The sequence below is a fragment of the Ictalurus furcatus genome, chromosome 9, assembly GCF_023375685.1.
Source record: "Ictalurus furcatus strain D&B chromosome 9, Billie_1.0, whole genome shotgun sequence".
Lineage (NCBI taxonomy): Eukaryota > Metazoa > Chordata > Actinopteri > Siluriformes > Ictaluridae > Ictalurus > Ictalurus furcatus.
In genome coordinates this window covers 4,933,034-5,077,212 of record NC_071263.1, presented here as the reverse complement: position 1 = coordinate 5,077,212, position 144,179 = coordinate 4,933,034, and the positions used below count along the sequence as shown (strand labels likewise).

The following is a 144,179-nucleotide window of genomic DNA, read 5'->3' as shown; positions in this document are numbered from 1 at the left end:
CACATCTCTGAGACCTAACCTTAAATCACAGGTCTATATTAATGTGCTCATTTTAATACATGATCATTTCTATAGTAATCATTTAAGCAGGGACTTGTACATTAGAGACTCCACAGACACAAAGCAATTCCTTTATGCTTTTATACATGGGAAAATTGAGGAGCTTGTGATTTTTTTTATTTTTATTTATTTTTTATCTAATTACCATCACGAGAGAGAAAAAGACAGACTGGAAATGACTGACTATAGCTGTTATAACAAGTGATAACAGGAACTAACTTCATGGACATTTCATAACATTTAAACATAACCATAAACAGAAAGAGATAGGCACAGTGGGTAGCATCGACACCTCACAGCACCAGGGCCCTGGATTTGATCCTGAGCTTGGGTTAATACCTGTGCAGAGTTTTGCATGTTCTCCCTGTATTTCACATGGGATTCCTCTGGGTTCTCTGGTTTCCTCCCACTGTCCAAAAGCATACATGTTGGTGAGTTGGATAGATGAGGATGAACTCTAGTCCCTTGTGTTACTGGAGTAGGTTCTGGATCCAGTGCAACACTTACCAGGATAATTTCTGAAAATTAGTGAGTGCTTTGGGAGATCGTTCCTTGTGAGTCTGGAAAGGGTTTAAAGTAGTGCTGTGTGTGTGTGTGTGTGTGTGTTTTCTTTTTTAAATCTGTAAAACCTGGAATCCATGGTTGTGCTTCGTGCTGTTGCCATGTCAACAGCCTTCTGCATATACATAAGATGTGGGATGTTTTTATCAGAAAACCAGAAGGAAAAAGAATCACATTAAATGAGGATGCATAGACTAGATTAGATGTAATGTTATCTTATTAATTTGTTTAAGTGCTTTATTAGTATAGGAAATTTATATACAGGAACAACAGCAACAACAACAACAACAGGCAATGACTATTTTACAAATATAATTTTGATTTTGCAACAATAATGTTCATGCCATTGTTTTTTTTTTTTTTTTTTTTTTGTGTTTTGTTTTGTTTTGTTTTAAGTGTACCTGTGCATTTAAATGTTAACTTTTAATTTTATTTAACTATATCAGATTTTTTTTTAGGTTATAGTTCACGTATTACATGACTTAACATTAATATAAATACTGGTTTAAGCAACTGATATTTGCTAAAGTCCATAATTTGTATAGACATAAGTTTATACAGTATCCTGTATACTTCAGCAAGAATAAATAAAAACAAAACCAATTGTTCACAGTCAAGCATGTATAGCTCTGCTTTCCAATAAGAATATCTCTGATGTAAGATATCTTTACTAGGCCATTACATTTGTATTTTTTAAATGATTAACAAAAAAATTAACCTCATTTAGTATAGCACTAAAATGTATGTCACAAACAGCAACAGCAGTCTCAAATCTCAGTAGTCTTCTCTTCTGAGTTCATGGAATATCAATAATTTGGAATCTACTGAATATCAGGGATTCTTCTCTTTATTTAGCTTTATTAACATGGATCATTAACATTAATATTTTCATAGGTTTCAAGGTTGACCAATTAAAAGCAATTTGAATAGACTTATAAAGGCATTAGATCATATACCAGACCACTACAATCCGTAATGCCACTCTACAGCCCAGGATAGAACCAACAGTAGTTAAATTTGCTTGCCATATAAAGTGTGAATATCTGTTTAGATTTTTTTTTTATTTAGATCTGGGTAGAATCAGAATAAGTGAGACAGATAGCATATATACAACACCTTATCTAACCTGTAGCTCAGACACGCTCCCAAGGTTAATTCGTTTTGCAGATTACTTCCACTGCTTCATCAAGAATTTCAGCACTGTAGCTTCACCTCTGTCCTCAAGGGGCGTTCATGCTAACTAACCTGGCCACCTGCTGCAGAAGAGGCATTCATCTCACTCAAGCACAGATTCACCTCAACACTTCTTCCTCAGAAGCCTGATCCATTGTGGAGGTGGATGTCTCTGAGGTAGAAGTAAGGTCTGTAATCTCCTAAGAGACTAGGAGGCAAGCTTTTTTGAAGAAGCTGTCAGCAGCCAAAAATAAACTTCAGTGTGGGCAACTGCCAGCTTCTTGAAATTAAGCTGGCCCTCAAGGAGTGGTTTCATTGGTTAGAGGAGACCCTCTATGCCCTCATTGTTTACAGTGAGCACTGCAATCTGGAGTAGATCAGGAGGACCCTACATCTAGTGGACTGTCTCTGACACCCATTATTATAACTTCCTGACAGGACGTGAAAGTATAGATAATATATCGAAATCTGTGTCGAAGATAAAACATGTTTTATTTCAGAAAAACCCATAGCTCTACTTCCTTTCATTCTGGACTGCCATGACTGCCAGGATGGTTTCCTTCTAAACTAACAGAGGACATGAGGACAGTTTGCTCATGTCCTCATGTCATCGCCTCATAATCATGAGTACACACATGCAGCCTACAGAACACCCCTCATCCTTTTTCCTCTTCTCATCTTGTCAATGGATTGATGAAGGGGATTCAAGGCACTGAGTATAGTGTTGCAATCCTTTGCTCTTTGCTAATATGGTTATTGTTAACATCTATAACATTAGAAACAGTGCACTGGGGTGCACCATACTACACAACTATCCTCCTTGCCACACATCGCTAACCTGACATGATCACACAGGATTTTCCTTTAGAACAACTTTCCTGTCCACAAAGACCACTCAGGTGCTTGTTCAGCACCTTGCCATCTCAGACTACTAAAACTTGCTTCTGGCACATGTGTCAATTTCCACTGTCTCACCCTGGCATTTAATTCAGACCCAGGTGGTAGAATGAACTTACCAAACACTTGAGTCATAGGCGGTCTTTAAATGAAGACTAAAGACCTACGTTTACAAGATACCAAGCACGTGAATTAACATTTCTATTATTTAAAAACATGTTTGTCTTATGTGTTTTCTTTCATACTTGTTCTAACCTCCTCCAATCAAGTTTTAGCTTGATGGTATGACAGACAACTGCATCTTTTCAAACTGCTGCTCATGCTGCATCATGGGGCAGTGTAACACTCTCACAAAGTGTTATCCACCCCCTTCTGCATGCACAAGCACATAGACACCGTTGATTGGCTAGTCTTGCTGTGATTAATAGGGGACAGAGAGGACTTCTGTAAGTTTCTCTGCATAAAGGCATCTGCTAAATGTTGCAAATGTAATATTGCCTTATTCCTAATGTTGTCATGATTGACTTTTGTGTTGCTGAACAAGACACACTGGCATGTAGCAGTCCATAATGTTAAAATGTTCAACTTGAAACTTTTGTGTAGTACATGGCAGATTGGCAAGTTGTTTTATCTGCTAAGCTCTGATATAGTTAGATGATAGACATTAATAAAGCCCAGATTGTACGGGATCTGCACATCTGCAACAGGCACATACAGAGCCTGTGAACCAGCTGCTGCCTATTCATCACCTTCTTTTGGCACTACATGGCCACATCGAGGAGTGTATAATACATGTATAATACACTGTTGAGTCTATGTAAGTTATACCACACTTGCTACTGGCCCTGAAGGAAGTACTGCCTGCAGCAAGAGATACAATGGGCAGTGATCTTACAGACAGTACTTCCAGCAATCGGGCTCAGGGCAAGTGGGGCCAAGCAAACCTTTCTGACAGAAAGCAGAACTGTCTCAAACATTATGGCAGTTAGAAAATTATGTAGGCATTCTACATCCAGCAGGGATATACACAGCAACAACCACAGAAACTGGGAAGGCTGCACCTCAAACCCTTCCGGTGTTGGATGAATGTTTAATGACTGTCAGCCATGTTGCAAAAGCATGCTTGAGTGTTGGTGACAACATTAATGTATACTCACCCTGAGGCATTTGTCTAGTATGGATTTTTTCTTTTGATGTATGGCCTTAGATGTTTTCCCTGAAAAGAAAGAAAGCGTAACAACAGATGCCTCCCAGCAAGGCTGGGGGATGCGTGAAAAAAACCTGAAATGAATATGGAGAGAAGATGGGAAAAAAAGAGTTTCAACACTAGCATAACAACATCCATGAAATTTAAATTTTGTGAAGTCACTGCTTACTGTAGTTCACAGACATTCTGACCAACCAGGCCACTACTGTGACTTCCACCCATCAGACCAGACTATTGTCCCAGATGAATGGGCAGAGCAGACCACACACCTTGAAATTATAGGTATGGTCTCTGGGAGGTATTGCTGGGGGTCAGGTTCACTGTTGTAATTGTTTTTTCACTTTTTCTTGCAATGTAAACCATGTTTTAAAGTTTCTGCAGAGTTGATTAGAAGCATCTCTTTCTAGTTCTACCCTTAAATTGTTTGTGGCAGCATTGCCTGTGCTCATGGTAAAGATTGACAAGTTTTCATGGGGAGCTCATAAACTACTTTAACACTTTTATTAATAAAACCACAAATTCCACAGCGGGATCTGGAACTGGTACGAAGCAGCTTGTGCAATCTGCAGTATGAGATAATGGAAGATGTTGAAATAAAGTTGCTTGTGCTTAAGGCAGTTTGTTATTTTTACTGGTCCTTACATTTATTTATATTCTGGTATTTCACATTTATTCTTTTTCATCCTCAATTTTTTTTATTCACAGACAAATGATAAAACCGTGTAAAAAAAATTTGAATTGTGTCACGTACCAAGGTTGAGGCGGTAGCAATCGCAGATATTCAAATAGTAAACTAAACATAAACTAACAAGCTCAATACACATGCTAACATGGAACACGGTGGTCTAAGACAAACGTAAGACAAGCAGTGCAAACAATGGCTATATATAAGTGTACTCATTAACAGAAACGTGATTCAGGTGCAGGTGGTCAAGTGACACGTAGTACAGTGCAGTGGCTGATGGGAACTGAAGTCCAGAGTTACCTCCTTGATATATGACAAATTGCATCATCTATAATTGATTGTTACACAGCTAGGGTCTGCCGTTTGAAGAAATTGTGGTTCTAAAGAAATTGTGGTTTGAATAACATCATTCCATTGTTGAGAGCTCATCAATGCTTCAGAAAGGGGTCTGGTGTAAATTGGGATACAGCTTTGCTGCACAATTTTCCAGTGAAGTCTACTAGTACTATAAATACAATGTGACAACATACAGTGCCCTCCACTAATATTGGTGCCCTTGGTAAATATGACCAAAGGAGGCTGTGAAAAATTAGGCTTTATTGTTTAACCTTTTGATCTTTTGTTCAAATAATTCACAAAAATACTCTGCTGTAATGGATATCAAACAATTGCAAACAAAATACAGGTTTATAAAATCAAACAAACAACAAAGACAGTCTTTCACAGCCTTATTATTCATTATTAAAGCCTTATTACTATCATATCATTATTATTATTATTATTATTATTATTATTATTATTATTATTATTATTATTATTATTAATTCAATTAACTTCTCTAGCAAGCCTTTTCAAACAGGAAAAGATTAAAGACATAGAAAGAGAGTTTGACAATGGAACACCACAATGACAAACCCCAGACTGCTCTTAAAATAATGCCTGTATTGTATAATTAGCCTAGTACACCATAGCTCACATTAATGCCTTATACTAATATAAAAACATGTATATTGCTAGAGAAACAGTAGACTGGTTTCACATTATTCATTGTATCTGGATTCCCCACGCTCTGTGTTAACAAGCAGCATGAATGAATGAATGAATGAATGAATGAATATTAATTCCATGAGTGGAGCTTGAGTGCCATGTTATGACAGAGTTGCAGATAATGTACAGTTTATGTGTAACTACACAGGTATTACAGATAATATAAAGTACAACTAATTTGTTACACGGTAGTGAGCTTTTAGTCTGAATTTTGCTTTTACGATTTAAAGTCTGCATTCAGTCAATTCATATACAGTCCTGTGTAGTAAATTCAAGTCATTATTAAGTTAATGCCTATATAATCAAAGCAAATTCAATCATTTAAATTCAGAATTCACAGTTATATTTTATTGTGTTGTCATAAATCTGCTGTAAACGTAGAACTGTACCAAACAGTACATAGGAGAATGTTAATGTAAACCCATATAATTTGTCAAAAAATTACAGTAGCAAATCTTAGCATAAGCTATTATTGAGATCAATTATTATTATTATTATTATTATTATTATTATTATTATTATTATTACTATTATTATTATTATTATTATAGTATAACCTATTGTTGAGCACTTCTATTATATAAATACAGTATGTAAGGGAAATCATGTATTCTATAGAAACATAAATCTCTGTCAAGCAGAACTCATGCAGCAGAAGTCAACAACCATGTCATCAGCCTGTCACTAACAGAAAGCAAAGTCTTGTACATTCATTTTTCAAATCTGCAGAAAAGGCAGGGACTAGCATAACTCTAGTCTGGATATACAGTATATGGACATTTATGATATTTATATATGGACAGTTTTACTGTCTATATTTATATATAAATACTGAGGAAGCTCTCTAATGAGAAATGTGTCTTGTCACACCTTAACACATTTTATTCTGTCACACATTAAGCCCATGTGGATATTTTTAGGTTCCCCATTTGTCATGTCTTATTATATCTGGAACAAGTGGTCACAGTTGGATGCATCACAATCCACAAGTAGGATCAGCTTCATGCACTGTTCCTATGACAACTGTGGATGCATTTATCTAAGCTCATGCAGTCTAGTTTATCATAATCATGAATAAATGGAGAGCTAAGTGCATGATCAGATAAGAGCATATGCATATAATAGGATTATTAAAACAAATGCCACATAGTCATAATATTTATGTATTCAAAGATAATCCACACTTAAATGTTTAGGGAATGTTTAAAGTGTTGATGTGTCATTGCTTTGGGACAAGATGGTACCAGGATGCACTATGGGAAGAAGGCAAGCTGGCAGAGGAAGTGTGATGCTCTGGACAATGTTCTGCTGGGAAACCTTGGGTTCTAGTATTCATGTGGATGTTACTTTGACATGTACCACCTGCCTAAACATTGTTGCACCCCTTCATGGCAACTGTACTCCCTATTGGCAGTGGCCTCTTTCAGCAAGATAATGCACCATGCCACACTGCAAAAATTGTCCAGGAATGGTTTGAGGAACATGACAAAGAGTTCAAATTCCCAAGATCTCAATCCGATTGAACATCTGTGGGATGTGCTGGATAAACAAGTCTGATCCATGGAGGCCCCACCTCAAAAGTTACAAGATTACGTTAAGATAACGTCTTGATTCCAGATACCACAGCACACCTTCAGAGAGCTGTTCTGGCGGCACAAGGGGGACCGTCACAATAATGTGGTTTTAATGTTATGGCTGATCAATATATATTTATCATTTATGTATATCATAAAAAAATGTATGACATTACTGTGGCTCAGGTGGTAGAGCGGGTTGTCCATTAATCGTAGGGTTGGCGGTTCGATTCCTGGCCCACATGACTCCACATGCCGAAGTGTCCTTGGGCAAGACACTGAATCCCAAGTTGCTCCCGATGGCAAGTTAGCGCCTTGCATGGCAGCTCTGCTACCATTGGTGTGTGAGTGTGTATATGAATGGTTGAATGAGACACAGTGTAAAGTGCTTTGGATAAAAGCGTTATATAAGTATGCCATTTACTTTTCATACTTTTTGAAGTAGTATATCAATGAAAATGGAAGTGAATTGAATTGAAACTCATAATTTCAAGGTATGTAGACTACTCTGTCACAGTGACTTTTGCATCTGGGAGAGCAGGGCTGGTCTGATGCAAATTTATTTGATTGATTATTATTATAGATAGATTATTGATGGCAAGTCCCTAGTCCAACAACAATTCTTAAGCATGTAATTATAATGATCTCATGTATATGATTATGTAATACATTGAATAATCCGATCATTCTTTTCACAATTAACACAAAAATTACTGTGCCAAAGCTATCAGGATATGAAGAATATAATCAGTCCACCCTGTTTTGGTGATTAATGGCATTTGTGCTCCTCTACATACCCGTCGCTCTGTGTAGATGCACTAAAAATTGATCCTATGAGGTTTTGCAATTTAGATAAACAGCTTCAAGAAGTAAAATGAGTCTTTTTATTGTACATCCTCAGAGGACAATTTTGTTGTTCATCCACGCTTTACTATAGTGTCGTTGTTAGACTTAGAAATAATGCATTTTTGATTGCACTGCATTTAATCATCTTAGATACTCTATTAACTAACTATTTTGTGTTATTATTCACCATAACGACATGGAACACCTCCCAAATAACCAAACAGTACATTTTAAAGCTAAACTAATCTACATTTGAAAGACTTTTAGGCACAGTGAACGTTTTTTTATCCTGAATTATCACCAAACGGAAATACAGAAAATACATTTTTATAGAAGAAATATTACATAAGAACAACTTAATGTTAAGAAGATTAAGAAAATCCTGAATTTTAGCTTTAATGTAAAGATATGCTGATAAAAAAACAAATCCTGGAAAGAAGATAACAGAATCAATAGCTGCCTAAAGATGATTTGAGGAGTCTGGGTGTTAAATCCCAGTTTAACCCTTCTCCCCAAGTCTACTAACCACTGGCCATGTCTCCCCAGTAGAGTCACCTGTTTCTTATTAAGCTTGATACCACTGAATTACCAAATCTGAAAGTGTAGATTAATCGTCTATAACAGCACATCTCTGTCAGTAATTCATAAGATCCGTTTATATTAAGACACTCGTTATCATTTCTATAGTATTATGGACTTGTATGGCAGAAGCTACATATAATCTAAGTCTAATAATACATGGATTAAGAAAATGTGCTGTCATTGAACAAAGAAAAGCATATAGTCATTGTTATGGTGATGCTTTGTATAAGTAGATGTTTATTTAACATATAGGGAAGGAGGCTTAGTTGTCTGCACTTTGTATTGGTCAGAAGTAAAGTGTGGACTTCTTATTTTTTTAAATAAATGCCTTGCACTTGTTTCTCACTGTAAGATGATGCATTATCATGGATGCTTCAGGCATTTTTAAAAACCATTGAAAACATTTGTGCAGCATTGTCAAGCGCCGTAATTTCATCCTTCCACCCCTCATATATCTGTTTATACACTCTTCAGAATCAAAGCCAGGAGCACATCCAAGAGCTCCATAAGCAGGGGTTAGTTGTAGAAAAATTATCAAGGAGAGCGAAGTCTCAGTTGAGAATTCAAAACATCTCTCTTTTAGGATGCCAGAGGATTCAAATAATAGAATTAGAGGCGCCACTCAATTAATTGAAAGAGGAGCTCAACATGAGTCTGAAAGTCCTTACTGCTTAATTTCACAACATCCAGAAGACACAGAATCTTTTTGAATTGCTAGCATGCGTTCCTTGCCTGAGCTAGAAGAGGGAGTATACTGAAAGCTACAAGGGCAAAATAAGGAGCAAAAATGCACAGCAGGGTTACATTGGCAGCAATAGACCCTAGGTAGTATTCCAGTCAATTGTAGGGTACCATGCCCACATACACACTAGGGGCAATTTGGTGTAGCTTGGGGGTGAACATGCAAAATTCCACATAGACAGTAACCTGAGCTCAGGTCAGGATCAAACTGGGGACAACGGAGCTGTGAGACATCAATGTTTCCCCCTTTCACTGTGCCATATTGGAAGCAATTTTATTGATTCTACCACAAAGGTAGTTTCAATATTTAGTAGTCATGAAAACGGTTTCATTGATGCACTCTTCAGCCATAACATTAAAACCACTGACAGGTGAAGTGAATAACATTGATTATCTCGTTACAATGGCACCTGTCAAGAGGTGGGATATATTAGGCAGCAAATGAACAGTCAGCTCTCAAAGTTGATGTGTTGAAAGCAGGAAAAATGGGCAAGTGTAAGGATCTGAGTGACTTTGACAAGGGCCAGATTGTGATGGCTGGACGACTGGGTCAGACCTTCTCTAAAACAACAGGTATTGTGGGGTGTTCCCGGTATGCAGTGGTTAGTACCTACCAAAAGTGGTCCAAGGAAGGACAACTGGTGAACCGGCGACAGGGACATGGGCGCCCAAGGCTCATTGGTGCATGTGGGGAGTGAAGGCTAGCCCGTCTGGTCTGATTCCACAGAAAAGCTATTGTAGCACCAATTGTGGAAAATGTTAATGCTGGCTATGATAGAAAGGTGTCAGAACACACAGTGCATCACAGCTTGCTCTGTATGGGGCTGCATAGCTACAGACCGGTCAGAATGCCCATGCTGATCCCTGTCCACCGCCAAAACGCCTACAATGGGCACGTGAGCATCAGAACTGAACCATGGAGCAATGGAAGAAGGTGGCCTGGTCTGATGAATCACATTTTCTTTTACATAATGTGGATAGCTGGGTGCGTGTGCGTCACTTACCTGGGACAAGAGATGGCATTAGGATGTAGTATGGGAAGAAGGCATGCCGGTGGAGGCAGTGTGATGCTTTGGGTAATGTTCTGCTGGGAATATTCACTGTTCTGTTGGATCCTGGCCTTTATATGGATGTTACTTTGACATGTACAGTTCATCCGGAAAGTATTCACAGCGCTTCACTTATTCCACATTTTGTTATGTTACAGCCTTATTCCAAAATGGATTAAATTCATTATTTTCCTCAAAATTCTACAAACAATACCCCATAATGACAACATTAAAGTAGTTGTCTTTCTTTCACGTTGTCATTATGGGGTATTGTTTGTAGAATTTTGAGGAAAATAATGAATTTAATCCATTTTGGAATAAGTCTGTAACATAACAAAATGTGGAATAAGTGAAGCGCTGTGAATACTTTCCGGATGCACTGTACCACCTACCTAAACATTGTTGCAGACCAAGTACTGTACACCCCTTCATGGCAATGGTATTCCCTAACGGCAGAGGTCTCTTTCAGCAGGATAATGCACCATGCCACACTGCAAAAATTGTTCAGGGATGGTATGAGGAACATGACAAAGAGTTCAAGGTGTTGACTTAGCCGCCAAATTCCCCAGATCTCAATCTGATTTAGCATCTGTGGTATGTGTTGGATAAAAAAAACCGATGGAGGCCCCACTCCATGGAGGCCCCACCTCACAACTAATAGGACTTAAAGGAACGTCTTGGTACACACTATTAGGTAGGTGGTTTGAATGTTATGGCTGATCGTTCTGTATATGAAAGGTAGTTTAAAAGCTATTAAAATCCTTCCATAAAGACTCTATTCACAGATTTTAGACTGTTTAAATTTGAGTGACATAACAGAGTCCAGTGAAAAAAAGCAGGCCTGATTGAACCAGCTGCTCTATTGTTTTTACATTTTAATGCAGGTAAGCCTGAGAAGTTAGATTTTACTCTGTTAGCAAATGTGTGACATATTTTCTAGAAAAACATTGTTTAATTGAGGTATTTTGTCATAAATTAACCATTTGTTGTTTTAGAAAATTCATAGAATTACATCTCCATTGTTTTCTGTCAAAGACTTTAATAGGCCCGGTGAAACTGTACATCTTTAGTAGAATATTAAAAAAACAAAACAAATTTAATTATACCAATGTGTTCCCCACTGGCATAATATAATAAATAATGATTCCTTAAGCACAACTTCGGCCTTAGGTGTTGTGCTCACAGTAATACAATTCCCTAAACCAAAGTTAAATGTGACTGGAAAACATCTTTTCAAATGAGAGTTTAAATTTCCAATTAATATAGATAAATTAATATAGCTATCTTTACCTACTGAGTCACTGCAAGAATTGCCAGTTTAGAAATTTTTGACAGCAGCTCTGGCAAGAGCTCATGCAACTTGAATTAAACACTGCTGATTCATAAACAAGATTACCCTGTAATAGACCTTAACAATATTACTGGTGCCTCGGAGTTGGAGCTGTAATTACATATGATGAAGATTTAACCTTGAGCTGACAAGCTACCATCGCTCCCCACTAGCTTGTTTATTTCCCCCTTGTTTTTTTGGCCATCACTCAAAGACATAAAGCAGCTTCTCATAGCTCCCTATCAAGTCTGGAGCATCCTTAGGAGTGGGGGAAGGCTGCACGAAAGGACAGATCGCAAATGAGATCAAAGGACAGCAAATCAATGGCTGATGCCTCTCCTTTAATATGACAAATGAAAAGCTGACATTTTCAAACAGCTACAGGGACTAGATAAATGATGCACACTGCCATCTTCTGCCAAGCTACATCTGTCTGCCTTTTTGGCAAGATTACAAATTATGGCTCATCTACTTGCAACTATTAAAATGCCTTTATTTAAAAAAAAAATTTTTACACAAGTAATAATGCATTTATTTTGCAAAAATGATATTGAAGTGTAATAATTATGGCACTCAGATATTCATAGTGTATAGGCCTTTGAAATATATATATATATATATATATATATATATATATATATATATATATATATATATATATTTTTTTTTTTGCTGTGTGTGTTATCTTTTACTGTGTTTTGGGTTGTGCACCTTTTATAGTGTGCCTTTTATTGTACATTATGCTTTATTAGACCTCACTGTACTATACATTGGCCAGCTTCCATTGGTTTTATAAATACATTACAAATAGACTTATGTACTTGAAGCATGGCTCTGGTTTCACATATGGTACGACCAACTGATCGCCAACACTCTGCATATAGGTCCGATCATTACAAGGAAATTGAGACTTTGAAAGAAACTGCTAGACTCTCCAAGTGACTTGCCTTAAAATAATTTCCCTTGCTATCATAGAAATTCTTTTCAAGTTCAGTGTGGAACTTGTATATGCCATATGTGTAACAATGTTTAATTGTACCTTACAGTACTTTTTAATTGTAGCTTACAGTACATAATCAGTCACATAAAATACCTATAGGAGACTTGTTTTAGTTACGAATGAAGAATATAGAAATAACCTTAAATGAATAATCATGAATCTATGAATAATTAATTGTGAAATGATGAGTTAGTTCGTCAGCTTCTCAGTCTAAAAGTTTCACTGCATGACAGTGTTGGCTGATATAGCCGATTATATGTAGATTATGATGTTAATGTACTACATGTGGACCATGTTGTTTTGTGTAACAGATGTGTATTTATACTGTCTTGTGTGTACACTCTATTCGGCTGCATGTCTACTGGAACAGCACACTGATGTTGTCTTAGACTTGTAAATTTTGCAGTAGTTTACTGGCAGAAGGGTAGCCAATAATGTATTGTAAAATTTACAGTAAACACTTGTAAAACATATTCATGGTAAAGTGCTGTAAAACCTTACATAGTATAAAATAACACATAATCCAGTAGCCTTCGTACTGTAAGCTACATCCTACTCGACCACTCTGCTGCTTTCAACACTGTGAACCATCAGATCCCCCTGTCAACTCTCTCCAAACTGGGCATCACCGGAACGGTTCTGTGCTGGGTGGAATCCTTTCTCTCAGACAAATCCTTCAAGATATCATGGAGGGGAGGTATTTCTGAAACTCAGCAACTCACAACTGGCGTTCCACAGGGGTCAGTTCTGGCTCCACTCCTCTTTTCTATCTACACTACATCTCTAGGGCAGGTGATTGAGTCTCATGGCTTCTCATATCATTGCTATGCTGATGACACCCAGCTCTATTTGTCCTTCCAGCCTGACGAGCCATCCGTTTCTGCACGTATCTCTGCTTGCCTGTCGGACACCTCGGTCTGGATGAGGGAACACCACCTTAAGCTCAACCTGGCAAAATCTGAGCTTCTCATCATCCCAGCCTGTCCGTCAATCAACCACAACCTCACTGTACAGCTCGGCTCAACGACAATCAAGCCAACCAGGACGGCCAGGAACCTTGGGGTGATTCTCGATGACAGCTTGACCTTTACAGACCACATCTCAACAACTGCACGGTCCTGTAGGTTCATCCTGTACAACATCAAGAAAATCAGACCCTACCTCACCAAACAGGCTACACAGATACTAGTCCAGGCTCTTGTTATCTCAAAACTGGACTACTGCAACTCACTACTCTCGGGCCTCCCAGCCAGCTCCATCAAACCCCTTCAAATGATTCAGAACGCAGCAGCACACCTCGTCTTCAACCAGCCCAAGAGAACCGACGTCACACACCTCTTCATCTCCCTCTACTGGCTTCCTGTAGCCGCCCATATCAAATTCAAAGCCTTGATGCTCGCGTACAAGACCTTGTCTGGAACAGCACCCTCCTACCTCAACTCTCTCCTGAAGGCTTACGTTCCCTCATGCAATCTGCGATCAATCAACGACCGACACTTAGTAGTTCCTACTCAGCGTGGCTCAAGGTCCCTTTCAAGAACATTCAAACTAACTGTTCCTCAGTGGTGGAATGAACCTCCAAACTCAATACGGACCGCAGAATCTCTCACCATCTTCAAAAAACAGCTAAAGACCCACCTCTTCCGTGAACACCTAACCAACCCATAAAATTAAAAAAATAAATAAATAATTACTCTGGAACTTGCATGTCTACTCTGCGCACTTTGCTTCTTCTGGAACTCAATTAAAGGATCTTGTATGGTAGCACTACTTGTATTGTTCTCCGCTTGATATATCGCTTTGCTTGTATTTTTTCATTTGTAAGTTGCTTTGGATAAAAGCGTCTGCTAAATGAATAAATGTAAATGTAGCCTACAAATAAGGCAGGATAGAACTGAACAGAAGGTTAAGGTTTTATGTATATATATATATATATATATATATATATATATATATATATATATATATATATATATATATATATATATATATATAAAGCATAAAACGGGTTCAAATAGTCGCTAAAATAATGGGCACAAAAATGATCCAGTAATTTGCAGATGTCAACACAAGGAGTATTTTTTTTCCCAGCCCCTCCCCTGCCGAAGCATTACATATCCCACTATGCACTGCATTTATTATAAACCACTGCACTGCTATAATTGCCTAATTGTTTACAGTACAATCCTGAAAACATAATAAAACAGTATTTTGCTGTAAAACAAATACTGTAAATTTTCAGTCCTCTCAGAAACTATTGGAACGGTGAGGCCTATTCATTTGTTTGTGCTATACCCCAAAGACATTTGGGTTTCAGATCAAAAGATGGATATGAGACAAGAGTTTTGGATTTTTCAGATTTTGTTTCCTGGTATTTACATCGAGATGTGTAAAACAACATAAAATGTAGAACCTTTTGTATCAGACCACCCACTTTTTACTCAAGCAAATGTATAGGAACAGATAAGTCTTGAAGTAAATTAAAGTAATTAACACATAATATTTGCTTGCAATAACTGCATCAAACCTACGACTCACTGACATCCCCAAATTGTTGGATTCTTCTTTTGTGGATTCTTCTTTTCCAGGCTTTTACCGCAGCCTTTTTCATTTGTTGTTTGTTTCAGGAGGTTTCTCCCTTGTTGTGGAGTTGTTGAGTTGGCAGTGTGTTTTGGATCATTGTCTTGCTGCATGATAAAAGATAAAATTCCTCCCAATTCATTTGAATGAAGTTCTCTATAAATTGGAACAATGTTTCGTATCATTGTCTTGCTGCATGATAAAATTCCTCCCAATTAATTCAGATGCATTTCTCTGTAAATTGGCAGACACAATGTTCCTGTAAACTTCTGAATTCATTCTGCTGCTACCATCATGACTTACATCAACAATAAAGATTAGTGAGAATGTTTCAGAAGCAGCCATGCAAGCCCAAGCCATGACACTACCTCCACCATGTTTCACAGATGAGACTGTATGTTTTGGATCATGAGCAGATCCTTTCTTTCTCCACACATTGGCCTTTCCATCACTTTGCATAAGGTTAATCGTGGTTCCAGAACCCTTGTGGCTCATCTCTGTATTTCTTTGTGAATTCCAATCTGGCTTTCTGATTCTGGTTTGAATCTTGTGGTATGGCCTCTATATTTCTGTTCTCAAAGTCTTCTTGAAATGGTGGATTGTGATACCTTCACTCCTGCCCTTTGGAGGTTGTTGGTGATGTCACTGAATGTTGTTTTTTTTTTTTTTTTGGGGGGGGGGGGGGGGGGGAATGGTCCTTCACAGCTCCCACAGTGTTTCTGCCATCAACTGTTGTTGTTTTCCTTGACCAACCCATTCGTTGTCTGTCGCTCAGTACACCAGTGACATCGTTCTTTATCAGGATATTCCAAATTGTTCTACTAGCTACGCCCAATGTTTGTGCAATGCCTCCGATTGATATTCCCTTTTTTCTCAGTTTCAAAATGGCTTGCTTTTCTCCCATAGACAGCTCTCTGATCTTCGTGTTGGCTTATTCTTTTTAACAACAACTGCAGTCTTCACTTGTGAAACTGAAAGCTAAAACCAAGAGTAGATTTTTAGAGCTATTTATTATTTAAACAATCAATCTATTAGGACAGTGGTTTTCAAAGTTGGGGTCGCCAGGGAGCGCCCGGGGGGCCTCAACAATTTGGTGTGAAAAATAAATTCTCACTCTCAGACAACCACACACCCACACAATCAGTTCCTAATGTAATGTAATGTAAAGATGTAAGATGTAATTATTAATAAAAAAAAAAGGGGGGGTATATTCAGAAGTCTGTATTTTTAATGTGTTTTAAAGACATCTTGCAAAAGGGGGGCCTCGGTCAAATGTTAATGCGATTTGGGGGGCCTTGCCCTGGAAAAGTTTGGGAACCCCTGTATTAAGAAACACCTGGGTAACAAGAAACACCTGTCAGTCACATGTTCCAAATTGGGTAATCTGATACAAAATGTGCTATGTTCTATGTCATTTAACACATAAATACCAGGATATAAAAGCTGAAATTCTAAACCCTCTCCTCATATTCATCTTTTGATCTCAAACACAAATGTCTTCAGTCTAGAGCAAAAAGAAATGAATTTGCCTTGCCGTTACAATAGTTTCGGAGGAGACTGTATAAACCCAAACCCTTGGATTGTTCCCTTTTGCTGAACAGCAATACAGATTATTTAATTTTTAGATTTGGACTTTTTCTCAAAGAAGGTAAAGCTTTGCAAGGGCTTGGAACCAACCTGGCACTGGTCACTGAGGAGGTACCTGAATGTACCTTTATCTGCTTTTCTGTACTGGTCCATTCGAGTCTCAGCAGGGAGGAGCCCATTTTGAATGGGCTAGTGTGTGTGTGTGTGTGTGTGTGTGTGTGTGTGTGTGTGTGTGTGTGTGTGTGTGTGTGGATTCAAACAGCACTGTGCGTGTGTGCTTGATGGATTTCTTGCTGCTTCGAAAAGAAAACTATATTATAATCTCAGTCTCACAAGTCGCAGGAGCGACGAGATTAAACACATCTCTTTTATTGTGCATATTAGTGCTGTGGATGATTTCTGATCTACTTTTGTGGCTGACGCTATAGGTGTTACTTTGTTGATTCGGAGCGTGTGCAGTTTTGGACGGAACGAGAAGAAGAAAGCACTGGGAAGTGCATTATTACAGTCGTGCTGTGAACTTTGCGTAATTTGAGATGTGCGTCAGGAGCACGAGCACTTAAAACCCAAACCCGAAGATGCATATGTGTGCGATTTTATGCTCAATTCTACTCGGCTTTGCTGCAATTGGCAAAGGTAAACGTCCACCCCGCCTAATTTTTTGTTTTGTGCATTCATTAGACATCTTCAAATACAAATATTATCCATGCAAACAGTTGTATGGATTTACCTGAAAAGACTATTGATAGCGCGCGTGCAAAACGTGCAGTGATCACAGAGAATAAACACATTTAGACGACATTGAATCGTTCACAATTAATGTTAGTTAACCTTCTTTTTTTAAATTTGATTTTATTGTAATGCATTTCTGTATAGCTGCAGAATGTGAATCTGGGTGCAATCTTGCCAATGGGGTTTGTGACAGTGGAGTGTGCAGGTATGTTGAGGCATATATGTATTTTTCACGTGCTATTTTTAGCTTCCTAACATTTTATGATGCATGGCAACAGTAACTGTAGAACAAACGGAAAATGCATATGTTAACTATATGTTTAACTTCACAAACTTGGCCAAAATAAAACTTTAGCCCATATGTATTATATATATATATATATATATATATATATATATATATATATATATATATATATATATATATGTATGTATATATGTATGTATGTATATATAGATGTGTAATTTCTTAAGAGTGTCTCTGAGAAAATGAGGAAAACAATTGCAGAGGTTTATGCAACTGAGTTATATAATATAGAATGACACTAGATATTGTCAGTCAAATAATAATAAAAAAATATATATTTCTTTTCCAAGGTGCAACCCTGGCTGGAAGGGTGCAACATGTGAGCAGTGCATTCCTCTCCCCGGTTGTGTTCATGGAACATGTGAAAACGCTTGGCAGTGTACATGCGAGCAGGGATGGGTAGGCAGTCAATGTGACCAAGGTGAGACAGCTGTTGATCATCAGTCTCTGGACCTCTAGACTTGCTTCAGCAATTATGCATAGTATGACCTTGGCTAAGCATGATAATTAGTGGAAAGCAGTGACTAAGGAATATATGCGATAAATCCTATGACGAAGGATTTATTTTGTCTCTAGACGGCCATCTGTGTTCATCAAAGCCTTGTTCTGGCAATTCAACCTGCATTGAAAAAGAAGAGGGTGGATATCTCTGTATCTGTCCTCCTGGATACACAGGCAAACATTGCCAACTGAAGAAAGGACAGTGTCTAATGAATGGGTAACACTGTTCTTATTCAACACTGAAAAAGTGAAAGACCAATTTGTGGTGATCGTATAAATATTTCTATCACTAGTCACTATAGTTATTGTGTTAGTAGTAATTGGTCCATTGCTTCCCAAAAGGAAGTACTGATTCGACAACAAGCAAATTCACAACAATAATGCACAAAAGAAAACCCTGATATAATTGAACAATGTACAGTATGGAACTGATGATATTGATCAAGCATTTAACGGCTTTTCTGAGTATGTATTAATTAAAAATAATCAAATAAGAATCGACCTGTGATATCAAAATGATTTGAGGTTTTTTTTTTTTTTTTGAGGAATCATCTGTTTTTTTTTTTTTTTTCATACATGGTATCAACTAGCCATTCACACAAATCAAGTGTTTTGAGCTGTGCCATAATATGGAGGAGATCAATACAAAATCATATATATTTTTTTATTTTAATTTTCCCTTTTTTTTTTTTTAATTCCCTGTTTTTATTTTCAGTTCTCCATGTCAGAATGGTGGAACCTGTGTGGATAGTAACGGATTTGACAGTCACTCATCTTGCCTGTGTACTCCTGGATTCACTGGAGATTTCTGCGAGATTGATGTTGACGCTTGTGAGTCCAGCCCATGTCTAAACGGCGGCACATGCACTGATCGTGGACTAGTCTACACCTGCACTTGTCCTCCTGCTTTCTCTGGTCCTATCTGCAACATCAGCTTGGCTTTATGCTCTGACAGTGCCTGTAACAATGGGGGTACCTGTTTAATTGAGACCAGCAGTGGAACTCGATGTATCTGTCCACCCGGCGTAACAGGACCTTTGTGTGACTATCACATCCATGAGTTCAAACCGAAAGCCAAGTTTAAACCACCAAACCTAGGCCATCCTCCCCAGCAATTTAGCCTCCCTGCTCATCCTTTCAACAAGCTGTTGAGACACCCTGAGCACGAGTTCCTAAAGATCACCATGAAAAAGTCAGCGGATGCCTCCAGTCCACTGGTCACACGCAGCCAGGTGATCTGCTTCGCAGTTTTGGGTCTGCTCACCTGCTTGGTGGTCTTGGGTACCACAAGCATCATCTATATCAATCGCTGTGAGACGTGGCTGGCAAATGCGAAGTATAGCAAACTTATGCGCAAACAGAGAAACTTCCTCCTAAAGGCCAGTGACAAGGAGCACTCTGTACATATCATCCTACCTGAGAAAATTAAGCTGACCAATTATGGGAAACACTACACAACCATATAACAGCTGGACCACCAGACACTTGTTCTTTTGGTTTTGTGAGCATCAAACTATTGTTACTTGTTTGGTTGTTGAATATGAATATTTGGGTATTGGGTCTTATTTGGAAATATTTAAGAAAATATTTATTTCAGGGGCTAGGAGTAGATTTTTGTAGATTATACATTATGGTTACACACAATAATTACAATAGCTCATGTGTAGCTCTGTGTAAAAAAAAACAGCTCTTCATATTAGTCTTAACATTTCAAGATGTCATATTTTTGCAAATTTGGTTAGCGATACAATACCACATCTGAATAGTAAACAAAAAAAACAAAAACAAAAAAACGCAAACTCGGATCTCTGTATTAAAACACAGGATTTGTACTGGTATGAGTACAAAGACAGTTTGAAACAAGCATCTTAGTACAGCATAATGTAGTTATACACCTCATTACAGAAATTGAAAACCACAGTAAAATGTTGAATGGGAGTTGTTCTGAGATAAAACCAAGCATCCACTGAAATAAACTGTGCTGATATGTACACTACCTGTCAAAATTTCTGGAAACACAAAATTTGACATATTTTTCATTGAATTAAAAACATTTTAAGACAAGTTTACATAGTAAAGACATATTATATACACATTTATTTCTGAATGAAAATAAGATCTGTAGTATTTACTTAAAATAAGTAGTTTTTACTTTAAATTCAGGAGAAGCATCCAACAAGTGTTTGGTTTATCTGGAACCGTTAGGTAGTGGTGGCTTGACAGTTAAGGCTCTGTGTGACTGATCGGAAGGTCAGCAGTTCAAACCCCAACACTGCCAAGCTGCCACTGTTGGGTCCTTGAGCAAGGCCCTTAACCCTCTCTGCTCTAGGGGCACTGTATCATGGCTGACCCTGCGCTCTGACCCCAACCTCCTAACATGCTTTGATATGTGAAGGAAAAAGAATTTCACTGTGCTGTAATGTATATGTGCCCAATAAAGACTCATTATCATTATTAAGAAAAGCTTCCTGGGTGAAGCTTATGAAGCGGGTTGAGAAGATGCCGAGCAACGTTTAATCATGACTGCAGATCTTCTTTTAAACACTTCTTTTTAATCAAGAATATTGTAAACTAAATTATAATGGTCTTAGTAAGCTGATTATATATATAAATAATAATTTATATATATATATATATATATATATATATATATATATATATATATATATATATATATATATATAAAAATCAAAAAACAAAAAGAGAAAGACTTCCAACATGGACAAAGAGATAAATCTATGTATTTGTATAGAAAAAGAAAGTTTGAAACATTTGTTATGGGGAATAAATAACCGCACACACTACGCTAAGAAATGACATTGTTTATTCATGCACCATGGAGAAAAGCATTGAAAACAGCTATTTGTTCGCTAAAAATACACAGCTTCACACAGAATAATCAGGGCAGGATGCTCAGACATGGAGTTACACTCAGCACTCGCTCAGACACAGAACGCTTACAAAAAAAACCCTTCTCCTCTTTTCCCCCTAGTAAAGACAGAAGGAAATGAATGGAAATAAACCGATGAGATGAAATAAAAGTTTTAACTAGATAGTAGACTAAACCTATGTCAAAGAAATAGCTTTTAAATGATGTATTTTGCAATGCAATGTGTAATGTGGTGCAATACTCTATCTTAGATGTGAGGAATAGATATTTAGTTAAGACTTTATACTGAAGATAAATGATGCTTTTAAAAATAATCTAGTTAGTCTACTGTACTATGAAGGAAAAGAAAAAAATAAATTTACTATGCTGATATTTTATTGTAATTTGTATTTGGTAAAATTGCATTTTAAATATTTGTAAACTCCAATAAAATAGTTTAGTTTCTTAATCATTTAACATCAGCTTTGTGTTTTAAAAACAAGTTTCAAACATAAGCCTATATAATATGAAGTCAAACAATGAAATATATATATTCAGTTTATGTTGTCGAAACTTTTGATGTATAGTGTACACACTAGCCTAACATCTCTATCATTTGTTTTTTGTTAATGACAAAATGTTCATTCAACCCATGCTTGAGTATTTTCCAACCACACACTGCCACTAAACAAATCCACTTTACAGCACACAAAAAAAACATTCCCTCCTCAAATAATATTAATGTTCTTTCATTGTTTTGCAATCAAAATGACTCAACCCCGATTGAAAATCAGGTTTATTGTCAAAATTTACAGACTTTCAGCTGTTTGCGATGAACAAATCAAACAAAAGCAATTGAAATAGTTCAACACAACGAACGCTTCAAGTGGTTTCCCCAAATTCAACTTATAATGACGTATAATGATTTCTCCAGTCTCAAAATTATTCAAGCCCCTGAATAGAATCTCTCACAACAGCACAAATATGCAAAACAGGTGTTGTCTCAAGCACACATGATGCAAATTATCAGGGGCTTCAATAGTTGCACCAGGTGTGCTTGAGCTGGAACACATGAAATACCTGAACTGGCTAGGGGTTTGTTGAGTGTACACTTCCTGGACGGGGCAGATAAAGGAAGCTATCCACGGCTGCAACCAGATTTCTGAGAAGGCAGGTTGTGAAAAACCCTCGAGTGACTGCAAAAGACCTGCAGCAAGACTTGGTGGCAACAGGCACTGAGGTTTCAGTGAACACAGTAAGGCGTGTACTAAACGCAGAAGGTTTCCATGCCAGAACTCCAAGACGTACACCGCTACTGACCCAAAAGCACAAGAAACGTCGGCTCAAAATCATATAAATAAGCCACAGAAGTTTTGGGATTCTGTTCTGAGGAGCGATGAAACAAAACTGGAACTTTTCAGCACGATGGATCTGCAGTATGTCTGGAGGAAGAAGAATGAAGGAAGAACACTCTGTCCATAGTCAAGCATGGTGGTGGCTCGGTGATGCTCTGGGGCTGCTTTGCATCCTCTGGCACTGGAAACCTACAGCATGTGAAGGCAAGATGGATTCATTGACGTATCAGGAAATCCTAGGAGAAAACGTCATGAGGAATAGATTAAAATTCCACAAAGCAACACAAAGATATTTGTGCTGATGCAAACTAGTATCTTTTGCATTGTGGCTATAACGTCTTCATCTTGTATAAACACATACCCATTTTTATGTGTAAATATGATTTTGAAGAATTTTTAAAGAATTCAACTGCAGGCCTATCTGAACTTCTTTCAAAGCCTTGTTTATGAGATCTTATAAATTTCTTTGATCTTTAATAAATGCATATGATTATCAAAGGTGATCATGTAAAACCGATGCACAAACCAGCACTGGTTTTATATTATCACCAATGCTGCAGCCAAAATGTCTGTGATGATTTGCTACCATCTTGTGGCTACACTGCTGTAAATCAAAAGATTCACATTGTGATATATGTTTGAAATGTTATTTTGTATTGTGCAATGTAATGTTTGATCTGAATTATGTTAAAATCCTGGGAATTATGGGAATCTGAAGTGAAGGGTTATTGTCAGAATGAAAGACTGAGTAATTACATTTATCCAAGTGAAAAAAAAACCCCATTAAACTGCCAATGTTCGATACATACTGTATATTATTTTTTTAAAAGAAGATGGAATTAAGAAGACACTAACTATTTAATAAGTTAAATTAAAATATCCATAGTGCAGCTGAGTGATCTTGTGTGGTTTGTAATTCTTTGTGTTTTGTCAGTATATGTTATATTTTATGTTATATGTCATATTCATATTGTGAAGCCACAACTCGAAAAGGTCACACAGAAGCTAGGATTCCTCCAATAGGACTGAGATAAAGTCCTAATAAAAACAAAAACAACAAACTGGTGATAGAGTACCGCTGCAAATTGTGAAACTGAAAAGAAATAAGTAAGTAAGTAAACAAACAAACAAACAAATAAATAAATGTTTTCTATGATGTCCTCATATAGAGTAAGTGTGATAAAATATATGAAAGTGATAAGAACAGACACTACAACTGATCTTAGACAAAAGACAGGGGAACTACAAACAGACAGCTGCTCCTGGCAGAAAGCTATTCTACTGCAAAGCCAAAATGAACAGACAGTTGATTTTAACACATGTAGGAGGACCATACATTGGGTAGGATGAAGGGATTATCTAAGGAATATTGTATAGCCAAACTCCACACCAACAGATCTCTCCAAGACCTTTTAACCAGTGAAAGAGTCCTAATCAAATAGCTGCTCCTGCCAGCAGGTCCAAGGAAAGCCGACTCACCTCCCCCTTAATAGCCTTGATAGCTTTAACTAAAGGACAACACAATTTAAGGCAAATTACTGTAAGAGTGAAGGACAGAAGACATGCCCCCCTCCCAAAGAACTAATTGACACTAATAGACATTGAAGACATACCTCAACAAATAGAACTGATAGACCCATAAACCATGGCATCTCCAATAGGACTGATAGACACAGAAGCCACGCCTGCTCCAGTAGAGACTGATAGACATAGAAGCTCTGGCTGCACCAATCGAACTGAGAGACGCAGGTGCCACACCTCCTCCAATAGCTCTGACAGACACAGACATGACTGATAGACACAGAAGCCATGCCTCCTCCATTAACTCTGAAGCCACACCTTCTCCAATAGGACTGATAGACAGAAACCATGCCTCCTCCATTAAGTCTGAAGCCACACCTTCTCCAATAGGACTGGTAGACACAGAAGCCTGGATTCCTCCAATAGGACTGATAGACACAGTCCAAATAAAAGAAAAAAGAAGGGAAAACAGCAAACTGGATAAACAACACAGCTGCAGATTGAGTGCTCCGCCTAAACAAATGGTGGAGTGAGCATGAGCAGTACATGACTGGAGCTTTTGCTTGTGCTGTGAGCGATTGAGAAGAGCGCACACATATAGAGTGGAATATTGAGCAGAGTGTCACACCATTTCACTTCGCTCACATGCTCTGGAGGACCATACAGAGTGGGGAAAAAAGATTGTCTGGGGAGGACTGTCAGCCAGATTCCACCCCAGTAGAGCTCTCCAAGACCTTTTACCCAGTGAAGGAGTCCTAATCAAATTGCTGCTCCTGCCAGCAGGTCCATGGAAAGGTGGCTTGAGCTGGTTTACTCCTCTCCCCATTGATAGCCTTGATAACTTTTCTAAAAGGACAGAACATTTTTAAGCCAATTACTGTGGCACTGAGGTACAGACGCCATGCTTCCTGTAATAGGACTGATAGCCACACAACCCACATCTCCTCCAATATGTGTGATGAAAACAGAGGCCATGCCTTCTCTATTAAAACTGATAGGCACATAAGCCATGCCTACTACAATTTGCCTGATAAACTCAGAAGCCATGCCTCCTCTAATAGAGATTGATGCATATACCTTCTCTAATAAGATGGACAAACACAGGAACCACACCTTCTAAAACAGGAATGATAGATAAAGAAACCATGATTCCTCCAATAGGATTGGTAGACAGTACTAATTACAGACCAAAAAGAAGGGAAAACAACAAATTAGCAAAAAGCTGGGCTCTGCTTAGTAAAAGAGGGACAAATAATCATTTCAGACATTAACCTTAGCCCAAACATAACACAAAGCAAACCCTAAACATAGCCAAACCTTATTCTATCAAAACTCTAACCCTGGGCAATTGCTATTGAAAGTAGATAAAAAAAAAGAGTGAGACCCATGGACAAATCAAATATCGAGAATAAAAAATAACTTTAATGTGAAGTTCTCATCTAGAGCATGTAGGACATTGAAGACACATTGAAGGCAAAGAACTTATAACCAGACAGCTGGGCAAAAAAGTACCAAAAGTGTTTCTTGATATGCATTGAAATGATTCATGTAGAGTAACTTTTACACATGAATGATTTTTTTTCTTCCTGTTCACATCGCAGTCGTTTGGCAGGTCCACATTGGTTGTCATAGAAACGACACTATACTATCTTCAATATACACTAAATATAAATTTCTGATCACTGTCTTACTGATAACATTAATATAAATCTGTCTTTATTATGCTATATTCAGCTGCTTAAATGTGTATGAGTGCTATCAGCTGGCAAAACAGGCCTATTGATTAGACTATTAGTTGCATACCTCTATATTTCTCTTTCTTTTTCTCATCCACTTTTTCCTTTTTGCAATACTGAGCCCCTGATGGCTTTGACCTTTTCATGATGAAACACTTACTCCAGGTAAGCACGAATGTTCTCGGCCCTCTACAGCTCCATCTCAAATAATTGCATGTAATTATAAAGCGTTACCTGATTAAAGATTTAAAATAAAACTCAATAACTAACATATTTAATAATAATAATAATAATAATAATAATAATAATAATAATAATATATTGTATTCTCTTTCTTTTGTGTGGGTGAGTTGGGCAGGGGCAGGGGTGTTGGAGTCCCCAAGCTGGTGGTGCGCTAGGCGACCGCCTAGTTTGCCTATGCCTAGAACCGGCCCTGCTGAGATCCATGCAGAAACAGGAGTGACTAATGGAGGAAATAGAGATTGAGTTTAGTGTAATCAGCATAGCAGTGGTATGAAAAATCATAAGGATATTACATTTTTTCAATTTAATTTATTTATGTAGCTCTTTCAACAATGGGCATTGTCACAAAGCAACTTTACAGAAATCTGGATATAGATTTAAATTTGTCCCCAATGAGCAAGCCAGAGGCAATTGTGGCAAGGAGAAACACCCTGAGACATCAAGACAAAGAAAGTTTGAGAGAAACCAGACTCAAAAGGGAACCCAGCCTCCTCTTGGTGTCACTGGATAGTGTAATTATGAATCATTACTCATCCACAGCTGTGTACTATAGTAGAGACACACAGTGAATTCTAGGTACTAATAAAGAGCCTGCACCATTTGATCAAATTAGTAATAATAGACCAAACAGTCACTCATTGGACAAGACCTTTCAGTGCTTTACAGGCCATTAGTAATATTTTATAATCAATGCAAAATTTTACTGGGAGCCAAGACAGTGTGGATAATGGAGGAGTGATATGTTGCACGGCTGCACGGTGGCTTAGTGGTTAGCACATTTGCCTTGCAACGCTGGGGCTTGACAGGTAAAGTGAATAACATTGATTATTTCATTACAATGGAACCTGTCAAGGGGTGCGATATATTAGGCTGCAAGTGAACAGTCAGTTCTCAAAGTTCATGTGTTGAAAGCAGGAAAAATGGGCAAGCGTAAGGGTCTGAGTGACTTGTTAAGGGCCAGATTGTGATGGCTAGACGATTGGATCAGAACATCCCCAGAAAGGCAGATCTTGTGGGGTGTTCCTGGTATGCAGTGGTTAGTAGCTACCAAAAGTGGTCCAAAGAAGGACAGCTGATGAACCGCTGACAGAGTCATGGCCGCCCAAGGCTCATTGATATGCATAGGGTGTGAAAGCTAGCCCGTCTGGTCTGATCCTACAAAAGAGCTACTGTATCACAAATTGCTGAAAAAGGTTCATGCTGGCTATGATAGAAAGTTGACAAAACACACAGTGCATCACATGGTATCATCACAATGGTAGAAGGTGGCCTGGACTGATGAATTACTTTTATATTTTTCATCATGTGGTTGAGTGAGTGTGTGTCACTTACTTGGGGAAGAGATGGTGCCAGGATGCACTATGGAAAGAAAGCAAGCTGGTGTAGACAGTGTGATGCTCTGGACAATGTTCTGCTGGGAAACCTTGGGTCCTGCTATTCATGTGGATGTTACTTTGACATGTACCACCTACCTAAAGATTGTTGCAGACCAATTACACCCCTTCATGGCTACGGTATTCCTAATACCGGGGGGGTTACCTGTAGCTGTATTTAAGGGCCTACCTTTAGGGCCAATGGATTTTTGCTCTTAATTCTGTGGGAAAATACAAGCAACTCGGCCACAACCCCAGAAAAACAACTGAAGGTACCACAAGCATCTGTACAAACAATTGTATGAAACTGTAAAAATCTTGTCACCACACAGACAATGCATTGTTCAAGAATTAGGCACAAATAGCCATAAGATGACACCATGCTAGTGGCAGACTGTTACAGCAGCTTCCCTCATATTATTGCACTGAAGAACTGTACAATTGTGGATGCTCTGTTGATCACAGTTACTCTGCTGCACCCCCATAGTTTCATACCTGCTGTTTTACACTGTTTGCACTAAACATTACACTAATCATTCATCTTCCTCAGGGTTAATACTCCAGTACTGCACTGACATGTTCACATCACTCAGATGGCTTGTATATATAAGGCTTTATTCACTTTATAATTTTGTTCTGAATATGTTTGTTTATTTTTTATTATTATTCCGAATACTTTAGCATTCAGCATTACTTTTGGATTGCTGCTGTAATATTTGAATTTCCCTCTGGGATTAATAAAGTTATTTATCTACATTTACATTTATAGTATTTGGCAGAAGTAACTTGATAGACCACTTTTTAGGTGCTAACTTTAGGTTGTGCAGACACAGGCGACTAACATACATCTGTAAACATTTAATTCAATTCAGTTTGATTTGTATAGCACTTTTAACAGTGGACATTGTCACCAAACAACGTTACAGAAATAGATCAATTCCGGATATAAATTTTACATTTATAAAATGATCCCTGATGAGCAAGACAAAGGTGATGAGGAAGAATATGAGGAAGAAACCTTGAGAGGAACCAGACTCAAAAGGAACCCTTTTTCCTGTTTATACAATTGCACTTTTTGTATTATATAGTATACAGTTATGGAAAGGAAATTATTTATAATCATACTATTCAGTATCACCCAATTTCCTTTCCATAACTGTATACTATATAATACAAAAAGTGCAATTGTATAAACAGGAACTTATGAACCTATGAGCAACTTATGAATATAAGCATCAGAGTCATTTCTGAATTCATTCTAATTTTAATTTGAAGTAATTTTTTTGAATTATCAACTCTTAAATGATGGAGACTTGAGTACAAAACTCAAGCAACTGCAATTGCAGTCCTAAGGCAAACAAGGAAGAACATCTGCAGCTATCTTTATGGAGTTCTCATCACCTGAAATCACTCACTACTGCTGAGGATGGCCCCGCATGGACAGCCTGAAGATTAATGAGATTACTGTGGATGGTTCCACATAGAAACCAACCAGAAGTAGTGCATCACAATGGATCAGGCAGGTCCAGAGAGCAGAAGAACTTTCTAAAGCCTGTTCTTTTGTTGGTGCAAAAATTAAAAGGTCATCCCAAGTAGGAGACTAAGGAAGTTGTGGTCACTGAGAATACTTCATGACCCCATGAAGCTACCAGGACTATTGCAAAACCCTTGAGAGAAATGATCATATTCATATAGACCGAAATGTGTTGTCAATGCAGAGTATTTTCTTGTAATCTTCATAAAGAGGAATGCTGTTAAAGGCAGATGTGAGGTCCATAGTACTAAAAAAACATGCCCTCCAATGGCATCTAAGCAGTCAGCATGATGATGCAGAGGATGAGAATCTTGCAGTGCTTGTTCAGCGAACAGATGTCAGTGCATACCCTAAATTTACCACTTTTCCCCCCTAAGCAACCACAAGTGATGAGGCATACTCACTGGTGGAATTACTGATTATAACTATTTCATTTTTTTATTTAACAGTGGGTCTCTGAGAAATGGTACCCGGAATGGCTTCATATCCATCAGGTGGAGTCTGTGGACAAACCCCTTAGATTCTCCACAATCAAGATGATGACATGAGAATATATCCTTATACTTTATTACCAGTTCTGCCATTTAGCCTCAATTGTTCCTTCACCTCTATAGCCATATTAGTGTGAGATGTTGACGCATCAAGGACAGTTGCAGTCATGTGCTTATAGCTTGAGACTTGGATTCTGGTACATATTGATTCAGGATTTCCATGTCCTCCACTGCCAAGCAAGTGAAAACATCTGTGAATTTAGCATTTCTCCATACTGTGATGGGACTGGCAGGCATGTTTAGCACTTAGCATGGAATCTATCTATCACCCCAGGGGTGACTATTCAAATAACCATTAAATCCCTGGGATCTGAAAATGAGGAGGTAGTATCTGTAACGACAGTGCTGCCTGGAGAAATTATTGCAGTATTGCCTGGCAGTTTAGCCCACAAGAAGTGTTCAGTGCCAGGAACCAGCATGACAGCTTTGTTGCATCTAATGGTGCCAACGTTTTTCAGGGAAGTCACCATGGAGCCAGCAATTTAGACCAGCGAGGAGAGATAGAAATTTCTCAGACTCTGAAGATGGATATGAACAGATTTATTCGTAAATCGTTCATACAAGAAATTTGGTATTCGTGAAAATTCTGTTAATTTGGAAAAACATTCTACTCCTGCACCTGACTGTGTGGACATTGCTCATTTTTATTGCGTTTACAGCATGTAGCAGATGCCTTTATCCAGAGTGACTTATAAAAAAGCTTTATAGTCTCTATCAAAAACATATCCTCATGCTAGTTCACTAAGAATGAGAGCCTATCAGTTGACATAAAATTTAGTACTCGCTTATCGTGATTTATGATATATTTTTGCATATTTTTATTGCCATAGACTTGAGTAAAAAAATAAACGTCCACTTCTGCCTTTCAGCCTTTATCCTCATCATTCATTTCGAGTGAAAATATCTTTCAGTTCTGTTTTTTAGACTTTACCTCAGTCATTTGTTTCATACTCCCAGCTGTCTGTACATTCGAACCTTTACGGAGTTTTGTGGGCGTCACTACATGCAAATGAATCATGTGTTGAGAACATGGGTTGCTCTTTACGGGTGATCAATACAGGGATGCAAGTATGAAGGAAATCAGTGTTTCCGAAAGTTTTATAAATCTGGCAGAAAATTTCCGTTCAAACTGTTCGGTTTGAATTACGCAAACAGTTACACTCAACTTTACTACATGATTAATAAATGTGCCCCTTGTCATCATACGATTCACCTTTAAATAGTTTTGACTGTGGTGATGTTGTGACACAACAATGGTTTCACGATATGTTTCTGCTTGTCACTTGCTAAGCTTGTCTTTCCAGCTTTCTTTACAAGCCACAGTGGTGTTACAGTATGGTGCTGTACTTTAAATGTACTTGACCTGGCATGTTAGTGAAGGATCTCTTCCCTGAATCTTTTGTTTTGCACTCCACTCATGACTGGGCTTGCATTTGAAAACATAAGCAAGTTCTGGGTGTAACCATGGCTGTTCATCCACAGACTCAGTTGGATATGGGACTCACTTTCTGATCCATTTATTCTGGAAGACATTTGAAAATGCATAAATCTTTTTCCTTGTGAAATGACGACTTGTGAAATTTCACACTCTTAGACACTCTTTTCACACTCATGCTCATCCAACAGAGGTGTAGCGTTACAAAGTACATGATCGTAAAGTTTTACACAAGCTATAAATGTTCCAAAATTGTTTCATTGTAATAATAATAATAATAATAAAAAAGATTATAGCAAAACAGAACACTGAATATAAAACAGCTTAAAGGTTTTAAATAAACAGAATAGGGAGCTACATACCTGGATGACATTTTAAAATGCAAAAGTATTCTCTTAGTGAAATGAGAATGACTGCAGACCTCACACTCTGGAAATGAATAAATAAGGAATAAATAAAAGAATAGACCTTTGGGTTTAGCAGCTAAAGCACAACATGGCATGATAAATTACTGTTCTAAGCTGAAACTAGTCAGTAAATCTCACACTATACATTTGTGTGTGCTACAAGTGTAGTATACTTGCGTTTGGGCTCAAAATAGTCTAATTCATACAAAATTTACATACTACATACATACTCATCTAATGGATGTAAGGAAAGAATGGAGGGACATTCTGGTCTGCTAAATAAGAAAAAAAAACACTCCCTATAATATTTTACAAAAATAACTTTTTACAGCACTGTGCTTAAATTAAATAATATTGGTGAAAATCACATTTTGTCAGTAGACATAGATACATAACCTGTGCTCACCTGAACACCCCTGAAGTACCCCTGCTCATTTATGCAATTCTCCAACCAGCAGCACAATACATAAAATCATGCAGATACAGGTCAAGAACTTCAGTTAATGTTCACACGAAACATCAAAATGAGGAAAAAATAAATGCGACCTCAGCGACTTTTCTTGGTTCTGGAAGAGCTGGTTTGAGGATTTCAGAAACTTCTGTTATTTTCAAGTACCGTCCATACATTTTATGCAGAATTTGTAAAATACTGGTTCAGGCTGACAGGAAGGCTACAGTAACTAATATAACAGCTTTTTACAACCATGGTGAAAAAGTCTCATAATGCACAACACGTCAAATCTTTAAGTGTACGGGCTACAACAGCCAGAAACCACACTGGGGTCCACTGCTCTCAAACTAGAATGGGACTCTGAGGCTACAGTGGGCACAGGCTCACAAAAACTGGGAAACTGAAGATTGGACCATTTGGAAACTGAAGATTGGCCCCTCAATCTTCACCTGTCCAGCTTAGATGAGCCTGTATCCACTGCAGCCTCAGATTTCATTCTGTGTAGCTTCAGGTTTCGTGTAACAGGTTAGGATAGATTTACAGCACAAATAAAGAGCATATAATATTATCCCTTTATCTAACATATTCAGGTAAAGTGGGACAGTGTAATAGACTGTTTCATTGTTACAACCTAAAGATAGTTTCAAATATAGGGTTGCAATAATAATTCAAGCACAGTATTGGTGACTGGTGAATATTTTTTATTTCTTAAAGTTTCAAACGAATACAGCGTGTGCCTAATTTCATAATATCTGTGCTGAAAAAAAACAACAACCAAAAAACAAAAAACAATAGAAACCCTCATAGAATTTGTAATGGTTTTAATGGTTATAGTAGGAATTATATTGGTTTTAATGGAAACTGTAATAGTCCCTGATTTTTGTACCATGAAAGTGGCTTCGGGGCATAACAGGTTATGTTCTGGGTAAGAGAACTCAAACCCAACTTGGACCAATCAGCTGTGAGCAAAGTGACATATAAGTGACACGACTAAATCATCTCCCCAGAGCAAACTGTAAGAAGAGCACTTCACAGAGAAACATTTGATTAAAACAATTTGCATTTATATTAAATGAAATTATATGAAAGATATTGGGGTTATACGTTTTCAATAAATTGGCCAACTTGCTGCAATCACTTGTGATAATTAACTGTGATAATTAACTTTGAAATCTTAACAGCAAAATTTCACCTTGAGATTCATCTATTATCAGATTATTTGGCATTAAAACAACACGAGATTATTAATTATACAGATTTAACAGGTTCAGACTGTTGGCCAGAGTGTATTTGCTTCCTTCAGGTACTTCTGTTTCAGTCCAAAGACATGCATTGTAGGCTGATTGGTATATCCTAAAGTGTTGTAGTGTGTGAATGTGTGTGATTGTGGCCTGCGATGGACTGGCACCCTGTCCAGGGTGTCCCCCGCCTTGTGCCCCATGACTCTTGGGATATGGGATATGCTCCAGGTTCCTCACGACCCAGTAAGGATCAGCGGTACAGAAAACAGGTGGATGTCTTTTAGTTTGCATGGTCACGCCTTATATATGCTGACTTTGCAGGCTTTTATTTTGACGCAAGACATTTTTTCCCCCATCCACAGTTTCATTTCCCGTTCTGCCTTTGTCATAAACGCACATGACTAATCACATGGTTTCGCTAAAACACGGGGGTCGTGTTGATAAAGGCAGCAGGGTCAAGTCACACGCAGCATAAGGCAGAAGTAATCCAATCCAGGTAAGAGCACAACACTGTCAATATTGTACGAGTTAAATGTATTACATCGCTGCATTTGGTATATTTTGTCTTTTAACAGGTTTAGGTTAACTTAGCTAGTTAATAAGTCTAAATAAGAATTCAGAGCTATTTTTAAGGACTTTACACGGTTTATGTTACGCGTTTGTAGTGTTATCTGTCTTTATCGGTTTAAATTAAACCGGATATGACGTCAGATTGTTGTTTATTGTCTTTGAAACCACATTTGGGAAGATTTTCCAGCCCGAGCCATTTACACAAGTGTTTTGTAGTCCTCTATCGAAAACACATCCTCATGATAAGTCCCTAAGTCAAAAACTAAGACTCTAAATAGTCTAAAGTCTAAAAACCCGTGTTAATGAGTACACAATGTTGTTTGATTTGTTTAACGCGCTTCATCTGCAGCGGAAGCTCGTGACTGTATATTAGGGTGCGGCAGAGTAACGTTAATAACAACCAAACAAAAGTAAGTCTATCACACGTGACTTATGCTATAGGCTAATATCGAGTAAATATTTAGAGTATATATTCGAGAGTCGACCAAACACGGTGGCTGTTTTTGAGCGGTTTTAGGCGTCCATTTGCTCGACTGTTTTGATACAGCAGGTTTGTTGAACACAACAGTGCATTAACCAGGGTTGCCAGGTTTCAGAAAAGCCCCACATCTGTGCTCGTCAAAAGTAACACAATTGTTTAAGCTCGTCTTGTCATTTTGTCAATATCTTGAATTTTATTGGTTGTTCAGACTTCAAATTTGGCCTTTTTGTGATTTAGTTTCTGCGTCTATTAAATTGAGGTGTGTAAGCCAATAATGTCAGTCACGTCTGGAAATTATGCACTCTTCCCTATTTTTGAGGAACCCATAATGGGGGAAAAAAACTAAACAAAACCTGTCTTGTGACTTCTGATAGACTTAAGGTTTGTCTTTATGTCTGCCAAATTCCATGTGGCTGGGAATAATATTTATGGAAATATTAAATCCTAAAGACCGGGTTCCTTGATGAGACCCCCTTTAAAATTTTATTTTTTTAAAATTAGAAAATATTACATGTTCATGGGAGTGGAAACAATGCAGATCTGTTAGAATTCAGCTGAAATACTTGAATAGAATGGTCATTTGCATTGAACTAAAACAACCAATTTTTATGAAAATATAATGTAAAAAACCCCCCAAATAACTACGTCAGTATTAGATTATTTTATGAAACTTCCTTACGCATGTCCCCCACCCCGATCAATTGACGATGTGTGAATTGTGTAATGTGTCACATGAACATTTAAAGGCAGGATGACTCAGCACTAGCCTGCACTTAGTGATTTCTTCTGGCCTATGTTCCAATGTGAAATGTATGCAATGAACCGACTGACACGAAAATAGCCTGAAATCAGTATATTACTATATCTCAGCAACAATATGGGTCAGAAATGATGGGGAAGCATTAGATTCAATCAGGCATCAAGCCGTATTTGGTAGTAAATGATGTTGCTTAGTCATTGTGGCCCACTGTACACTTGCCAGACTGACTTATGTTCCAAAAGCTTCTCATCTTTGGCTTGGATTGGTCTGCGGTCCGGGTTATCGCTTCTTAGCAATGCTGTATGAAGTGAGGCACAGAGTATTTATCTGCAACCTAAATGGAACTCTTTTTAATGTGCAGCCTCAAGTCCTATTTATTTTGACTTCTTTAGTGCAATTAGTACTACACATTCAGGACTTGCTTTCCAGAGGTGGTTAGCTACACGTATTAAATGTGAGCTTCAAATTGTTTTGTGTTTTAGAATGAGGTGCCTGACTTTGCTGTACCTAGCATCAGCACTGGCTGCGTGCTGGGCTCGTCCACATCTACGCGCGCTCTCTCATGAGATGGTCAACTATATCAACAAAGCGAACACTACATGGAAAGTAAGTGCTGCTAATCAAATGGTTTGCCTATGTAAAAGGGTGGTGGTAATTCAGTAACACAAGTAGACATTATGTTAAGACAAGATTAGCGACGTTAAGGCAATCAGTGCTTTAGATCAATTTTCAACTTTGGACTGTGCCTGGTTTTCTCTGTAGGCTGGACATAATTTTGGCAATGTAGATTACAGCTATGTGAAGCAATTGTGTGGAACGATGCTAAAAGGACCAAAACTCCCAGTCATGTGAGTATATTTTTATTAAAGAGCAACAGAACGAAAATGTATTTCCTCTTGTGGTAATTTTTTTTTTTGTCACACACATTACCTTTGTGATAAATCACATGTCTGGTTTCCTCTTTTCAGTTAGATGAATATTTAAGCTTAAAACTATTTAATGTCAGAAGGCTACAACATGTATAGTACTTTGTAGCACAGTGAAGTATCTCTGTTCCAGTGGGTTGGAAGACTTTTTAGTTTCTTATTTATGCTAGGTATCCCTCGAAAAACATGAAATTATTCCACACGGCTGAGATATTCACTGTTGATCTGCTGCTGCTCAAATGTATGAACGTGTTTGAGCTTGCCAGCACAGGAGACCAAAGTAAACACAAGCATTTTAAACCACGTTCTAATTTTCTGTTACAATTCACTCTGATGCGTCAGATTTAAATGAATTAAAACTAAACTAAAAATGACCTTTTTTTTGTCGGAACGCTACAACATATAAATTATTTTTTTCTGCCTGAAATTGGTCAAATTGGCACTTTCCCCAGCATAAATGAATGCAGAAAAGTTTGACCAGAGGAAAAAATTAAATATGCTTACAAAAAAAGTGTAAAATCTAACACATTATGAGAATTATAATGTAATGAAAATTAGAAAGTACTGTTTCCTTTTCTTTCTGCACAAAGGGTTAAGTGTCTCCTTTTTGGTGTGTTTGTAGGGTTCAGTATGCTGGAGACATCAAACTTCCAAAGAATTTTGATCCCAGAGAGCAGTGGCCTAACTGCCCAACTCTAAAAGAAATCCGAGACCAGGGTTCTTGCGGATCATGTTGGGTATGTGCTTGATGCATTAAAAAGGACTGCACTGATTCAATACATTAGAGATTTAGATGTTCCATGCCTGTCTGCATCCTGAAGGTTGAGTAGTAATGTTCCACCTAACTTGCAGGCTTTTGGAGCAGCTGAAGCAATTTCGGACAGAATCTGTATCCATAGTAATGCCAAAGTGAGCGTGGAGATCTCCTCTGAGGACCTGCTGACCTGTTGCATTGACTGTGGGATGGGGTGAGTGAGCACACCTGTAAATCTGCAGAACTTTATTAGGGGTCAAGAATGAATTGTGTTCAAAAACATTTATCTTGGAAACAAAATTGGGTTCATGTTGTGCATGTCATGCAAATGTGGGCAAACTGTACATTACTTCAGGGGTTGGGGTGATGATATAGTTTGGACAATGCATTGTGATGCATTCTTGAAAGACTCTTTGAAAAATTTGATCCAGTTCTGGATCCAGTTCATGTTTACTTTCAAAAATGCAAGAGAGGGAAATATGTCATCAGAGACAGCAAGTAGTAACGTGAAGCGCACGGCAAGAAGTCAAACCAGCACCTTCTTTTTTTTTTTTTTTTTTTTTAGAAGCTTACATTTTGGCACACTTTGTGGTTTATAAGGCAGATGGACAAACTGTTGTGGCTAATCAGAGAACCTTTTGAACATGCACCCAACTCTGAGAAGTAAAAAAAAAATTATAACTAAACCTTTTGCAACATTTATTGCAAAGGATCTGCGCCCTACTTGTACAACCCTAGTTGTAGAAAAAGAAGGCTTTTGCTTGTGTTTCCTCATTTGTAAGTCACGTTTGGATAAAAGCATCTGCTAAATAATTAAATATAAAATGAATAAATGTTTCCTCTTGCACACCATGCAGCTGAGGTACAGTATTTATACCAACGCTGTACAGTGACACAAAAGCTTGAGTCATGAAGTTCATGAGAAATGCAGGACGAGTGGCAGTAACCTGCAATTCATGGAGATCCATTGCTTCAGACTCCTATGTAACTATGACTCATCATTAACATAGTAATGAGATGCATCCAGAATCTTTTTTTTTTTAATCAAATTGTATCTTCCTGAATCATGAGGCAAGCAAACGTTCCCAGCCGTATTCTCTCATTCATCTTTAATAACCACTTTATCCTGGTCAAGGTGGTCGTGAATCCTGAGCCTATCTTGGGATAGCTGGGTGTGAGGTGTGATTAGACCCTGGATGGGACCAATGGTTCCATCGAACATTTGCACACTCATTTACACCTAGGGGCAATTTAATATAGTCAACCCATTTACTGGCATTTTGTGGGAGGGAGGATGAAACTGGAGAAACAGGAAAACAAGCAGGGTTAAGTTCTCTGTACAGACTAATAAATATAATACATTTTTCATGGGCTAAAATAAATCTGGCCAGTCATCAGTATAACTGGGCCCAGAGCAAAAGAATCAGCTATGTGTCTGGAAACAGTACTCCACATTTGCAACGTTTTTTGAAATTAGAATACCATATCAGCTTTTCTGGTGTTGGGACCAATCCAAGTGCTCCAACCCCCCCCCCCCAAAAAAAAAACACAAGTTAGTTGAACACTGAAGGAGTCCTTTCTATAATTGTAATTACAAGAAATAACTTTTTGGATCTTTTACTAAATTACATAATACGCTTTCACTACTTCTTTTGGGTACCATCACAAATATTTAAAACATTTTAAAACCACCTCAATAAAAACAGCCATGGCCAGTACATGTAATCCATATGGAAAAACATGGACCTAGATCAGGGTTTAAAAATATCATCAAGTTGAAACCCTGTTAGAGGAGGTCAGCACAACATGAAAGAAAACACACAAGAAAAGTTTAAATGTGCTACTTGAGAAATTATAGATCCATTTTTGCTTCCTATGTTTCTGTTGATTACTACATTTATTGGGGTGTCAACTATTGAGACCCAAAAATCGGTTGTTTTTGCTCTACTCACATTTCAGATGTAATGGTGGGTACCCTTCTGCTGCTTGGGATTTCTGGACTACTCAAGGTCTGGTGACCGGTGGACTCTATAACTCTCATATAGGTAAGTATAGGTAAGGTAATATTCTTCCACATGGTTAAAATTGTAGTGGCATTTTGTGAAATGGATCTTTGTGTTCCTTAGGCTGTCGACCATACACCATCGAGCCCTGTGAGCACCACGTAAATGGCTCGCGCCCTCCTTGCACAGGGGAAGGTGGAGACACTCCAAGCTGTGAGACAAAATGTGAACCTGGCTACAGTGTCTCTTACACACAGGACAAGCACTTTGGTAAGCACCTGCGTTTATAGACCTATTTGCCAGTTTGAACTGCATAAAAGCTAAGGTACATTAACATAATCAGACTGGAGTTAATTTTGCCCTTGACAATTCCACATTGCTTTGTGACTATTGCTGTAGGTAAACAAGCTTATAGAGTTCCTGCCGAGGAGAAGCAGATAATGCAAGAGCTCTATAAGAATGGCCCAGTGGAGGGAGCTTTCACCGTATTTGAGGACTTTCTTCAGTATAAGTCGGGTGAGGCATGAATCCCATCTTAAATAAAGTGTGTAAGTGACTTGATTTGTCTGAGGCTAGAAACTTGGTCAAGTAGTTTGGAATTGTATATCTGTTAGAACTGCAATCTGTGTGTGCAGGGTCTTGGTAATGTGTCATTGACAAAAAAATTGCAACTCAGCCACTTAATGTTAAATCCTGGGCAGATGTGCAACCTTTCCTTCAACTTCACCTGTTGATTTTAGAAGCTGATATCAGCACTGATTTAATGTTTAAGTAAGAAGTCACACTCGTCCTTCCAATTATGGTGTTCTTTCTGTTCTATGTTCCACATTCCAGGTGTTTATAAGCACATTACTGGCGAAGCAGTAGGAGGTCATGCGATCAAGATCCTGGGCTGGGGTGAGGAAAATGGAACCCCCTACTGGCTGGCTGCCAACTCATGGAACACCGACTGGGGTGATAATGGTAAAACCAATTACTGCAGTTCTTAATGCGAACAAAATCATTCATGAGGCTTGGGAGAGATTTAACAAAATGTTCAAAAGAGTCAACTCAAGCTATAGTGAAAATTGAGCCCCAAGAAAGATGACCTGAAATGACCAGTGTCCTGGCTCCTGGTATACACGGGGCGGCTGTGGTTCAGGTGGTAGAGCGGGTTGACGAAGTGTCCTTGGGCAAGAAACTGAACTCCAAGTTGCTCCCGATGGCAGGCTAGCGCCTTGCCTTGCCAGCTCTGCTGCCATTGGTGTATGTGAATGGCTGAATGAGAAACGGTGTAAAGTGGTTTGTAGAACCGTTAAGGTTAAAAGGTGCTATATAAGTGCAGACCATTTACCATTTCTACAGCTAACTATAGTTGCTGGTGCATCTAAAGGCCTTGATTAATATTCGAGTGCTTTCAGTATTGTTTGACATAGGGGCTCACTATCTTTGCCTGACACCTAGAACTTCCCTCTCTGGTGTCTGGATGTGCACCTCAAATGCGTCAACCTTTTCTTGCTAATTTCTGTCTTGAGCACCAGCTTTTGGGGTTTATTCAACTTGTGGAAAGTGGAACACAAACAATTAAGAAAAATGCAATAGCTAAAAGAAAAGAATATAAAGCAGCTACACTCTTCCAGAAAACTAAGTTGAAAGACAAGAATGAGGTCACCGTTACATAGGATCGCTGTAGTGCTCCACCGATCAGGCCTTTGTGGTAGCGTGATCAGAGGCTAAAGTACATGAAGTTAAGTTACATGACTGCTCACTTGTAATTTGCCAAAAGGCACTTCACTGACTCTTCGCCTGTAATGAAAAGATTTATGGCCTAATGAAACCAAGATTGAACTTTCGCGTGAATGGCAATCTGATTCTCGAGGAAACCAGGAACGACTCCTCATATGGTCAATTCTGCGATATGGATCATTTGCACAATCCTAAGAATTCTCCCTGTCCCTGCTGGTGAAAAAGACAAATGGCTCAAACTATTGAGACATATTTGTGGAAAATATGCACTTGGGGCCCCAGATTAGGTTTACAGGTACCCATCAGTACAAAATTTACCCAAAATACAGTCGAGAGAACGTGGAAGTGGGAATGAGTTTCCCAGCCAGAGCCCAGACTTGAACCCAAATGAATATATCTAGAGAGACCTGGAAATACAGGTACAGGGACTCTCCCCATCTAATGACATCTTGAGGGGTTCTGCAGAGAGGAATTGGAGAAAATCCCCAAATACAGACGTGTTAAATCTGTAGCATCAGACCCAAAAAGAATTTAAGGCTGTAATCATTGCACGTGTATAGCTGGTACTCTACACGGTGGTCAGTTACTGTGAAGGAATGTTGTTTATTGTTTGTTTAATTGTTGAATGAAGAAAACGCTCAAAATAATGGGAGTGAAATAATTGAACACATTCCCTGGGCAGTCATTCAGTGATTTTATTGACATTTTTGTTTTGCCTGTTCAAAACACCTGACATGACTCGTAAATAGTTTGATGATTAACTTGCGAGCTAAGTAGGTGAACCATAATAAAGGAAGGACGCCCAGGACATATTGTGAATCGCAAAGTATAACGTAAATCAATGTGATCAATTGTATTGCTTTTTGTGTTTCTGTTTCAGGTTATTTCAAGATCCTGAGAGGTGAGGACCACTGTGGCATAGAGTCTGAGATTGTGGCTGGTATCCCTAAGTAGCGCCTATGCAGGAGGAAATTATGAATTCAAATATGGTTATATAGAAATAAAAATAATTTTACATAATTTTACTTTTTTTAAAAAGGAAAAATTGGACAATTTTAGCATTCAAAAGTACTTAATTTTCAGATTATTCGGATCTTTTTTTTTTCTGTTTTAGATTAATAAATGGGCATTGTGTTTTTTTTTTTTTTGTTGTTTTTTTTTTTAAAAACTATTTGTTTTTAACAAGTGATTCTACAGATGTTTCAAATAAAATATCAAAACGAGATCCTGTATTTCTTAAACAAATTGTGACGATATTTTTATGTATCCAGTTTGTTTTATCTGTGAAATAATTAATGTAACATGACCTCCTGCAAACATCTACCAATCTGTTAATGGTCATGCAGATTAAAGTGATTAAAACTTAACAGGCTCTTGTGCTACCATTTTGTAAGTCACATGTGGACCATGTCCTCACGAATGTTAAACTTCTAAAAAGGACACTTTTGTGCATTACTAGCTAATTTATTGGGTGCACAGGTGATTATGAACCTGTCTGGCTTCTTAAGTACTGTTAAATAGGGGTAAAATGGAATTTAAAAAGGAGGGGGAAACTATTTGGTGGGGGGGATGAAGAACTAAAAACAGTGCAGTACGAGCATGTGGAAGTGCAGAAAGCTTATATAGCTTTAGGTACAATAACTATACTAGCAGTTATAGTTGATGTATTATACATTGTTCCTAAAAAACATAACACTGATATGTAAAGCAATGTAATGGGCAGTGAAACACGTTTACCTGCTTGACTCGACCTCTAGGCCTTAGATGCAACCCTTTGCATAGACTGCAGATGTAAAATCGCAAGGAGTGAATTGTGAGAATCTAGCTAATGTTAGAGTGGGTGAATTTATCAACCTTTTCGACAGGGGTGGACAACGTGGATGTAGAGAAAATTTGCGAAAATCTTGGCAAACTTAATTAAAAGTGCAAGGTATCCAGCCAAAAAAATACTCAAGTAAAGAAGTTGTTTCTTTTTAAAAAAAAAAAAAAAAAAAAACCCAAACTGTACTCATATTAAAAAGAAAATGTTTTTAACTAAGATTTTGATTGAAGTTAATGTTGGGTTTTAATGGGAAAAGTAACTTTTTGATAAATTCTTAAAAAGAAAAATTTTATTTACTTTTTTTTTTCTTTTTTTTTTTTCTTCAAAAAAGCAGCTACATTGTTTTGCTTGGACACATCATTCAGTCTCAATATATATACTATGACTTGCTGCCTAGCAAAGTACACAGTGTGGCCAAAAGTATGTGGACACCTGACTCTCACTCACATGTGCCAATTCCAGAACTATGGGGTTAGTACCCCCTTTGCTGTTACAACAGCCTTCACTCTTCTGTAATTTAATGAGATGGAATGTTAAAATTAAAAAAAAAAAAAAAAAAAAACCCTGCCAGGCAGGTTATTTCCACACTGTTCTTTGTAAACCAAGACACGGACACTCAACGAGTTGAGATGTTTCTTGAACCTTGATGACTCTTTTAGCAGCTATAGACCTGTCTGTAATCTTTCATTTCTAGTAGGTCAATGTCAATCTTTTTGCAGGTCAATGTTTTCTTCAGTGGAAAATATTCAGTCTGGCTTCAGATCAACAAAGTAGTCAATGATCTGAAGTTAAATGCTGGTGTAGTTCAATACTTTTTACATTTTATTTAAGTGCTGGCATTTGACATGTTAAATGAAAGAAGCTTCTTAAATGGCTTGAAAACTTGGTTGGAAATTCTGGGACTGTGTTTATCTGGTCTAATTTCAATTCAGTTGTATTTCTATAGTAACTTTAACATTGAATGTTGTCACAAAACAGCTTACAGCTTACTTGCTCCCTAAAAAGCGACCCCAAGGCTTGTTTTATCCCCACCTGTATTCCATGGTTTCTAATATGAGCAAACAGTGTGCTACTGTTTATATTTCGTCAAGTTGATTACTATTGTTTTAAATAATTAGAAGGCAACATTTCAATGAGTCAGCCCTGCTTTTTACCAATATAACAGCTCCAGGTTGTATGAATCACATAATGTTTGAGTGTATTTTAATTATAAGGATACGAGTGTAAACAAACTCATTACTATTGAAGTGTTATTGTGTCCTTCTTCAGTAATTAATGATGAGCTGGAGCAGTATTTTAAAGTAAAATACATGGAAACTCATTAGTAATGACAGGGGTGTTAATGTGTTATTCTTCAATAGGTAGTGCTGTTTAATTATTAAATTGGGTTTTTTTTTCGGGGGGGGGGGGGGGGGGGGGGCAACCCTGGAAGGTTTATTGTGTGCCCGAGCTATGCTGTAGCTTGTTGAACAGGAGACAACGTGTATAAAAATTATATCCGTTAGCTAGCAAGTGGACAATCTGAGTTTAATTTATGTGATCTGACATCAGCAAGCACAAACAATTTACTGTACATCCAAACCTGGTACACTTGTTTATAGTAGACATTAGAATATAGAATGGCACTGCACACTCCCGCATCAGTTGCTACCTTTAAAATATGCAGAGAAATTGTTTGAGCAAAATGCTGTTATTATATACTATAGTTCTGCACATCACTGTCACAATAAGCCCCCAATGGTCCTGACCACACAAATATCAGACACCACTCCAACCACACTGTTTCTATTAAAAAACAAAAACAAGGACATTCATTTTTCTTTAAGGTTTCTTTATTTACTGCATATAGAAATGACAAATACATGCTTTCATTTTCTTGGTCATCACTTAATAAGTCATTTGCTTTTGGGCAAGTTAAATACACAAGTTATTCAGTTACTAGTCCCAGCTTTAGAGCTTACTGTTGTCCATCTGCAGGTAAAACACCCAAACATGTACCAATCATGTCACAGATTGCCTACTGAAACGAATGTCAGAATGATAAAATGTTGATTATAATGGTGACTATTTTTTTTTCAAATCTGCCAAAGATTCTCACTGCTTTGGAGTTCCTACATTTTTCTGCTACTGAGAAGTTTCAAGTCTTTCTTTATATTCACTATTGCATTTTTTTTGGCCTTCTTTTTTTTATCTGCTGCTACATTTTTTTTTTTTTTGTTTAAAGACTATTCTATTCAAGGTATTCAGTGCAGTTAGGTCTTTAGCTATTCTTCTTCCATAATTGGTATTAGTTTTTCTTAGGAAAAGTGTAGAATAGTAACAATTCTGACGGAGCATAAAAGTATGCATCCTGATGTTAAAAAGGACTAGCAATAGAAAGGAGTATAGATTTTTGTTGAGGACTCCAGTCCTTAAAAAAAAAAAAAAAAAAGATTTACTATTAAAATATCAGAACAGGTAAGTTATACACCGGGGTTCAATCGTGTGAGACCAGATTTAAAACTAGAAATACAGTTTCAGAATTCTGAAAAATTTCAAACAAAAAAAGAAAATATCCAACATCTTTAATATTCAATATTTATACAAATGTAATATTTATTGTGTGCGTGTTTTCACCACATAAAATTCCACTTCCTAGTTCGAGACTGTTACTAAAAGTAGTGTTGGTGACATCATCAGTGGATATGGCAAACGATACATTTTTCATGAATATAACTTTTGACTTAAAATATGAAATCTCATCAGATGAACATGAAAACAAAGAAGAAAGCCAATTTCACTGGAAGCACCTTTAATGGGAATGTACAAAATCAATGTGAACTAGCCAGCCAAGTAGCCAATGGGCTATAAAGTGAGTGAGTATCTTCTTTGCGATCTACTTCTGCCAGTGGAGCAAAAATAAACAGAACATTTGGCCATATTGTGTAAAAATCCAAATAGGGCTCAAGATTTTACTTTTCACTTAAGTTGTTGCTATAGTTTTTAATGATTTTTTTTTAATTAAAAAAAGAATGCAAAATAGAAGCATTTTTACTAGTGGTCTCATGCATTTGGACCTCCACTATATACCTGATCTGTTATTTTAGTAGACATATCTGTCAGTGTGTTACTGAACAATAACACATTGACAAACATACTATTACTGGTTTTTGAGTCTACTTCATAACAGTTATGTTAAAAAAATTATATTGACAAACCTATGCATTAACATTACCCCACGAAATTTTAAAAAACCAATGGCTTTTATTAAAATATATATTTTTTTGTGGTGCCAAGAGTAGTTAAAGGACGTAGTGTAGGCTTTACAGATATTATAGCGCTTTGGCATGAATCAAAGGCAATCTTTCATGCCACACTATCCAGACAATTAATATAGTCATGCTAAATACTCATCCAAATATGGTATTAGTAAATTCTGTGGCCAAGCTAACAGTCGTTTTTACAGTGTGGTTGATGCATGGTATGGCAAAGAAGTTAAAGAAGTACCTTTAAGACAATCGTTAAGGACAATTATATTTAATACTTAATTATTAGCCCTTGCTCACATAAACAGTGCATATTTATTCAGAGTATACAGACAGCTAACAGAACCAGCACCTCAATATCAAGGACCCAAGTCAGCACTCATTTGTAAAACAAACAAAATGACAAAGAGAACAAAAACTCAAAATGACAAAGAGAAACAGACATTATTTTGTATGCAAGCAGAGGTATTAGTTGCATGCCATATAGCCATTCTTGAATTTACAGAGGTCCTCTCAGTTACTTTTGCTCTTCCATTTCCTTTTTTACCTCGGCAATGTAATGATGGTCTTTTCCAAATGCAACATTCATGATGGCAATAGCCTGAAATAAAATGGAGCACAATGCATTTGAAGTTAGAAAGAGATTTCCTGTCCAATTTGTAAACATACTGAACATGACTTAATTTACCAACAGGAACGTTTCATTTAAACAGCAAAATAAATGTTTCTAACGACAAAGTAAAATGCCAGTTAAAGGCTATAGATCTGATGTAAAAGAGTCACTAATCTTAAACCTCACACGATCTTTCCATCGGTCAATAATCTTTAAACAGGTTGACAATAAAAATAATAAAAGGCCAAAAGTTTACATACACCTGGGCTACAGATATTCAAACTCCACACATTTCATGTTACAGTACATGCCTTTTGCCAAATCATCCTTAAAAGCAATTTTCAAACAACTGAAGCATCTGTACATACAATTGTATGCAAATATAAAAATCTTGGAAACACACAAACACTGCATCCTTCAGGAAGTAGGCGAAAATGAACTCCTGGGGTTAACAAACTTTGGACCAAAATGTTCAACTGAACCCCAGGACAAGAAAAATGGAATTGGTAAAGGAGTTGGATACACCATGGAACCAAAGGAGATGTCCACCATTAAGATAGTAGTACTACATTGCCATTGTCTGAAAGGCTGGCACACAAGGAAGAAACCCCTACTCCAAGACCCGCATAAAAAAGCCAGACTGAATCACCAGCTTTTTGTAGCAGTTTTCTCTGATCAGATGAAACAAAAATGTAACTGTTCGGCCATAATGATTAGCATGTACGGAGGAAAAAGGGTGAGGCTATTAATCCAAAGAACACCATCCCAACTCTGAAGCATGGAGGTGGCAGCATCATCTTATATGGGTGTTTTAACAGGGACTGGTGCACTTCAAAAAATAGATGGCATCATCAGACATCAGCCAGAAAATTAAAACTTGGTCACAGCTGGGTCTTCCAGCAGGACAACGTTCCTAAACATAACTCCAAAGTTGTAACAAAGAGTCTCAAAATAAGAGTGCCATCAAAAAGCTCTGACCTGAATCCCATAGATAATTTGTGCACTGAACTAGAAAAAGCGCGTCTGAGCAAAAAAACCCACAATCTTGACCGAGTTACACCAGTTCTGTCAAGAAGAATGGGCAAAAATTCTGGCAAAGGATTGAGAAGCTTGTGGAATGCTACCCCAAGCCTCTGATTCAAGCTCAAAACAATTAAATTCCACCAAAACCGGATATAGTAAATAAAATCTGAAATAATTCTGTCTGTTCGTGAATATTTTGGAAGTAGCTCTTATGGAAATAAAGTAGATAAAGTAGACCCTAACTGATGTGACTTACATGACATGTGTGGAGTTGTGAAATGAGTTTGAATGGCTAATATAATATAATATGGCCAAGTGCAAAAAAAGACTCACCATTCCTCTAAACAAAAAAAAAAAGTATTTTCCCTCAAAAATATCCGAGTCAAAATTATCTGTGACATCCCCAATAATATGGAATCCCCAATAATGCTTTTAGATCAAAAGGCAATCAAACTTTAAAAATCATCTGTAAAAAAATATACAGTATAAATGCTGTTGTCATGTAGCCATTGCTGGCGTTGGTTCTGAATGACTGGGATTCCTGGATGTAATCTGGTCCTCATAGAACCACAGTAGGGCCTGGGTGTCCAGGCTACCTGCAGGTGAAGGTGATGCCATCCACGACCCAGTGCGCCAGACCCATTTCAGTTCAATATCCTGCACAGGCTTATAAGGGTAGGTCTTAATGGAATCCAGTACAATGGTGAGATACCAGAGCGGCTTCAGCAAATTTATGAGCATATTTATGTGGCAAATTTATAAGAAAGATATTATGGTGCTCTGACACATACATCTGACGCATCTCAAAAAATTTGAATACTGTGGAAAAGTCCATTTTCTTTCCGTAATTGAATTCAAAAGGTGGAACTTTCATATATTCTAGATTCATTACACATAAAGTGAAATATTTCAAGCCTTTTTTTTTGTTTTAATCTTCATGATTACGGCTTACAGCTCATGGAAATCAAAAATCCAGTTTCTCAAAGTATTTGAAGTATTTTTTAAATAAATTATGGGGAAAACAAACTTTTCCACGATATTCTAATTTTTTGAGATACGCCCGTACACCTTCAACATAGACTTTCCAATATCTAGCAGACTCAGTAGGAAGACTAGTACTCTAGATCTAAATAATGGCATGCACACCACTCAGGGAAATGTTTCCATCCGAGAGCATACAAGGCATGTGTAGTAGGCGCTCTTGCGTTCAAGAGTGTCTTCTCGACTGCTGAGTCATAGTCCTTAACCTGCTCATCACTCTCAAGGACCAAACCTACAGGCATAGGAAACCAGGTGAAGGGTGTCAAATCATTCTGTCCATTTGGGACAACATCTGTTTAGGGAAGAAGGTGCCAAAACCTTCTGTCAACTAGTAAAAGCAGAAGTGGAAACCAAGGCCTCATGGCTCACTTTGAGGCCACAAAGGCAAGACTCTGTGGTCAGATTGCTGAATTCTGTATAATGTGTGCAAAATCAGTGAAAAGCTGTGGAAATGCAGACAGTGGACAAGTAGAACCATAGGGAGAACCACAGGCGACACGGAGTAAACAGCAGCGGAGAAGTCTTGCCAAACTTTTTCCAGATTTGGGAAAACACTTATGGGTAGAGATGCCACTCTCCCGGCATATGGACTGTCCCAACAGTGCGTCTTATACACCATTGTGCCATCCGAACAGACGAGTTGGTCAATGAGGTCACCTGAAGGGCTCTTTAGTGGTGGAGGGAATGACCCAAATGCTATGGCGATTTGAGGGTGCCACACCGCTGGTCAATTTGGCTGTGCTGGTTTCTAGTTTCTCAAACCTGTGCATTTATTTACAGGGTTTTGATCAGCTCCATCCCACCAGCCTCATTCCAATGCAAGCAGCAAAATGACTAACAAATTGCCTTTACATGCCATACTCAAGACCTCATCAGAAGGTTATGAGTGTGTCAGAACCTAGTTCTCCATCTTGTGAAATCACCAATGACACGATGTCAAGAGCAGGCATGTGGCCTAGACAAATCAAACCAAACAGAACTTTTCCCAAACATGTTGCACTGTACAGCCCTATCTGTGATTGTATAATTCCTAAACATTTCCTAAGTTCTGTATTCATGGTTCTGTAGCCTTATGCATCTTTGTTGATTTTCAAAATACAGAGAGTTAGAAAATAACACACAATACCTTTTTTAAAGCTTTCACTCCTTGTGGCTTTTTCTCAAGTCCCAAGTACAGTCTTCCAAGCTTCAGGTACATAGACGCCACATTGAGTGAGTACTGAGGGTAATGCACACTGGGAAAGGGGGGAAATGTGTGTCAGTGTTCAAGACTTACAGTATAAAGAGTCTTATTATAAGTAATGTCAAACATTATTAATACAAACAATCCATTGTACCTATAGGGGTGCACTATTTTCTCGCCATACTTCATGGCTCCATCCCAATCCTGCATGTAGAGACAGACACCCATGGCCTGGTACATCATGTGCAGCATGTACACATTGGTGTCTTCGAATATGGATCCCATTTTCTCCAGACTTAACTCACAGATCTCTAGAAGCTCACTGGGAGGTGCTGTGGAGTCAAGGACTTTTAAAATCAATTACTACTTTATTTTTGTGTCTTTATTTTTAGATTGTGTTATCCTGCGGTTTAGTGTCTCGCAAAATTTGCACACTTTGTTAGATTTTGGCTTCAAATTTTATTTAAATTCACGCAACTGGTTATGAGCACCAGTTCTGCAATGTACAGAACATTAGGTCACCCTAGCTATCTTTTTTTTCTTAAGAGGCCTTAAGTGAAAGCAGTGCACTTTTATTAAGCATTCACTGTCTGTATAGTAATATCAATTACATAATTGGTTTACTTACATACTATTAAGCAGAGTGGCCAGTTAGTTGTCTACATTGGCTCTGTACTGTGTTCTAATTTCTTAGAATGAAGAGTTAGTCCACCACGGATCAGGTGAAAAACACAGTGCTCCAGGCTCATCATGGTTCAAGAGTTCTCAGAGCAATACTTTCTTTTTGAACACACAACCACACCCACACATATATATACACATATACACATATGTATGTATGTGTGTGTATATATATATATATATATATATATATATATATATATATATACACATATATATACACACACACACACACACACACACACACGCACATATATATATACACATTTTTATATATATATAACATTTTGATTTTGTACAGTACCTCTGCAATTACGCTATGCTTCTTATTTTAGTACTCCGTTTGCCTAACGGCAGAATGGCAGACGTGCATGTACAATCCATGCACACCCCAAAGATTATTTCAAGAGAGAAAATGGCTGGTAAGGATATTCTTATAGTGCTTGGCTCTCCTGAATTCCTCAATGATATTCTTGGCATACCTCACCATTTCCTGAATTTCTTCTGGCTCTGGAGTAGTACTCAGCTTCTGACGAATCTCAATTTTGGCCTTGTCCTGTAAAGCCACATCCCAGAGTACAGAACATTTACTGGAAACGAGGGATTACAGAAAGGGAGAATATTAAAATGACATAAAAATGTGCATTACTATAGAGGCTGAAAGCCAAGAACCATTGCGTTTTAGAGAGTGTTTCAAACCAAGGTCAAGCCAGGTTTGTTCTAGTATAAATGTGGATTCTACCAAATGCAATGCCAACTTAGATGTGAGGACATGACTGCTTCAGATACATCTTCAATGCTTAAATAATTTTAGTGTAAACGCTGTAAAAGAACCTATAACTGATCATGGATTAAATTTACTTTGTTTCGCTGAGACTTAGACCAAATGAATATGTAGCTTTAAATGAGGTCATATATACAGATATACATGTATGTGTGTATTTGAATATATCTGTATATATGGCTTCATCTATTGTGCAGAGGAGAAGGCAACTATTAACAACAATATTCTAGTCCTTAAATCTGTAAATGAAATGAACTAATTTGAAGTGATTTTTATTTATATGATAGATGCAGCCACAAATAGGAAACCTACGTTATAATTTCCCTTATACTCAATTTCTACAGTAATTTCCAAGCTTTCTCAAAAGATCTATTTTTTCAGTAGAAGAAGCAGTACTCACTGGAGATTTGACAAAATTGATTTTGATAATCCACAAGACCCTCTGAAAGCAGCAGATTGTATTGTCTGTATTAAGGCTGTCAATCGATTAATAATAAAAAAAAAAATCTAATTAGTCACACAATTTGTTGTGATTAATCGCAATTAATCGTTGTTTTTCTTCTTAAGACTTTGTCTTAAGCTTTTAATAATGGATATTTAAACAGAAATAATAACAAAACCCAGGCCTATATGTTAAAGTGCCAGTTGAATTTCAAAACTATCAAGGCTATTAAAATGAGCTTAGAAGGCAGTAATTTATGACTAAATGCAAATTTAGAACAAAAAATGTGTTCCAAAGTGTTCTTAACTATACATTTAGCCAAAGCATTAGTTACCTTCTCACATACAGGTTTCGTTATTCACCCACAAGCACTGCACTCCTGTAATATAGATTGGAGAAGCCGCTTAGAGATAGTTTCGGTAGGGTGTTTTGCTTTGAGGTGATATGTCAAAGACAAAGACAAATTACTTCTGTGGCTTTGCAACCTGCGCATATTACTTTTGTTTTCTTCAAAGATCTGTCGGGCAACTTTTTAAAGTGAAACTTTCCACCTAAACTAATTCCTTGCCCTTATCCATCTTTAGCCAGGATGGTTAGGTTTGGCGGTGCACATGTCGTCCCATGTCATAGGTCTTGGGCCAGCCGCCACAATAAGTAAACAAAACACAACTGTGTTAATTATGTAAAACCTTTTTAACGAGTTAAATATTTCAAATTAATCGCAAAAATTAACACGCTAATTTTGACAACATTAGTCTATATTAAACTCGGTAGGGGACAATCAAAGATAACACTGCCATAGACACAGCCTTGATTTGATACTGGAATTTGGCAGTCAAAATGAGGTCCTATAAGTTACATCTCATCATAATGCCTGTAAGACTTAACAGGCATGTGACTATGGTCAGTGATACAGGGACAGGTTGAGTGGTTTCCCTCAATATAACACAGCTGCCCACTGTTGAGCTTGATTTATTAGCTGTGCTCCATCTATGCCTAACCGGACTTGTGACCAAGAACCGCAAGTGTGTTGAGATGCTGCTCATAGCTAGATTCTACATCAGCCGAACCATTTTTTCCCTTCGTAGAGATTCAGTCCTCTGCTTCAGCTTCACTATCTGAAGACAAGCAGCCATGTGACTTTTGCTAGTGAATCTGAGCGGGGCATTCCACACACTCCTCACTTAGCCACTAGCATGCCCAGGTGGATTCCACAATACACAGCTTCAGATCCGAGTGGCTATAAAGCCATACTAGGGTCGTGCTGCCAATATCTATGCTCCCACAAAGCAGATGAAAAACACCAGCTATGTGTCTGCCGATACTCCCTAACCACTCCTTAGACAAAGAGAGTACTGATGCTACGCCAGTAGTTGCATTTGGAGACATTTTCAGTCTGACGGTAAGCGGTGAGTTGAACTGCAATGCTCAACTTAGGCAGCAAGTGAAGAGTCAGTTCTCGAAGTTGATGTGTTAGAAGCAGGAAAAATGGGCAAGTGTAAGGATCTGGTCACTTTGATAATGGCCAAATTGTGATGGATAGACGACTGGGTCAGCGCATCTCCAAAACAGCAGGTCTTGTGGGGTGGTCCCAGTATGCAGTGGTTAATACCTACTAAAATTGGTCCAAGGAAGGGAAATTGGTGAATCGGCGACGGGATCATGGGTACGCAAAAGGCTCATTGATGCGCGTAGGGAGCGAAGGCTAAGCCCATTTGGTTTGATCAAACAGAACAGCTACTGTAGGACAATTTGCTGAAATAGTTAATGCTGGCTATGAGAGAAAGGTGTCAGAACACACAGTGCAGGAGCAATGGAAGAATGTGGCCTGGTGTGATGAATTACGTTTTCTTTTACATCACGTGGATGGCCGAGTGTGTGTGCGCGGCACCAGGATGCTTGGAGAAGATGTTAGGAGATTATCACCACACTCACACCACTAGTATGACACACATCTGATGATTTGGGCACTGGCTACACGAGTGCAAGTCCATGGTGGCTTGGGCGGAACACAGCAGTTCTCTGGAATCTTTGAACATGGATTCATGTGCCAGTAGGTGTGAGATTTCTGAGTGAGAGTGGCAACGTTTTGGTGGGTTGAGAGCAGATGGAGGGTAACATGCTCTGGTTCTGTGAATACTGACAGCATCGACTAATTACAGGCTCACTAGTCAGCGGGGACTGTGAAAAACATTTGGCGCCAAGTAAGAGACTCGGCTGGGGTGCGAACGTCAGCACAACAGTAATGGAAGGGCGCACACACACACACACACACACACACACACACACACTATCCTGAATACTGTGGTAAGAATGGGTGAAACCCACTGGACCACATCACACCACAGCATGCCAGCAAGTGTTTTATTCCTAACATAATATGAAGCAAACTGAAACAGATGAGCGTTAACCCTTTTATCATTAAATGGTACCATTCTTTGGTACCATTCAGTACATCAGGGTGCATTCAGCACGTAAAGTTAACAACACTCTTTCTGAACCTAAAATTATCCGCACAGGAGCTGCCAAGGGTTGTGTGATCGCACGCATTCTCTTTACTCTGTATACAAATGAATGAATGAGTAGACATCCACACAACATCATTATTAAATTCACAGATGATACCGCTATTTTAAGCTTACTGTATAAAGAGTCTGGCAAATCAAATGATCAGCCTGAAGTAATCAAATGTACCCAGTGATGCGATGAAACTGTCTCAGATTAAATGTGAGTAAAACAAATGAGATGGTGTTTGATCCAAAGGCGAGCAGGACACCATAGTCAGGTAATCATCCACAACAGTCCCATTAACCAGGTATGTTCCTACAAACATCGGTGTCCATATTGATAATGCATTCACATGGAAAACAAAGCAAAGGCCATATTTTTAAGAAAGCTTGGAGTGTATAGAATCAGACACTTGTGTTTTTATTTTATCAGGCAGTTTTTAGAGAGATTAATTATCTATTGGTTGCCAGTAGGGAGGTCACGAGAACCGATACTTCGATACCAAGTCGGTACCAACATTCTTAAAACGTGACGGTACTTGTTTTTCTGCAGTAGCGTTAGTACCGTTTGTAACAAAAGTACCATGGTTGTGATTCTTCTGGACCTGATGGGGGCAGCAAATACGCGCAAGTGTTTTAGTCGGTCCACAAGTGGTGAAGAAGAAGCGGAACGCCTACAAGCACACGGGAAAAACTACAGAAGTTTAGCTTAGCTTAACAAGTTTAGCTCCGCCCTGACTCGTTGAGAGGAAAGCTAGTATCGGTTTCCGGTGTGCAGCCGATGCTATCGTTCATTTCAAACAAAGCGAGGAAACACCTGGGATTTGGCGAAGCACCTGAAAGGCAGTCCTATATTATATTTGTTTGAGGCAGCTGGCATTGTGGCCGTGAAACCAGCTAACGTTATGCTCCTTGTAATGTTTGCGATAGCCAACGTTATTTGTTAACGATGCTAACACATTGCACTGTTATAAACCACCTCCTAATGGGCCACCATGCATCGCCATTCAGCCCGTGTCCTGTCAGCAAAATGTAGCCTAATGTCACTAATAATTATTCACATGTTCATGCTTTTAATAAATCGTTTTGGCCTGCAACCATATCAGTGAATTTAAACTCATGCTTGCATTCAGAGTATAAGGCATTTAGGAGTGCACCTCAATACAGCAGGCACTAGTATATGTGATGTATGCAAGTGAATGTGTGATTGAATATGCGGTGTGTACAAACGTGTATGTTGGCAATCAAAGCACTGAGTCCAATAACAATTTCACCGAGGGAACAATAAAGTATATCTTATCTCATCTCATCTCATCTCTCCTTATTCCCTTTTGGCATCCTGCAGTACAGTAAGTTAGTAAACTTATCCTCAGTGCTTATCCTCGACACAAGCATCTGAACAATGAATTCACTACATTTATTTAGTCAACAAACTACCCAGGTGTTTAATAGCCTAAGCTAATTAAAGGATCGCATATAATTTGCATTATTTTTGTGCCTATTGGGTATCATTTAAAAAACAACAACAACAATAATAATAATAATAATAATAAGTAAATAAATAAATAATTCACCTTTGATTTGGTGGTGCATTCTGTGCAATCACAGGTAAAGAAGTATGAATCCTTCAGCCTCTCATTCCTGTCCTCAGTGGAATATAGGAGGTCAATGTAACTGTTGAAAATCTGTTAGGAAAGAGTGTTACTGTAGTATAATAAGACATCCAGCACAATACAGTAGCTGAAATATTATAATAATAATAATAATAATAATAATGATGAGTCTTTATTGGTCACATATACATTAGAGCACAGTGAAATTATTTTCTTCGCAAACCCCAGCATGCCAGGAAGCCGGGGTCAGAGCGTAGGGTCAGCCATGATACAGCGTCCCTGGAGCAGAGAGGGTTAAGGGCCTTGCTCAAGGGCCCAACAGTGGCAGCTTGGCAGTGCTGGGGCTTGAACCCCCGACCTTCCGGTCAGTAACCCAGAGCCTTAACTGTCAAGCCACCACTGCCCCACAAATATATCCATTGCTTTTGACACCAACACAATTTTAGGAACCGTGCTTAAACATTACCAATACTATAACGTATAATTGATTTTCTGTGACCATGCTCTGCATGTTTCAGTATTCATGGTAGAGTTGAGGCCTATCTATTCTCTTCTAAATCAGACCTTTTTATTTGTGCCTGGACAATCAACCCTTGAACTCTGGTCAAATTGAGAAAGAATTTGAAAAGCAGTTCTCATTCTCACCTCCTCTCCAGGGCTGATTTTCTGAACAGCACGGACCTCTGCTACTGTACCTTTGTAAGTCACGATCACGTTTGGATTACAGCTGTGGTTCATCAAAGCAACACTGTGATACAAAAAGAGATCAGTGAAAAAAAAAATCAATGTGAACAACAACAATACAAAAAAACCCCAAGAAAACTACAACATTTAAATACTAATATTAGTAATAAGTTGTGAGGGAGAGCATAACATCAGCCTGCTCACTCTGGAAAGACTGCAGAGCCCAAATGAGACAACTCCTCATCTTCAATGGTAAAACCATTACAGTTCACCTGTAACGAAGAGTCAAATTGATTTCCTGAACGGTGCGTACTCACGTACATGTAAGGCCTCTACTAAGCCCAATATTGTGGAATGCATTTCTTAATCAATTAGCTTTTTCTGTATCTAAAGCGGTCTTACATAATTCAAATAAAACACAGTTTAGGCTACAGATATTGTGCAAAATGTAACCCGGCATGATACTCAAATTACAGCGCTTAGTTCTGAGCACAGAGTCTCCTGCAAGAGAGCTTAGTGATATTGTTAACTGGTTTTTAGTCAGTAACAGTATATGCAGGGCCTGACATTAAGCATTGTCATTCACTTGTCCAAAAGGACAATTTTTTCAATTGTGGTGTAAAAAATAAAATTCCTTAGAAGAAATATACTCTCATCAGTGTTCGATCACCTCATAACACCTTACTTGAGTCATTCAACTTTAAACAACACCACACCGAACAGTGATGTGGTAGCTGGAAACAGCAGTGTTGCGGTCCTGGAAAGACGCAATCGCATAAACGTAATTTTTCACATCGTGTTTGCCTTCATGTTGTGCTGACGCAGAAGTGTATCGTGCCTGAAAGCGCTTGTCTCCTTGACTAATAAACATGAACTGTAATAGAGGAATATGTTCCACTTTCTTAAAAATCACAATATAAAAACATTAGCCACTTTTATAGTTGTAGAACAAGTTGCTTTAAATTCAGTAAGAGTTACACTCAAGCAACATGCCAAAGATTCTGTCTATATGTTGTCAAAAATGATCCAATAAATCACCCAATAACGTCGATTCTCTTCGGCAGAAAAGTAAACTTCCACTGGGTGGCACTGGCTACAGTGTTTACGGTAACATTATAGCATGTGTACTGAGCTGTGAACATGACCTGCCAAAATCATCTCTCCAGGTAGGGATCAATTTCCTCTCTGTGTTAGATTCCGTGGAACGTTTATTTATAAAATAATTATATATATATATATATATATATATATATATATATATATATATATATATATATATATATATATATATATGTTTTTTTGACTTTGATGCTTTACCAGGCACTTGGCCAGGTTGCGAGGCTTGAGAAACATTGCATTGCATTTTAGAAAATGAAAATGACGCGCTTCGGTGCTGTTGCCTGAGGTAAAGTCGAATCGGATTCTGATGGGTCAAGATTATTTCTAAGCAACTGCTTGTTTAAACCTGCACTTTCCTAGTTTCCGCTGAACGCGGCAGCCTACACGCTCTAGATTATTTTCGGCAGCAGAAGAATGTGAACATGGTTATACCTGACTGCATCACAAAGGCTGTATCACAAATAAAGCCAGTGATTATTATTATTATTATTATTAACATTTTCAGGCTACTTATCCGGTCAGGCAAGTAACATTCTCTTTCACTTGCCTGTCCAAAAAAATAATAAATTCAATTGTCCCGGACAAGCGGACAAGCATTAATGTTGAACCCGGATATGCATGTCCATCATTAATAATCATACATACATACATAATCATAATGCAGTTCTACACTCTGACGTTATTTACATTTACAGCATATGGAAGATGTCCTTTTCCAGAATGACTTACACAAGTGCATCGTAGTCTCCACACTCTCAGGTGCTAGTACAATTAGAACGAAGTTTATGAATATTATCAAACCCTGTTAGACAGAAGTTAATACTATGAGTTGGAACAGCAACAAAAACAATCAATGTCAATGTCAAGTCAATGTTTTTTTTTTTTAATCAGATGAACTAAACAGCACTCGGATGGCCTCTGTGCAGAGATATTGCCTGAGAAATGCATGCAACCTTGGGGTAGGTCTGGACAACTAACCATCTTTCTCCTCATACTGCTATCCTGACTCAGGTATGTAGGCTTTTCCTTTAGGACATCAGAAGGATCTGGCCATTTCTTTCCAGAAGTCACTCAGGTGCTACTGTAGTCCCTGTTGATCTTGAGATTGGACTCCTGCAACTCGCACCTCGCACCTGGCAGGTCTTGATCATCTGTGTGCCTTCCGACCCCTGCACCTGATCCAGAATTGCAGCTGCAAGACTTGTTTGCAATCTTCCCACATTCTCCCTCATCAACCCTTTGCTGTATTGTTTCCACTGGTTTCAGATGTAAAACACTGATGCTTGCCTTCGAAACTAAAAACAGACCAGCCCCCTCCTACCTGAAGGCACTTATCAAACCCCGCTCTGCTCTGACCCACCATTTCTGAAGATACAACCAAGACACGCGTCAATACGCTTCTCTGTACCAGCAACCAGGCGACCATGAACTTCCCCTGACTGTCTGAACAGCTTTGTCTTCAAACAAACCTCTTCAGACCTACCTCTTCACTGAACACTTCAATGATAAAGAATTAAAAATACCTCAACTCCTCACGAACACGGTTTTTGGCTTGATGTAAATGCATTTACATCGCCTTGCTGGTAATAAGAGGCTCGGATCAGAAGGGATGAGCCTTTCTCCTAGTGAGTGCGAGTGAAATGTGTGGTCTCTATGGATACGATTCTGTGCCAGAGTGAAAATTCAAGCACCTGTGATAAAACGTGGAATACAATAAGTGATATTGCTTTTCCTTAGTCACATGTTGAAAAGTGAAACCTTTATCGCATTACTCTTGAGGTCACACTTTAGCAAGTGTAAGTGCTGCATTTGTCAAAAGTTCACTTTCATCATTGAGTGCAAGTCATGCCACATTAAAAAAGATTACTGTCCAATCTCAGTCCTACTCAGGCCTGAAAGTGTTTGTGGTTGGTGGATGAACTCTTGTTAGATTTAAATTTTGGTGCTCACAAAAGGGAAAAAACAACAACAACAAACCAAACAAAATCCATGTCTTTTGTGTTTACTTCTAAGTTGCAAGAACCGCCCAAAAGCTGTTAGTTCGATGGTATTTGTGCTCCCTGACTTTACTTGGACACCTAATAAAGAAAACTTATTTTTTAATTGCGGTTTTTAAGTTCATTTTGACACCAATATATCTGCGGGTCCCACCCACGTACAACTGATATAGAAATGCACATACAGTACTGTACAAAAGTCTTAAAAAGGCACATACAAAAAAATGTTCGAGTGAAGACGCCTTCAAAAATAATGTCATTAAATGTTTCTATATTCTAAAAAAAAAAAAAAAAAAAAAAAAAAAATACTATAAAGAGCAATAAACAGTAATAAATGAAACAAAGTCAATATTTTGTATAATGACCCTTTGCTTAAATTTTTTGTAGTCTCAGGAACTATTAATTAGTGCAGTTTTATAAGGAAATGATCTGTAAGTTTTACTGAGTATCTTACAGAACCAGCCACGGTTCTTCCGGAGACCTTGACTGTCGCGCTTGCTTCTTGTTTTTGGAGCAAAAACCCAGCAGCCTTCATTGTGTTCGTGTTTATTATTATTTTTTTGTCTGAAAAGTGGTCTCTTATGTAATATGCTGCTTTCTTTACTGACATACAAAAATGTTTCTGTAACGTTTCATTTTGTGCTGGAAAACTAATGTTTGGAAATCTAAAATGTTTTTGTTTCTGACTCGAAAATGTAAAAGTCATCAAATAAAAATCTATAAACACAGCATGTACAAAATCGGGTGCGTAAGACTTTTGCACAGTACTGTAGGTATTATATGCCTTAACCTGCGTGAAACTCTTATCCATTTGATAGTACTTGGAAATATGCAGTTTATATATTAACACACAGTGAATATCTGCTGATAGCCATTAACCAGAAAACGATATAAAAGCAGATTAATTAAACATGATGATGGTTGTTGTGGGGGAGACAGGAAGAGGCACAGTCACAGGGTTGCATTAACGTAACAGCCCACACTCTAAAGGTCAGTTTTTAACAAGCGGGTCTAATTGTTTTGCTCCACAGTCACCTTGTTAAAGCACAGCGAGTTTTTAATCAGTGGATACCATACCAGCCTTTCTACTCTTGTAACTTGATAGAACAATGTTCAGTATATCAATATACTCATATCTAAGAAAAAAACAAAAACATTCCATCACTGACCTAACATCACTCAGAATAAAACAAAAATATAAAAGCTAGTATGGTGTCCACTGATATTGTTTACATGCGATTAAAACTGACTGTGCTTGCCAATTAACATTGGGAGTATTCGAATTTACAAATGGTTTTGTAAACATTTATGTTAGTTAGCATGTTAACGACACTTTTTTTTTTTGTGAACTCATCAACATACTTGAAAAGTTGAAAGGTTTGAAGTAATGTGAAAGCGTTTTGAAGTTTAAGTAAGTTCTGCTGTTAAACAAATTCCTCTTACACTACCGAGAAACACTGAAAGTCACTTACCTGGGCAAAGAGTTCTGCCAGAGCTGCATTACTTGGAATATCCAGATGCTTAGAATAAAAGTGATGGAGTGCAGCAATGTCCGTTTGGTTCATCTCGTTTTTCTCATTGTCTATCTTGTCCAAATCTTGACAAAATCATAGGGAACCACATTAATATGCGTTCGAAAATACCAGACAGATTAAGCATTGTTAATTAAGAAAAGATCATCATGCTCACAAGTTTTTGAGAATTTACATGATTATCAAGAGTCACAATGACTCCATAATTACTGCAGCCCTATGATTAACAGCTAAGAGATCTGACATTTCCAAACAAGTATTCATTGCTCCCCAGTACTTACAATATGATGCATCATTTAGTGAAACATTTCATTTTTATCTCAGTTACCTAAAACCCCAGGAGCACATACATACTAGCATGGTGGTTTCTCCAGATCTATTATTACAGATCTCTGCAAAACTGCTTTGTGAAAATATAACCAGGGAATAGTTGAATAAGACCCCACTTCTCCACGTAAAGACAGACAATAGTAAAAATGAGATTAAAATGCCTAGGAGAAGAGATTCGCTTTCAGCCGCTTTTTAAAAATGATAATTGAGGTTGCGAGGCGGATGTCCAGTGGCAGTTGATTCCATAAACGAGGGGCGGAGACGGAAAAAGCTCTGACCCCTTTAGTTTTTAAACGGGATCGAGGGACATACAAAAGAAACCTATCAGAAGATCTTAAAAACTATGCTGGATGATTGTGGTGTAAGAAGATCTTTGAGATAAGAAGGAGTTTGATCATGAAGAGTTTTAAAGACAAACAACAGAATCTTAAACTGGATCCTAAACTGGACCGGGAGCCAGTGGAGCGATGCTAAAATTGGGGTGATATGATCGTATTTCTTTGCCTTGGTCAACAACCTTGCAGATGCGTTCTGAACCGTCTGGAAACGAGCAAGAGATGACCGAGGAAGACCCAAGTACAATGAATTACAATAATCTATCCGCGATGAGAGAAAAGCATGAATATCCATGCTTATTACTGTATCTACCCTTAGCACTACTAGCTGACTAGTTCCTAATGACCTAATGAGTCCTACTAGGTTTATATTGCTTGAGGACATATGACAGGTTATGTTGGTCCTAATCCAAGACGATTCCTCCCAATAATCATCAACTTGTGTACTAGATCCGAGACCTACACGTTTTCTTCAAGATTTTACAGTTACGGCATTTGGCAGACTATCCAGAGTGACTTACATTTATCTTGTTTATACCTCTGAGCATTTGAGGGTTAAGGGCTTTGCTCGAGGGCCCAGCAGTGGCAGCTTGACAATGCTGGGATCTGAACTCTCAGCCTTCTGGTCAGTAGTCCACTGCCCTAAATACCACCAGAAGCTCTGTTAAAATGAAGCAACCCCCCCTTAAATGTTGGCTATGTAGCGAAATCTGTTAAACTAAGAGGTATCGAACCACTGATTAAAAAAATCTGACCATGACCCTGGTCAGATTTCAGTAGTGAAGCTACCCTCTCCACGATCCTAGAAGAGCTTTGCATGTTCTGGCTTTTCCTTTTATTGTGCCATTATAGTTAGGCCTGCCCGGGCTCCTGTAGTCACTTTTAAAACACTTGAACAGACCATACCTAATAACCCGTTCGCTCTGTGAAGCTGTAGGTGCACTCCTGCTGCCTAATGTCGGTGTGAGATCCTGACCCTTCTACTACTATGGCTCCTCTCACCCTCCACATTAGACATTAACTGAATAGTACTGTTACCACAGTTCTGGTAGATTAAGGATCCCCATTCCCTAACGAATACAGCTGCAAACTTGTCAATGAGCTTCCAGCATGAGTGCTGCCTACAAAGCCAAAACAGACCAGCTCACAGCTAGCACGAGACAATTATCAAACCTCACTTTATACAATATTCCCTTAAAGCCACAAGCATGGCTCGAATTAACCCATCATCTCTCGCGAAACAAGAAGGACATGCATAAGTATTCTTCTCTGTCCTGGTACCAAAAGCGTGGAATAAACTTACCCTGGCTGTCCAAAAACAGCCGAGTTACTGAGTGTCTCCAAACAAAGACTGAAGTGTCACCTCTTCACTAGGCACTTAAACAAGCACTGAATCTACAAAAGAAAAAAAAACTAACTCACTGTACCAACTCCCCTCTAGCTGGTAACTCCTCTCACTTCATTATGCTCCTAGACCTTGCCCTATTCATACTAGCATTAGTTTATTATGAACTTCATAGAGGAAGTTCACATCAGTTAGCTTTTCCACCCACTGCTTTATAATAGTCTTTAGTTTTGATAATTCAGCAATGTAATGCCTACTCCACCATAACTTCCCAGACACAGCATTTATATTTTAAACATTAGCTTTATTTAGTTTCCAAACTAAACAGGGGATTGTTATAAAAATAAATAGCAAACCAGCATTACACTGGTCTATGGTTATGAAGTTTGGCAATAACTATGACACAAGAGACCATACTTACGTGCTTCAAACTCTTTCAGGGATAACAATCTTTCAGACTGAGTCAGCTCTGTCTGGAATTTCTGACAAAGAGAGGCAAACATGTTTACTTAAGCGTTATTAAACAATTGTGTATGGTAGATGATTGTGTATTCAGCAATCATTACAAAATAAAAAAATTATATATATATATATATATATATATATATATATATATATATATATATATATATATATATATATATATATATATACACACACACACACATATACATACATACACACACACACAATGTATACAGGCGTTGGTTTTTGGCCAAGTTAGCTGGATTTTGCCATTTGGGCAGTCAGAAGCTTCTAAAAAAAATTCCTGTACTGTACAGTACTGTACTGTACCGCTACGGTAAACAGGACACAACGTTAAAGCATGAAAAAGACCTTCAAGCCATTGTTCGCTCTCTATCAGGTCAACCCTCAAGATGGGACAACAAAGAGAGGGAAATCTTTCTCAATTGAAAATCAATAGTCTCCGTCTTTGTCTTGTGTACATCTGGGAGGAAAAGGTTTTTAAGTTGTGCATAACTTTACCCGTTTTGAGTAAACTGAAGAAAACTGTTCCAAGAGTATTCGGTAAAATCCCGGGATTCCCATGCACCCTTGCAAATCTCCCCTCCCTCCTTAAGCTCCATCTCTCACATCCTGTCTTTCACACTCTACTTACCAACACATCACTCAGAGATCTCCATTTGTTTTTAACCAAGGAAAAGTAATCCCTGAAGTCCCAGAACATTGTTCCTGTTAACTTTAGTTCACTTTGGAACTCATTTTTTATCATCGGAAACATTGCTAGAGTTTCTACGGCTGGACGTTCACCACAGGCCAGTCTTTGAACTCCCGGCCACATTGTTCTACTGTTTCACAGATGATGAAGTGCAGTCACATATCTCAAGGTAATACGTTTAGTACAAACAGGCAAACTGGCACACAATACACTCTCCCTCTTCCTCCATTACCCCTCTCACTGCTTGCTCACTTATACACTTACTCACTTCTCCCTTCCTTACTCACTTCTCCTTTCACAATTTTCTTCTTTTTTGCTATTTAGAAATAGGATTTCTTAGTTAAGTAGTTGGTGCTTCCTAGTTCTCTAAATTCCACTTTATTGAGCATGTTATTGCCTTGTAATTCGTTATTAATGTGATACTGCAAAAAGCCAAACTACGTAGAGCTACCAAGCCTTCAAAAAAAACAAAAACAACAACAAAAAAAACAGTGTAATTGCCCTACATAGTGCACACAATCTGATATGTGGCCACAGAGATGATGCAGTGGAGATACAGAGCCAAATGCGAATGCCAAATGTCTTTGCTTTTACATATTTACTCAAATAAGGTTAAAAAGTCATCCCTAATACATCTAGGTGTACATTTTATTTAAAAAGCCAATCTCTTTAAAACCTAAAGATAGAGCTGTGCCTCAACAATTCTTCCTTGCTTACATTTTCACTCCTTGCTGTTTGACTGTTAACATGTGGATGCTTCTGCTCCGAGTTGCAACTATTGCCTATATGTAGTTATATACTCAGCAGGTCTTGATGGTACCATGAGATCTTTTAAATGTTGTACATATTAAATGAAAGGTGACTGTAAAATGTACTGGAGGACGGGTAAAGGTCAGGGAAAACTTGCCCTGGAGCCAAGTATTCAGATGATTCCAAGTTTTAAAAAATCTCATTCTGTACCACTCGACAATGGCAGGAAATGTTAGCTTGGCTTGCAATAGCTGCAAAATGTACATCTATACACCGTGATGCAGTTTCATTGACAAAATAATCCACCACAGCCGTACATACCTGCTTCATGATGATTCTAGCGACCAGTCGCACAGTTTCAGAGGGACACCAGTTTTCTCCATATGAACACATGGCAGAGCACTCCAGCTTGTGCATGGACCAATCTCCTTTCTAAGGAAATGGCAAAGAAGCTTTCACACATACATTACATTCAACACAGAACCCTGATGATGCTTTGCACTGCTTTTTCTCTTCAACAAAGCAGCAAACACTTCAAATGTGTTTAAATAACAAAACATTCGATCATTTATGTAGTGCTACAGCTTTCGCTCAGTTTGCACCTTGTGTTTGGGTGACTTCCTGCAGCAGGGTCAATTCACGGTTTGCTTTCTCAAAGTGAGAGCAGCTCGCTCAGACGGTCTCAGACCAAACAAACCATTCCAAGTAACCATACATAAGAGTCTGGTTGCTGTATATTTTACCTAAGCCTGCTGTAATGAGACATCACTGCACTCTTTTGAATATGAAAAAGTACTCCCTAGCAAAAATGGAGTAGGTATCAATAAAATGATTACAGAAATGATTTTGGATTGATAAATGACACTTTTTTTTATTTTTTATTTTTTACAGGGGTTAAAACATCAGATGTTCACACAATTCCTAAAAGTAGACAAAGAGAACCCAATTAAACAAATGAGAAAATTATTATACATGGTCATTTATTTAGTGAGGAAAATTATTCAATATTACATATCTGTGAATGGCAAAAGTATGTGAACCTCCAGGATTAGCAGTTAATTTGAAGGTGAAATTAGAGTCAGGTGTTTTCTCAATTAATGGGATGATGATCAGGTGTGAGTGAGCGCCCTGTTTTATTTAAAGAACAGGGATCTATCAAAGTCTGATCTTCACAACACGTGTTTATGGGAGTGTATCATGGCACGAATAGAGGAGATTTCTGAGGACCTCAGAAAAAGAGTTGTTGATGCTCATCAGGCTGGAAAAGGTTACAAAACCATCTCTAAAGAGTTTGGACTCCACCGACTCACAGTCAGACAGACTGTTTACAAATGGGGGAAATTCAAGATCATTGTTACCCTCATCAGGAGTGATCGACCCACAAAGATCACTCCAAGAGCAAGGGAAATGTGGGGTCAGGATACATTGCCAGTCTGGCAGTAGGCTAAAGTTTGTTTCCCAATTCACAGATTCTTATTCACCATTCCACCTTAAATGATTGTAGGTAAGAAACTGTGCAGGTAGAGGAAACTGGTGTATTGTAACACATCGCTGAAATGGCCAATTACAGCACTTGCACATATGTAGTTTTACCTGCTTTCCTTTTTGTTGTTAGTACATTGTTGTTGTTTTTTTTAACCCTTTGACACCCTTAAAATGATCATATGTTGTATAAAATGCCTAATTTCTCTATGAGTCAATGTTCAAAGTACCGTTTGAAGGGTTAAAACATCCTGGACCACCAAAAACTCACAGCATTCGAAAAGAAACACAGTCCGTACAGGATTTGGCTTCGTTTTTGTAATTGTTACAGCTAAAAATGCTTGATTTTGCTGCGGGTTTTTTTCAGAATTTGCGATGCAACTTGCAAAGTATTTTGTGCTCTTTTTGCGGAAAACTATTCGAACTGGCGAAACTGCAATCCCACGAAATTCTTTTTCACGCTCTTTCGCAGTGATGTTTGTTAGTAAATGAGACCTTTCAGCTGTACTCATGTTCAACGCACATGAATCGAAGAGGGCTTTGGCTGAACGCATGTTGTGATGACATCACGTGGCGTGTCTTGGTCCGAATCCGTGAGAATTGTGAAAAACCGCAAGCTCCTCGGAATACTGCGGCGTTCGCTTGACACTGCGCTAATTTCTGCGATCGCAAAATCCTGGAAGCACTGGAAAGGGACTTAAAAATATAAAATTAAAATCAAATCATTTATTTCCAGTCTGGCCCAAAGCCTTCACACTTTTTTTTTTTTTGGATAAAATGTCTAGTTTCTCTGTATAGGAAACAATGTTCAAAACACTGTTTAAGGGGTTAAAATGTCTTGGATCACCGAAACACACAACACATTCTGAAAGACAAGACTAGTATACAATGGCATAATTTGGTTTCTGCCTTGCCCAAAGCAGTTCTCACATGGATACGAGTTGATTCAGTGCTTGCACCCACGTTGGTGTAGGCATGTTTTGCCCCCTGGATCAATGCTTTAGAGCTTTTAGGTCTTTTCAGTGTGATTTCAGGGAGCTGGTGAGGCCTCAGACTATCCACCCCAACTCCCAAGTATTGCAATATATAATCAGTCCTGTTCCAAGTTATTTATGACTGAAGTATGTTGTAATAGTGTTTGTTTTCATGCTTGTACTTAATAGCTTATTGTTTTGGCCAAGCAAGCCCTATTAAGGGTGACAGTGCTGAAAAAACTGTTGTCGTGTTAATTTCAGGAAGGCACCAGCGACGAGACTGCAGTAACATTAATGAAATAATCTTAAAAAGTGATCGTGATAGAGCCAGGCGCATGGGGGGTGCAGAACAGGCACCAGAAGCTGACCATCCTCGGTTGCCCTAATTGATGAAGACGAGAGGAACATTTTGAAAAATCTGTCCTTTTTAATGATCGTCAAGACATGCGGACATTCTTAGAGACTGTCTGAGATGACATGTAATTAAGAGGGTTTTGGGAAATAATTTAGTTAGTTAGCACTTTATTTTAATAAGCTTTATTTTGACAGTAATATTAATATTTTAATAATTTCCCTCGATGTTTCATTCATAGTTTTCATCATGACATTTAACTCTAAATTGCTGTAGTGGCAAAAGCAGCTCTCATTCGCTGCCTTATCGTAACTCGACCGCGAGAGCTGCCATGTACAGCTGAGGTCATAAGTTTACATACGCCTTGCAGAATCTGCAAAATGTTAATAATTAAAAATATATATATGTAAACAGTAAAGTCCACAAGACACGATAATGATTCAAAAGTTTACACACGCTTGATTCTTAATACTGTGTGCTGTTAGCTGGATGATCAGCGACTGTGTTTAATTTTTGTGATAGTTGTTCATAAGTCTCTTGTTTGTCCTGAGCAGTTAAACCACCCACTGTTCTTCAGAAAAATCCTCCAGGTCCTGCACATTCTTTGCTTTTCCCGCATCTTCTGCATATTTGACCCCTTTCCAAATGTCTCCAGTACTGTCCTGCATGCGCGAGGTCTTGCTTTTCCGCTGCACTCACACCTCTCTCTGCGTCTGCTCTGGTCAGAGCCGGAGATTTAACAACGTCATGGATAACGAGACGCATGCTTCGTCCACATTTACATCGTTCTTATGCGAATGTTTTTAGAACGCAAGACGAACATAGTGCAACATGTTTTACATGCAAAATAGTCTGCGTTATTACAGCCTAGTTCTCTTGTTCAAAGTAGTTATAGTGTTCAGAAACATTTTTGATCATTCATGTTCCATACCTGTCCGTTATTTAGTTTAAGTCATAAAAGTAATTTTTTTTAAAAATCATAAAAGTTATGAAAAATAATATAAAAAAAATACAAAAACACAAAAGCAAAAAAATCTATCAAAAACAGATATTATATATGTTATATTATATATATGCTTTAGTTGCAAAAGGTTGAGAACCTCTGGTGTAAATTATTATCTTGTTTAAAGATCTTTTTTTTTGCCCTTCAGAAGCCATACAAGATATTTACGTTTCCCAGAAGACAATAATTTGTAGCAGAAGAAAAAAAAAAAAAACCCCAGCAAAAAACAAAAACATCCCTTGCAAACATATGTCTAATATTTCCCAACAACAAAACATACAACAATTACAATTATTCTGTACAACATCAGTGTTGGTCCCCTAAAAACAACAACAACAACAACAACAAGGCGCCTTTGCATCTTCAGGTCTTGCTCCTAAATACAGTGGTGTAAGTGCTACTATAATTGGCCATTTCAATGCTGTGGTACACAGTTGAACTCAAGGCCCTCTAGCGGCGCTATGTGGTGTCTGCAATCATTTAAGGTGGAACGGAGAACTCGAATAAGAAGCTGCGAAAGAGAAACCAACTTCAGTATGGTCTCCAAAAAAAAAAAAAACCTGAACAAAACAAAAACCTGGATGCAAACTGAACTGGCCACATATTTTCAGTCTTTCTATCCGCGGTGTCTGAGGCCTACCTGACACTCCACGTTGCAGTAGTAGGCCTGCTTACACTTTCCACACTTGGACAGCCCTTCCTTTCTGAGGAGACACAATCATACAGACGGGGCTTTAAAACTCCAGGAGCAAAAACTACGCCCATTGAGACGGACACAAGCAACACTTCAGCACCGACCCAAGGCTACCTTGTGAAGCAGAACTCGCAGTGGCTCCCCCTCTCGTTCACTGTCAACACGTAGGAATATGCGGGACAGGCGAAGACCAGGTCACCCACTTGGAAATGCTTGGTTGCTCTGACCCCTCGGCCTTTTCCAGGGCTTAAGAATCTCTCACAACCTTCGATTCCCTCGGATTTCATTTTGTGATTGTGGCCCTCGCCGTCAACGTCAAGTCGTCAGCTCGACTTAAAGTACCCTTCGCGAACAAGAGTACTAGTTTGTTCTGCGGATTTCAGGAGAATAACTGCACAAGGTCCAGTAACACTACCCAAGCACACCACATGGTAAGAAGACAAACAGCTCAGCCGGGGGGTTTACGGTATAGCCAGGGTTGCCAGGTCTGCCTAAAACACCCTTACAAATGTCAGTAAACTCTGCAACGGGTTCTCCTAAACACGACCATCATAGCCAATTTTTCTTCATTGTAATATATACAAACATATGAAACGTTTCAAGACGTAAAAACCACACATAAATCCCGAACATTACAGATTATTATATGTAAAATACTAAAAGTACCCATTCACACAACGAAGCCGTTTACTATTTTTTTTTATTGTACAGCTTTTAAAAGATGATTTTAAAAGTCATTTCATTTATTTTCTAAACACGTCACCCCAGTTTCAGCTGTTAATTCACTCGACTGAAATCACTACAGTAGTCCACATATGCATAAGTCTACTGCTTATTATTTAATGGGTAAAAAAAACACGCTGAGATCAATTCTATAAGAGATCTGGCAACTTTAAGCATAACCAGAGATGCCTGCGCAGTCCTAAAGCCCGCATTGTTACAGTCCAGCTAACAAAAACACTACGTCATGGGAACGTCCCATAAACCTTTCCAGTGGGCTTTTTATGGTACCTTCATTTGCAGGAACTGCTTGTTAAAAATCTAATAGCAGTATATAATTTGAGGCATAAGTATAAACACATAACAGTTGATAGGTTAGAACAGAGGTTCCCAAACTTTTCCAGGGCAAGGCGCACCAAATGGCATTAACATTTGACCGAGGCCCCCCTTTTGCAAGATGTCTTTAAAACACATTAAAAATACAGACTTCTGAATATATCCCCCTTTTTTTTAAATTAATAATTACATCTTACATCTTTATATTACATTACATTAGGAATTGATTGTGTGTGTGTGTGATTGTCTGAGAGTGAGAAAGAGAAAACATACTAGTGGGAGGGATGGGCACACCAAATTGTTGAGGCCCCCCTGGCGCCCCCTGGCGGCCCCCACTTTGAAAACCACTGGGCTAGAAAGATGGTTTATTTTGAACAAGAAATGAAACAGTGTGTGTAAGTGCACTTTTGGCTCCAGTTGTTTAGTGTTTCGTTTAGGCCCCAGATGTTTTGCTGCATGCCTGCAGTTCTAAGAGCCTAAAACAATATACAAAGCAGATTATTATTACTATTATTTTAATTCGACCTTATACCATAAGCTACAATCAATCAGGTGACCATAACACAGTCACAAAAATTGAACGAACCCACGGCGTAAAACGTGAAGCCCTCTACATTCTGAAACCCTCTGCATCAAAACGAAACAAATCAAACTATATAAAGCTTTATGCTTTTTTAATTTTTTTTTTTATCTGAATCAGGCCAGAACGATTATAAATAATAAACTACAAACAGTAGCAAACATTTTACAATGTAATGTGTAGCTCTTGCCCTTGCATTAGAATTGTAAGCAAAAAATATCTGTAGAAATAAAAAGATCTATTTTAAGTTGGACATCAAATTCTGGGTAATGTAAGCTTAACTATTCAAATCCCAATTGCAAGACACTTATCAAGAGAACTGTACAGATCATGCTGTGATTATTTATTATATTTACTCATCCCCTTGAATTTACTTCCTGACTAAGCCACTGGCTGATGTTATTGGCTGTGCATTTAAAAGGACAGTGTAAACTGGGTCAAAGTTGAATTTGAGTACGATGCCAAGGCATTGAATCCAAACAGCACCGCTTTCTCTACAGGGAAACAAGGGATTCGCTGGCACAAAACAGTTATGCCAGTGATCATCTGCAAGCAGTCTTACCTATTCAACTCTGAAAACTACATGTCCATGTGGCCACCCGATCTGGTATCTGGCAACTCATAACCTCTGGCAACCTGAGAACTGATACTTCACATCTAATACTGGACAACTGATACCTGATAACTGAGGCTTGATGTAAAATGTTATAACTCTTGAACAGCCGTGAAAGGAGACACAGCTTAATAACACATACGATGCTACACATACAATCTGATTTCATTCAGATACAAAATACTCTACTGGAACAACACTAATGACAGACAGTGATTCATGACAATGTTCTAATATGATATAGTATGAAAATGTTTCTTGTAGCTACTACAGGCTGTCTCAATATTATTTGTTGTAAATTCGCATGGGCTGAATGAAAGGCGGCAGCAAGTAGTTTTTGGCCTGCAGACTTTGAGTTTGCCACATGAACTAAACCATTAATACAATAAAATATAGTCTACTTAGTCCATATTTTGGACAGTCCCTGTAAGCATAATGTTCACATTTGATTGGTTATTTTAGACTGTTAAAACCAGACAAGGTTTCTTCTCTAAAACCATCAAACCTGACCAATCTGACCAGCTGGAACCAGCCTTAAAGTGACCGAAATTTTCGAAAACAATTAAACCTGACCAGCTAGAACCAGCCCTAATATGACCCAAACTCCTCTGAAACCATCAACAGGGTTTTGAAGGACAATGTCAGTAATCTCAACTGACTAAACAATACATCAAACAAGAATTATTATTTTTATTTATTTATTTATTTATTTATTTATTTATTTTTATTATTATTATTATTTTTTTTACAAAAACACCAGAGCATATAAAGGTCACTCTCAAACATTTATGTAGCATTCACAGATTCACACATTCCAGTGTACATCTACTGTAGTAGATGCCTTTATCCAGAGGAACTGGAGAAGTGAATATCCCTTGAATATCATATAAAAAGTCAGGGTTGGAGAGTAGTTAGTTGGAGAGTAGTTAGCATGAAAATCAGTCGTTCAAGTTGATACCAAAACAGAGAAGAGTCTTGATGCACATTTTCCTTGAGGGATGGCAAGCTGTGCTTGTGGCTTGATGGGAATACGGTACAGAATGTGCTTTGCTAAGTGTCTTCAGGTAGGTAGGAGCTGGTCTGTTTTTGGCTTTGTAGGCAAGCATCAGTGTTTTAAATCTATTGCGGGGATCTATTTACAGGGAGCCAATCAGGGGAACACATCAATGGGGTATTGGTAAAACAATAAGGCGAAATAGTCATAAATATCTGGAGCTTGCTCAAGAGTGATGAAACTCTTGAAACCCAGTTGATGACAGGAGACCTAAGCTAACCTAATTTACTAGTTATAATCTCCGGGAGATCTACCATCCAGTGTCTATCTGAGCATGTGCACGTGTCAGAGAGTTTATGAAAGCAGATTATAAACTGCAGCTAATTTTGGCATATTTGAAAGCTTCACTATGTTCCTGTAAAAAACAAAACAAAACAAAACAACAACAACAAAAAAACAGTATTGTGTAAGAACAAACATTAAAACAGCATGCACATTTGAATGCAACCTTTAGAATGTTGACTTTCAGTGATCTTGTTAACACAGAGAAAGTGTCATAATTAAGTTGCCACTAGATGTCACCAAGTGATCTTGTCTGTGCTCTGTTATGCTGAAGTGTGCATGAACCTATGTGGGGCACTTGCACGTCTTTGTAAATGTAATGTAAATGTTTATTCACATGTTTATACATATCCTCATTAGCCTTATATGATATTTCATCATTTTTTTTTGTAGAACTTCAGTACATGCAGCTGGTTATTTTATTAAAATGTTACCAAGTGGCACATTTCTTACATGTTTTGTTTCAGCAACACGTTGGCTTTTATCCAACAGTATATGAAACTTGAATGTTTAGGCCCAAATTTCCTGCTTCCAACAACAATCTAACTGTAATTAGAAAAATAAAACCTCTACTGTCATACTGCTCAGTTTACAGGCTAATTTCAAACCTTTTTGATCATTATATAGTAAATGAACCATTTAGTGACTTGAATTTCTAATAGAGAATATCGTGTAGCATAAAGACACCATATATTAACTTAAATATATTCTTTATTGTGTGAGGCTAAGACATTGTAAGTTCATATGAATAGATAGATATAATATGAATATTAACGTGAAATAAATGAGACGATCTTTACTGCTACTGCCTGGGGCATTGTGGGTTTTTATTATAGATCTTTCCTTTGTTTCATCTAAAGGCATTTTATTTCTGAAGAGTTTTTTTTTTTAATTATTATTCCTATTTCAGGTTTTTTCCTTGTTGAGGATTTGAAGTCAAAATTTTGTACAGTTGCTTTGTGGCAGTTATTAATATGGCAATATTAGTGAGTAAAATTAGGACAATACCGCAATTTCCTTTTATTATTAGAGGACACGGGATAATCCGCGACATGTAGAAAGAGGAAAACATGATAACTGTCCCTCTTCTAGCCGTTCACATGCTTTCTCTGTGCATATGAAATGCAACAGCATGTTTTATGGTGCTTGGGCTGCTGAGGTCTGCTTCTCAGCGGATCTGAAGTTGAAGCACGACAAACGCAGTATGTGGTGAGGTGGCAGCTGAATCATCCTGTGAGAGATCTTTCACGTCCCAAATTTCCTTGAATGCACTTTAGTTTCACCCCCACCATGCTGCTGATTCTACTCCTGGTTGCCATTTAGCCTGTAGTGCCAGTTCCACTAATAGGACTTCAAGCATGGCAGAATTGTTTGTTTGTTTGTTTGTTTGTTGGCAAAAATGTTCATTCACTTTAAAGAAAATTCACTTTTCATTCTTGCAACATGCCTCTGTGCCAAAGTGTGCAGTGGTCATCTGCATTTGGCAAGTTTGTACCCCTTACAGCCCCCTAGCTAGGAGAGACTAGGGGCACCTCATAAAAGTAGTATAAAGCTGCATTAAAGGTAGTAAATATACACATCTAACTCAGTGAACTGTGAAAGTTCTGAACTGTTTTTTTTATTTTATTTTATTTTTACAGCTTTGTTAAGACCAGAATGCACAGATGTTAAAACAGGTTCAGATGTAGCGACAGATGGTGTTTGATTATGAAGCAGACTGTTCGCGTAATGCAAAGATGCTGCTTCAGCCCAACTGTAAGAAGCCCGTCTGCTCAAAGATGAGCGGGAGGGAGAGGGGGACTCAGGTGGACCAGTGGTTCTAAGAGAAAGAAGAAGAAAAAAAAAACAGGTTATGTGTAAAAATTCTTGAGGAGAAATTTGGCCCAAGCTTGTGTTGCTTTGCTGTGTATAAATCATGCTTTAGGGTTTGGGGATCATCTGTCTGCAGCAGTGATATCTACAGTAGGTCCAAACAGCTGTAGCAGCATCTTCAATTGACTGTGATGCCAGAAAGAATTAACAAGACTTCATCACACATACCTGAGATGCACCTTAAGTGATAATCAAATAAGCACATTCTCAGATAGAGCCAGAACACCTCCATGCTTGCATGTACCAAAGACATTTTTTTTAAAATCAATTTTTTTTAACATTAAAAATAAACCGTATTGAGTTTAATCATGATTAAGCCTATTGAAAAGACATCTAATATCTAACAGCAAGAGTATCCATGTTTTACAAATATTTTTTCTTCATTTTTTTAAAATTTTTTTTTATCAGAAATAACATGATACTGACATTATGCCTGTGTGATCTTTTTAGGGAAGCGAAAATGAAAGAAAGTCTGGTGGCAAAAATTTCCAACAATGAATGGGCCAGTACAAACACAGCTGTTTTATTGTTGTGCTGTTAAGATGTGCCTTTCAAAGGCACTCTGATGAAATCAAACAGAAGGGGAGCGCTACACGGTTCTGCTCGTCATTGTGCCACAGAATGGGGAGTGACCCTGCCTCCTGTTCAGTGGAGTCACTGGAGTGCTTAGGCAGCTAAAGTGTCTCTTTGTATCAGCTTGTAAATTACAGCGGTGGCGGCCTTGCTTCTTTCAACCTCCTGGTGCAGTTGCCACACACTAACGTTCAACTAACCAAACTCAACATTTTATTTGTGAGGCTTTTTTTTTTTTTTTAATTTACTTACCTTTACAAATAACCTGGAAAATATGTAGATCATGATAAAAAAAAAAAACCTAAATAATAGTTTAAGCAATGTCCTCAGCATAAATGTATTAGGTGGCTGAGAAAACCCATTTGGAAAACTGAATTACGGTCCCGAATGCTTGTTTGTGTTTGGATGGGTCTCTTGTGAGCCATTTTGTAGTCATTTTATATTTGACATAAATTCTAAACAGAGCTACAATTTTTTTTTGTTTTACTCAGAGACAACTGTCTTACATGCACATTACCCATAGCGAATCAAATACTTATTAATCCGCAAGAAGGATTTATGTCTAGTGCATGTAAATCAAGTTCCAAAAAAAGGATAACACAAAAATATACTATTATTATTATTATTATTATTATTATTATTATTATTATTATTATTAGATCCGGTATTATTTTATACTATGCAGATGTTTTATTCTGCCATCATCCTGCCACCTGAGGAGAGTATAAATCTAGTTATTGTTGTAGGAAGGTCACCAAATTGAAATCTTCCACAATATCATTAATGCAGAACATGCACAAGTTTTCAGCACTCTGTACCCTGTCTATTAGGATAACTGTAGGATCACTGTTGGCCAGATATTATATGGGTGCCATAAACTTTACAGCACTGCAGTGACATTGACATGGCAGTGGTGTGTTAATGGGTGTTGCACTTGTATGTTTATAGCAGACAAAGTGGTATTGCTGGTGTTTCAACCCATTAGACCCTGGATTATCATTTAGTTATTCAACTTAATGAATATCTACTATCCTTTATTATTAGTACCTACTACAGGTGAAATTAGTTGGACAAGGTATGTATGCTGGATATAAACAGTTTACACACTAATATTTTAGTGGGGAAAATGTGTAAGTAATTATGCAACCTCCCCAATACCTTGTTAAAACATCTTTTGCTCATAATGTAGCACTCAGTCTTGTTTTTTTTTTGGTAAGAACCCACCAATTTAGCACATCTTGATTTGTCGGTTTTATTCCTTCCTTGCAGATCTATCAAATTGTGAGGTGCTCTCCTGTGCACAGCCCTCTTCTAGTCATTCCATAGGTTTTCAATAGGATTTAGATGTGGGCTCTGATTGGGCCATTCCAAAATGTTCACCTCCTTCTTCTGAAGTCTTCTTTGTTGACTTGATTTGGGTCGTTATGCTAGAAGGTGACATTTTTCTTCATCTTTTGGCTGTCTAACAGAGGTCTGCAGGTTTTGTGTCAGAATAGATTGGAGCTATCGATGATTCCCTCTAACTTGATTAGAGCCCCAGTCCAAACTGAAGAGAAGCAACCCAATATCACGATGCTGCCATCACCATGCTTGACCGTTGTTATGGTGTTGTTTGGGTGATAAGCTGTCTTGTTTTTGCACATGTCTTTTAAAATTGTACCCAAAAAGTTCTACCTTGGTTTCATCAGACCATAACACATTTTTCCACATGGTTTTCAGTTATTTAGGCAGGCTTGGTTGTTTATTTACATGAGAAAGGGCGTCCATCTAGCCACTTCACCCCATAGCCCATATATGTGAAGAACACAGAAGACTGTGGTTACATGCAGGGAGTGACCAGTACATGCCAGATATTCCTGCAGATCCTTTAATGTGGCATCTTCCCTGATAAGTTTTTTTTCCTGTCCTTTTCTCACTTTGGAGGGATGTAGTGTACTTTATAACGTCAGTGTGGTGCCCCATTTTGCATTTGCTCCACTTCTTCATGATGGCCTTCACAGCGTTCCATGGTACATTTCATTTTGAAATACTTTTGTACCCATCTCCTGATTGGAGCTTGCTTTGTAAACTCTTTGCGGACCATGGCTTCAGCAGTCCGATGAAACCAAGAAGATGATAAAAAAATCTTACAGAAACAGCTGATCTTTATTTGGGTTTAATCCAAATCACTTCAGTGATGACAGGTGTATGATAATTATTTTTGAACATGAGTTTGAATGTGATTGGTTAATTTTGAGCACAGTCAGATGTCCAAATATAAAAGAGTGTGCACACAGGTTAGTGTAAACCTTTTCTTTTTCCCCTAAAACATTTCTATTTGTTTTTCACTTGAATTTATTGGTTTTATATAAGATTAAATGATGGGAAAAGATCTGATATGATTCATACTGGTTATATATTTTTTTTTTACATCACATAAACCTGCAATTTTAAAACACAATTCTGGCATCCATCCATCTATTTTCCATACCGCTTATCCTACACAGGGTCCCGGGGGAGGGGGGGTTGCGGGTAGCCTGGATCCTATCCCAGGGAACTCGGGGCACAAGGCAGGGGACACCCTGGATGGGGTGCCAATCCAGTGCAATGCACAATCGCACACACATTCACACACTATGGACAATTTGGAAATGCCAATCAGTCTACAACGCATGTCTTTGGACTGGGAGAGGAAGCTAGAGTACAACCAAACAAGATCGGCCTGAGGTAGAAGACTGAGGTAGGAGCACTAGTTTAATGTCCGCAAATGCTTGTCTTCACACATGCAAATACTAGTAACATAGATAGTATGGTTGTTAACACAAAGGTAACACAAAGGACTTCAGTTATTTGTCTCAGTGTAAAATTGAAAAATGTACAGTTGCCCTGAAACAGTTCTTCCGCTGTATGTTCTGGATCAAACGTATTCACGGCCGTGAATATACTATCACCTAGTGACAACCACCACTCTCATTTGTGACCAGAGGGAACCACACACACGAGTAAAATGCACAAAGTTTAATAAAAAGAAGAGTAATTGTATGCATCAATATAGTACAAAATATATGCCAACGGAATATCTGTACAAATGTAGTGAAAATAATTGATTGACAATTGGATAATGAGTGGAATGAAGCTTAATGACAGACAAACAGAAAGTGTAGGCAGTTATTTGGATCTTATTATGTGAAGTGGGCAAAAGTGTTGATCTACATAACAAACTAATTATAGCTAAACTACCATGTCAACACTCAAGAAGGACGCATGCAAGTTACACATAAAGTCAAAGCATAGTTACGTTTCTGTGGTGTCTCCCCGGTTGGTCCTGATCCTGACTGAAGTGACCTCGGTCCTGGGACTCTAGTGTAGCACAGTTTAGCAGTAAATCGTGCTGAAAGATTAGCCATGGCCTTCAGGGATTGGAGATGGAGGCTTATGACTTTGTGTAGACCAACTTATGTGGTCTGGTCATAGCCTCCATTTAGTCAGTACAGTTGAATCACTGACATTTTCTTAAATTTTTTAGTACTGCCTAATGCATATTACATATGCATTTTATTATCTACTAGAAAATCATATGTGAATTGTTAGAAAAAATATCACAATTACTACAAAAATGTAGTATTTCTTAGTTTTTAACTTTGACTTTTTATGGTTTTATTATGTTTCTAGATTAATTGTGCATATTGCAGCAGACAGTCTGGCACAAGAATTAAGCATCACTTTTTACACTCATACACCCAATCACCAGGTTTGTTGTTCCCCCCAGACAATTTGTGTGGACCTGCATTTTTGTTAATTAAATTAATTTTGCCAATACATATGATTCCCAGAGCAAATTGATTTTATTGGCTTCAAATTTCCGTTTCCTTGATTTAGAGATGATTGCACACGAAATTTGAAGATCATATTTTCCTGAATGGTCAATTTTGGAACGGTCCAAAGGAAACCCCAGCCTCAATTTCTGAAAATTGTCTGTGTCAATTCCAAAATTATTTCAAAAATGTCTTCTTGCTTATTTGAATGACAGATGCCTGTAATAATGTTGAATGATAAGCCAAAATTATTACAGTTGCTGGTGTTGATTACAAAGTGATCTATTAAATAAAAAATACATAAATAAAAAAAATGTTTATACGGGTTTACATTTAGTAGTCCCTTGGTTTAAGCCTCAGAATGTGTTTGACTTTTGTGAGCTTGTGTTTCTCTATCAGTCTATTAATCTATGCATGAGCATCTGTTTACATATTTTATTTTACTGAGTACATGGGATAAAATGCCTTTACTGGCAAATGGGGGATTCTCAGGGAAAAGTGCCCAACTGGACTGATGCTGGTATCCAATAGTTGTGTTGCTTATGAGTAGGCCACCTTGTTTAGCCCCAACACTGTCAAATTAGACGCAATAACATTTTAGCAGTGTTGAATGATAAACCTAAAAATATACTCCCTTAATCGTTTTTATTCAAAGTATAATTTATTCAGCAATGCCATGAGAAACAAGAATACCACAAGTGTTTTTGCAAGCATTAATAACATTAATAGTAATAATTATATTATTCATAAATAATAATCACATCTATACAGCTAAAAATTTAATCACACATTGCAAACATTCTGGCATGAAACAAACTATTAACAAAATGCCCAAAAAATTGGAGGGATTTCTTGGGTACCATCTATTAGTTTACCATCTTGTGGTAAATATAGCAACGCCCTTTATACAGACAGGAGCAAGGAGTTGACTAAGATTAATGCAGTCAAAACTATCAGACTTATTTGTTTTAGACAAAGAAGCACAAACAGCCAACAAAGTAGCTGGAATTTAAAAATTTAAAAATGCTACCTTAATTTTCATACAGAAATGAATGAATCTCTGGGGGAGAGTGAAGTTGTTAAGTACTAGGCAATACCAGTTTTTACTCATGCAGAAGCTCCTGCAGACAGTTGGGAGATTTAAAAATCTCTGGGACCTCACTGTCCAGCTTGCAGATGACCTTGTATATGGCCTTCTTCCAGGAAGGATCAACATCTTTGCCTGCCACAATAGCATTGAAAAACTCCCGTAATGTGATCTGCGCCACTTCCAGAAATCGTTCCGGAACCTGCTGATACACAGGGAGACAAGGAGGCAATGACATTAATAAATATATTAAGTTTCAATCCCATGTCCAAAGTAACCAAAGCAAAGTAAAATGGAGTTGGATAATATACCAAATAAGGTAAGAGGGACAACCATATCCCGAGTCCAAAGTATGCCGAAAATGATTGGATGCATTCTAAATAATTTGGGGTTAAATGTACCCCAATTTGGGTCATTTCTGTAACCCAGTGCTGGGTCAGTATATAACATAAATGTTGAGTTAAATTGACCACAAATCGTTATGTGTAGAACCCAACTATCAGGATTGCTTTAATATGTTAGTTCTTTTATCTATTTGAACTGTATTTAATTAATACAATATATTTTCCATTACATTAAAAGGCATACACTTACAGCTGAGAACAAACGTTTTTTAAAATTCACCAAGGCTAAAGATATTCAATCTCACTTTTTCACAACTTTACACATTCCATGTTACCATACATGTCTTTTTTTTGACAAGCCAATTAGGGCCTATACTTTGTTCACATCAAAGGTAATTTTAAAGCAACTGATTAGAGACAGATTTATGTAAGCTTTAATTAACTATATCAGAATTCCAGTGGGTCAAATGTTTACATGAAGTTGACTGTCTCTTTAAACAGTCTGGAAGATTCCAGAAATTGATGTAATAAGGTTTAGAAGCTTCTGATGAGCCAATTGTCATAATTATGAGTTTATTGGGAATGCATCTGTGGTTGGACCTTTCAAGACAAGCAACTCAGCCAAGACCTCAGAAAAAAACCCAACACAAGTCTAGCTCCTCCTTAGGAGCAATTTCCAAACAACTGAAGGTTCCACAAGTATCTGTACAAACATGTTGGGACCACAAAGACATCGTACATCATGGAGATAAAAAAAAAACCCCAAAAAACTCCCAGGGAACAATAAACTTTGATCCAAAAGGTTCAACTGAAGCCCAAGACAACAACAAAGGTGAAGGTGTTGGACGAATCATGTACCAAAGTAGGTACATCCACCATTAAGAGTGGATGTCCCGTCACTATGGCCTGAAAGGCTGTCATGCAAGGAAGCAAGATTAAAGTTGGCAATTTGCCACCAGGATGAAGAATTTTTGGAGGAGTGTTCTCTGGTCAGATTAAACAAAAATTCAACTGTTTGGCTATAATGATCAGCACTATGTATAGAGGAAAATCAACCAGAAAGTTACAACGTGGTTGCAACTGGGTCTTCCAGCAGGACAACGATGCTCCTGGAAGTGTTTTTGTTACAACGATGTAACAAAAAACAAAGTGAAAATATTGTAGTGGTCAACACAAAGCCCTGACCTGAATCCCGAAGAAAATTTGTGGACAGATCTGAAAAAGCATATCTGAGCAAAGAGGCCCACAAACCAAACTGAGTCATCCCAGTTTTGTCAGTAGAAATGGGAAAAAATTCTGGTGTTGTGAGAGGCTTGTGGCTACACCAAGATTTTGATTCAAGTTCAAGCAATTAAAAGGCAATGTCACCAAATACTAACAAAGTGCATGCAAGCTTTTGATCCACTGAAAATCTGATATAGAGAATAAACGCTGAAATTAATTTCTCAGCTATTATTTTGAAATGGCCTTTTATGGAAATAAAGTAGATACCCTAATTGACTTAACAAAGGTATGGTAACATGAAATGTTTGGAGTTGTGAAACATTGAGGTTGAATGTCTTTAGCCTAGGTGTATGTAAACTTTTGGCCTCAACTGTACAAATCAACCAACATATTGCATGCAGAAATATCACTAAATTACAGCCTATGTTTGCGTTTTAGTCCCATTATGCAGTTGTGCTTCACTGCAGCACCACCATCAAAAAAAATATATAAAAAACTAAAGTCACAGCATTCTGCATTCATTTAACACACATGATTAAACTCATCAGCTAGATTTACCAAGGCCTTCATGGTCTGGTGTATATCAGCAGGGGCAGCTGGTATTGATGGGCTAACAGGGTTGTCTTTTAAAGATTAAAAAAAAAAAAAAAAAAAACCCACAATGTTTAATTTTTGGCATCCACATCATTTCCGGTTAACAGCTGTCTTAAAGCAGATTATTTTGGAACCAAACACTTTTGGACGTATCTTTCATCTAGGACGCTTTAGACAGAGGCCCTGTGTAAACAACCATATCCTCTCTCCAGTTTGGAACCTTTGAATCTCTCCTGGTTTTGCTCACCATAAAGCACGCTACACCACTGAGCTGGATTCTTGTGATGATTCTTGTGAGTGATGCGTGCATAGAGAGGCACAAATGGATCTCTTTGCCAAGTTCACTGTTGAGTGTGGTTCTCTGCTAGGAACTAAACAGCCCTCTGGGATGCAGTAGATGCAGTAGTAGCAGTCTCACTGCCTGCTGTATATGTTCCCACATCCTTCATTTATGTATCCCAAATTTGTGAACCAGGCAATTGACATCACAGTGTTCTATGAAAGTCAATCTGCAGAGCTTTCCTTAATGTGTGCAATATGTGTCTTATGGTACTACTTGAACAACATGGCAGCCATTCATTCATCAGACCAGTTATTCATTTGCCTCAGTGCAAAGACACAGGGTGCTCCTCTGTCTAAGCAGAGGTTAGACCCCTGGGTGACAGGTAGGCTAATGAACTGGCTAGAACTGCATATGAACTGTCTAGAACATCCCAGTCCTGCTGTGATGTACCTCGTGGGCATTACTGAGAGGTGTGCTGCCCCAGGGTGTCTGTGTTGAAGCTCCCATATAGTTCTCCAGATTGTGGAAGGTCAACATCAACCCTCACAGTTGTGTGAGTGCGGTGATCATCACCAAACACCTTCCCGATTTACTGAGGTGAATCAGTTCCTCGTGATATTTTCCAGGCAGATTTTATCCAGGCAGTTAGGAGAGGTGAAATTTACACTTTACAGATTTGGTTGACACATTTTATCCTAAGCAACTCAAGTGTTCAATAGTGGTAGCTTGGTAATGCTGCGGTTTGAACTCATGATCTTCTGATCAGTAGCCCAATGACTTAACCACTGAGGTACCACTACCCCACTAGAACTATAGTCATATATGCAACTGTGGTCTTATGAACACAGAATACGTAATTGTCATTTGGAACCTCTGCTGCCTTAGTAGGAGCTTGCAGAGTATGTTCAAGGAACCAAAGTATTGGTGCCTTGGGTATTTATAGTAAGTGCTACATCACTGTCACGGTTTGACTTTGTGGGAGGTTTTGATATGGTGTACACGCACATGACAGGATGTCCAGGATAAACATTTCCCCTGGCGGTTATCTGGTGTTCACAGAACAAATGCGAAATATGTAACTAGAATAAGATCTCAACCTACATTCCTTGCTTTTTTCTTTCATTCGTTCATTCATTTATTCATTCATCTTCAGTAACCGCTTTATTCTGGTAATCTGATGATAAGTGAAATACCCAGTTAACTATCCAATTCATCTCAAAGAATTACAGTTAGATTGCATATAATCTTTACTTCTTCCAAATACTTATTTTTCTGTTTAGTTTTATTTTTTCTACAATCCATTGGATTTAAGAATGGAAAAATGGTGCGGAGTGTTCAATTTGTTCTTGTGAAATGGCAAGTCTGTTTATCCCACAACTGGTTAATCATAAAAATATATATGTTTTGGAAGTCACACTAGAACTTTCACTGCAGAGTTTATTAATATTTATAGATGTTGATTGGAGTCAGCGTACTATTTAGCATAACCAGAAATTACCAGTGACGTTTATAAGATTTTAAATATTGATTACTGGCTTATCTTTCTATTTTTTTCTTCTAATATTGGTAATGTTGGTAATAAAGTTTCAGCCGTGTCTCCTTTGTTAACTCTGCATTCTGATTAAACCACAGTAACCATACAGTGTACCATGCCATAGTATTACTGGTTGCTATGATATAACAAACAAAATGAAAACAAACCAAAACAAAAAAAAAGGATTTATGCCTTGCTACAATAATCGATTACAATACATGTTTAAATGGGTGATTGATCTGCATGTGATTCATGGACATCTAATGAGCTACTGTAATTACTTAATATCTTCCAAGCCGCCTTTGAGGGTAAAATCACACAGAGTAATTAATGTATGTGGGTTTAACATTGATTTTTCTTGATGTACATGCACATTTACAGCGATTATGAGTGGTATTACAATTGACCCATGTTTTACAATTGCATTGCTTTGCCTGTACAGTTGTGAAAATGTACAGAATCCGCCGATGACATGGGTAAAATTGAACTTCATAAAAGACACAAACATTTGCATCATGTGCACATATGCATATGTGGAAAGTGTGTAATTTAAACCATTGTTTAGAAATTTAGCTCAAACCAAAACTTTTTTTTTTTAAATGTTACAATACTGCCAGCATTTCACTATTCTTAGAGCAGTTAAATTTAACAACAAATACACTGATTTATCTAACACTGTGAGATTATGAGTAGTAGAGACTGTGCAGAAAATTCTCTTGCACATGATCAGAAGGCCGGCATTTCTATGAATGAATTAACAGACTCCAGGGGCATGAAGTAGCTAAAAAAAATGTGGTCTATAGTTAGTTTGATTCAGGTTATTTTATGAATGAAAGACAAAAAAAAAATGTCTTTGATACACACTCATTTCTCTCTGACGTTTACAGGCAAATACTGTTAAAAACTGATGACACTGTGTTCTGATTCTGTGTTGTAGAGTTAAAATCAAATAGTCTAGTGTTTCAATTGATCACACCCTGAATATTGCTTCTGCACCAGATACAGTATAAGAATAAAGCATGCCGTCCATGTGATTGTAAGCATTCTCACGGTTTTTTCCACTAAATGTTTTAAATACAGTCATCAGGTTTAGAAGACCTTGACTAATGGGTTACCATTAATACAGCTGGTATTAACCATTAATGGTATTAACCATTAATACAACTGCCTGACCTGAGCATAGCTGTAAACAGTTCATTTAAAATTGTCAGACAAAAAAAGTGGATAAAGGTATAATGTAGTCATTTTGGATGGCCTGCTTGTTTCAATGGATTTAATTACACTACACTTTCTATGACTATACTTTAGTTGACATTTTGCACAGTTCAGTACAATAATTTCTGTGTTCCTCTCCTGGTTTCTCCTATGGCATGATTATATGGGGATTAAATGGGGGAAGGAGAGAGAGGTTAATCTCCTTTTCCTGAGGTACTGTATACAGTCTTCAGGCTCCTTTGTCTGATTATACTGACTGTCCCCATCCTTGGCAGTACACAATAAAGACTTGACATAGCAGCCAGCTTGCCTACTGTGTTCTGCAGACACTCATCATGAGTGTCAGGACATACCAAGGTTAGTGGTCACCGGGACAGCTCTTGTAGGCAAAGGGCTTGCCAAACCCTCTTGGCTGATAAATGAATGTCACATAAAATGGGGATGGGGCAGAGTACAGCTCCATCCTCAGCTTTCAAAATCATACCAGTTTTTAAACATCCTTTCCCTCATAAGTGCGGTATGCACTACATCTTCAGTTGAGGCTGAGGCATTTTTTTACAGCTTATGGCTATGAACAGACAGACCCTCCTCCATTTATCCGGTGACATTTCTTTGGTCATAATTTTTTATGTTTCATATTCTTTAAGTAATAGCAATAATATAAAATCACTGAGTTTCACAAAATCTTTATAATGGTATTCTTAGTTCCTATTCATAGGATATGTTTTTAACGGAGACGACAAAGCACTTTAAGTAAGACGCTCTGGATAAGGGCATCTGCTAAATGCTGTAAATGTACATAAATAACCCATTTAAATTTGACAGTGTACTCCATATATACAAAATTGAAGTAATTCATACAAATGATATGATATGAAATGGATCAATGGATGTTTACATTAGATAGACATCTTATGTGACATCTTAAATTTACACACACTCAGGAGCACAAGTAGGATACGAATAGGAGAGGAAGGTACAGCATTACTTCCTTATATCAAGATAACTTTTACAAAGAAGCAGTCAAATTTAATCACAGTTCTAAATCAGTACTCTAAAGATGTAATGATAACTCGATAAAGAACAGTTTAGGTCTAGTTTGGTCTACACTATTGCCTGTTTTGTGTCAAATTATTGAGTATTTTAGTACCAGGTGAGTGAATCTAGAAAAGGATTATACAAATATTGCTTGCATTATACCCAATTATCCATCCATCCATCTTCTATACCACTTATCCTTCTCAGGGTCATGGGGAAACCTGGAGCCTATCCCAGGGAGCATCGGGCACAAGGCGGGGTACACCCTGGACAGGGTGCCAATCCATCACAGGGCACACAATCACACACACACACACACCCATTCATACACTACGGACACACCAATCAGCCTACCATGCATGTCTTTGGACTGGGGGAGGAAACCAGAGTACGGGGAGAACATGCAAACTCCACACACACACAGGGCCACGGTGGGAATCGAACCCCCGACCCTGGAAGTGTGAGGCGAATGTGCTAACCTCTAAGCCACCGTGCGTCCTGTACCCAATTAATAACCAAATATTTTATTTGTGGCAAATAACCAGTGTTGGGTAAGTTACTCAAAAAAAAGTAATCCAGTACAGATGACTAATTACTACTTTAAAATTGTAATTTGATTACATTACTGATTACTGCATGTAAAATGTAATCAGATTACTAATTACTTTGCTTTCAAGTTACTTTCAAAACCTATCAAACCTACAAAAATACACTACAAAGCGAAACTCTGTAATTTTAGCGCGCATCAATGTTCAGCATGATCAGAAAAAGTTTGATTTATCATAAAACTTGCCTTGGGTGTTGTCGCTGTTTGTAGGACTACCAGACAGATAAAATATAAAACTTTTTTAACTAGGCTAGTTTAGTGTCGCTAGCTAAGGGGAGGCACAGCTAAGCTATTATTGTATGGGTTTAGGTGCTACAGTGCCATGCAAAGTACATCATCTTTCCTTATGCTCTGCTCATATCATGTTCACGTAAACTGGAACTCATATAGACATTTACATACTTTGTTTTCCTGCTCAGTTTGAGAGGATGTTACTGATTCAGTTTCAACCACTTTACAGGTTTAAAAAAAAAAAAAAAATCAGCATATATTCATGTTTCCTCACACTGACTGTATGAGCTAGCATTTGGCAGAATTGAGAGACTGTCAGCCAATAAGACACGAGTGTTTCTACGTATTTTCCTGTAAATTCTGTCTGATTGGTCTCGCCTCCGTTCACTGAAGATATAAAATTACAGGCGTTCTTCTTTTACTGACGTTCAGTTATGTAGTGACAAACTGCCCCAAATGGAGAATTATTCTGGGCTAAAGAAAAAATCTTCGGGGCTACAGCCGCCAATGCCAAGGCCGGGTTACGCCCCTGGCAGCCGTGCAAAACGTGATTTATTTTAAAAATGTATTTTACTTAAAATTGTTTTCTTAATAATACTTGTAATGCAAGTAACGGAATTTTATTGATATTAGTAACTGTAATCAAATTATGTACATTTAAAATGTATTGTGTTACATTACTGCGTTATCAGAAAAAGTAATTAAAATACAGTAACGCGTTACTAAAAAATAGTAGCTCTGTAAATAACTCAGCCACGACTAGTCAATGAATCAGACTGCTGATGTCATTATGAGTTTAAAAAAAACTATATACACACACACACACACACACACACATACACACACACACATATATATATATATATATATATATATATATATATATATATATATATATATATATATATATATATAACAAATTATTATACCATGCCCATCAAATGTATTGCTCTCTTAAGAGACAAGGAATTATCTGGTGTGAATTTGTCCTGGAGACTCACATCAGGTAAATACATTTGTTGTAAATGATGCCAGCCACACAGTTATTTCTATTACACAGTTTCTATTATATGGTTATTTCACCACAATCTCGCCTTTTCATTTGTGTGTTACAAGTTCCATAGTGCCATTGTCTCTGTGTGCTTTAAAGACAATGCACACTGAACACCTTTCAGATGCATATTTGAGCGGTGTCTCTTGCAGAACAGTCTATTACAACCTTTTGTTTAAAATCATATTCATACAATGTCACACATTGCACACTTACTTGGTTCTTAGTAGGAAATAGAGCCACTGATTAGATCATTTGATCACACACACACACACACACACACACACACACACACACACACCCTTATACCTAATAAGATACCTATTGGTAACCATTCATTTTACCCCAATCGCTTTGTACAATTGTGCCACCCTGTGCCTGGTCACTGCCTGCGCAGATGGTCACAAAAATACCAAGAATATATACCGCTGCAACCTAAAACCAACTCGGACATGAGCAGAATGTGCAAAAGGATTGAATCCTGAACCCTGAAGCTGTGAGGCATCACCACTACCCGCTGTATCACAATAATCACCAATTATGTAAAAATGACTAAGAATTATGTACAGAAAGGAATTATATAGGCTAGTCTACAGTGTGCGGAAATTACCATAGCAACAATAATATCCATCAATTTTCGTACCCCTTACCCCTTACTCCTGCACAGGGTCATGGGGAGCCTGGAGCCTATCCCAGGACATGAGGTGGGGGACACCCTGGACGGGCATCATAGGGCACAATCTCACACACACACACACAAACACACACAAACACCCAATCAAACAATTTGGAAATGACAATCAGCCTACAATGCATGTCTTTGTACTGGGGAGGAAACGGGAGTATCTGGAGAAAACCCCTGAATCACGGGGAGAACATTCAAACTCCACACACACAGAACGGACCCCCAACCCTGGAGGCAAACGTGCAAACCACTAAGCCACCGTGCCCCCAACAGTAATATAATAGTGACTTAAATAGCTAAATAAAACTGAAGTTAAGTGTCCTGAAAAAAGAAAAACAATGGACTTGTTTGGATTTCATTACATGTTAAGTAAAGGTAAAAGCCTCAAGTTTTGACCTGTTGCCTTCTGCCTAGAGGTAACTTTTTCTTGCATGTATGTATTGCATTAGGGAATTTAACTCATGTTCTTGCTATAAAGTGGCAGTAAAATGCTGACTGCGAAACAGAAGACAATGTCAAGGAGAAGACTCCCTTGGAAGACGGGAGAGAGAAAGACAGTTCGAGAAAGGGAGGGAGAGCGCGTTATTCTTGTCACAAAACCCTTTGTCTACATCTGCTGATTGCTAGCCTCTAGCCAGCAGCATTCTTTAACTGTTTTGTCACCTCCTCGCCTCTCACAGATCAGCTGTTGTGCTTTTGTTATAGCTATTGTGTGGAATAAGCCTGTGACCTCTCTGCTGTACTGTTAAATTGTGCACCAGGCAAGTTCACATTCGTATTTTATACTCCCTCTTTATGACCCAGAGTCACCTGAATTTAAAAGCAAAATACATTAGGTGTGGGTTAAACAGGTCACTGTCAAGGTCTCAGAGAATTGTAGTTAATTGTCCCTAACAGGGACTACAGACCACATTGTACCCTGTGTATTACTCATGCGGTCTGACCCACTGTTTTTATCCGTGTTATTTTTCACTCTCCTTTTCATTATTAGCTTGACTGCTCTAGTACAACTAAAGAACTCATTTGGCTGTTGCAGATATATGAAATCTGGGTGTTTACAGCATGGAAAACAGCCACCAATGCCTGTCCTTCTCTCTGATCACCTCTTTGGCAGTACAAAGATATCGGTTTTGCAGCTGCCACTGATAAGAGTGCACAGAGGCCACCTTATGAAAAGCAGTGTATTCTGTCACTGCTCCACTGAGAAATGCAAGATGAGAAGCTGGGGGAGGGGTCTGGGACAAAGTACTGCAGGGGGGTTGAGATGGGTGGCCCCAGCACTTCAACCATGTTTTCATTCACCTTCCAAGTATGCTTGGTCTCTCTAAACAAACCCCGCCTTCCAAAGTACCCAGGTTTACTGGGTAAATATTGATTGATGAGTGACTTAACTCCCAATAACTGTCACACAAACCAAGGACTGCATAATCAGGGGAGAGGAGAGAGGCGTAATGTAGATAATGATATTCGATAGTGTTTTATTCTGAGCCAGCGGTCCAGATGAGGACCTAATCAGTTAAATCAACACCCACTAAAGGTTAGAATGGATACATTAAGATCTCCCTGGCTAGTATTTGCATGTATTACCTTTATTCTTTCCTTTCTTCTTTCTCACTCATGTCCCCATGTTCCCTGAGTTTTTTCCATTTTTTTTTTCCTCAATGGTTTACTGACTGGGGTTAATTATTAAAGGAGATGAGCCTGTTTTCTCTTTCAGGGTTACTCTGACTGGATAGTTCCTACGAACTCAGTGTTTCTCACCACTTAGACAGAGTTTTCAAGTTGGAGTAAATTGTGATAAATTAATATAATCTTCAGTAGTTGTCTATCTGGAATGAAGCACACCATGCAATTTATTTCAGTGTTCTCAAACTGAACTAATAACATGAAAAATAAAACCACTGTAGCTTCTTGTCCATAGACAAGTCAGTCAACAGCTCTTTTTTTTCAAAATATTCCCAGTTACGTACAGTATATTTAATAATATGAGACGTATCTTTTAGTTTGCAAACAATATTGTGTTTCCAATGCCCCTTGCTAAACACAAAAATGTTTCTATAAATATTAGAAAGAGAGCCTTCAGGCTTGTTAATTTGTGTAATGTACATATTCTTGAAACTAGAACCGTAAAAATAATAGTGAAATTATTATAATTTTCCTTAATAATAAAATCAGGATTATTTATCCAAATTATTCAGTCAATTTAAGCTAGAAAAAGATTTAAATAGTTAGTTCATTTATTTATTTATTACAAAACATTGCATTATATAGTTGAGGCCAAATGTTTACAAACACCTAACCTAAAGATACAATACTGTACATCTAGATAGAATGTAAATGTGGCTGTATTTAGAGCCAGTGCATTTTTGCCCTTGATACCATGGGAATATCCAAGCAACTCTGGAGCAATAAGTCCGGAGCAACAACTAAGCATTTGTACAAATATAAAAATAAATAAAGTTTCAACTGACCCCCAAGAGCACAACAGGGGAACTGGTACAGGAGTTGGAGGCATCGGGTAAAAAGTTATGATAAGACATATGTACAGTACATTCACCATTAAGAGGTTCCTACATCACCATGGCTTGAACGGGTGTCACGCAAGGAAGAAACCCCTACTCTAAGACCAGCACAAAAAATACAGGCAGACAAGGTTGCAGGTGATCGCCAGCCGTTTGGACGAGTGTTCTCCAGTCAGATGAAACCAAAATTTGTTTGGCCATAATAATCAGTGCTATCTATGGAGGAAAAAAGTGTGAGGCTTTTAATCCAAAGAACACCATCCCAACATGATGATGCCAAGGGATTGTGCACATCAGAAAACAGATTGCAAGCAACACCTCAAGACATCAGTCAGATAGTTAAAACATGGTCACAACTGGCTCTTCAAGCAGGACAATGACCATAGCATACCTCCAAAGTGGTAAGAAAATGCCTTAATGTGAAGGTATTGGAGTGGCCATCACAAAGCCCTGACCTGACGGAAGGTTACTCCAAGTGTTTGATTTGAAGTTAAGCAATTAAAAGGCAATGCCACCAATACTAACAAAGTGTATGTAAACTTTTGACCCATTGAAAATCTGATAAATGGAATAAAAGCTGAATTAAATCTGTCTTTTAGCTATTATTTTGAAATGACCACTTGAAATAACATACACACTCTAAATTGACTTAACACAGAAAATGTACTGTAACATGAAATGTGTGGAGTTGTGAAATATTGAGTTTGAATGTCTTTAGCATAGGTGTATGTAAACTTTTGGCCTCAACTGTATGTTGAATCATAGTGTCTGCTTGTCAGAACGAATACTCAATGAATGCTGAATATAAACACAATTAGTCACATTTATAGAATCAACTAATTTAGTCGTGCTTCAAAAGTCTATGTCGGAATTTGTATAGGAACAATATGGGCGGCTGAGTAATTTCAAGAGTGAAGAGGTCAATGGCGAACATATACGCTTTGTCTCAGGGTCTAGGGTAGATGGATAAAAGTTATGTCTCTCTCATGGTTGGCCTTGAGTCTAGTAACAATGTCCTCATTAGATGGAAACAGTGTGCTATATCCCATGAACATTCCTAGCTTAAATGATAGCATGCATGATGCTATCCCTTAAGATAAAAAAGACATGGGGGTAAGTGGAGGAAGAAAGTGGGGATAATGAGGATGGACCAAGAAGCAACAAGAGGAAAGAAACCGTTTGAAATCGGCTCTTCTTGTCTGGCAGATGGAGATATCGATCTAAAACAAACTAACGTAAGAACTGAAGTGAAGGAAGGACAGAGAAATTGAGAGAGAGAGATACAACACTGGTGTATACATAAGTGTAAGCATTGTGTCTCAGTCAAATTTATGCCAAAACACACCTCTAACTTTCCAAAGCTTGCAAGCCCTGTTTATGATATCTCAGGTCCCTTTATGGCAAGCTCAGTTCATGGCAGCCAGCATTTAAAATTGAGAGCCAACTCAAGTAAGTAGATACACTTCAGGGCAAGAGGAATATGGCTGCAAAAAGGCTGATCTATGCTGGCCCATTGAGCTGAGCCCAATATTACTCTTACTGGAAGGCTGCGGTCACACTAGGCTTTAAGCATGTGTATTTTTGTGTCGGAAGCCGTTGCGAATATGGGCGTGAACAGAATATGACATCATCCATCAAAACTTTCGCTACTTCTCACACAAGTTGTTTTTATAATCTTTCAAAGCTGTGTTGTAAAGTACAGCATAGCTCGATACTGCTAAAATTAGCGCTTCCATTTTTTTTTTAGCTAAAAAGGTCACGCAGTGATGTCGCGATCATCTATCGGCCACACGTCTTCACGTGATACGTGATACCTGCGTGGTCAGAGTTCACCAAATTTGAACTTTCATCACAGAGCGTACTACGAAAACTCTACACATGAGCTTGCGTTTCGGATGCGTTTGAATGGAAGTCAGTGGAGCACTAAAGCCTTAAACAAAATACCTTAACACCTAAAGAAAATGATGCTGCATATATGATGCAGTAAAGATGCAGTACAGTTCTCTAAATCAGCTTGGCCAATGATTAACCAGAACATAGCAAGATAACATGTTATACTATATGGGATAGTACAGTATAAGAGGTACTATGAGAGGGGATCACAAAACCCCAGTAAAAAAAAAAACTTTCTCAAAAAGATCTGGAAAATTTGAACAACTTCTCAAACAAAAGACTAATTTTCATTTAAAGAATGAAATATGCCAATAACTGAGCTATATGACCAGAGATAGATGTGGTGCATGGCCTGCAATGTAAATAGGCACAATGCATTTTCTTACTAAGCTGACACTTCTTAGCTACCCCAAGAATGAAGTCTGTACCTGATATATTTCCTAGATATACACCGATCAGCCATAACATTATTAGGCCACCTGCCTAATATTGTGTAGGTCCCCCTTGTGCCAACAAAACAGCTCTGACCTGTCGAAGGCATGGACTCCACAAGACCTCTGAAGGTGTTGTGGTATCTGGCACCATTCCTCCATGGTCCAGTTGTGATGCTCACTTGTCCGTTGCAGGCGCTTTTGGCGATGGACAGGGGTCAGCATGGGTACGCTGACTGGTCTGCGGGTACGCAGCCCCATGTGTAGCAAGCTGTGATACATTATGTGTTCTGAAACCTTTCCATCATAGCCAGGATGAACATTTTCAGCAATTTGTGCTATAGTAGCTCTTCTGTGGCATCGGACCAGATGAGATAGCCTTCGCTCCCCACGTGCATCAATGAGATTTAAGTGCCCATGACCCTGTCTCCAGTTCACCAGTTGTCCTTCCTTGCACCACTTTTGGAAGGTACTAACCACTGCATAGCTGGAACACCCCAGGAGACCTGCCGTGTTGGAGGTGCCCTGACCCAGTCATCTAGCCATCATTTGGCCCTTGTCAAAGTCGCGCAGATACTTATGTTTGCCCATTTTTCTCGCTTGCAATACATCAACTTCAAGAAGTGACCTGCTGCAAAATATATTCCACCCCTTGAGAGGTGCCATTGTAACCAGATATCAATGTTATTCACGTCACCTGTCAGTGGTTTTAATGTTATGGCTGATCAGTGTGTATATACATTAAACTTGTTTATACTAACAATAACATGAATACCCACAAATAAACATGTATAAATATGTCTGTTTTAATGTTAGTTACAACATTATTCCTGCACACCGAATGAAGAAAATAAAATAGCTTCGTTTTCTAATTGTGCTGCATTAAATGTGGTAGCATTTTTGTGTTCATACACATTAAAAGTACCCCATGTGACAGACACAGCAGTAGCTTTCTATGCTTATCCCTTTTAGCCAGTTCCAGAACAAGGATAAATGGTGCACTTATATCCAAAGCGCTTTACACTGTGTATCATTCACCCATTCATACACACCAATGGTAGCAGAGCTGCCATGCAAGGCACTAACTTGCCATCAGGAGCAACTCGGGGTTCAGTGTCTTGCCCAAGGACAGTTCAGTATGTGGAGTCACATGGGCCAGGAATCGAACCACCAACCTTACGATTAGTGGCCAACCTGCTCTACCACCTGAGCCATGGCCACCCTGTAGCTGAATACCCTATCAATGAATTATTCATACAGAAATAACTTTTAAACTTTTATAATAATGGACCGGTAATAATTAGGGGAAAGTAATAGCTCAGTGGTTAGGACGTTGGACCTCTGATCAGAAGGTCATGAATTCAAATACCAGCAATGCCAAGCTGCCACTGCTGGGCCCTTGAGCAAGGCTGTTAACCCTCAATTTCTCAGTTGTATAAATTTTTTTTTTGATAATTGTAAGTTGCTCTGGATAAGAGTGTCTGCCAAATGCCATAAATGTAAATGTAATTAAGGCCACTGCAATAGGTCACACCAGGAAGAGGACAAGAGGATCTACTGGCATGATGAAAGAAACAAAAGAGGATCATGAAGAGCAGGGAGAGCTGTTGCTGATGTGGAATAATTTATATTTTTTGTGGTAATAACATAGGACTGATCAAAATCTCATACATATATGTGCTTTGAAATAGTGTACAGGTTTTCTGAAAAAGGAATATTCATCTATTGTAATGTGAGACTTGTGTGCATCTGCTATCGGGATACAGCTAAAAAGTCTTTTTTTTTAAATATAGGCTCAAAGAACACAGAGAGAAAGAAAGAGACTGAGGGAAACAGACCCCTCTGTGCACACTTCAGACTAGTTTGGGGGCAGGAAGGAGAGGGGGATTTGGGGAAAACCAAGTGTATACTCAACAGGCTTTGACAGAAGAGCCTTGAGGTAATTTCTAGGTGAAAAACTAGACCTTCCCAAGACCTGTCTGGAAAATGTCTCCTTATTCCATTGGGGCCTTAGGACCCCACCGCGCTTAGAGCTCTTGAATAGAGCTTGTGATGTGATACAGCAAGTGTGAAATCTGTTCCTGAGAATCAGAGACCTCAGCAGTCTGGCCTGAAAACACCAGTTTGACTAACAAAGCTGAACTATGCAGCAAAATTAAAAAGTTTTATGACAATCTTTTCTCAATCAAAAACATACACACAGTGTACTGTATATACATACACATAATCTATATTCACACGCACATGCGTTCGGAAAGTATTCAGACCCTTTCAGTTTTGGCATACTTTATTGTTATAGGTTTCATTTTAAATTGATAACATTTACTTTTTTGCCCATTAATCTACACACAATTTGCCATGAGGACAAAATGAAAACAAGTTTATAGAAATTTTTGCAAAATTATTGCAAATTACAAACTCTCATTTAGATAATTATTCAGACCCTTAATTCAGGACTTGTCGATTGTAGAAGCATGTGTGGTAGCAATTACAGCTTCAAGTATTCTTGGGTAAGTCTCTACAAGCATTGCACAACTGGAATTGGGAATTTCTCCCATTTTTCCTCGTAGATCCTCTCCAGCTCAATCATATTGGATGTGCAGTGACTTCAGGTCTCTATATAATGTTCTGTGGGGTTCAATCTGTACTTTGCCTGGGCCACTTAAGGACATTAGGGACTTGTGCCAAAGCCACTCTAGTGCTGTATTGGCTATGTGCTTCAGTTCGTTGTTGTGCTGAAAGGTGAACCTTCACCCCAGTCTGAGTTCATTCGCACTCTGGAGCAAGTTTACGTCAAGGATCTCTCTTTATGTGGCTGCATTCATCATTCCCTCACTTTTGACCAGTGAGAAGTAGAATGGCCATTGGATTCTTGGTCACCTTCCTGACCAAGGCCCTTCTAGCTCAGTTTCTGGACCCTAGGGAGAGTACTGGTGGTTCCAACCTTCTTCTATTTCACAATGATGCAGCCTACTGTGCTCCTGAGAACATTCAAAGCTTTAGAAAGGGTTTATACCCTTGCCCAGATTTGGACATTTACAAAGTTATGTCCAAATTTATTTTTTTCTTTTGCTTGTTCTTAAATATTGATCAACATTGTTAAATATCCCCAATAAATATTTGTCAATATATTTCAGTTTTCGATATAGGAAAATCATAAACTGAAAAATGCTGCTTGCATAAGTATTAAACCCACCCAGATTCTGGAAGCTCCAAATGAAAGATATTGTCTTAACGAAGACACAATTGACTTATAATTGTCCTTCACCACTGAAATATTAAAACAGCTCCCATTTTCTGAACAAAAAACACCTCAGTTGAACTGACATTGAAGAGACGGTCAGTCTGAAATTAAGGAGTGAAAATGAGGACTAGGAGCATTCTAAGGAGGTTAAAGATACGGTAATAGAATTTAGGAATAAGGTTTACAATTATATCAAAGAGGTTGGACAGCCTGTAAATCCAAGAAATCCAAGAGCCTAAATCACACCACTCCATGTGGCAAAATGTGTTATGTTCTGAGAGCAGGCATAATTCTAAAAGAAGGTTTGGCACACTAACAAGACAGCTTATCATCCAAATAACACCATACCCACAGTAAAGCATGGTGCTGGCAGCATTATGCTCTGGGGCTGCTTCTCTTCAGCAGGGACTGGGGCTCTAGTCAAGATCATCTAGTCAAGGAATCATGGATAGATCCAAATGCCAATCTATTTTGGCATGAAACCAAAGAAAACATTTCCAAAAATAAAAGAAAAATGTCACCTTCCAGCATGATAACGAACGAAGCACAAATCCAAGTCAAGAAAGAATGGCTTCAGAAGAATAAGTTCATCAGAAATGTTCCAGTCAGAGACCAAATCCAAATCCTTTTGAAAACCTGTGGAATGATTTGAAGAGGGCTGTACACAGGAGATCCCCTTACAATCTGATAGATCTGGAGTATTTTTGCATATTTCTTTTGTTTGTAAAAAAAAAATATGGTAAAAATATGATTTTATTTTGTAGCTCAGTATTTAGGTGTGGCTACTGGAGCAAGCCACTGATGAACAAAAAAGGAGCAAATAGTACATCAATTAGTATCATGCTAATGAACTATGTCATGTTCTGCATATAATGGCAGATATCTTGACATTATATGCAGAACATGGCAACCCTGTTTGCAAATCTTAAAAAGGAGACCAAGTTCATTAAAAACAAGTTCATATATATATATATATATATATATATATATATATATATATATATATATATATATATATATATATAAATCAAATCAGAAATCAGAAATGCTCGCCACTGGTAACTTGTTTCCAAGAAAAAGAAGACACATGCGTCCATCTTTTTCTATGCCTCAACACTCTGGTGGGAATTTTTATGAAACCTGGCAACACTTCCCAGGAGATAATAAGGGATTGCCTGTAAAGCTCTATGTTAAAGTAAAAATTTCATTCTTGTACGACTTTTCTCCTGTTCTGTCCTGTAGTATCCACATCTATTATTAGGGTTGCTGCCAAAACAGCTCTGACCCATCGAGGCATGGACTCTACAAGACCTCTGAAGGTGTGCTATGGTATCTGACACCAAGACATTAGCAGTAGATCCTTTAAAGCTGTTAGTTGGCGATGTGGTGTCAGGAACGGTTTGAGGAACATGACAAAGAGTTCAAGGTACTGACTTGACCTCCAAATTCCCCAGATCTCAATAGATCAAGCATCTGTGGGATGTGCTAGACAAACAAGTCTGATCCATGGAAGCCCCAGCTCACAACTTTCAGGACTTCGAGGATCTACTGCAAACCTCTTGGTGCCAAATACCACAGCACACCTTCAGAGGTCTTGTGGAGTCCATGCCTCAAAGGGTCAGAGCTGTTTTGGCAGTGCAAGGGGGACCTGCACAATATTACGCAGGTGGTTTTAATGTTATGGCTGATCTGTGTATATATGTATATATTGGGTCTTTAAAATTTTGCATTACCATTAGTACCATCAATGCATTCTTATGTAGGTTTGGGCCATATTTTGGTGAACTTAAAATGAAAACTTTTGTTAATAAGCAAGTGTGTGCAATCCAGAAAGACAAGCTGTTTATCTGTCTGAGTAGAAGTTATATCTGTAGTTACATCTCAGGTCTGAAAACCAATGTGAGCAATTTCTGTATTAACTTCTCACTACATGTGCCTAATTAAATTCTGTAGGAACCACTAAAAGTGGCACTAAATATAAAATTTTGTGAAATAAAAGATTAAATTACTGAACATGTCCCGAAAACCTGAATTGAAGCATTAGATAAGGTAATTCAGACTCTACCTCACCAAACAGGCTACACAACTACTAGTCCAGACTCTTGTCATATCAAAACTGTACTACTGCAATGCACTACTCTTGGGCCTCCCAGCCAGCTCTATCATACCCCTTCAGATGATTCAGTATGCAGCAGCACACCTCGTCTTCAACCAGCCCAAGAGAACCCATGTCACACCCCTCTTCATCTCCCTCCATTGGCTTCCTGTAGCCGCCCATATCAAATGCAAGGCCTCAATGCTCACGTACAAGACCTTGTCAGGAACAGCACCCTCCTACCTCAACTCTCTCCTGAAGGCTTACGTTCCCTCACGCAATCTACAATCGATTAGCGACTGATGCTTAGTGGCTCAAGGTCCCTTTCCAGAACCTTCACACTAACTGTTCCTCAGTGGTGGAATGAACTTCCAACCTCAATCCGGACCGCAGAATCTCTCACTATCTTCAAAAAACAGCTACAGACCCATCTCTTCCGTGAACACCTAACCAACCCTTAAAATGCCAACCCCCACATTATCCTAAAAAACAAACAAAAAAAACCCCTACTCTGTGCACTTTGCTTTTCTAGAACTCAATTTTAAGATCTTGTATGGTAGCACTACTTGTACTGTTCTCTGCTTGATATATCACTTTGCTTGTATTTCCTCATTTGTAAGTCGCTTTGGATAAAAGCATCTGCTAAATTAATAAATGTAAATGTAAATATAATTAACAAAGCATGTTTCTGGTCATTCCTTCTTGAGGACTGCACCAATAGTCATTAAAAGTTTGTGGAAGAAGAAAGGAAGAGCAGAAAGAGGATGAGAAATTATTTGAAGAGGGTGAAAGAGACAAGGAACAAGTCCAGTGACTAAAAAAATCTTCTGATAAACGACACAGCAGACACTGACAGACTAAATAAAGCTCAGACAGGATTTAGGAAAGTGGAACTTTGCAAGTGATGACTTGCTGTGAGACTGTTGGTAAATTAGGAGAGAAAAAAAAACGTTCTTTTGAACTACACTGGAAGTGTGTGTGACATCTCAGCTGCAACGATATAAACACAACGCTCACTTGTCAGGCAAGTCCATCTTTCTTTGTTTGATTTGCATTAAAGATAAAAAAAAATTTCCCTGGGTGAAAAAAGAAAAGCCAATCAGTGGTCTATGATACAGACCTGCTTGCACACCTGCTCAGCCTGCTCTCACTATGCAAATCAGTTTCTCCCTCACTTCAGCTCCTCTTGCAATAGCAGTGTTATTCACAGGACCATGCATTTTCTTCTCCAGCCATGCAAATCTCACATTCATGTATGTAAATAGGGAATGCCTCCCCTACATATGTCACTGTTTGCAAAGCCTTAGCAAGCATATGACTTATATAGCTGCAATTTAAATAAAATTTGACTTTGACCTGCTAACTGAAATAGGATGTATGTGGGGGACGAGGGTCAGTTTTTGTTATCAGTCAGATAAATGATGTAAGCCTAGAGTTAATTATTTGGTTGTGAATGGCACGCCAAACTTAGCTCTGGTACTGTAAGTAATTTCTAATAAAATCTATGTAAATATATTTAACTATGGGATGTGATGAATATGGAGGACTGAAAATATGAATAAAAAAAAAGTATATTCATCAGTAAATACATAACTAATTTCTTTGATACTTTGTTAAATAAACAAACAAATAAGCAGTCTGCTTAATTTAATAGTTTATATTATATATTCATTTACTGCTTTATTTAAGTGTTTATTAAAGGGTTTCATGCTTTAAAATACAATTAACAGGTGGGTTTCCTTTAGGATGTTGTTCTGACTGGACAGCAGGCCTGCATGCTGGAAGCAATCTTATTGGACAGTACAACACAAAGAGGATTATTATTATTATTATTATTATTATTATTATTATTATTATTATCATTATTTTATTCTATTGAGGAAAGACATGGTAGGGTGGCAAAATGAGTAGTGTTGCTACTTCACAGCTCTAAGGCCCCCTGTACGATCCTGAGATCAGGTCCTTGTTTGTGTGGAGTTTCGCCTGTTTTCAGTGTTCATGTGTTTCCTTCAGGTCCTATAATTTCTTCCACTGTCTAAAAACATGCTTATAGGTGGACTGGCTATTATAAACCCACACTCATCCATTCACTAGGTGTGAATGAAGTATTCTATCCAAAGTGTATTGTGCCAATTATACCCAGCATGGCCTGAATGACCGAATGAATCAACAGATTTGAAGAAAGAGAAGGTTAGCCTTACATTATTTATGAAAATAATCTTGCTAACAACAACCTTAATCACACAATAATGAATGATGCTGTACTGTAAGGTGGCTAAACTACATAATCTAACTCTTGTAGCCTCAGTGTGTTTCAGCTGAAAGTGGTCTAAGGACACTTTCTACTGCAGTTTCTATATGTTCTGATATATTACTGATGGTAAGTAATCATAATTACATTTATAGATGTCTTGGTTTGCACCAGGTTAGGTATTTTCCTTGTTAATTTCTGATAAAATGACGCTTCAGCTTTGTTACTGAAAATGCTGGAATTAAATCTTAATTTACTTGGATGCCACCTAGTACGATACTCTGGATTTAAGTCACATATCTGCTATATTGCAGCCAGATACTCATGTAAAAACGACCCAGGAAAAAAGACTTACTCCACTTTCAACTGAAACATGAAGGTCTACAAAAGTCGCAAGAGTAAGATTAATAAAATTAGTCCAAGTCTGTCAGTACATTTGAATAAGACTTCTGTGTGTTGTACTGTACGCTGGCTCCCAGCATGTTGGCTTGTTTTCCAATCAGAACACCTCATCCTAAAGGCTCCCCATCCTATATTTGCATGTTATAGTATGAAATCCTTATATAATAAATCCTATATAAATCTCTAAATATATTTATCAATAAATCCGTCAGTATATCTAACAATATGCCCTGTGATGGGTTGGAACCCTGTCCAGGGTGTCCCCTGCCTTGTGCCCGAAGTCCCCTGGGATGGGCTCCAGGCTCCCCCCGACCCTGTGTAGGATAAGCGGTACAGAAAATGGATGGATAGATATCTAACAAAAAATCAATCAATATTTCATTAAATAACCCATAATAATAACAATAATAATAATTCATAAATAAATGTCTAAAAAATTATATTTATGTGACTCTTAAAAATAATTATAGAAGTTATGTGTTTATTAATTACTTTAATGACCGATTTATTATCAGATTTATTTATTTAATGCAGGATATATTTATTAATTTATTGGTGCATATAATTTAAATAATAATAAATAATACCAATAAATCACATTCAAAGACAACCCCTAGACAGAGCTGTGTACTAGCACACTAATGCTCATGAAGCCAACATACAGTATATCAAAAATCTCTTTTAATCACATTTAATCAAATATGAATCACAATTGACTGAAAGACGTAGGGCTTCTCCACATCCTAAATCTATGAATGTAAAAATATATACAGTAAATATATATATATATATATTATAACTAAATTAATAGGGAAAAAAAAATAAGGACCTGGCTGGTTCAATTAATTTTCCTCAGGAGGGAGGAAAATGGCAGGAGAGGGAATCTTTTACATACATAAGCATCTAAAAGATGGCCCACAAAATACTAATGTGGTGCAGACTGAGGAATTGTGTGTCTTGTTTTCATGGTCACGGGAGGAAATAAAAATAAGATGTCTGCTGTACTCTACGCATAAGTCAACCTTTTCTTATTCTCATCCAGTTGCTATTTTTGTGGTCATAAATGAAGGTGAATGCACTGACAAGAGTGGAGCATGCACAACAGGGATGTCATATCCGAAATCGGCCACTTTGGTCCAAAACTGGCCTACTCTAAGCACAAGTGCAAGGCCAAAATGTTTTAAGTGCTGCCTGTACCATTTCTTACAACTAGGTTTTGTGGGTATTCACTATTATGGTCATACCATTACAGTGTAGGTTATTTCACCCAACTGCAAAGAAAATATATAACTGACAGATATTTTATAGACTACATCTCAAAGTGGTTCTCAAAGTGGGGTCTGGGGTCCGTGAAGCATAGCTGAGAGGTCTGTGATTTTTCTTTTTATTATAGTGGTGGAAATTATAATCTATTATTATCAGGATTATATATATATATATATATATATATATATATATATATATATATATATATATATATATATATATATATATTCTTAGGGTTATTAGTCTGTTTGACTGGTTACCAGAATTGAATGTGTTAAATCCTAAAATCAATCTGTCAGTGGAAAGAAGGGCTAGAAAGCGCTAATCAAAATATTATGTTACAAAATATTACTATACACATTTAAATAATGTTCATGGTACACAGTAAATCTGTACTGAGGGGGTACATGTGATTTCTTTTAGCATTAAATGGGTCCCTGGTTGCAAAACGTTTGCGAATCTCTGATCTGCATAACAAATGAAGAACTCTGTTGTGGCCACTAAGTATGAATAGGAAAGCTTGATGCATCATTAATCACAGATTATCCCATATTTAATTAATTCAATAAAATGTCTAACCAAACTATATAAATGTATATAATTAAGTAAATATATGAATTGATACTATCCAACACTACGTTTTTTTTTTTTCTGTTTTTTTTTTCCTTTGTGGTGCAAACAATACAGTAGCTAAATGTACTGGCTTACAACATACAGTAAAAGTCATAGTTGTTTGTTATTGTTTGTTACTGATAAAATAATTCCATCAGTTGTTCGGTTAGTAGTTAGATGAATTAGCCTATATATCTTGAAATGTGGTGGTATTAATAACAGCTAAACATGAAAATAATTTATTTGCTAGCCTTAAAACATCATTCTAACATTTCAATCATATGCCCAAAGTGCAGAGATTTTCAAATCCTCTCTTCAACTAATATTTCAGTGTTTTAATTTTGACAATATTGAGAGAAATATCGTCAGACATCTTGCCACAAATAAATGACATTCAATAAGGACACATGCACTGTAATGCACAGGGCTTACCTCAAAGTCATTGGCCTTGTTATAGTGCATGTTGAGAGCACGATAGAGCTCACAGTCTCGACTGACCGTTAGTTCATCTGCACCAGTCACACCATCATTTATGGCCTGCCGAGCAAACTTCTCCATCTGGATGTAGTAGAACTCACGGAAGTTGCTAAACCACTTGATCAGCTGAGAGGTGATGCAGCGGTTGAACTTTGCAGAGAAAACAGAGACATTCGATTTGACAATTTATTGCAAGACTATTTGGTCATAATACAGATGTACATATTCATGGAAAGTTTTTACTAATACTAATACTTGCACATATTTCAATAATTCATCGAATTAAATAAGTAATGCAGTTCAACCAGTGTCATCAAGATATTCGATTCTACAAACATGCTTTCTGAGTGACCCTGAGGATGACGGGTAAGCAAACATGTCCTCGTTTGTGGCAGAGTGCTCAGGGGTTTTAGAGGCAGAATTTCATGACTGGTACAGATGTTTGCACAAATGGAAACAACTTAAGTGGATGAAATTATAATTGTTTAAAATGAATGAAACTGGAAACAGGAAATTAAATTAAAACCTTGCACGTTATTTGTGATACATTTCATTTTTTATGCAAAAGAATGACAGTTTGGAGTTTTTGGTAATGAAATAGCATAATGAAATAGAAATGCCTTTATTTCAAGTCCAGTGACATTAATGTGCAATGACTAGCCATGTGTGAATATTGCAGAATTTCCCTGAACAACCTGTATGATACGCATAAGTGTACTTTAGGAGCACAGATACACCGAAACACAGACAGGTTCTGTAGGCTAAAGTGCACTTATGGGTATAATACAGGTCAGCATTGCTGTGTAAAAGCTGATGATATCACCAAGTTAAATATATGAGATATAAAATGTTTGGTAATCGTTACGCCCTCAGTTACCTTTCACTACATACCCCTCCCAGAGTATTAACTAACAAGTAGAACTCAATGCCACTGACATCGACAGGATACCTCTGCCACCAACAAGTCTAGTCCAACTTGCTAATAACTTATATGCCTCAAATACCCCCAAAATATACTCTAAACAAAAGAAAGCTATTGAAGAAAAACTATTTCAGACAATTAACCTCACTGTGATCTTTCCAAAATGAAATGATACAAACATTCAACCACCCTTTCTTGAAATATCTCAGAGGGCTCGGATGGACGGGCAGGCAGACAGACAGACAGACAGACAGATAGATAGAAGCATGGATACACGAACATACCGAAAACATAATGCCTTGACATTGTGCTTGGATGTTGTTTCCTTTAAACGATGGTTGAGACGTAAAATGATAAAGAAGAGAGAAAAAGAGTAAGGATCATGGTCTGAGGGAATAGCTGTAGGAGAGAAAAGAAAACTACCTTGTGTGTGGGCTGAAGTAATTTGCCTTCATACTCTCACATGTAAGATAACGCACTAAATGAGAGGTCATAATGTAGTAATCAGGTAAGAAGAAAAGACACTAGCCACAGACAAGATGTTTCAAAAATAATTATCCACAAAATAATTGTCAAGTTCAAACATGTCCTTAATATGTTCAACAAGAAAAAAAAAAAAAATATATATATATATATATATATGCAAACAGATGTATATGATGTCTGACTATAATAATAATAATAATAATAATAATAATAATAATAATAACATAGTGCATCTGTTTTACAATATAAAAAGAACACCACAAAATTACTGTTTTTTTTTTTTTTTTTTTCAAAATTTGGTTCTTTTCACTGTCAGATGATATGCTCAAAAGCTTGCAGAGGAGCAAAAGTGAGGTTTCTAGAGTGACCAGGGGATGACATGAAGGGGAACACAGAAAACAATGAAATTAGAGGTTCAAAACCCAAAATTCTGGAATGTTACAACTCAGCACATTCAGCACTCAGCACATGTCATCTCCCTGTCGAACAAATAGTCATTGGACAAAAATGGGAAATGTAAGTACGGATAAACTTTTTCACTATCTAACTAACCAACCAAAAAGACAGACAGACAGACAAACAAACAAACACACTCCCATTGCCAGGGTGCTTAAACTGTACAAAAACAGATATTTCAGAAATGATAGAAATGAAAATGCTTTTAGAAGAAATTTTACTGTAGATTTTAGAAATATAGAAATAGACTTGTAAGAAATGTCAGAAATATAACATGGTTAGGCTTTCTTGTAATATAAGACTTCTCAGAGTCTCAGAGGGCAGATAACCATTGTGTGTGCATACAGTAGCTCTGTAGCATACAGTAGCTCTGTGTCTCTACACAAAAGTTTTCACATGCATACTCACAGTTTTGTAAAGTTTTATTTTTATACCAATAGAAATCCTGCTTTCTTTTTCTTTTTCGTTTTTTCCTCATACAGAGACTCTACCCCTCCTACTAGCAACCGAATTATCACCACTTAACACATACATTAGAAAATGTGGGGAAACCAGGTTCTTATGTTAACTATGAAGGCATCTGATGGCTGTCACCAATTATTCATATAGTGAATACCATAAAAAGAGTGGAAGATCTGCTATATAAGCATTAAAATTAACTGGAAAAAAAAACAAAAAAAAAACTTCCTGCTCTAACTTGAGTCAAAAGAAGTTATTGTCAGTGGACTGCTAAGACTAAAACAACTCTTAAAATTTTGTTCTATGTCCTTATGTTTGCGGCCACCAGGGCGGTTTCCAGTGGAGTTTTAAAAAATATTATTGTAATATATTTTAGTAATGTTTGCGTAAGATAAACTGAAGTAAAAAATTTCTGCCGGGTTTACAAAATTTTCGTTGTATTTGAGTGCACATGTTAATAAATGACAGTCCCTGGTAAATTACCAGGCACATGCATGGCACAGCTGATTTTATTTTTCACAGCTGATGGAAGAAAAAAAGACTTGATATCTGGTATATGCCCATAGGTTTACGGATACCACAGTAGCCTGCACAGATCCCTGACCTCAACCCCACTGAACACCTTTGGGATGAATTAAAAAGCTGACTGCACCCCAGGCCTCTGCATCTGACATCAGTGCCTGATCTCACTAATACTCTTGGGGCTGAAACGGCAAATCCCCACATCCACTTTCCAAAGTCTAGTGGAAAACCATTCCAGAAGAGTGGAGGTGATTATAACAGTACAGGAAAAGGGAGGGGAGGGGGGACCAAATGCGGAATGGGATGTTCAAAAAGCAAATATTGTTGTGATGGTCAGGTGTCCAAAACATTTGGCCATATAGTGTATATCTGTAAATGTTAAATATAAATGCAAATCTTAAAAATATATGTATATGTTAAATCTAAACTTCATGTGGTAGTTGCTCTCAGAGTGTGAAAGAGTAGCTTTCCCCTTTGCTATAGCATATGTTTGCAGAAATTGATTTTATTTACTTTCATTTATTTTGCTTTAAAACAAGATCTTGGCAGTCATAGACTGCTTTTAAACCTGCCCAAAAGTGGTATCAGCAGACTTGCTTTTTTACATCCCCAGCCTTGTTCCAAAACTAGCACAGTATTGTTTAAAACTGGCAAATCTGTTTTCACTCTGAGCGTAAGGGTCAGTTAGCATATGAATGAAACATTTAACATCTACAGTTTTAAATTTAGATTTAACAATTAGATTTATATTTAATATTTATTTTTAACATTTGCATTACCTTATTAAATATATTTATTTATATTTAACATTAACATTTAACATTTATATTCATATTTAAAATTTACATGGAAACTTGTCAGAATGGCCTCAAATGTTCAAAAAAGTCAGACAGAAAAGAGTATTCAACTTTTTACATTTAAGTTCCCTAAATCTGTTCATTCAGGAATTCTCCTATTCGGTTACATCCCTAATATATAACCTACCATTTTCCCTACCCCAGTCTGTTTTTAGTCTAAGTGTGTTTAATGTAGCAAAATTTAATATTACAAATGTTAATAGTTGACCAATTTTGAAACGCAACACTTAAAAAAAAAAAAAGATATTAGTGTTAATCCTTAATTTATGTTTTTAGTTATAATACAGTGGTCACTGCATCAATATTGTGGTCTTTCCGTTGTTCCATTATGTATGATTTCTGTGGAAGCTGTAAAATGGATCTGTTTCTCCCAGTCATTATTTTCTATTTGGATGCCATCACTCTGTTAAATACAGTTTTTTAATTAGTCATTCCTGCAGCTTTCATGAGTTTATTCCATGTAATTAGTCAGTAATTTATGCACAATTACCTAGCATACATACTTTTTGATCCATAAAACACATGCCACCCATTGTTCCTCATTATTAATTTCGCACACTAAACTAATTGTTCTCAGCACCCCAATGTTGTTTTAGAATAATTTAACATGTAGTTTATTAAGAAAGGCATGACCTGTAAAAGAAGACAGTGTAATTAGACAACTTCTGTACAAAGATCTTTAAGAGCCACATAATTCTTAAAATTAATAATAATAATAATAATTCAGTTGGTTACACAAGAGTTACGCACACGTGGTAGAGTTCACCTAAAACAGAGGCAGGTCAGAAACAATGGAATGTCATTTGAGGCCAATATGAAATACAATTAAATGTAATATTAAATACATAAATATGGTATGATTCATTAATTAATAGTATCTTCCCTTTAAAGTAAATGAAAAAGGTTTTTTTTCACATGGAAGACATCAAAGAAAAAAAAATGTTAATCTGAGACATTGCATCTTGAGGACTAAAATGTTTATGCATGAAATTATTTATTAATTTAAAGTGACCTGGAAGCATAGCAGAGGAATGCTTGGTCAGCTTATCCTTCAAACTATGAGTATATTTTCTTTATAGGAAAGCACACTGAATTAACCAAAACATTATTTTATTATAATTCCACCATTCAAAGTAACAGATTACAAGTGTGATAATACTTGATAATGATTTCATGACCCTGATTTAGTATCTCGTTGCTTCAATATGTTGTGCACACATATAACTGTTGGTGCACAAAGCCAAATTAGCAGTGATTACATTTACGGCATTTGGCAGACACCCTTATCCAGAGCAACTTACATTTCTCTAATTTATACAACGGAGCATTTGAGGGTTAAGGGCCTTGCTCAAGGATTTGAACTCACAACCATCCGATCAGTAGTCCAATGTCTTAACCACTGATCCAATGTGATTAATATGATGATTACAACTACAAGGATAATCCATGCAACAATATATTGGCAATCTACTAGAATCCTGTCAGATGCTTATTTCAATGCTTGCCATCTTCTCATTGATGTTATCATATTAGTCTTTTTTTATTAGCATATTACATTTGACAGCAAAGGAAAAAATGCTATTTACTTTTGTAGGCCACATTCACATCAACCATTTCAGCCAACATCATCAGTTTATTAATAGGGGTTACAAGTGAGTGAACTGGGATTCGTGAAAGGACCATAGCTATTAAATAGCTATTAACAGTAATTTAATCTTCTTTTTTTTTTTTTTCGACAGGCTGTGTTTTAAATGAATGCAAGTGAAAGGAAACATGGGCCTTCAGCCTTAGCTCTATAGTATTTACCTACTCAAGGAGATTAAGGCCAGTTATTTTAGTTGGGAGAAAGAAGGAAGAGAGAGTTGACCAACTGTGGCAAAGCTCATGATATGTGGTTAGAGATACACTCACCTTCACATCGGAGAAGAACATTTTCAGCATGTTGGAGCTGGGATAGCGTGTGTAGAAGAACATCAGCTTTGCCTTCTTCAAGTGGTTGGGAGATAAGCCTTCTTGGATTTGCAGAATTAGTGGTCAAGGAAAGTGCATTAAATATATATTAACAGACATTTACAATATATGAAAATGAATGTAGAAAGAAATAGACTTTGTGTACTTGACTAGACTATGCCATACACAAAGATGCCCAAAAATACAAAAAAGACAGAAAACAATCTTAATGTGTTCCCAACCAGTTCATTAAGATCCTAAACAGTCCAAAAAGAGTACCAGTCATTATATTCACCATAATGGTCAATACATGCCTGTTTATCTTAATAAAAAACTCTATCTATTTGGAGGTTGCATTGCCTGCCTGTTTCAGATAAATAGGTTGATAAACAGATGGGCATTGTGAGGAGTCCCAGGAGGAGCCATAGCTAACCACAGCTATCTAACCATTACATTTCACTCCTAACAACCAAACAACTCTTTGCCCCCCACAGGCTCTTGGCCCAGCCCGTGTGTCGCCAGCTTTTCCAGCTTTAGCCACATCTGCGATGTAGACTGGCCATGCCATTTCCTTGACAGATTAATGGCTTTATAATTTATCAAAATGAAGATGCATGTGGGGCTAAATCAATGGACCCATGCAAGGTCAATTAAGAGGTTTGATCAGCACAGGCCGACCTCCTCCTTGTGATGTGGAGCGCAGGCACTAATTCATCACCGTGGTGCCTTCAAGTCAGTTTATGTGGTCGGAACTGCACTTTATCCATTTCACAATACAGATGTAAATTACGGGTGTGAAATTGTACGGAATGGCAGAAAGCATTACCTCCACCTATAAGGCCATGAAGAATTCAGTTTGACATTATAAGTAGTCGTATTGACTTAATGCTGTTTGTGTTCCAGGAGCTCTTCAACAATGCCATCAAGCTATTCATGCTGACTGACATACTCCTAGTAAAAGGAGAGGGGAGGAGGTGTTCCGTTCACTAGGCTGATAGAAAAGACTAAAAGAGCACTAGCTTCTCTCTTCTGCCATCTGTCATAATGTATACAACAAAGAATAGCAATGAGTGACTGGGTAACAGGATGAAAGATAGGGAGAGAGAGATAGACAGAGAGAGAGTGAAGTCTGAAGGCTTATATAGAAGCATGGCCCTTCAAGTGAAGGCCTCTTCTGAAACCATTTCTTGACAACACAGCAAGGGAAGTAGCAATGCGAGTGAGTGTAAGAATACAAAGTGGCTCGTATTAAGAGTAAAGAGTACTAGGAAACACCCTCATTGGCTTCATCTTAATTATTACTTGTTCCATTCAAATAATGTCCATCTGAAAATGCCCCATAAAGAAGCTTAATTAATCTTCAAGGGTTACCAGACGCAAATGTAATCACATGTCTTGGTCACGGGCCACACAGATTTTTTCCCCCCATCTCTACTCACTACATAATCCGAAAAAAACAGGATTATAATCTGAAACAGAGCATTAATATCTTGAACAACTATATCAACAAAAACCTATTTCCTACAAGAAACCTCTTGTCCATACAGCTGCTTCTAGGATACGCAAATATGTGCAGTGACAAAATACCAGGTAAACATTACCCCACTCAGTGTAAAACAAGCCTGGCCACAAGTAAGGTCAGCCAGGAAATAATGCAAACATGAATATGAAGGAGAGTGGGGGGAAAAGGGTGACCGCAGTATATAGACAAATGAGATGCTACAAAAACAGCAGAGCCATGGATAGTGCACATCGTTAGTCTTTACTGAATTTGGATTTGGATTCACAGTATTTCATGAAACGGAGACTATAACTGCTGAAATCTGAACCAACTGCCAGGTGTAAGGGGAGAAAACATAGGGATGATAAATCCATAAATTAATGCTAGACATCTGCTCATCAACATGAAAGATTAGACAGCTCAGCCTAGCATTCTATTAAAAGTAAATAAATAAATAAATAAATAGCATGGGTAAACAGAGCCTTTTTAAAATATATATATATATATATATATATATATATATATATATATATATATATGAGTGGATAAACAGATGATTATTAAGGACGCTTCCCATATTAATAATGAATTTGAAGTAAATTAACAAGTAAATGTTTTTTTTTAATCTTTCATATATATTTAACTTTATTATATGAGGTCTGTGCTTTGAGTTAAAAGAAGTAGCAATCATTGTTACAAAAACAGCTGACTTCAACTCTCTCTAGTGCATTAGACATGCAAACTGACTTCAACACTCTCCACCCTTGTTACTTACAAAAGCACCATGTCAGAGCTGTTCTCTTTCTCTATATGCAAATCTTGGAGTGAAAATAAACAAGGCTATTTGTCTTATGATGCAAAGAGGGTGCATGACAAGGAAAATCATTCTGTCCAGGATAAAAACATCAAAGAGATTCAGACAAATCTGTATAAAGTTTTTTTTTTTTTTTTAACCCTATTGTACAATTATCGAGACATTGTTGTTGAGAGCCTCGCATGCAGGTGCATATGTTTCCTGGAGGGAAAATTCTGTGTAAAGTCTAACTGAGTTAGACTTAGAAAGAAATTAATCTATAATTCATAATTAAAATGTACAGAGTACTCTGTAAACTCTGTTTATTCTTAGAAAAAGATAGATAGCCAAAGCTTGTTAGACATCTAGCAGATTTTTGGTTTTAAAAAAATGGTTGTGGAGAGGGAAAGGATAAAAGATAAACAGCTACCTGCAAACACCTGTTCACATCTGAAAAAAAAAAGAGAAAGATGAAAAGAAAGGACCTGCTGCCAGGCAACAGCTATTAGTGCTGCAAGTGCTTTAGACTATAGCAAGCTCTTCATGATCAGAAAGAATACAACAATTTGCAGATATTCTCTGAAGCACTAGATGTGAATTAAGGGGAAGCACAGTGAAAACAAGGGTTTACAAAATTTCTCTGAAACAAAATGCCCACTCACTGACAGATATATTTTCTCATCTTTCTAAACACAAGATGCTAAGATCTTTTGGCAAAGGATCGCACTTGGCCTTTTTACTTCCTGGCTTTGAAATATGATTTGCTTTGAGCATTATGTACAAAGTCTTGCATGGCCTGTGATGAAAGGGGGTGGGGTATTGTGAGTCTCTCTATGATAATTCGAGAACAGAGAAGATGGGAGGTATGTTTGTCATTGCAAAGCTTTTCAGCACTTTGCCCTATAGTGCACACTTAAAAGCCTGCAACCAGAGAGCTCCATTTTTAAAATCTTTAAGAACATGAATGGACACAGGATTTGAATATACATTGACGTTCTTTAAGACCAATTGCCATTTAATCATTTTTAACCACCCTACATGATATCTGGTATATAATATGCAGGTATTTTTATTGACTTATTTTGAATCCGTAAATTCTTTTAGGCAAAACATTTTGTAACCTTCTGAAGCTTGTTTGTACACATTTATCATTTGCATTTGTGACTTGCAAAAATAGTCAAGGAGAACAATTCATTGTAAAACAATAGCAACCGCATAATACATTAATGCGTCAGGGAGTTGATTATTGTGAAAGGATATTGTACTTCCTGAATATGGAGAGATATCAGACATATCTTGGAGGTCCCCACATTCAGACTTGATGAGAGATATTGAAAGGCCTTCAGGGTTTCCTGGATGTGTTGGCGAGATAGAACGATGGAGGCTGAGATGGTTGGATGACATCTTGGTCCGTAAGCTAGTGGTTTCTCTAGACAGGTCCATAGACTCGGGAGAAGACCTGTCCTTGCCTGGATAAGGCCCATTTGGGGCACCTAGAGGGCTTTGGAAAGGATAACCCATAATATGAAGAGGAAAAGGATGTCGGAAGGATGGAGGACTGAAGGCCACAGTTGAGGATAATGGTGATGGGTGAAGACCAGGGTGGTGATTTGCAGGTGTGGGTAGCGATCCAGGCTGGTCAGTGGAGTTCTTTCTCACCACTAGAGGCAGGGCTTCTGTTTGGTCATTTGAGTTGGGCACTCGCATGTTGCTAAACGAATTGAGGGGATTGGGAATAATGACATCACCAAAACACTGTAGACGCTGGTTAGCAGTGTGAAAATGTGGGTTCTCGCGATTCATTACAAAGCGGTCGGAGGGTGCCTGCACAGTTGGGAAGCCCTGAGGAAGTGGATATGGGGTTTTTGCAAAGACCTTTACCACTGTGTCCACCACCTGGGTCATTGCAGTGTTTAGTTCCTGTTTCAGTGTTTCTGCTAGTTGTTTCCCTTCTGCATGCATGGACATTGATTTATAACCTTTTCCTCGAGAGCCATCGCGTTTGGGCTTCTCTCCCTCGGTCATCATGGTTTGCTCACAAATAAGTGCCTGGGCTTGGTCTAAGAAATGTCCTGGATCAAGGTCAGACATCTCATTTTCTGAGCGGTTTGTAACAGAGTCAGATATATGGTTGTCCATTCCATCAGAATGCAGGCTGTCCTCTGAGAGGTTTCCATCTTCATCATTCTCAGAGTCAGTGCTATCATAAATCTGATAGAACTTTTCTTGGAGCTGACGGAGCTGTTTTTGCATGTCCTCTAGCTGTAGTTTGAGATGACGGCGCTCCTCGTGTTTTTGCTCTTTGCGAGCAGAAATGAGTTGCTGGAAACTCTGCTGCTGCTGGGGTAGTTTCTGCTTACGCTTGTTTTCCCTGTAACTCTCGCGAGGGCTTAGGGGTTGAGGTGCCCCATCACGCTCAGTCTCACCTATACGGTGCGTGACATTTGGAGAGTGGCTCATCCCACGGATTATGTTCTCCACTCTAGCACGTTTAGCCCTCAGGTGCTCATCTGTCAACCGATCAATGTCAAATTGTGCCATGGAAGGCCTACCGAAAGGGGACAGACACTCCTGAGGGCTGCCGCGTGATGAGGTGCTGCAGGCATCCTCCTGGTGGATCTCTGAGCCTGTCCTGGACAGGCCACTGCTCTGGTAGTCAGATTCATTTGCCCCATTTTTGGTTAAATTGTTTTTCAGCAGATGGGAGATGATGGTGGCCCCAGGAAAGGTCACCAAAGTGTCTTCATAAGAGTTGGCCCGCTTCAGCAACTTGTGAAGCACATTGGACTTCTCACTGTCTGTGTGCTGCACCACTGAACAGTTGACATCCTTCTCAGCTCCGTGGGGATTCATGGCACTGAAATTGCTTGTTTTTAAATGGTCAAAAGCTACAAACACTGTACCTACAGTCCTTTTCACTCCGATGTCAACTCTTCTTCTCTTGGTTTTTCTATTTAAGAGGGACGTGTTGTCATGGTCCGGCATCACTGGAAATGTTGTCACGCCATTTTAAAGCCTGCCAGCTGGACACAGCTTGAGAACCCTGCGAGACAGGTGAGGTGGGAAAAAGATTACATATTACTTGAATAAAATTTCTATATAACACAACATTACAGGGACTTAATCCGTATTTTATTTTCATTAAGAGTGTCAAGCCGTTTTAATGTAACATTCAAGAAGACAAGTTTTTAATGCTAAAGACATTTTTAAATATCACACAAGCATTCTTATATATACAACTGTATCAAGTTTAGTGGAATCATATTATGATTACATTTAAAAAAAAAAAACCTCTCAACTCTATTTATTTTTCAGCTAAAGGATAATGATTTTCTTATTTAAATTAAATGATAAGTTTTAAACGTACCAAAGAAATGTAACATCTGCATTGCATTGCAAAGGAATTACATTTACAATTTACATGACATTTATAAACGTAAAATAATATCTATGACATAATATCTATATAATATATCTATGACATTGATTTAGCCTGATTTTATATATATATATATATATATATATATATATATATATATATATATATATATACACACACACACACACACACACATATATATATATAGCCTATTCACGGTAACTTAAAATATTTTATAAATAATTAAAAAAAAAACAGTTCAATTCTCATTTGATCAAAAAATGTAATTATTATATCTACTTTTAGATATCACTATCATACTAATATTTAGTCACGACAACTCCTTGATACATGAGTAAAGAGCATGTTATAAAAATCCCACATCAGTTTGTTTTTCTCCAGTAAATGCTTATTTGAACAGAGACCCACAACTTGTCCTTGGGTAAAAGAAAAGTTTTGATTAATTGACATCAAATCAATGGCGTGTATATGTCATGTAATATTTATTGTCGTAGTCTATAATATGTTTGCCTGAACAACAACAACAACACACACACACATATCTATATCTATATCTATCTATCTATCTATCTATCTATCTATATATGTTGTTGTTCAGGCAAACAAATATACACTATATGCCATTGTTGTTATTTTGACAATTTTTGTTTGTTTGTTTCTTTTTTGGGGGGGGGGGGGCAAACTAACATTCTTATATTTGGAGCAGAAGAAGTGTAATAACTGGATATCTAAGCAGGAAACACATGTGCACAATGCTTCACACTGTCCGCTAAAGTCTCCACCTGCACACCGTCTCTCAGCACACGCTTTCTAGCTAAAAACAACCTCAACACCAGCAATGCCCCTCAGCAGTGAATTACTCGCATTACTTGTACGACGTGATAAACATGATCACGTTTTGTCCGTGCGTAATGACGCACCCGTAAACAACAATGATTACAAGAACTTTGTGTGTGTGTGTGTGTATGTGTGTGTGTGTGTGTGTGTTATGGAAACTGTTAACAAAGTAAGGCGAACCTGCAAGCAAGTATATATAAACTGAAAGCAAGCGCGTATGAAACATTAAAAAAAAAACAAAAAAAAAGTCCACATGGACGCAACCAACCACATTATGAAGTCATTAAAGCTGTACATAAGCTACATGGTGACTCTAGCCGACTGATTTCACATCACATTTGCCTTTACAGTAGCTTCCAATCTTTTATACTTTGTGAAACAGCTGTAAATAAATAAATAAATAAATAAATAGATAGATAAATAAAAAGGGAAAGTAAAGTAGCCGAGATGGATACACGTCTTTAAATGACACGCACTCGCAGGATATTTAAACCCTCCAGTCAATGCGGGTTCTTGCGTAGCCGTGATATTGACCAACAATAAAGGTGACATTGCATCTACTTAGAAATAACCCGCTGTTGCTAAACAAGGAATTTACACGACAGTACAGATTGACTACTTACTCTGAAGATGAGAAAGGCTTGAGCTTCTTTTTGGAATAGTGTAACAGAGGATTGATAGGGCTGCTCACCCCTGGACGAATGAAGTAATTTCTCAGGACAGTGAGAGCGCAGAGAGAGAGAGAGAGAGAGAGAGAGAGAGCGAGCTAGCGCGCGCGCGCGAGAGAGAGAGCTCTTGTGCGCGCGCTCCTCTCTCTACCTGGAAATTGTCCGTCTCAGCGACCACCAACAGGACGAGGCTGTAGCGCGCGCTCACATCAACAAGATTCACTTTAAGACGCGAATAAAGGAAGCAGGAAGACGGCGCGTCATGATCATCGTGATGCAACGATTTCAGCTACCAATAAGAGCAGTCCACTGGATTTAGAGGAATACAAAACCCTGAACTTCTCCGCTTGTCGACAGACACCCAATCATCCAAAGGCACCAAAGAAAACAAGGGGGTAACTGAAGTATATTACTTGTATTTTGAACCGCTCCACTCCATCACTGCTTTTTTGTTTTGTTTTGCTCTTGTTCTAGTTTTTATTTCGCATTTGTAAACCAGTCATCTCGTAGGCCTATAACCTTTATCACGTTAAAAAAAAACAACAAAAAAAAAACTTTTCAAATCCATCATGTTGCTCAAACAACCTTAATATCACTCAGTCTACTACTATCATGTGTGATTCCAATATATATATATATATATATATATATATATATATATATATATATATATGAAATATTGTAGTATTAACGTGCTATTCACGGTTCATAGAAAATCATACACTTTTTTTTTCTTTTTAAACTCAGAATGGAATCATTTCCTAATGTAGGATTATGAAAAGTCAGACTTTCCGAGGTCGACTCTTTTGATCATCACTGAGCACACAGTTAAAGCCCAGCATCTAAACCATGAATAATATTTCAGCACGCGCTTCTGCTTGAAGCTCAACATTCAAGCCAAAAAAAAAAAAAAAAAAGGCCACGGCTCTTTCTTTCACTCCTGTGCGGACATAGTTATCAGCCCCGCAAATACCAGCATCTGAACGATGAATACAATTTCAGCACGCGCTTATGCTGAAGCTCAACATTCAAGCAAAAAAGGCCACGGCACATTTTTTGCACTCCTGTGCGGACACAGTTATTCACCCCGCACATACCAGCCAATCAGTCTAAGAATTTCAAAAGCTAAATTTCATAGTTGTATACCTTTTCTTTACCAGATGCGTATCTGCTTGAAAACCCCCGTACCTTTTACACCTTATGATGTTTCATGTCATTTGTGAAAACTTTAATTAACGCGGATATGACTAAGGCTTGGAAAGTGAGTTCTGCATTTTTGCACACCCAGTATCAAGAACGCGCAAATGACTTGAGCATTGAGCATACTTTATCAGGTTATGTTATGTACAGACTTATCAAATACACACTAGGGTATGTTGACTGATTTAAAAGAAAAATCGATCAAATTGTTTGTAGCCTATTCTAATGATTATTCTCATTATCCAGTTGGGCGCATTAGGTGCAGCAGATTTTCCTCTGTGAATTCTATTTTTGTTTTTGTTTTGTTTTTGTTTTTAATTGAATTAGATTTTTTTTTCTGTTGCAGTGCAAGTTGCGAGATGCAAAGCCGTGTTAAATAGATTATATTATTATTATTATTATTATTATTATTATTATTATTATCATCATCATCACAAAATATGGGCAGCAAGATAAAATTCCCAGATTTTGTTACTTGATGCCAATTTCTACAGTCTATTGTCTGAAGAAGAAAAAGAAGAAGAAGAAAAAGAAGAAGAAGAAGGGGCTTTCACGCATCATTCATACCAAAGTCCCAAATAAAATGATATATAATTAATTATATGTATTAATGGGTGCAGATCACAAATGCCTCTGATACATACTTCAATAGCTGGTCCATTACAAACACACGCACCATTATTATTATTATTATTATTATTATTATTATTATTATTAATAATAATAATAATAATAGTGCATGTTCTTAATACAATGGTGACAGATGATTAATTTTTTTTTTCTAATAAACATATTTTTCAACGTGAGGACAGAATTGAGGGTATCTCTACTCTTTCTATTATTTTCTATTATTTCTGTTTTCAAGTCGCAAGCCAGCATAGTTTCGGTCCAACGGCAACTTTTCTTTTCCACACGCGCCGGCAGTATGGAAAAACATTAGCGCACTAAACCTTGGCGACTGAAGAAAGAAACGTGTATTAGTATAGAGAAGACTTGCTCTGCCCTAATTTCGAAAGTGACTCAGTTCTTTCCGGGGCCATTCTCAGAATCTTTTTTTTTTTTATTCTTCTGTGGATTTAAATCACCTGTAGCCTCGATTTAGTTTGCAACTACAATTACCCCTCTCCCTCCAACACACACACACACACACACACACACACACACACACACAATCTCTCTCTCTCGCTCTCTTTCTTCACCGTGGGGCATGAATGAATATCAGAAGGAAATAATTTGGTTTAAAACAGTAAAAAAATATTTATTTGTATCTTTTCAAAAAAATTAAAATATAACATAACCATTTAGAGTAACAAACCAAACATGTGATCTGATCTTGCTGTGAGACCACTAGAGTTGACAGTATTGCATGTCCTACAGTTAAACAGTTAATACAGTTGTAAAATATATTATACATGTGCCTGATCCATTATAGTAATATAGTATCTTAAGTATTTCCTTGCATCGAATTATAGTATAAATCTTTTGCTCTGCAGTTGCAGATAATTACGAGATAAGCTCATAATTACAGGCTTAGAAAATTTAGAACCCTTAGGGATTTATCGGTTGTCCCTCTGGGGGACCCTTAAAGGTTCAGCCAAGAACCCTTAAAGAACCGTTGAAGAGTGTACATACTCTGCTCTATTTGTGTGTTAGAATCTTCTTCTTTCATTAATTTGCTGGGTTTTTTTTAAGGTTGCCAGTCCTGATGACATGGTGTGTATTTTAAAGAAATGCTAACTCATTTGACACTCATGTTTACTGTTATATTAAAAATGTTACTGTCCTGTCTATTGTCTCACTGTGGTCTGACTTTCTTGTCCCTACATGAACCATTCAAACCATCTCTGAATGGATATGTAGCTACGTTGCATGCAACCGTACCCCTACACTGCCACTGCATATTTGCTTTTATCTTTGTGGCCTCCTGTAAACCTCTACGCAAGGAAGAAAAACAGCATCTCAAAAGAGCAAATTTTTGGACACACTCTTTTCCCAAAGGCTAATATACTGTATATCATATATTGTTATATTATCCATCCATCCATTTTCTATACAGCTTATCCTACCGGGTCGTGGAGAACCTGGAGTTTATCCCAGGGCGCATCGGGCACAAGATGGGGTATACCCTGGAGAGGGTGCCAATCCATCGTGGGTACAATCACATACACATTTGTACACTATGGACACTTTGGACATGCCAATCAGCCTACCATGCATGTCTTTGGACTGGGGGAGGAAACCGGAGTACCTACATGCAAACTCCGTACACACAGGGCAGCAGCGTGAATCGAGCCCCCAACCCTAGAGGTGTGAGCCAAACGTGCTAACCACTAAGCCATCGTGCGTCCCCTATTATATTATATTATATTTATATTACATTATATTACAATATGCATTTTTGAAAACATTATACAGTGTAATACAGTGATACAGCTACAAACATCACAGACCCTAAACAACAAATTTCTGTCATTCTTTGTGAAGAAGTTGTTTATTGAGTCTCTTGCAAAAGAAATTTTGCGTAAACCCTGAGATCATTTTTTTAAAAACTGGGTAACATTCCAATCTTTACTGTTCATTATGTCCAATTTTAAGGGTAGTGACTAAATACTGTGGCGTGCATGACAATGCAATTTTGTCTTATTTCTTCTTCAGGCCTAAAGTACACATATTGTATGACATGAAGGGACATGTTATAATAAGATGAATAACACACACACACACACACACACACACACACAAATACTGTAGAATAATACTCTGATGTATATACTCTTGTGTCTGTGTGTCTGTTTTATATCAGGTTTAAGAGGATCTATTTCTTTAGACATTCAGAGTTTTTTGGATTTGACTTTGTATTCTGTGTGTACAGAAATGCATTTGCACTCTCGATTGAGGTACAGCAGTGAAATGAAAACACTGACCACCCGAACAGCTTTTACTGTACGTTCCTGAACAGCAGTGTTGTACAATCTATCATAACCACATAATGTTTTTCAACAAGGTGTTATTTTTCAGTTTTGTACTGGATGTCTTATTTTTACTGCATCATACTAAACTCCATCCTTGCTGTACTATGTCTGAAGTCTAACTGTATTGTATAGTATAAAATCTCTTTATTAAACAGTGATCATATTCTATGGTATAATATATTTTACACTGAATGCTTACTGAACTAAACAGAAGAAGGGATGACAAATCACAAAATACAGTAGCAAAAGATTCAAATAAGCATCAGTAACTGATTTCAAATCTTAATGATCCCTGCGGCTATTATTTTAGAATGATGTTTTGGTAAAAGATAGATGCAAGCAATTATCCATGGTGGATTTTACTGTGTTAAATGATGCATCTCGTAATTCATACTTATAGCACTAACTCCCAAACTCTTAAAGGACAACTTATTTATCCTACTTTAAAAGTGTAACTTTTACATTATGTTAGCTTGTTTTCTAACCACATATAATGGGAAGGTAAGTCAACCCTTGATGTAACAATTCACTTAAAAGCTCTTTGCTGAGAGACCTCTTGCGTTATTGTCTGTAATTGCAAAGCACAACATAATTGTAATATTATTCTCAGTTCATAGTATTCCATCATAGCTGTGAGGAGATATTATCCTCCACCTCACTAATGATATGACAGAAAGGTTACACGAGGGAAAGATAATAGGAGGGGAGAGATATAATAAGATAAGATTAGATATGGAAGTGCACAAGAATAGATAGAAAAAGAAGGATAATATTCTGCTGTAGATGCTCTCGTGTACAAATTCAGACAGCTTTTTGAGGGGCCATCAAGATTCAGGGAGTAGCTATTATTCCACACATTAGCGCAGGCTGGCTAAAAGCTCTTATGCTTCAGAAGGGTCTTGGGGGTCTTCAGGAAAAAGGATGTGGCACTGAAAGTGGGCAATGTTTAAGGGACGCGTTACGCACAAGGAAAAAAAATAAATAAAAAAACACCCACTTAACGTGACAATATGACATGCTGTAAGACCATGGGCCGAATGTGTGAAAATGATATTGTAATGTGAGCCAGTACCTCACTAAATTCAGTCAGGTGGGGGCAAAGGAGTACAGGTAAAACGGCATGTAGGCAAGCACAATTGGTCCTAAATAAATGCTAAAGTACATGCAAGTTCTGTATACATGAGGCATTATTTCTGAGTTTCAACTTTGAGACCGGATCTGCGTTAAACAGTTATCTGTCTTACCTTTCCACAATTGCAGTAATAAACAAGCAAAGCAGTCTAAGGCTATGAATAGAGTAATTTCGCAAATGTTCCAGAAGTCACAGTATATTATCAATAAGCAAGAGATATAAATATAGATACATAGTGGGAAATAATAACTCTTCGCCATTATGGATAAGGATGAATGTTGGTGGATTCATTCTACATGAAAAAATGCCACTATATAAGTTGAAAAGCAGTGTTGTACGCCCATACTGGCTGTGTTTAAAAAAATATATATATATTTAAAGCAAGGGTCTAAAAATACATAACAACACACTATTGTCAGCTGTGATAAGCTGTGATAATCTTTTTGAATGAGTGAGCCACTGTGGCAAAATTGCACACATTGTCTCACAATCCCCTGTTGAGTCTGGCTGTTAAGTCAGGGTTTGAGGCAAGTTGGCAGAGGAAAGAGAACTGGGCCTGGCCTCATGCCTCAGTGCCTGCAGGGCCCTACACTAGACCTACTGCTCCTTTGGCCTCCAGCTTGAACAGAGATCTTCAGACCCCAGTGCACTCAACTAAAGCAGCATGTTAAGTGAACAATCCTATCTGCCTTTTCTTCCTCCAATGACTTCTCAATAGAACTGAATCAGCGTAGGGACAGCTTTCAGTCTTGTTTGTATGTGTGTGGGTATGTTTGGTGGGACATGTGTTCATTCATTTTTGGTTTTGAAATGAAAATGGGAAAACAAGGAAAGAGCATGTTTTTTTTTTCTTGGCACTCAATAAAATAGGAAAATAATCATTTTTTTCATAAAATCATATAACACACACACATACGCAGTAGCAGCACTGTGCCAGAAAGGGGGGGGGAAATGTAATTTCAGTGACTTTGACCATGGCATGGCTGTTGGTGCCAGATGGGCTGGTTTTTGTATGGGCTGTGTATTTCAGAAACTGCTGATCTCCTGGGAGTCTCTAGGGTTTACACAAAATGGTGAGAAAAACAAAAAACATTCAGCATGCAGCAGTTCTGTAGGTGGAAATGCCTTGTTGATGAGAGAGATCAAAACTGAATGGTCAGACTGATTTGAACTGAAAGGATGGCTGAAGGAACTCAAATAACTATTCTTCACAAATATGTGTGCTGAAAAGGGATTTCACAATACACACAATTATAGGAATATCTGACAATTTTAACAAAAAAACAAAACAAAACAAAAAAACTATAGCTTGTATTAAAAAAAAAAATGAAATAAGCAAAGCTTTTCCTTCAGGTTAGAATGAGATTTAAGTATAGGCAGGCCATTAATTAGCTGCAGTAATAATTCTGCCAATATAAGGACAGTAAGTGTGTGTGTGTGTTGTGCGTATGTGATTGCACAAACACACGCACTTAGGACCCTGACTAAGGTTACTATACAATAGTGTTGGACCTATTTCTGATAAAATTATCATATGCGGCTACATTCTTTTGTCAGTAAAGGAACATAATAATATTGGCTCCATTTGGCTATTTTCATTTGCACTGGAACATGTATGCCAATCCTTCCAAAAAGGCCATTTGCACAAAAGAGACTTTTTAAAAGGGCTATTAACCTTTAGTTTTATTCAGTCTAATATGGGTATTCAGGTATTCATTGTGAATCAATAAGGTTGTTTACTACTAAGTAACAAAATGTTGGGCTACCAATAACCATGCAATATGGTTCATATGTTCTATGAATAAAAAGAACATGACATTACATTTCTATGTCAATAAATATCCCTTTTTACGCTAGCTGAACTGAAATGTCCTCCAAGAAAGCATAAAGGAAAAACATATTTGTGTGTACAGCCTATGAAATAACTTAAACTCCACCAACTACATGTACATCACGAACATCATTAATATTTATGCATGGATATGAGTACTAGTACATGGTTTCTGTCACTCATTGATATTGTTACCAATACTGATACTAATATTAGAAACATACTAAGTATTAATCAATCAGGGGCATCTCAAAACATTTTGTTTAGCTCTGTTTCTTTCATGGTTTGCATAATAGCCAATGTCTATCCACATACATGCATTGCTAGGCTTGTTCTTTATAGAATTGGCTAGTTAACTTTAAATGAAACACATTAGCTAGCATTAGATAGTTATAGATTAAATAATTTACAATAGACTTGAAAAAAAAAAAAAAAAACAACTCCCACAGCACTTCAACAAAGATCATTGTGTCTATACCTTTAGAAAGGACACATTTTCTTCGCTCCCTTTTTTTCTTACAAGACTATTACAATCATCTAAACAGTGTGGTCCTATTATTTTCTAACCTGTGATATATCCACAGAAAATGGGTAGGCCCCGGCGTTTAAATGCTTGTACTATTTTTGAAAGAAACAACACATTTCAGCAAGGAAAACTGTTTCAGTACCTTTAGAGAGAACACATTTTCATTTCTAAAGATAATCCTCAGCTTCAGAAGTAATCTAAAGTTATATACTGTCACTTATATACTGTTCAGGCCAAGTTGCATTCATTTGACTGGTCTAAATAGGTAACTTTTAAAATAAAATCTAAACTGAGTATGGTTGCGCTGGAGTAGAGTGGGTTTTGTTTATAGCTATACAGGAAAAGTGCTTCTGTATAGCTATAGCCATAGTATAGTACATAGTATTAGGTTCATTATGTTGGGAATCCCTGATAGTCAAAGATATATAGGCGGCTGATTATTGAGTGGCTGATTGTCAAGATCAGTACACTGGATAAGGATTGTAGAATGGTCTGTAGACAACTTAGATGCTGTGCGCTGCTTGAATTGAATTCCTTGTGATTTTTTCCCCCTCAAGTTTTACAGTATTGTAGGAAGATGCTATAGTACCTGATTCTAGTATTTTCACAGATGACAGTTTGAATCAGCTTTGCCTGCTTTGATTGCCACAATTAATCTTCAAATATTTCCAGATCTCACAAATTTTGTGTCTGTTCATTAGCACAACATACTGTATGCATAAATGGGCATGGTTTTGGAGCGATACCCAATACTAGTATCCATACTGAGACATCCCTGATCATTATTATTATTATGTCCATGTAATTAATTAAATTGCTGAGATGAAACAAGCATATCGCTGGAATTCCCCCCAGTAGTTGTCCTTCTTCTGAACATTTTGTGTTCTACCTGGGCCCTTGGAACCATCCCCACCGTCCCTACCCTTTACAGCACCCCATCTTGAAAAATAATTTATGTCAAAGTAATATTTCCATATTGTCTGTGTCCATATAAATTCAGCTGTGACATGATTTCTATCTGTTGAGATTTCAACATCTTGGTCTTCAAGACAAATATCTTCTTCAAGCATCCTCAACATGATTATAATTCAAAGCTATTATGCAGCTCCTCAGCAGCAATGAAAGCTAGGGTCTTGGGCCAATGCATGTATCACATTTCATCTCCAACATTGCACATTTTTGTCATTTTTATGGCTTGGCAAAAATTGAGAAAATCATTTTTGGCCACCCATCCACCATATTAAGTACCCCACCTGCTGATGATTACCCATAAACGTTTCTTTTTGCTGAGATGTACCTGGTAATTAGGCATTGAAATGCCCCACGCTTGATTTACCTTGGTGGTGACTGTGAATAGTGATTGGTCGAAGGGCCTGACCTCTCCCAGAGCTTTCTGATTTGTTTACATGCTCATTTGTTCAAATGTATCACTCACACACACACACACACACACAGGATTGTATCCATTATAATTATATTGATTTTCTAGTACTTACACTTGGTCATATAAAATATAATGTGTTGTATTCACCAAAGTTTTTCATGTAGACCAATTTTATGTTTGTGGGTTGTCAGTGCCTTTGTGCTTCCATCTATTTATCCATCCATCTGCTCGTTTGTCTGTGCGTCCATCCACTGAGATGCTTATTAGCATGATATCTCAAGAACGACTGGTTGAATGTTTGTTGGATTAATAGGGAATTATGATTGTAACTAGCAGAGGAACTAGTTTGATTTTGGACTTGAACCAAACACTGCAAATGTCTGAAATAGCACAAATCGTGCGTGCAACTATGGCTGTATTTATGGAACAATTCCTTTTTGCCCCTGATACTGTGGGAAAATCCAAGCAACTTAGCCAAGACCTCAGTAAAACAATTCTGGACCTCCACAAGCCTAGTTCCTTCTCAGAAACAATGTTCAAACAACTGAAGGTACCATGAGCATCTGTTCAAGCAACTGTATGCAAAAATAAAAATTTTGGGACTACACACCCTGCATTGTTCAGGAAGGAGACACAAATGAACTCTCAGGGATGAACAAACCTTGGTCTAAAGGTTCAGCTGATCCCCAAGACAACAGCAAAGGAACATCGCTATGGCCTGAAAGGAAGAAGCCCCTACTCCAAGACTAGCATACAAAAGCCAGAATGAAGATTGCAGATGATCAACAAGATGAAAACCTAGCCTTCTGGAGGAGTATTCTCTTGACAGATATAACAAAAAGGAGACTGTTTGGCTATAAATTTAAGTATGTGTTATCTATGGAGTAAAAAGGGTGATTATCATCCCAACTGTGAAGCATGGGGGTGGTAGCATCATGTTGTCGGTGCCTTTTAGAATATAGATGGTATCATAAGGAAGGAGGATTATCTAAAAAACTTTTAACCATACAAATGGTTTAAAACCAATAAAGTGAAAGTATTGCGGTTGTCATCACAAATCCCTGACCTGAATCCCATAGAAAATGTGTGGTTTGAACTAAAAGAGTGTGTCTGAGCAAGGAGTTCTGTCTCACCAATTCTGCCAGGAGGAATGAGCAAAAATTCCCGTGAGAGAGAAAGTATTGTGAGAAGCTTGTAGAAGGCTAACCAAAGTGTTTGATTCCAGTTAAACATTTGACAAACAGTTAACAGCAGATGTGGGCATTATAATATTATGTTGTCCATCAGCATTTTGTGTTCTGGAAAATAACTTTAATAATAATGACTCAGATATCCTTTCTTTCCATTTTAGATAAAGTGCTATGGTTCAAGTGTAATTTGCTCATTAACATCTATTTTAGTTGGGTGCCACCCTATTTTTTACTCTGTTGTTGTTCTTCTGGTCATAAATGGGGATGACTTCAGTGAAGTAGATGGAGCCATGAAACAAGTCACAGATTACATGACATTTACAACCCCAATTCCAAAAAAGTTGGGACGCTGTGTAAAATGTAAATAAAAACAAAATGCAATGATTTGCAAATCTCATAAACCCATATGTTGTTCACAATAGAACATAGAAAACATACCAAATGTTTAAACTGAGTAAATGTGCCATTTGAAGAAAAAAATAAGGCAATTTTGAATTTGATGGCCACAACACATCTCAAAAAAGTTGGGATGGGGGCAACAAACAGCTGGAAAAGTAAGTGTTACTAAAAAGAAACAGCTGGAGGTTAATTGGGAACAGGTCAGTAATATGATTGGGTATAAAAAGAGTATCTTAGAGAGGCAGAGTCTTTCAGAAGTAAAGATGGGCAGAGATTCACCAAGCTGCAAAAAACTGAAACTACAATTTGTGGAACAATTTCAGAATAATGTTCCTGAACGTAAAACTGCAAAGACTATGAATATCTCATCATCTACAGTACATAATATCATAAAAATATTCAGAAAATCTGGAGAAATCTCTGTGCACAAGGGACAAGGGTGAAAATCAATACTGCATGCCTGTGATCTTCAGGCCCTCAGGCGGCACTGCATTAAAACCAGGCCCGATTCTGTAATGGAAATCACTGCATGGGCTCAGAAACACCTCCAGAACTCATTGTCTGTGAACACGGTTCATCATGCCAATCACAAATGCTGCTTAAAGCTCTATCATGTAAAGAAGAAGCCATGTGTGAACATGATTCAGAAACGCCAGAGTCTTCTCTGGGCCAAAGCTCAATTAAAATGGACTGAGGCAAAGTGGAAAACTGTTCTGTGGTTAGACGAATCAAAATTTGAAATTCTTTTTGGAAACCATGGACGCCGCGTCCTCTAAACTAAAGAGGACTAAAGAGGAGAGACCATCCGGCTTTGTATCAGTGCTCAGTTTAAAAGCCTGCATCTCTGATGGTATGGGGGTGCATTAGTGATTATGGAATGGGCAGCTGATACATCTGGAAAGGCACCATCAATGCTGAAAGGTATATACAGGTTTTAGAGCAACATATGCTTCCATCCAGATTCAATTAAATTCAATTCCGTTTTATTTGTATAATGCTTTTAACATTGTCCCAAAGCAGCTTTACATAAATATATTTATTCAGAATATAAATTTAAAATTTATGAATTTGTCCCTAATGAGCAAGTCAGAGGCAACGGTGGCAAGGAAAAACTCCCTGAGACGATATGAGGAAGAAACCTTGAGAGGAACCAGACTCAAAAGGGAACCTTTCCTCATCTGGGTGACAACGGATAGTATAATTATAAATAGGTCCCTTCCATAAATGTGCTAACACTACCTGGTCAAATATTGCAGTTATGTAACCAGTAAAATTCATTACAGTTTTTATATGAAGTCTGTTTTGCTGAACTTATCCACTGTTCACTGATGGAGGCTTGAGTGCAAAACTGTTTGTAGTAATTGCAGTGCTGAGGCTATAATAGCAATTGTAGTCCTGGCCATCATATCATAACTGTTCACATGAATTGAGGTCCAAAGCCATCTTATGGTTTTTAAGTGGTACCATCCTTAGCAATCTCAGTGACCTCCAGGCTACACCACGTGGGGCCATCCTCAGCAACAGCACGTAACTTCCAACTGATGAGAACTCCCACCCAAAGTAGGGCATCAGGATGGATCAGGCAGGTCTCGAGTGCAGAAGGGGTCAGGATCACTGGTATCTCAGGAGTATCATGTGCAGCTCGATTGAAAGAGAGAGGGAGAGAGAGGAAAAGAGTGGGAGAGATTATTAGGTATGATTATTGTCGTGTAATGGTTAAGGACAATGTACTTTGCCTGAGTGCAAGCAGGGACTCTGGCAAGACTAGCCATGACAGCATAGAGTGGGGAAAATAAGTATTGGACGCATCTACATTTTTTTCAGTAAATATATTTCCAATGATGCTATTCACATGAAATTTTCAGTTGAAGATGTTTCTTGTGTGACACCTTGGTAATGAAAAGCCTTTTATAGACCATCAATTTACTAACCCAGCTGATATTAACTTGCACAGATAGAGGGTATAATTACTTACAGATTTCAGCTGGTTCCTTGCCTTACCTTGCCTTGGAGCACTGCTTTTTCTTAAGGTGTTGAATACTTTTTTCCTGTGTCATTCCACTTTATTACACATAACTTTATTTTTGGACTTTAATGTTGTGAGTTCTCTATATTTCCGGATTTCTTGAGTTAATACTGATGTCTGGTGAAAATTTCATGTGAATAACCTCATTGGAAATATATTTACTGAATAAAATGTTGAGGCGTCCAATACTTATTTCCCCCACTGTATAACACTGTACAACCCTCATAACACAGACATGCGGGTTCCCTGGGAGATAAGGAAGCCAGCCACCCCATCATCAACAAACCTGGATGAACTTGTGAAAGGGGGGGGCTGGTCTTGGCATCCAAACATCCCAGTTCAACACAACACTCAATGCCTATGAGCCCTCTAGATCTGCTCCTTTACCTAAAGAAAAAAATATTCACAAAAAGCTTGACTAAACTAATATGTTTTCAACCTGGACTTAAACACTGAGACTGTGTCTGAGTCCCAAACACTAATTGGAAGGCTGTTCCACTTGTAGGAGAAAGCTCTTCCTCCTGCTGTAGCCTTCACTATTCGAGGTACCAACAAATCGCCTGCACCTTTTGACCGAAGTAGGCATGGCGGATCATAAAAGACCAAAATTTCGCTCAGGTACTGTGGCACGAGACCATTCAGTGCTTTATAGGTCAATAGTAGTATTTATATTCAGTGTGAAATTCTACTGGGAGCCAATGCAGTGTGGATAAGATCGGGGTGATGTTGTCATATCTTCTGGTTCTAGTGAGGACTCTTGCAGCTACATTCTGGACTAATTGGAGTTTGTTTATGATCCTACTGGAACATCCAGACAGTAAGGCATTATAATAATCCAACCTAGAGGTGACAAAAGCATGAACAAATATTTCTGCATCATGTAGTGACTATATATTTCTTATCTTAGCAATATTTCTGAGATGAAAGAAGGCTATCCTAGTAATATTATCTACATGAGCATCAAATGATAGACTGGAGTCAATAATCACACCAAGGTCTTTTACTGCTGCACATGATGAAACAGAAAGACCATCCAGAGTTACTGTGTGATCAGAAAGCTTACTTCTAGCTGCATTTGGTCCTAGTAGAAGTACCTCTGTCTTGTCAGAATTAAGTAAGAGGAAGTTAATAAGCATCCAGTGTCTAATGTCCTTTACACGTTCCTCAACTTTATGCAGCTGCTGTCTGTCGTCTGGCTTTGCTGAAACATACAACTGTGTATCATCAGCATAACAGTGGAAGCTTATTCCATGTTTATGAATAATTTGACCTAGAGGTAGCATATATAAAGTAAAAAGCAGTGGGCCTAAAACAGAACCTTGTGGAACACCAAACTTTACCTCGGTACGCGTGGAGAAGTCTTCATTTACATCAACAAACTGATAACGATCAGTCTAATAAGACCTGAGCCAGGAGAGGACTGTTCCCTTAATTCCAACAACATTTTCTAATCCATCAAGGAGAATAGTATGATCTATGATATCAAAAGCTGCACTAAGGTCAAGTAACACGAGCAAGGAGATACAACCCTGATCAGAAGCCAGTATCTCTGTGCTACAGTTGTGCCCAAAAGTTTGCATACCCCTTGTAGAATCTGCTAAATCTTAATTCTCTTAACAAAATAAGAGGGATCATTAAAATCCCATGTTGTTTTTTATTTAGTTCTGTCCTGAATAAGCTATTTCACATGACATATATTTACATATAGTCCACAAGACAAGATAATAGCTGAATTTCTAAAAATTACCCCGTTCAAAAGTTTACATACCCTTGATTAGTACTGTATGTCGTTACCTGGATGATCAACGACTGTTTTTATGTTTTGTGATAATTGCTCACAAGTCACTTGTTTGTCCTGAGCAGTTAAACTGTCCACTGTTCTTCAGAAAAATCCTGCAGGTCCTGTACATTCTTTACTTTTCCGGCATCTTCTGCATATTTGACCCCTTTCCAACAGCAGCTATATGATGTTGAGATCCATCTTTTCACACTGAGGACAACTGAGGAACTCGTACATGACTATTACAAAAGGTGCAAACATTCACTGATGCTCAAGAAGGTAATACATTCATCTTACTGAAATCGAGTGTCAGTAAAAAAAAATCTAAATTAGATTTCAATTAAACATATTTGCTTTACATTTGCACAGTACTAGTCATAAGTCATGCTGTATTTTGACTTTCTGTATTATGACAATTATATTTAGGCCCACTTTAAAAAATTATCTCATAATCATCAAACTTTATTTAACCAGTCAGCCCATCTCCATCCTACGGTATTTACTCATGAAACAAAATTAAGTGCAAAAGTTTAAGGTTAGTTAAAAACATTTGCATAATACCTGCATTAATGAGGTAGCCTACTACTTTTTTCAATATAGTATGGATATTTTATTCTGTATTGTTTCTACTTAAAAACCATGTGCATTATGTTGCAGATGAGGCTGAGTCAACCCCATTAACTATTTGTCATGTTCATCAAATCATTCCTGAACAAGTTTGCAGTGTAGCAGGGCGCATTATCCTGCTGAAAGAGGCCACTGCCATAAGGGTATACCATTGCCATGAAGGGGTGTACTTGGTCTGCAGCAATGTTTAAGCAGGTGGTGTGTGTCAAAGTTACATCCACATGAATGCCAAGGCCCAAAGTTTCGCAACAGAACAAGCATCACACTTCCTCCCACTTGCCTTCTTCCCATAGTGCATCCTGGTGCCATCTCTTTCCCAGGTAAGCAACACACATGCACCCGGGCATACACATGATATAAAATACAATGTGATTCATAAGATCAGGCCACCTTCTTCCATTGCTCCATGGTACAGTTCAGATGCTCATGTGCCCTTTGTAGGCTCTTTCGGTGGCCTCAAGGCTCATTGATGCATGTGGGGAGCGAAGGCTAGCCCATCTGGTCTGATCTCACAGAACAGTTACTGTAGCACAAATTGCTGGAAAAGTTAATGCTGGCTATAAGAGAAAGGTGGCAGAACACACAATGCATCACAGCTTCCTGTGTATGGGGCTGATGAGTTGAAAGTGGAAAGTGGAATTGTAAGACAGGAGTCCCGTTACATCTGGTGTACACCAAACACAGAATTCCACAATCAGAACATCAAACCATCAAACATGGTGGTAGCAGTGTGATGGTGTGGGGACGCTTTACTGCTTCAGGGTCTGGCAACTTACAATAATTGAGGGAAACATGAATTCTGCTCTCTACCAGAAAATCCTAAAGGAGAATGTCTGGTCTTCAATTCGTAAGTTGAAACTCAAGCACAACTGGATTATGCAGCAAGACAATGATCCAAAGCATATGAGTAAATCCACCTCTGATTGGTTAAAAGAAAAAAACAAGCCAAATGAAAGTTTTGGAGTGGCCTAGACAAAATCCTGACTTGAACCAATTGAGATGCTGTGGCAGGACCTTAAACGAGCAGTTCATGCTCGAAAACCCTCCATGTGGCTGAACTAAAGCAGTTCTACAAAGAAGAGTGAGCCAAAATTTCACCATAGTGCTGTAAAAATCTGATCTCCAGTTATCAGAAGAGTTTGTCTGCAGTTATTGCTGCTAAAGGTGGCACAACCAGATTTTAAGTTTAAGGGGGCAATTTGTTTTTCACACGGGCGATAGGTGTTGGATAACTTTTTTTGCGTCAATAAAAAATACATAAAATCTGTATTGTGTGTTAACTCAAGTTGCCTTTGTTTTTATGTTGTATTTCATTTGAAGATCTAAAACTATTTAGTATGAGACATACACAAAAAGAGAAGAAATCACTATACTTACATTATCAAGGTTGCAAAAAGCAAGGATGCTGAGATCTTGTTTTAAAATAAATTGCTGGAATTAAATATGATCAATTTCCCCAAACAGGTTATGGCACACAAAGGGAAAATGTATGAGCAGACAGTGTATCTACGATGTTGTAAGATATATTGCACACACTTGCACCAAAGGGCAATTTAGAATCCTCACCAATCTACATAGTGGCAATTTCAAATCAAAAAAGGTGGAAGAAAAGCAGAGAACCCAGAGGAAAATCATGTTAACACAACAGCACAACAATTAATTAAAATATTGATCAAAAATTAATTAAACTAAATAATTATTGAATGAGATAAAAGACTTAAACTGAAAGTTATAATATTAAGTGCACACATATACTAGTAATAAGCCTTGTATACTTTTACAACAATGACACAATTAAACATACTGATAAACAACATGTTTATCAAAGTTCAGAAAAAAAGTCCTAAGATGACCTTTAAAATTTATATTTAGTGCATGCGTAATTAACTTAATTAAAAACCCCAGGCTTAATCTTCAAACCTTATTTACATAACACAGAATTGGAGCTTGTCTTGAAACATAGTCCTCATCAACATGTGATTGAAAACAGGGCCTTAGGACTGATTTTATTTTAATTACATCTTAATTAATCCTTTCCTTATTTGAATCAAAATTTGTGTCCAATAATGTAATCAAACTCAGGCTGTTAAAGTTTAAGTAATCAGCAAATGATAGACTAGTTTATAAACAAATAAACAGCTCCTGCCAACAATGTTGTGCATTCCATAACTACTGTAGTCATGCTTTATGGGTATCTTTTACATCTCTTGGGAGGGGACTACCTCTGCCCTTTTGAGTCAAGGGCTGCTGAGGATGATCCTCTCTCAAGCTTAAACCAATCGGCTACATAGAGGAGTGTATGTGAAATTTGTTTCTCGAATACATTATATGGCCAAAAGTATGTGGACACCTGACCATCACAGCCATAAGTGGGTCTTCCCAAACCTTTGCCACCATGTTAAAAGCACACAAATGTCTAGAATGTCTCTTTATGCTGTAGCATTACAATTTCCCAATTACAATTGTCCAGCAGGACGGTTCTCCTGTGCACAGTTCAAAAACCATAAAGTCATGGTTAGCCAAGGTTGGTGCGAAAGAAAACAAGTGGCTTGCACAGAGCCCTGACCTCAACCCAATAAACACCTCCAGGATGAATTGGAACATAGCCTGTGCACCAGAAGTCCTCACACAATATCAGTTCTCAACCTCACTAATGGTCTTGTGGCTGAATGGGCAGAAATCCCATTCCAAAATCTAGTGGAAAGCCTTCACATAAGAGTGGAGGCTGTTACAGCAGCAAAGGGTGGACCAACGGCATATTAATGCCCATGGTTATGGAATGGAAACATGCAGTGTGCAATTGTGGAACCTTCATTTTCTCAGGCTACACTGCATCACCCATCATTATAGTCCTTTATGTTACCAGTTTGAGAGCACTGGGCACAAGGAAGAGATACTATACCCTAGATTCTACAGAGACCATCACCGTCACTCATCCTCTAGAACATGAAGAATATCCAAATGTCTTCCTGGACATTCAGCACTTGATACTGGTTTCAGGAATCTTACTCCTGTATCATCCTGTTTCACCCATTTCTTCTTTGTCAGAGAAATAGCTTCCTATACGAGTCTTGGCCATATCAAGTCTGTTTTTGGAACTTTTATATACACTTTAGTAAATATTCAAAATATCACCGATATCAATGAATTGCATCCATAACAACTCATACTGGCTGGTGTCTGTGGAGAACTAAACATTTCCTCCTCTCAGGGAATTCATATCATGCGATCTGAGAGAAGAAGCTCACTGCACAGCCTGTTGGACAGAATGTCAAAACCCTTTTCTTCTCTGAATCCTCTGCTTTGGACATGCATGAGGGGTTATAGCTTTAATGTCCATGGCTCATGTTACTCCAGAGCATATGTCAGGAGAAAACAGCTGCTACTTGAGAGGAAATCTGAAATGGCCTTCCATGCCAAGAGCATTCACAGTCAGCCTAGCTAATAGAGACTGAGATAAACCTAGAGCTGTAAATGGCAGGCAATACATTTTAAAGTAGAAAACAACATTTACATTTATTCATTTAGCAGACGCTTTTATCCAAAGCGACTTACAAATGACGAAATACAAGCAAAGCGATATATCAAGCGGAGAACAGTACAAGTAGTGCTAGTATACAAGATTTATAATTGAGTTCTAGATAAGCAAAGTGCGCAGAGAGGTGTAAGAGGTGTTTTTTTTTTTTTTAATAATGTGGGGTTTAGCATTTAAAGGGTTAGTTAGGTGTTCATGGAAGAGGTGGGTCTTTAGCTGTTTTTTTTTAAAAAGTGACAGATTCTGCGGTCTGGATTGAGGTTGGAAGTTCATTCCACCACTGAGGGACAGTTAGTGTGAAGGTTCTGGAAAGGGACCTTGAGCCACACTGAGTAGGCACTCCTGAGCGTCGGTCATTAATCGATCGCAGATTGCGTGAGGGAACGTAAACCTCAAGGAGAGTATTGAGGTAGGAGGGTGCTGTTCCAGACAAGGTCTTGTACGCAAGCATCAAGGCTTTGAATTTGACGCGGGCGGCTACAGGAAGCCAGTGGAGGGAGATGAAGAGGTGTGTGACATGGGTTCTCTTGGGCTGGTTGAAGACGAGGTGTGCTGCTGCATTCTGAATCATCTGAAGGGGTTTGATATAGCTGGCTGGGAGGCCCGAGAGTAGTGCGTTGCAGTAGTCCAGTTTTTAGATAACAAGAGCCTGGACTAGTATCTGTGTAGCCTGTTCAGTGTGATAGGGTCTGATTTTCTTGATGTTATACAGAATGAACCCACAGGATCGTGCAGTTGTTGAAATGTGGTCTGTAAAGATCAAGCTGTCATCAAAAGCCACCCCAAGGTTCCTGGCTGTCCTGGTTGGTTTGAGTGTGGTAAAAATAAAAACAACTAGTTATTCTTAAAAGAAGTCATGATATGAAAGTTACTGGAATAAAGCAAAAAAAAAAAAAAAAAATTCTATTAGAACATTATTTAAAATATTAAAAAATATTTAAAGTCTTCTATGAATTCTCACTGAATGTGAGTTGTAAATGTGAAATAAATTAATAAATAAATAAATAGAGATTAAAACCTTTAAACTGCAGGTAAAGTTGCTTCTGCTTATTAGTTGTCACACCTTAAACACAAAAAGCTAGTAGTAGGACTCACACTTAAAGAATAAAGAATTATGCCACTTGAATGCAGTACTATATGACGAACACCAGCACAAAGTATGATGTGTTGCCGAATGCAATTTCAATCCATGGCAAACATTTTACTTCAGACACCTTGATGTTTTCGAGCAGCACAGTGGCACAGCAGGTATTGACAATTATGGACAGGTTTTGAACTCAGATGGAAACAGTACATGAAGGACAATGCTGAATCTATAATTAATTAGGAAGAATGCAATTATTATGCATATTCAGAGAAATAAAATTCCATTATAGAACAAAAAAAGGTTGGTCTTTCTGATGTGCTTTTAAAAATCTCATCACAAAGACACAGTAAGGGACACTTGTTATTTTGCTTTTTACTGGCATTATACCATTAAGTCCTGTTAAAGGTTCGCTTCTTTTTCACATTACTTTGCAGCCATTGTTCAGACCTCTGTGCTTTAATAACCACATATGCGTCCTGTCTGAAAACATGCTCGAATTAGCATAAATGGCCTTAGATTATGAAGGTCATTTTCTTCCATTGCAAGCACAAACATTTTATATGTCCCTCACAACAAATATAGAAAGAGCAATAACAGACTGAATCCTACCAAGGGCACCAAAGGGTTGTTGATGAAAAGTTAATATATGTTAATAAAAAATATATGTTTACAAATGATTTATATCTGTAGCATGTACAGGCTATCAAGAGCAGTTCTCAGAAGTCATCTCTATAAAAAATATAAACTATCCTCATGTTAGAACAAATTGGTCAGGTTCAAATTTAGACAGGGGTTAGTAAGAGTTGGTAGAGCAAGAAAAAAATTACAATTTATTATTATTATTATTACTACTACTACTACTACTACTACTACTACTACTACTGCTGCTGCTGCTCTCGTTTAAGTGTTTAAAAACAGGTTTAATTTATTTATTTTTTTATTTTATTTAGAGATGGGTTTGGTGAATTAAAAAATAGGAGCAGGACTCAGGTGCATGTCGTTTGGGTGCTCTCACCCATGCACACATGAGCAAATATAACAAAAGTGCCCAGGCCTTTTGTGTGTGTGTGTAAATGTGTGTGTGTGTGTGTGTGTGTGTGTGTGTGTCCAGAGACACAAAATTCAACAGTGCACCTCTGATATATTAACAACAAAAACAACTCTTTCACGTTCACAAACCACTACCATCTTTTTAAACCTAATTGCACATACCGCTCCTCTTTTGCTCTAAAATAGTTCGATGAAGATCTTCTGCATTCTGTGCACTTGGATCAACCCTCACATATCATGTCATTTATTTTTACACATCACACCAACATGTCACTGGTTACCATAGGCAGGTTCAATGTAGTTATGAAAAAAGAAAAAAAAAAAACTACAAAAGAACGTTTAGGTGCCTTAATTAGCTAAGCAAAATATTAATTATATCTAGAATTGGTAAAGCTGAAAATTAGTGGTTCAGGCTAAAGTAATTTATGTTGTTGGAAAACGCCTCAGATTTATGACTGTCTGTTCTCCATGCAACTGGAACATGGTTAACAAACAAATAACCTGACACATATGTTCAAATTTGTTAATACAATTTTATGATGGTTTAATTATAAAATACACAATGCATAATATTCAGACTCTTAATTACCTTTAGAATTAAATTAATTTGTGTTTTAGGTCAGTCAATGGAAACTTGTCAATGGCTCACTGATACATAGCTTTGGATGAAAGGTGTGTTTTGTATTGGCATGTGCATTATACCATAATGTATATACAATATTTACGCATTGTCCACTTTATAGATCTGCAATAGAACTATAATTGTTTTTCCTGGCACAGTATTACATAAAAGTGAAAATTCAGGACGAAATGCTTTTCATAACCCAGTACAAAGTGATTTGCTGCGCTCTGGGTTGCCAGAGTGGTTTGATGCCAAGTTTTAAAGAACTGTATATACATTTTATAGAATTCTATACACAATTAAACACGCCATGGTCAACTTGTTCCCCACGCACAAACTAAGAAAAAGAAAACTAATTAATCTCTCTTTCAAGTGCCCTTGTTCTGAAATACCAATTTACCTTGACAGAAAGTGAGGGCACTGCATCAGTGCACCTTTTAAGCACAGCATACACAGGCCAGATCATTACTGGTGTGAGACGGGGTAAGAGGGTAGGGCTTCTAGAATGTCCATTAATATCAGCGAGTTCAAAAAACCAGTGCAGTGAAATTATGACAGCACTTTTTAACGTACTGTACTTTGGAGTATTTTCCAGCACACTCCAATGTTAAACTGTGGAGCTCTTATGGAAAAACGTGTAAAGGTTAATTATAACTTAGACAATCATTAAAATATTTATTTATTGGTATTTTCCATCTCATCTATGCCCCCCCCCCAGTAGTTCTTTCCAGTTTGAATCTTAACAAAGTGATTGTGTGACTAATTCCTTGTATTCACACAATCACACGCACAAACTCCAAAACATTATTGATGATGTTGAGGTTCTTTTTGTTTTTTTCCATATGAGCTGTCTGATTCCATCATCAGTGTGACACAAAATCTCTGGGGTTTCCATCATCTGGGAAGACTGCGCGACTTGTGAGAGAGCCTCAATGGATTTCTCCAACAAGAGCCAACTCTCCAGATGGCCTCAAAGAGTCATATGTTGGGGTTAAATGTGCAGCCAACATTTGAGCTACAACACACAAAATCTAGATTGACTTTTTTTTTTTTTATAATATGAGATACATTGTTTATCATATTGGACTTAAAAGGGTCATTTCGACGCATGATTAACCATTTACTGGCTGTTTTTCATTAAATGTATCTGAATATGCAAAAAAATAAATAAAAATACAACGGAATGAGTGTTATGTTGCCTCTTATACAGTACAAAGTAATTTTTAAAAAAGATGGGTGAAGAGATGGAAGGTATGTCATGTCTCATATCAAACTTTTCTATATACTTTGGTAGTAAGTTATTGTTATTTCATTTGTCCTTTCATAATGACTTTTTTGACTATACATCAGCAATGACTTAGATGCCTGATGTGATTGCTGATTAATTTGTGTACAAACTGCAAAGGCAGTCCAATCACAGCCTGTGTCTTTAGAAATCATTAGTCTCTAATTAGGGCCAGTTGGGACCAGCAGTTAGAAGGTTAAAGAGGTTCTGACAACCCTAATCATTGCTCAGGAAGCTGAAAATATATGCAAAGTCTCAGCAGATGGGGCGAGATCAGCCTGTGCCAACTGATAACTGTTATTCCTTTGCACCTCCAAAGCTGTCATCCTAATAGGCACATCCTGAACTTATTAATGCTCTAGTTACAATGTCTGAGCAATCTCTAGTGTTACACTCAACTCCATAATTATTGGCACCATTCAAAAATTATTACATAAAATCAACATTGCACAATGATTAAGAATTTCCACTGAAACGCTGGAAAACCTCTCTACATTACCTGTAACAAAAGCTATTCTTATCCTCCTGTGACCTGGCTGTCCTGATTTGAAGACTTCTTTTCTCCCAAATACATTGATGGGTATTATTCTTTTTCAAACTTCTTCCCTTTCAGGTGCTAATAAAATACAGACATTATAGTTCAGTTCTGAAGATGCTAAAATCCCTTTAAAAATATACAAATGCAAACAAATTATTATACTCCTTCCACTGATGAAGTGGAAGTAGTAGAACTCTTTCCTATTCTTGTCTTGTTGAAAGGTTGAGGAAGTAAATATAGCGCTCTAATCCTTTTACTTTTCGCTAATCTGTTTATTGATACTGTAAATCTGCATCAGATAGAGTGTCTTGATAGGCACTGTGAATGAGAGTAATTCTAATATTTAACTTATAAATATTTTCACCATGATTGATTGTGTCACTTAGCAAGACACGTGGCCTTTTGAGTTTGGTGTGTTGCAGACTAGAATATGCGGATGCGGAGAAAATAATATTATAACTTGTGTGAATTATTGAAATGCTTTAGCTTCCCAACCTTTCATGTATTTCAGGATAGGATGGGGAGATGTTAATTTTGCCAAGCCCCCATGGAGTTGGACGATGGACATGATCAATGCCCATATGGTTTGGGACCTAGACATTTCCGACAGGCACTTACAGAGCATTTCTCGAAATGCAGCATGGAAATATTGTTGGCTGTGCATTTACTTCTTTTGGAGGAGATAAATGAGCAGGAGGTATGGTAGCAGAGTGCTTGCAGCAGCAGGAAAAGAAGTGGGCAGAAGACTGCACTGTTCAGTCCCATGGAAGAGGAGCACCTTTATTATATTGGAATGCAGAGTAGAGATGCTGGCAGTAAGCAAGGCCCAAATGCAAGAGCCATTAGTGGAAATGCAACAGCTCAATGAAGTGCACAGCTTGTGACAAATTATTAGCCTAAATCCGCCTCTCATGCAGAGATAGACACTTATGTGCCCTCAGTGGGTCTGTCTCGTTCGCTAAGCTGTAGTCCCACTTTGGTGGAGAGTGTTCATTGCCAACTACCATAGCATCTGATCAGGGTGTACTTGTAATGTAGGAGTATGACTTAGCAGCAGTGGTGAATGCATGGCAGGCTGAAATTAAGGCAGCTAATTGAAACTGAAACTGGATTTTCCATTTGACACAGCTGATCAAATGCTCATGGTTTAGATGCCTGGGCTATCCTACACAGCATCGACTACATTAAAGAGGCGTTGTGTGAACTCCAAAGTACACTGAAGATGCAACCAAAGAACAGAGCATGTATACTGGTTGAAATACCAGATGCAGAACCATTAAAGTCACAAACAGGGCACTCTTGCTTCTATCTGTTAATGAGATAATGCCCATAACTGCAACTGCAAGCCTACAAGGCAATACTAACCAAGCAATGGGTAATATAGCAGGTAAATGTGGTAAATCACAGGCATTGTTAAAGCAGATAAGAAGGCATTGATCCAGCACACATTTTTTTCCCCTGTTATTAAGGAAATTGTAATAACAGAAACCTTCCAGCAAGGCCAGAGTGAAATGAAATCTGTGTGGTAGCAAAAACACCAAAATGGCATTTTACTGTATGTCAAAGGATGCTAAAAGTGATGTTGTGGTCAGCCTAGCAAGCTCTGGAAGCAGACAGATGAACACCAATCGGAAGAACTGCCTATGTATCAAGCTGATTCGATCAAACATGGGGCACGTTGTCTCCCATAAGTGCAATGGGATCACCAAATTTACGAGTAGGTAATTAAGGTAAAAACACTCACAGAGAAGATCAGTTTGCAAAAATACAGGCAGCTCACTTTCAACATGGTTCACGTACAAGGCAGTGACAAATACTTTGGGCCAGGATGTGTTGGCACACGTAATCTACAGCTGTATGTATTTCAGCTACTACGGCTGATCTGGATAACATGTGTGACACCCATTTTGTTTTGAAAGACCATTGTTCTTCTTGTTAATATTACTGGAAGGCCTTACAAATCAGACCTACATTCCCAGATAAACAGGTCACAGTAAACCAACACAGTAGACCATACACCTGGAAATTATTGGTTTGTCTCTGGGGAGCAACCCAAGCATACTGGCATGTGCACTGTTATGAGTGTGCATGCTGCATCTGTGTGCTAGTTGCAGGTAAAAGGGACGTTTTCTCGCTATGTGAGAAATTCCTGCCAAATCCCTGCAAAAGTTATTGATTCTGCAGTAAATCAGTAAACCTATCAACCTATCTGCTCTTGCAAATGAGAATGGTGGAAGGGGAAGTGGCCATCAGTGGCTCATCACAGATTAGTTATTTGTGTGATGCATTGTAAAGGGACTCCAATGTCAAAATGCAGATTAGCCCATTGGGTAAAGGAAGTATTTGTACAAGCATACCTGATTGCAAGTCAAGAGGTTCCAATCAAAGCATGCTGTGGATACTTCCTGGGTGGCACTAAAAAGATTGTCACTTGTGGACATTTGTGAAACAGTGATATGGAGACTGAATGTTGCTTTGTCACAACCCAAGCACTGGAGAGAAGCATCAACATCAATGATTATCAGCCTCAATATATTAGTGTATCAGCACTATTCATGAGTGCTGTTCATTTCGTTCTAGCGGGGTGCACTATCAGGCAGTATTACCAACCCTTGTGATGACTTTGACTGTTCTATGTTTGACTGGTTTTTGTGACTGAGGCTCTCCAGGCCACTTATGTCACTCAGCTTGATGAGAATGGCTAATAATATGATGTGTTAGTAACCTTTTATACGCTAGCCATGTAGGAACGTGGTCATGAGGTTGCAACTTTGCATGGGAAGGCAATGACACATGGGAATACTCCACTAATTCTGAAGGAAAAAATGTGGTAGTCCTCCACTCAGACATAGAACCAAGGGCTACATATTCAATGTCCATCCATCCATCCATCCATCCATCCATTTTCTGTACCATTTATCCTATACAGGGGATCCTGGAGCCTATCCCAGGGGACTCAGGGCACATGGATGGGGACACCCTGGACTGGGTTCCAGCCCATCGCAGGGTACAATCACACACACATTCACACACCCATTCCATAAGAGCAAAGAGGTTTAACAAGGCGGTTGGTTTTTTTCTTTTTCTCCATCAAGATATGAACATGAAAGTACAGATTGAGCAGCAACCTACTGACTCTAGGCTGGCCACTGGGGTGTCCAATAATATTTCAGGGGTGGCCATTAGTTCAACCTGACATTCCTGTGATAGCTCAAATAACCACTCTATACATCTGTTGAATGGTTCCACTCCTGTCAGCCAAGAACAGGAATCTGAGGCTACAGTGGGCTGTTGAAGAGTGAAAAAAGACCATGCAATGTTTTTTCCAGATATTGTTGTGACCTGTGTGTTACTGGAATCAAATATTTTGAACATGGAATAATAATAAACTATTGTACCACTATACTTGTTAAATGAATTCACATTTAATGCAATCAGAAAAAAGTAAGCATCGTGTAAAAATACATACATCATATGCGTTATAATTTGAAAAAGTTACATAGTGTAAGCTAATGTGGCATATCCCTAAACCTAGGTAAGATATATCATGATAATGCCACTCAATTCCAATTCAACTACAAGTCCAGAAAACAAGACTTACCAAACTTCACATGGGCCATTAAGACCATTAAGTAAGCACTTAGTGAAGTTAAAGAAAAGCTAAAACAGTTTAAAACAGAACTAAACAGTACCCTAGCTTGCACAAATTTCAAGGATTTTTTTTTCTTGGCTCAATAAAGTTTATCTCATCTTAAAGTCTAATACTGTATATACAAAACCAAAAATTTTCCTGTAAAAATATGGTTCCTTGTTGTTTTGTATTGAGGTGTCAATGATTCTTATCTTTAAATTCTGCAAAGGGTATTTTCCCTAAAAATAAATAAATAAATGAATGAATAAACAAACACTGCAGATTATAGAGCATTTTTTTTTACTACATCAATACAATTTTGACTGAACTAAAAATCTATATATTTAAATAGTAATAATTCAATTTATATAATAATTCAATTCAATTTGTCCACAAATTGCTCCGCTACTGTGCCAGTATTTTCTGCTACCATCTTTGACCAGGCTGATTGGGATATTTAGTACAACAAAAGAGATGT

General features: G+C 37.8%; 4 protein-coding genes across 6 annotated transcripts; 2 read left to right on the top strand and 2 right to left on the bottom strand.

The window, feature by feature from the left end:
- The first annotated feature begins 16,824 nt into the window (after positions 1-16,824).
- Positions 16,825-20,220, top strand: LOC128612664 (protein delta homolog 1). The gene is made up of 5 exons (XM_053632998.1): positions 16,825-17,555; positions 17,796-17,856; positions 18,249-18,379; positions 18,535-18,676; positions 19,175-20,220. Exons 1-5 carry the CDS (start codon positions 17,498-17,500, stop codon positions 19,923-19,925), a joined length of 1,143 nt encoding a protein of 380 aa, XP_053488973.1. The 5' UTR covers positions 16,825-17,497; the 3' UTR covers positions 19,926-20,220.
- A 13,330-nt stretch (positions 20,221-33,550) lies between these two features.
- Positions 33,551-41,761, top strand: ctsba (cathepsin Ba). The gene is made up of 10 exons (XM_053633292.1): positions 33,551-33,671; positions 35,469-35,592; positions 35,749-35,834; positions 36,535-36,649; positions 36,765-36,880; positions 38,626-38,711; positions 38,793-38,939; positions 39,069-39,185; positions 39,504-39,632; positions 41,275-41,761. Exons 2-10 carry the CDS (start codon positions 35,470-35,472, stop codon positions 41,346-41,348), a joined length of 993 nt encoding a protein of 330 aa, XP_053489267.1. The 5' UTR covers positions 33,551-33,671; position 35,469; the 3' UTR covers positions 41,349-41,761.
- A 1,863-nt stretch (positions 41,762-43,624) lies between these two features.
- Positions 43,625-70,628, bottom strand: smyd2a (SET and MYND domain containing 2a). Of its 2 annotated transcripts, XM_053632176.1 has the most exons (12): positions 69,240-69,802; positions 69,072-69,135; positions 64,942-65,052; positions 63,112-63,172; positions 60,621-60,745; positions 56,237-56,304; positions 55,994-56,096; positions 55,310-55,420; positions 50,435-50,558; positions 49,476-49,650; positions 49,265-49,373; positions 43,625-46,062 (listed from the first exon to the last, which is right to left on the bottom strand). In XM_053632176.1, the coding sequence occupies exons 1-12, from the start codon at positions 69,410-69,412 to the stop codon at positions 45,979-45,981; spliced, it is 1,308 nt and encodes a 435-aa protein (XP_053488151.1). In that variant the 5' UTR covers positions 69,413-69,802; the 3' UTR covers positions 43,625-45,978. The 2 variants fall into 2 exon arrangements, with proteins under 2 accessions (XP_053488151.1, XP_053488152.1); XM_053632177.1 differs by lacking the exons at positions 43,625-46,062; positions 49,265-49,373 and having other exon boundaries at positions 49,515-49,653; positions 50,485-50,558; positions 69,240-70,628.
- Positions 70,629-78,140: 7,512 nt separating this feature from the next.
- On the bottom strand, positions 78,141-117,138 carry prox1a (prospero homeobox 1a). 2 transcript variants are annotated; one of them, XM_053632174.1, is made up of 5 exons: positions 116,842-117,138; positions 113,243-115,024; positions 109,649-109,757; positions 103,991-104,185; positions 78,141-80,241 (listed from the first exon to the last, which is right to left on the bottom strand). In XM_053632174.1, exons 2-5 carry the CDS (start codon positions 114,964-114,966, stop codon positions 80,053-80,055), a joined length of 2,217 nt encoding a protein of 738 aa, XP_053488149.1. In that variant the 5' UTR covers positions 114,967-115,024; positions 116,842-117,138; the 3' UTR covers positions 78,141-80,052. The 2 variants fall into 2 exon arrangements, with proteins under 2 accessions (XP_053488149.1, XP_053488150.1); XM_053632175.1 differs by having other exon boundaries at positions 78,141-80,238.
- Positions 117,139-144,179: the final 27,041 nt, after the last annotated feature.

Excerpts from the sequence above, each read along its gene's own strand:
- LOC128612664 (XM_053632998.1), top strand. The coding sequence starts at position 17,498 with ATGCATATGTGTGCGATTTTATGCTCAATTCTACTCGGCTTTGCTGCA. Across the intron at positions 17,556-17,795 it reads CTTTGCTGCAATTGGCAAAG|CTGCAGAATGTGAATCTGGG; the intron begins GTAAACGTCCAC and ends ATTTCTGTATAG. Across the intron at positions 18,380-18,534 it reads AGGCAGTCAATGTGACCAAG|ACGGCCATCTGTGTTCATCA; the intron begins GTGAGACAGCTG and ends TTTTGTCTCTAG.
- ctsba (XM_053633292.1), top strand. The coding sequence starts at position 35,470 with ATGAGGTGCCTGACTTTGCTGTACCTAGCATCAGCACTGGCTGCGTGC. Across the intron at positions 35,593-35,748 it reads AAGCGAACACTACATGGAAA|GCTGGACATAATTTTGGCAA; the intron begins GTAAGTGCTGCT and ends TTTTCTCTGTAG. Across the intron at positions 36,881-38,625 it reads TGCATTGACTGTGGGATGGG|ATGTAATGGTGGGTACCCTT; the intron begins GTGAGTGAGCAC and ends CTCACATTTCAG.
- smyd2a (XM_053632176.1), bottom strand. The coding sequence starts at position 69,412 with ATGAAATCCGAGGGAATCGAAGGTTGTGAGAGATTCTTAAGCCCTGGA. Across the intron at positions 56,305-60,620 it reads TGGCAGAACTCTTTGCCCAG|GTGAACTGTAATGGTTTTAC; the intron begins GTAAGTGACTTT and ends TCTTCGTTACAG. Across the intron at positions 49,651-50,434 it reads GAGAGCCAAGCACTATAAGA|CTCCCAGTGAGCTTCTAGAG; the intron begins ATATCCTTACCA and ends ACTCCACAGCAC.
- prox1a (XM_053632174.1), bottom strand. The coding sequence starts at position 114,966 with ATGCCGGACCATGACAACACGTCCCTCTTAAATAGAAAAACCAAGAGA. Across the intron at positions 109,758-113,242 it reads TCTCCATATTCAGGAAGTAC|AATCCAAGAAGGCTTATCTC; the intron begins AATATCCTTTCA and ends ACTAATTCTGCA. Across the intron at positions 104,186-109,648 it reads TGTTCTTCTCCGATGTGAAG|TTCAACCGCTGCATCACCTC; the intron begins GTGAGTGTATCT and ends TTCTCTGCAAAG.